Raw genomic sequence first — 144,179 nt, 5'->3', positions numbered from 1 at the left:
TATTTTGTAGTTTCCTATCATCAGTGTGTGTAGAAAAGAAGTTTAATATACAGCAATACAAATACAATAGCTATGTATGATATCATTCAGTGTATAATAAAAATCAGTACTGTATTATATAATAATAATGATAATAATAATAATGATAATAATAATAATAAAAATTAATTAAAAAATAAAAATTACTGAGGTTCGTCATTTTATTAGTGTTAGAGATTATGTTAATAATTACTGTACCCTGATTGTATTCTCTTTTTATTGGTATATACTAAATTGATTTTTATATAAAATAATCTCCCTTGTGAGCATTCTAATCAATGCGTTGTACGAATCAAAGGGTCATTCTACTGTGGTCGAATAAGACTTCATCAAGGATTTAAACAAATATTTTTCTCAATTAGGTATTCTATTGTGATTACCAACATGAGAAAGTTAGTTTTAAAAAGCCCATTTGTTGTTAACACAATACTCCAGAATGCCTGACTGCGAACCCATGCAATTTTGATCAGGATCTGATTCTAAAAGTTCATGAGTAACAGTAAACATTTTATTTTATTTGACCTACAGTACAGTAAATGTACTGTTTTTTCAAATCAGTTTTCTTTTTAAAGTTGTCTATCTTGTCCGCTTCTATTATATAAATAAGAGATATTATTTAAAGTCATCTAGTATTTTTTTTAACCGATTCGTATTTTTGTATTATAAATGGATAATCTAATACTAAATGCTTAGAGATCCAAATTGTATTAAAATAAAAAAAACAATAATATTTAAAATGTTTCAATGTATTAACAATATTTCTGTGTATAATTACAGTATTGTCCTGTTTCTGTAGGAAGGAAGCTGCAAAGTTGCCTTTGTTATAAAAATTACTAAACCATTTTCTCGGACAACATTTTACTTTCAGCAAATCCATAAACAAAAGATTTCTTAAAATATGTTTGAGTCGCCACACTGGCACTTTTACAGAATTTTTAATAATTAATTTAATTTTACTCTGCACACATTGACACTGGGTAGAACAAAAGTGCAATGATTTGCAATCTTGTTAAATAATGTATTGTTGTCTTTTCAGGATGGTGGCTCGTTAGATCTTGTTTTAAAAAATGCTGGCAGAATACCAGAGAGAATTCTAGGAAAGGTCACAATAGCTGTAAGTCCATTAATACTATTACTTTAATATTTAATAACATTTATTGTATCGTTTACAGCTGCCAATGAAAAGATTTAAACTCAATTATACACAACCCCTAACCAACCTATAATCATCAACTTTTTTATCCACACTTTCACATACTAATATTTGAAGTTAAAAAGTTATTATGAATAAGATTAACGTCAATTGAAATGTATAGTATGTACCTTATAAGCTTGATAATAGTTGATAGTTTAACATTTATTAAACTGTAGAACTGTGCTCTGTATATTGTATACATTTCTATTTGCAGGTTTTGAGAGGCTTGTCATATCTTAGAGTAAACCACAACATAATGCACAGAGGTAGGTGTTTGCTATTGTCATTTATAGTTATAGAAATCAAACCAAAGTACTACACTGTATGTGATGTTTATTGATAGGACACAATACACAATCAATAAACACGTGTATCAATGGTAGCCATTATCGCTACTTGCCGAGTACTTTATTCAATCATAATCTAGAGGGCAGTATTGTAAGAATACAACATTACATCACCCCCTTTCTAGAAATATAGTGTATCACATGAATTCTAATTTTAATTATATGGTTTATGTCCTGGGGTCAAAGGTGAAGTTATGAGTCACTATTATTGAAGTATTGTGTTACATATTAATTACAGTGCTAAAAAAACTACAAAAACTAAAACTAATAAAACATAGTAATCATCAAGATTGGTTTGTCACAGTATTCATTTGTTTGTAGATCAACTAAACATAATCATTCTTTGCTAACAATGGTTCTAAATCACTCTTTCTTATCATGCACTGTTCAATTAATCGTTCTGGTTTCTGTGTTGATCGCTTTGTTCTCTTATTTCCTTCTTCATCATCTCCCCTTTTCTTACTCTGAAACTGTTCTTCGTTTGAAACGTGCCACATTATCATTTATAACATTTACAGTTGAACCTGTGTCAATAAGCATTTTCAGCTTCTGGCCATTAACTGATACAGTTATTTCTTGTCTCTTTCTTGGTTTTCTAGTTTGTATATTAAAAGTAGAATCACTATCTGATTCTAAGGGTATGTTCAGACTCACGGAGTTACGGTGGAGTTATGTACGCGGCGTACATATTTTTGTGTCTGAACCATGCCGCGGATTAGCGTTAGGGAGCTGTTACTCCGCGCCAGTGGCGTTAATAACTCCAGCGGGAGAGGGTAGATTTCATAAGGCTAATCCATTGATGCATCAGTGATTTCAACCTCCGGTCAACGTCAGCCAATGAAAAGACATGACCGCAATTAGCAGCAGTCTATTCGCGAGGTTTTTTTTAATAGCAAAACAATATAGCCTATTCCTCGAGCTAGCCTAGATCAACAGCAACATTCGAATTAAAATGAAACGTGTTACATGGAAATATACAGAAGTGGCTGATTTGATTTCATTATGGGGCAGCCCTGAATTTATAGACAAGATAGAAATTAGAAATTGGAAAGCTAGCGCCGGCAACAAGATGGCTGTTTTTAAAGAAATTGCATCTAAACTGCAAAATTCTTCCTGACGAAGTTGGCGTCGGCGACATGATTTCACAAAATTAATTAAAATCATACAAATAATGGCAAAGTCATTGTCCGTGTAATAATTATGTTCGAAATTACTATCTTCTGTAAGGATTTGCAAAAAAATCGGCAAAAAAAACATTACATTTGAAGGTAACATTGTATTATATTGCTAGGCCTAGCTAGTGTTGTAAACTTTCGCGCGTGTCACTCTCACCAAAGAATATATATCACAAGAATGAGTAATCCGCGATTTTCCCTGTAACAGTAATATTGTCCATGTGGTAGGGCGCCGCCATAAGTGTGGATGTATCTGGGATGTATACAACTTTTTGTGACGGTTTCAATAATCAAAGGCTAGACCACCGGTAGTATTTTCATGATAAAAAATGTTATCAACTACATGCCAACATCATGTTAAATACTATTTGGATATTTAATTGTTCGTTTTATGCAATTTATTTAGTAAAATCTGCCGTATAAACAGTTTGCTTTATCAACCGGGCGCTACGATAGCGTGACCGGGCGTGTTGGTGTTTACGCGTTTTCACGAACGATAGTTTAATAATATTCCTATATTTAACTTGTTTCTGGTAAAACAAATAAATGTTAATGATATTTAACATTTTGTCCTATTAATAACATGTATTTTATACTAATTTATATCATAAAAACAATACTTAATTTACCGGGCGTAGAGTAGTACACGGCAATGGTAAAGAATAGGCCGTGCTGAGTAACGATTCGTTGATTTTGGTGTTGCTGTGTTAGGCTTTTTTTGTGAACTAACTTAGCATGTTAGTAAATAATTAATTGTCTGTAAAAGTGAATGTAAACTAGTTTGTTAATAAATATGTACAGTATTATAAAATAGTTTACAATTGCAAAATATATTATCATAATTCTATTTAATGTGACATGTATAATATCTATTAAATCAAGTCTTATTTAGTATGTATACATCCGCCCTTATGAGGGCGGGCATCACTCTCTGGAGCTCTCTGTTACAAATTTCTCATGCAAAAATCGCGGAATATATTCTTTGCTCTCACTTAGCTCTGTTGTTAAGTTGTTATTGTGTGTATGTATCCCATCGCCCGTTTCGGTATGACGGAACTTCCCCTTTAAACGCAAGACGTTTGGAATGCTAATCATTGTGTCTGAACACCTTGACTTTTAACGCCACGGATTACCGTACGCCTTGCGTAGATAACTCCACCGTAACTCCGTGAGTCTGAACATACCCCTAAGGCTATGTCAACATACAATTCATTATCTGAATCTGACTCTACTACCTTATCTTGAATTTGTTTGACATTATTCTGACCTTTCACATTTTTGTGTTTACTGCCTGATGTACTACTAGTACCACGACATACTTTGGCGTAATGCCCAATTTTACTGCATTTATTGCAACGTCGGTCGTTCACGTGCAGGACACCCATCTGTGTGAGGCCAACTACCTCCACATTTATAACATGACTTTGATTTAGCATTAGTAGAATCACACATATTTTTTATGACCCCTACTTTTACTACGCTGTGTGTCAGATTTATCGTTTATGAAGTTCACTCCTTCTTCCATTCCTGCTGCCTGTTTCTTGCTAATCTCAATTGTTCTACCTTCGTCTAGCAACGCTTTTAATGTGAGATCGGGCGTGTGTAGCGCCTTGCGTCTTAATCGCTGAGAAGTGCAGCTCTGGATTGTCTGTGATTTTATCTCTTTATCGACAATGGTGAACTCACAATTTACAGAAATCTGTCGCAGCCTTGTGGCAAATTCATTAATTGTCTCACCATTTTCTTGTTTTGTGCATCTAAACACATATGACTCAGGGCCTGTTCAGACCTACAGAGTTATGCTTTCGTATTGTACGCGGCGTACAAGTCCATAGGTCTGAACAAAGAATATAAATAGGTAAAGAATCAACAGTACGCGCTGTTATACATAGAAGGATAGGAAACGCGGACGCTTATTCATGGACGCGTAAGAATCCAGCAGCCGAACGACGGCGGGCTCTAGATATGGTTCCCGTCTAATCCCACGTTTCGATGTATCGTGATGATCTGATGTGTTCTCGCGTCTGTGCTCTACCAATTTTGATATTATTAAAATTTTGATAATTATTTTGATAAATAATCATCGTTTGCATTTTTATAGATATTTACAATAAAAGTTTTACCTTACCCACGCCTGAAGGTGGCGCACCTCTTCTAGAGAAAAAGAAATGCGCCACCTTCAGGCGTAGGCAAATAGTAACCCGGATGTGGTTTACACCGCCAACGGAACTGTTGTATCTTCTCCTTTTATTATCTTTGGTCTGAACCAGGAAAAGATTAGTGGAAGCCACCTCGTACGACACTGATATTTCGTACGCTACGAAAGCTCAAGGTATGAGTTTAGTGGACATCGCTTACAATACGAAAGTCACGCATCGATGAATATGACCTAGGTTAGATATCTAGCCAATCAAATTACAATATTCGCCACATCACATCGTGACATGTGCTCCTCATCGTATAGCCAAGCTGATCCATTTGTTGTTATCGGTGAACGTGTGAAAAAATCATACCTTTTGTTGTTACATTATACAGTATTATTATTATTAATATTATTATATTAATTAATTTAAAATGTCATCAAAGCGTGCGCATTGGCGAAAAACTGAAGTAAAATACCTTATTTCATTGTGGGGAAGCCCTGAGTTCAGAGATCGGTTGGAAGTGAAAAACTGGCGTAAAAGCACCGGCAACAAGATGTCTGTGTTCAACGAGATGGCGGACACGTTAGCAGATGGGCCATCCTCATAAAGAAGGATTTAATATCCAAACGAAATTGAAGGGGTCGTCGTATAAAGCGGCGAAAGACCGACTAAATAAATCTGGAGCCGGTGTAAGTACGGGATTTGAACATTTTTCTGCCATAAATGAAAATTTAGGTCATAGACCAAATATAAACCCAAACCCCAAAACGATCGGCTGGTTGGTATGCCTGACAACCAATCGATAATGCCGAGCCCAAGTGTTCGGTCTAGGCCTGTAACTCCTAAACCAACCACTACTACTTTTAATAACAACGAAGGTAGGCCTATGCGTGCGTTAGAGTTTGGTTAATCGCCAGTGAGTGACATCATATCAGTTTGTAACGCAACTTCGTTGCAATGAATCTGTACACTTTGCTCTTACGACGCTCATTAAAATATGACCTTGGCTGTGATACGAAAGCATAACTCCGTAGGTCTGAACATACCCTCAAACTCAATGTTTTTTTAGGTCTAAAATATTGTGTCAACTTATCTTTAGCACTCGCAAACGTTGTACCACGATTGTTGAGTGTTTCATACAGGTCAAACAACTCATGGCCACCATAGTGTAATAGGAGAACCTTCTGTCTTGCACTATCACCAATGTTCGCCACTACAAAAAAATTTTCTAGCCTTTTGATCCATTTTTCCCATCTTTTGTCAATGTTTATATCTTCGCCGTGTACCTCAAAGGCTTCGAAGTGTGGTATTAAAGATGCCATTCTCGTCGCCAATGTGATGTTTAATGATAGGACACAATACACAATCAATAAACACGTGTATCAACGGTAGCCATGATTATCGCTGCTCTGCTGAGCACTTTATTCAATCATACTCTAGAGGGCAGTATTGTAAGAATACAACATTACACTGTACACTGTAAATTAAAATGTATAAAATGTATGTAATTATTCTCTATTCTATTTATATTCCGTCCACCCGAAACAGATACTGAAAATCCTCTAAAAACATTTAAAAACATACCATATATATACGGTATTAAAAGAATACTGTATTAAATACAGTATTTATTTGGCAGCAGAAATAGGGCCATTGTAGACTTTCTCCAGATACCATTATTTCATTTTCTTGTAATATTTTGATTGTAAACAATAAAGGTTGTTGATTTTAACTTATAAATAACTATTACTATATACTGTATAAATAACATTTACTGTACCAAATATGGTACAGTATAAACGATAACATACATACTGTATGTCAAGTCTTTATTTATAAATACTAAATGGTAACTAATCTGCATCTGTACGAAGTCAGCCAATGCAAGAAAAAACTAAATGTTTTTATTTATTTATTTTATTTTAACCATATTAAATGAGGCATCCAGCAGTTGCTGATCATTTGGGACCCTCAGAACAGATACAATACGCAAAATAGAACAAAAACAGAAAAATAAAATGAATTACATAAGAATGGAAATCTGAATAAGAACATTAGAAATATAGAAAATAACTGAAATAATTGTTTTGTTAACGTGATTAACTATTATGTGACAATAAAATGACACATTCAAAAACAAATTTGAAATAAAAAATATTTTTCAGGGGGACAATCTTTAAAACTGTTACGTCAATAAGCGAGCAGCGTTTTTTGTAAGAAATATTCACTTACCAGTTGATATTTCTACAAAATGAAACCATAATCAATGTTGTCTGTTGTCATTCCTACTATTGTATACTCTTCTGTAGGCCTATAATATAATGGTAAAATACAAGTTGCATTGTTATTAGGGATAATTAAAAACAATTATATAGGCTCCTTGGTGTTGTTGATACTGTACATACAAAAGTTATGTTTAATTGTTAGGCACTAAAATTACTCCACAGGGTCATTAAAGTATAATGTGTAGCATAGGCTAGCTAGGCCTAGACTAGTTAGTTTTGCCTGGCGAAATTCTCTTTACTATAAAATGTAAATAATACCTATATCAATCCAGCTATTAGGACCAAATAGGCCTAGTTAATAATAATATGTTCAACTTACCAAAGCTAACGTTCTTGCGTTGGCGGGCCGGGGTACAGTAAATTACTGTATACCAACCAGGGTGAAATCAGGAATAGTTTAGTCGTTTTATTTACGTCTTCAAATCTTTGCAATACCATCTAGCATCATCCATAACACTTTGTTTAGTACCTGTAATGTTTATGGAGCTTTATATTATAGTCCAGTATGAAATGTAGCGATATGATAAGTTGCATTTTTTTTTGCTATATTTGGTAAAAATTGGATATGTTGTAGAATACACATCACTGAATCCAAAAAGTATTTGCTCCATTTTTTTTTTCATACGCAAGGGGGGTTGGCAGCCATTTCAAAATGGCCGCCATTTTGGACAAAATATTGTAAGTATATGGCATTAAAAGATGTTATCGAGATAGAAATTCAATCATAAAAGTAACAATAAATGTTCAAATAATATTTCACATCATTTTTGTAACTGAACAAGCCAAAATGGCCGCCATTATGCCCAAAATGGCTGCCATTTTATCCAATATGGCCATCATTTTATCTAAAATGGCCACATATATCAATCAAATATTTCTTTCAACTTTTATTCACATATATTTGGTAAAAATTAGATATGTTGTAGAATAGACATCACTGAATCCAAAAAGTATTTGCTCCATTTTTTTTTCATATGCAAGGAGGATTGGCAGCCATTTAAAAATGGCCCCAATTTTGGACAAAATTGTTTCAAATATTGTAAGTTTATGACATTTAAAGATGTTATCGAGATAGAAATTCAATCATAAAAGTAACAATAAATGTTCAAATAATATTTCATATTTGTGTAACAGAAAAAGCCAAAATGGCAGACATTTCAACCAAAATGGCCGCCATTTTATCCAACATGGCCGGCATTTTTATCTGAAATGGCTACATAATCAAATTGGTTTTTTTTAACTTTAATTAAATACATAGGCTATAACATAATGATATTTGTGTTTAATTACTTTAATTATTCGTCGTCATTTTAGCCATCACTATCACTGTCCGAATCGGATGTAGGCAACAATGGTCATATGTTGATTTGATTTGAATTCATTTGGAAAATCATCATAAAAAATACATACAAAGTGATAACATAAATTACGGACATTACAAATAATACATTTAGGCCTATAAAAGATTTTCCAGGATAGCCCAAAAAGCTTATCAGCTTATTTCCATTGGGATCCTTTACAATCTAAAATAAAAACATTACAAAATATTGCATTAAACACGTAAATATAACAAAAACAATAATATAAAAAACAAGTTAAATTAAAGACTATGATTGACTTATATAGTTATTTGGTAGAACAGAAATGTGATTTAACATTTTTCTTAAAATTAAATTTGTTTTCTATTTGCTGAATGGAATGAGGTAGGTTATTCCATGCCTTTATGCCTGTATAATAAAACGTAGATATTTGACTATCAGATTTAGGAACTGAAAATCCATTGACCTTACTTCTAGTCATATAATGGTGGTTAGATGAAACTCTTTTAAACTTTTCAGTTAAATAAGGTACTGATTTTCCATAAAAAATCTTATGAACATGATTAAGTTTGAGTTGGCAAATTCTATCCTCTAGACATAATTGACCGATTTGGTTCAGTTCGTCTTTACCAATATGTGCACGATCATTTTTATTTAATATAAACCTAGCAACTTTATTTTGACTGGTTTGAAGTCTGTTATTCACGTCTGCTTCGCATTTACACATCTCGGTACATTATAGATCCATATATTGGCCTGGAGATGTGCACGTAGTATGTGCTGGTGCAACGCTCCAGAAGTTGGTGGCAATTTTTCAACACCTTGATTATTTGGCAGTGTTTTGAACCGCTGACACCCTTTTAGTTCCAAGAAGACTGCACAGAAACTTCTCGCATCCTGCCTTCCCATTGAAAGATGGCATATTGTCTTTTCCGAGTTTGACTAGAGCTTCTATGATGTGAGGAGGTGACTTCATACAATCTTAAAAGCTGTTTTTTTCCTGTGACCTGTAACACCACATCCAGTGATAGCATAGAAACCTGGTAGTCCGGCTGCCTTTTCTGGTCCAAGGTGATCGTATATTGGTTGAAGAGTAATTCTTCTTCCTGTTTCAGCTGTGCCTGAGTGTTAAAATTCCAGTATTTTCCCCCAACTGTTGTAGGCGCCTTAGAATTAAAACAAACCAGTCGGTATCTTGCGTGAAGAAGTCGACTTCATTTCCTGGTGTAGATGCTATTTCAATGCCCTGAGGGATCATTAGTGTGTCTACCTCTTCTTGGGTGTTCACGTGACTGTTACAATAGGATGATTAATATCACCTCAGCCTGTGAATCGCTATCTCATCATCAATGGAATGGCAGTTGTTCAAACTCTTATGAATGTTTAGACTTTTACCACCTGCAAAGATTTTGTGGAGGCATTTGTAGCCTGCATAGATTCTCTACTTAACAAATACATTTATGTTGGTGGACGTGTTGTCTTTGACAATTATGAGAAGACACTTTCGCTTAAAGACGATATCCGATATCAATCATCTCCTCCTAACATTGTGGAAATTATTGTGGAAGATTCCACACTGATTAAAAACAAAGCAATATTCTTGTCAAGCAACACGACAAAAGATCAACTCACAATTTATCTTGCCGACAAATCAGTACGAAATTGTAAACATCCTATTGTAACAGTCATGCGACAAGATGAACACAAACACACCTGAACATTCCCCAACAACACCTGTGAGCACCCAAAGAAGAGGTAGATACAGTATACTAATGATCCCTCGTGGTATTGAAGTAGCATCTACACCAGGAAATGAAGTCGACTTATTTGTTTTAATTTTAAGGCGCCTACAATAGTTAGGGGAAAATTCTGGTATTTTAACAGGCACAGCTGAAACAAGAAGAATTGCTCTTTAATCAATATACGATCCCCTTGGACCGGAAAAGGCAGCCAGACTACCAGGTTTCCATGCTATCACTGGATGTACACAGAAAAAAACAGCTTTTAAGATGTATATGAAGTCATCTCCTCACATCATAGAAGCGTTAGTCAAACTCGGAGAAGACAATGTGCCATCTTTCAATGTGAAGGCAGGATGCGAGGAGTTTCTGTGCGGTCTTATTGAAACTAAAAGGGTGTCAGCCAAAGATTCATCAACCCTGAGATGGAAACGGTTCAAAACACTGCCAAATAATCAAGGTGTGGAAAAATTGCCACCAACGTCAAGAGCGTTGCACCAGCACATACTAAGTGCACATCTCCAGACCAATATATATGGAGCCATGTAACTATTGACCCAATAATTCCCGATCCATGCCAAAACTTGGCTGGTTTATAGAGAACGTTAAACTAAGACCAGTATTATACGAGAAGCAAACTGCTCCAGAAGCAGTTGTGGAGCTAATACGGTGTTCATGTTTAAGTACATGTTCCCATAATACATGCACGTGCAAGAAAAACAATCTACAATATACCGAGATGTGTAAATGCGAAACAGACGAGAATAACTGTCACAATATATGACCATTGTTGTCTACATCCGATTCGGGCAGTGATAGTGATAATGAAAGTGACGACGAATAAGTAAAGTAATTAAACACAAATATTATTATGTTGTTATGTTGGTTCCTTTATAGCCCATGTATTTAATCAAAGTTAAAGAAAAAACAATTTTATTATGTGGCCATTTCAGATAAAAATGGCGGCCATGTTGGATAAAATGGCGACCATTTTGGTTGAAATGTCAGCCATTGTTCTGTTACACAAATGATGTGAAATATTATTTGAACATTTATTGTTACTTATATGACTGAATTTCCATCTCGATAAAACATCTTTTAATGCCATAAACTTACAATATTTAAAAAAAATTTGTCAAAAATGGCGACCAATTTGAAATTGCTGCCAACCCCCCTTGCCTATAAACACAAAATGGAGAAAATACTTTTTGGATTCAGTGATGTCTATTCTACAACATACCCAATTGTAAATATAGGTGAATAAAAAAATATTTGATTGATATATGTGGCAATTTTAGATAAAATGGTAGCCATATTGGCTAAAATGACAGCCATTTTGGGCATAATGGCGGCCATTTTGAAATGGCTGCCAATCCCCCTTGCGTATGAAAAAAAAATGGAGCAAATACTTTTTGGATTCAGTGATGTCTATTCTACAACATATCTAATTTTTACCAAATATATGTGAATAAAAGTTTTAAAAAATATTTGATTGATATGTGGCCATTTTAGATAAAATGGTGGCCATGTTGGATAAAATGGCAGCCATTTTGGGCATAATGCCGGCCATTTTGGCTTGTTCAGTTACAAAAATGATGTGAAATATTATGTGAACATTTATTGTTACTTTTATGATTGAATTTCTATCTCGATAACATCTTTTAATGCCATATACTTACAATATTTTGTCCAAAATGGCGGCCATTTTGAAATGGCTGCCAACCCCCCTTGCGTATGAAAAAAAAATGGAGCAAATACTTTTTGGATTCAGTGATGTCTATTCTACAACATATCCAAATTTTATCAAATATAGCAAAAAAAAATGCAACTTTCCAAAATATCCTAGACTATTATAAACACTGATTTTACGGTGGAAACAATATTATATTGGACCCTCAGATAGAGAAACGTGTGTTCCGTAATCGACGCTATGTTGTTATTGTGTACAGGCTTTTCATCAAATCATAAATATATGTCGCACTAAACTTAGGAAAAAACTATATTTCAATTAATTTTTTGCTTTTTATTAATTAATTTTTTTATATTAATTATTTGAAGATTTTATGTAAGTAAGTATTTTATTCAAATGAGTAAAATGAAATTTAAACTATGGACGTTTAAATGTAATTTTCTCTATGATACGTTTTTTATGTCGAACTTTGTGTTATTACTTTTAAAATATCAATAAAACAATTACTATTATATAAATAAGATGTTTGCTTATTTCCCAAACATCGGAATGGGATTGAACAATAGGATTTTTTTGTACCTGATGGCCTAAATGTAGTTAAACTTGTTGTTTAACTAACTGTCTGATTTATGACATTTGAACCCTACTAAGGATTTCCTTGCATACTGTCCTACTTGTCAGGGTGAAAACTCAGATCTCCGATATCTGAGTTTTCTAGATCTAGAAAACTCAGATATCTGACTTTTCTAGATCTAGAAAACTCAGAACTCAGATCAATATCTGACTTTTCTAGTTCCAAAATGGAACTAGAAAACTCAGATCATCATTTTGATTGGTTGGTACAGTAGGTCATTTGGATCGTTCCATTATTAATCAGCAGGTGGGTCATTTGAAATACTAGAGTATTATGATTATTAAAACTGATTATTGTGTACATTTTCTTACTAAAATTGTAACATGTGGAAGCGGCCAATGGCTTAAATCATAAAGAAAATACAGTGCATGTTACCGTTAAAATGTAGGCTTAAAAATGAGGCATGTACAAGTTGGTGTGGGTACGAGTTAGTTGAGCTATGAGTTAGCCAAGTTGGGAATAGGTACGAGTTGACCACTTCTAGTCTAGTAATGTAGGACCAGGCCTACTCTTTGCGATACATCGTTATAGCACCCACACGTTGAGCCTTGAATTGAGTTTGCTTAGCTAGGCCTAAATGCTAAGCCTACATTTTAAAAGGTGTATGCTGTATTTCTTTATGATTTGAGTCGTAGGCTGCTACTACAAGTTACAATAATTATTATTAGTAGGGAGGTTTTGCAACCTTACGTATACGATAACGAAAACGGATATGTCATACATTTGTGAAACTTTTGAGCTGATCCCCATTTCATATTCGTAAAGCGTATTCGTGTTGACAAATATCACCAGTCATATTCGTAACTACAAAACGAGTATAGTTTTTGATCTATTTTGCACATTTTGCATTTGAATTAGGAATGATTCATGATTATAATATAATTATGTAAAATTCCTGGTTATTTTTACATTGATGACCGAATAAATATTATTATTATTATTATTATAGATTTATTGAAAGTAATTTACTAAAGTAATTTACTAAAATGCCAGGTCAGTTTAGATAAATAGCAGTTTTTTTAAAGTCCTCACTCGCTTTGATGTTACGCTAGGCCTAGGCAGCCAAGCACCAAGCAACACGTACCTTCGCTTCGCTCAAATTTACCGCAGTCATATTTTGGACGCGCCTCAATATTTCGTTGCCATGCGAAACAGATTTTTTTATGGCTTACGAAAACGAATACGTGTGCGTGACGTATCCGTTTTCGTTATCGTATTCGTAAGCTTGCGAAACCTCTCTAGTAAGAAAACGTATAATACGGTGTAGTATTTCAAATATGCTACCCTCTAATAATAATGGAACGATCCATTTGATGATCTGGGTTTTTATTGCAGGCTTGATTTTTTTTCCAAATTTGTTTATATCTCTATACACTATATTTAACATATCAATAAGCAGGATTTCTATGATTTATATATTAAATGTTTCAAATGTAATCATGTTAATCAATCTCTTTCAATCCTGCCTTTACAGGTACATGAGCCTACGGGCCTGTTTCTGCTGCATGAAACACTGAATGTATTTATTTGGAAAAAGTCATAAATGTATACGACTGCATGTCTGCTATACTACGTTTGCGATTTCAAAAGCAGTGGGTACGGGTGGTTCTTGACAACATTACCCAAAATGCAATGTTCTCTGGTGGCGACCAGTGTAGTTAACTCATGTACATTACTTTATTTTGCATTGTACAGGTAGCTGAAAGTTTCAGAGTTCTTCAGTGTCTTTTAACAAGTGTTTATTATTTGTAAAGAATACAGAAATGAAATATAATGTTATTTAAAATTGCAATCAAACCATAGTACAACTTGCTATCAATTCCTTTTCTTTTTTATAGATGTGAAACCATCGAACATTTTGGTAAATTCAAGAGGTGAGATCAAAATGTGTGATTTTGGTGTTAGTGGACAACTAATTGACTCGATGGCTAACTCCTTTGTTGGCACCAGGTCATACATGTCTGTAAGTACCAAAGATTTTATATAGCCGAAGACTAGATCGCAAATATATATGTTATAGCAGTTCAAAAGTGATTCTCCATGGAGAGGGAACCAACAAGATGGTGGCTGCAATCGACCAATCAGATATGCCCTACGCAGTACGCATTACTACGCCTGTGTTGAGCCAATCTACGTGAGAACGATAAGCAACGCAGTGCGTTAAGCGTGTATACGCAAACGCATGATCCTCGTATACAAAAAATGCTAGATTACCAAGAAATTATTCATTATTGCGATTAACAATAATTGTATTTAATTTTATAAAAACTTTAATTTATTTGGTCTTAATGTATTATATTAGATTATTATTTTTTATATTAAATAATGTTTTTGAACACATTCACCGCCTTGGTTGGTTCCACCTCCTGTTGGAATCACTTTTCTGTCTGGAGTACACCCTCTAGCCTTCGGCTTTACCTCACTGGTAAGTATTTACTTGCCATTGATTCGATAGCTAACTCATTTGTTGGCACCAGATCGTACATGTCTGTAAGTACTTACTTGCCACTACTTAAGGTTTGTTCTCATTGATTCGATAGTTATTAACTCATTTCTTGTCACACATGTCTGTAAGTACTTGCCACTGCCAATCAAATTGCTAACAGGATTTAACCATTTTAATGTAAATTCTTTTAGTGCTGGTAAAGTTTAACAATATGTAATTTAAAGTGCTTGATAAACAAAATATGCAAACTAAAATTCAGTACATATGGTGTAGATTTCTGTATCTATATTATACATTATGGTTAATTCTGACATAGGCGAGCACAATGGAAAAACTTCGGTACAAATCTCTCCCTTGGATACCTACCTCATCTATTTCAGATGTACCGCGAAACGTAGAATTGATAATCATTAGTTTCCACTATTACGATATTGTTCCATATTTCTATCTTGGGAAGATATTATAAAGAGTTTTTAAAGAAAATTTCTGATTTAATCGGTAGATTTTCAACTCAATTTCAATTGTACACGGGTCAAAGTAATTTCCCGGTTCACGATGAGTTTGCCTTGCAACCAGGGAGGTGAAAAAATAATTTTTATACCTCGCTGTTGCAACAACCTGGTTTCAACTAAGTTGGCCGTTATTTTTTGTTTATTCTTGGAACGAACCGCGTGTGTGAAGGTACAGTAGTTAAAAAAATAACAATTACTGCAAATTAATAAAGATCAAATTAAATATACGCTATAAAGCATCGGAATATATTGTGGGGAATAGTATTAGAAAATTACGGGTGTCTAGAAAACTCAGATCTAGAAAACTCATCTAATAAACGCCCATCCACATTTATACACACAATATTGTATTATATTTATAATTATACTATTTGTAGTAGAATTCATCGCACTGTTATCTACAATTTACCAAGCATTTGTTATTCTTTTTTACCACTTTTCAAATTTATTAGAGGATTTCATTTGATTATAAATGTTACCATATTATTAAAACTAAAAAATTAAACATATCCCTCTAATAAGCACCTCCCTCAAATGAACTCCGCCTCCCCACCTCCGCCCTATAAAGGCCCTACCAAACAATAAACACTATACTTTATTAAAATGTTATTAATCATCTAAGAAACACAGTGGGGTTAGTATTTTCAATAATGGTAACCGACAGAAAACATACAAGGAGAACGTCCTAAAACCTTTTTACCTGAGGCATCATCATTTCGGGAACCATCGTCTCCACTTCCTAGAGGACTTTTCGTATGCAAACTTACCATTATTTCTATCTATTACCTATCTATCATAATGAATGGAACTTGGTTGTCTCTAATCTCAAGCTCTCTAATTATTATTATGATATACTTGATTCCTTAGCCTGAGCGATTACAAGGAACACATTACACAGTTCAATCGGACATATGGAGTATGGGATTGTCTTTAGTTGAGATGGCAATAGGTAGATATCCTGTTCCACCGCCAGATGAAAAAGAAATAGCCAATATCTTCAACCTTAAATATGAGGAACCTAAAAAATCACATCCACAGGTGACAAGACGTAAGTGTGATTGTGTAACATGAAAGAAATAAGTTAACACAAGCAGATGTTGAACCCAGACTGTTCTGCTTGATTTATAGGCAGTCTACCATTAGACCACTGGACTCTAGTGGTACAGTATAAACTTTATGCGCTACTTCTGTGTGCACACAATATATATAAAGTGACACTCTTTCCCATGTGTTTGGGAAAGAGATAGTTTCATTTTATCTATTAGACACATACAACTTGAGATTGTTTTAACCTGTAAATGTCAAATAAATTAATAACTGTTTAGATTTGTTCTTCTTTTCAGATAAAGTAGGTGATGCTCGTCCGATGGCTATATTTGAACTTTTGGAATATATAGTCAATGATGTAAGTAATCTATTGTTTTACTTTCATCAAATTTATATTTACAATAAAAAAAAACAAAATTGTTCGTTTTATTATATGATTTGATGTTTTTTTTTCTAGGCACCTCCCAAATTACCAAAAGCTGTGTTTTCAGAAGAATTTGTGAATTTTGTAGACAAATGGTAAGGTGTACTATTACTTGATAGATTTAATACCTTCATGTTTTTCAAAAGATTACAAGCAAACTCTCTCTTAATACACTGGTTTGATATGTCTGGTTTTATAAAAATTCTGCTATTCAGAATGTGTTATAATGGTAAAAATGAATTAAGGACCTCCAAAAAAGTTTGGTTTTGAAGAGTTTCCAGTTTTTACAGAGTGTGGTACTGCTAGTGTATCAAGACACCAGTGTTGTGTACTAAATAACCTTTGACATTGATTCAAAATTGAAGCAGTAGAATAATACAATTTTACTTTAGAAGGGAACTGTAAAACAGATCTGGCAAAACCCTATCTTTGTCGGCAATTTAAAATTCATGTAATCCGTCCAATTCGACTACCCTGGCAGATTACATGTTTTTGCATTTTCGAAATAATTAACTATTTAAGAATACGTCTACCTGATTTAAATTCCCGAAATTTAATCTGTATTAATTTGTATTTGCCTCAACCCTAACAATTTATTCACGATCTATGCTAAAATGTTGGCTAAATTCAGTTGAAAGTTACCAAGTTTGACAACATTTTGATCGCCAGTTGCGCTGCACAATGTTGAAAAGTTCCACATCAAAATAAAGGTCATCCATTTGATAACTTTGATTTACTATGACATAATTTCTGAAAATTCTGTTCTTCAAAGTTTCTGAAACATGCTATGGCGCATCATCGCAATAACAAACATTGTTGGTCAACGCGTTAGATGTTATACGCTCTACGCACGGAAACGCTTGGTTCTTTGCTCTTAATATCGTAAACATTTCCGAAACCAGCTAAAATAAGCTTGACGTTATAAAGCTGCTTTTCAATAATGCAAAATAGTTAATTCGTTTAAAACAGCATATAAAATCAGTCAAACAAACCATCATGTCAACGCTGCTAAATATCGCACACACTTACTGGTATGACGTCATCATGCCTTAGACCAAAAGACCGCATCACTATGGAGTGAGTTTTCAGCGCGTATCAAAAGAATTTCGTTGCAAATTTCAAACGTAATTTTCTCGTAAACTAATTGAATGATTTGCAAGTTTTTTAAATGTAATAACTTTGAAAAATATTTACTTAGTTTTTACGAAATAAACACCATTGCAAAGCTTATGATTCAAATAATCCAAATACATAAAAAAATACAAAATGATTTCCAACAAAAGTAGAGTTTTGCCAGATCGGGTCACAAATAATGAATTTTTGGTTTTTATTTAATGAAGACAATGTTAGATTTTTTCAACTTAAAAAATTCATTATTTTTATACAATTGTATCTTGTATAAATTTTTTATATAAATATATATATTATTATTTGTTGTAGTTTAATCAAGAATCCACAAGAACGGGCAAATCTGAAATATCTATTAGTAAGTATTTAATCCCATTTATTTACTGACTTCTGTCATAATGATAACCATCTGTGTGTGAAGATTGAAAGCACTAATAATTTTGAGTATTTAAGTAGATAACAAGTAAGATAACTTTTTTTTGTATAATCAGACCCACCCATTCACAAAGAAGGCCGAAGCAGAAGATGTTGATTTAGCAGGATGGCTGGTAGAGACAATGGGTCTAAAAAAGAAATCCGAATCAGCTCAAGCTGTGTAAAGTATATTGAATACTCGTTGATTATTCCAATGATTGTATCATAAACCGAAATAGAGATGAAATAATGTGTAGGTATACATAGTGTATGTGGATAATGTGTGCTTATGAAATAAAGTATCATAAAACTACTTTCTACTCTAGTCGCATAAGAAATAGACCAATTTAAAACTTAAAGTAGGCCACTTGATTCTGACATTTTGTAATCCCTCCGCCTGTAATTAGTCATGGTTATATCTTAATCATTGTGTAACTGTCATCTTGTTTCAAGATTGCCCTTTAATTAATCAATAAAAATAACAACTACAGTAAAAACACCATATTTGAAATAGTTGTGATGGTGTATCACCCTCTGTTAAAAAACTTTCTTGAGCTTACCACATGTCCCACAGTGCAACTCTGAGTTTAGATTTTTAGGCCCTGTCTACACTCTTAAAGTTTATGTGACCAAAAATGTGATGTGTCCATATATGAACATGATGATGTCATATCTCAACCATATTTGGGCATATCACTACCATATTTGGTCACATAACACTTTTTTGTCACATAAAGTTCGATAGTGTAGACTTGAGCTTTACATTGTATTGTTGCCATCATATGGATTGCGAAAGAGTAAAATTTATTAAGATACGGTACTCGTATAAAATTGTGATTGAAACTGTGTTAGATGAAGTTGTCTATTAGACAATAATAATGTAGATACAATATGTATATGTTCTTTTTTTTTGTACCCCTTTAATACATAACCCCAAAAATGATGTAATGTATGGGTCATTTATTGTGGGAGTAGTAGTGTTGGTAAGACTTCCAATACATAACTTCACTACCTTAAACATGTTGAGGTATGTTAATGTTTAGTCATTGTTGTGAATCTTAATAATTTATAACACTAAAATCTTTATTTCTGTCGCCAATAGGACAATAATAATAAAACGGTCAATAACAGACAGAATATTCAACTGTAAAATATTAATCATGATTTTTAATTTAATTGCATAATAATCACTCCGTTTATACCTTATTATATTTCTGGCGTTAAACGATTAGTAATGTATAATGTACCATGATACCATTTAATGCTTCCAAAACAATATTCAGGCCAATGCATAAACACTGGTTTGTTTTTATTGAGTCCTATTACAACTCTGTGTATTCAGTGTTTTATTTTTATTTTTTTTTTGGCACATGATTCACTATCAAACTAATAATTCTATCAAATAATTCCATTAATCCATATGATTAATTTGTATTTAAAACTAAATGTCTTTGCTTAGCGAAAATAGAATATAATAATTTTATATAAAAAAATTGTTAGAGGTTTAAGATTCTGTCGTTTAAAAGTAAGGTTTTTATCGTTTTGCAGCTTTTAACTGTAGTATAGTACTGTATTAATATATCTGTTTATTTTGTTAATCAAATAGTGTAAATTTCTCATTACATTTCTTGGCAAAATTGTAAAAATGTACCTAAATACCAACTTTATGCAATCAGGCCCACTACTATTGGAGTAAATATGAAAATATGAATGCATTATAACTGACTCTAGACTGTAAATCCTCCATATTTTAGTTGGCATTAGGCTTATTAGTGATAAGTTGTAAAATTCACAGATATTGGAACAGAAATATTTTTTTTAAAAACTAAAAAACAATAGCAAGTTCACACAGTGGGAGGGATAGAAACTGGCTATAGAAGAGCATTGTTTCTCATGAACAATGGTGAATGGAAACTACCTATAGAAGAGCAATTTTCCGAGAGATGTGAAACTTTTCCCACTGTGAACTTCCTATTTTTTTAGGTTTCACACCAGTCCCACTATTTTTTTTATATTCCCAGTTACCTGGACTTTCTGCATTCTTACTCCTGAGGATGATCAAAGCATATACTTTCAAAACTATTATACGAGGTGTACTTCAAAATAGTTATCAACAGTATTTTGTTTATATATTGGAGCCCAATCACGAAATATTATCTCTTTTCCTTTTTTACTTAAATCTTAAATTTAATTATTATTTGCCATCGGTCTGATGGCTGAGAACTTTAAAATAACAAACCAATATAACCTTATTTAAATATGATGTATTTTATTATGTTATTTGTATTTTATATGATTGTGCATATATATTTACAGTATGTATATAGAGATATGCAGTTTGAATTGAGAACTAGGGTTATTTTACTGCACACTGTTTAAGGTGGAAAATCAAATCAAATGACATCACCATCATACTAATCAGGAGAATTCCAATTGGGGTTTTGTTGTTTTTTAAAAAAAAACCAGGCATGTAAATTAATATTTTCTTTTGCCATGTTTTATTATCCTGATAGGATCAGCAAGGGGAACTAGACAAAAAAAAAATTACATTAGAAACACGGTTAATCATGGCAATAGTAATTACATGCATAGTTGACAGTGGCGATAGTAATTTTTTTTCTATGCTCACTAATTGTTTTTCTTTAATATTCCAGCATTATAAATAGGCGGTTAGTTTTTATATTTCTGTTTCTAAAATTTATGTAATACGAGATATATGTTTAATGTTATATTTAAATGTATTCATAGTGCATGGTTCTCGAATACACAGTCATTTCAGGCTAAAAAACTGATGATTTCAAAAGTACGTACCGCAGGACTATAATACAATTTCGTTTACAATAAAACGAATAAATAGACACGCTGGTTTATGTAGTCAACTAAAATTAGCACCCTGGGAATTCCGAAAGAGGATCTTGTCACAAAATTTGGATTCATTTAAACAAACCCAATTTGTGTTTGTATGTAACATTAGGGTTGATGGATGGGGAAGAGGATGGGTACGAAGAGGAAACATTTTAAAATAAATTCTTTATTCACTCAGTAACGAAACATTTTTTCATATTTTATAGGCCTATAAATAATATACCACTAAATACAGTAAAACAGTTGCGATTTAATACTTAATTGTCACTGTCATAGTAGTACATGTAACGATACACCATTACGACGTTTATAATAAAGTTTATTTAACAGGGCCTACCTACACTCACAGTAATAACATTTATTTGTGTATGTGTTTATATATCTAACAGTATCCACACTCACAGTAAGAAATTTGCGATTCAAATGGCGGACCAAATATGGTTAATATGTATTTACAGTATTGTCAAAGTATTGTAATACTATATCTAAAGGTTTTATGTTTATCCCCAAGGACCCATACATTTATAATTATACTGAGACTGAGACATTGGAATGTTCCATTCATCGCAAATGAATACATTTGTATAAACGTATATTAAATCTATCAAAATCGTTTTTTTAATCGGACTGTCAACATTATGATGCTGTACTCGAGCAGTTCAATCGGTCTTCAAGTATTAAAAACAATTATCGTAGAAGGAGATAGGTAAATGCGAAACATCCTCGTATTATTGTGTGCGGGTATTCTTCAAGATCCATTAGAAAGTGTATACCACGATCGGAAAACACCCCTATTTGGGGCCAATCGTTGAACCTAAATTCGCTTTAATTGTCAATAACTAATTATCTAACTATATTTTATTAGTAAACAAGGTTACATTAGGTGGTTAAAATCAGTACCGAAAATACGGACGAACCATCGAGTAAACATTCTAGAAGTAACACGCGATTTGCCGAATTTATATATAGATGATTCGTTTATACTATATTTCACAAATCATTATATTCAAAGGATAGGTGGTCTTTACATCATCACCCTTACTACAAAAGCTGAAATAACTCCTATATGGCCTAATTCAAATAAATTATTTATGACTTTGTTTATTTATAATATGTTTTTTTTTTTATAGACACATTTTGGAGTAGTTGGCACAGTTCTCATGTAATTAAGAATCGAAATAAAATATTTTTAATACAGTAAACCGTGTTATTAAGGGAAACCTTCAGGACCCAACACAGTGTCCCCTTAATTGGTGTTGGCCGTAGTGTTGTATATATTTCCATTTGTTAATTTCACAAGAAAGTGTCCCTTTAATGTGGGTGTCATAGAGAGAGTTTCTACTGTATTTAAACTGTGATTGAAAAGGGTTGTTCACCTCATGTAATTTGTTTAGAAAGTGTTGGTGTCCGCATTTCTATATTAAAAAAAGTAGAGTATCTTACTATAAAAAGGTCTGTGATATGCAGAAATTAGTACTTTAATTCCATGTGACATTTATCTTAATAGATATGGTGATTAGTAATTAAGTGCTTGTTGTTATTGTCCTTATATTTATACACAGTAGAACCCCTATTATGGGATACCATAAAACCGAAGAAAGTGTCCCCTGCAAAGGAGTGCACCATAATGTTTAAATATATATTTCCCTCATTAGTTTTATGTAAAGTGTTCCTTAATAAGGGAATCCACTGAATGGGATTCACACAAAGAAATTCTTCTGTATAACTTTATTAATAGCAGTTTATTGTCATTATTGAAAAAATATAAACTATTAGTAATTGACAATTTGGTCATAAACCTACAGCTCACAGATTACAATCATCATATATTCAGGTATTTAAAACTATTATGGTTATCTACAAAAACATAATGATATACCAATAATGTGACAAAAAACAACAGTTGACAAGGTTACATTTTGAAATCAATTTGTAAACAAAATATTGATTATCTTTTATATTTCTGGTTCTAATTTAAGCTGTATATTAGCCATTTCCAATTTTGTTATCATTTGGTTTAATTTATTATTAGAATTGCTATTACTGTAGTTCTGTATTTTGCAGAATAAATAAACACTAATCTGTTAATCTATTTATATATTACCTGTTTATTCATTTGCATCCTGATTGATTTATTTACTGTATTTATATTATAAAATTATTATTGAGGATAAGAACATTATATACACAACAGGCATAGAACATAAATTGTAAACCACCCGGTATTTTTCTGCCTTAATATAAAGTTATATACTGTACTAATTCGCATGGGATGAGTAAGTATAAAAAACGCACTCTTTCCTGATAAAAGTACTTTAAAAAAAACAAATTGTCAGGAATAAGATTCGGCCAAAAAAAAACTATTTACGGCCATTGGTTTTGTTATACAAGAAGTTTTCCTTCACTTTGAAATATCTGGAAAAAAAAGACGCTAAAGAAAAATTCTGCACCCGATTCTGCTACTGTCCACAGGTGCTATCTGTAAAACTATAGCTAGTTATACACGTTGTTGTCTGCTATAAATGCTGTAATTTTAACAAACGGTACACTGTCCGTAGCACAGTGTCTGCTGACAATTTACAATGATGTACAACCATAGGCAGGTTTTCGTACTGCCATGCAAGAATGGATAGGCCTAGGCCTAGGTGTTTTCCGTCGCTTTTAGGCCTTCTAGTCAATTATTGTTATTATTATACGAATTACGTAATTAGTCTAGTAGCTCATCTACCTTTTTAGTAGGGCATAATGAATATTGTAGCTAGGCTAGGCCTACTAGTCTAGCGGGAAATCAACCAATTATTTGGTTGGATACGAGTTTAGGGTAGGAAGTTAAGTACGAGTTGGCATGGGTACGAGTCGACCAGGGGTGAATCGACCAGGGTACACCCGGGCGCCCTACTAGAGCATAGGCTACAGGCCTGCAGGAATGGGAAATCTGTCCTAGTTATAGGCATAGGCCTACATTGGGACGTCCAAAAAAGCCATCCTATGAGCATAAAAAGGCCTCGTAGAGCCAGACATGTTAACATATACTACACAGTACTAGTACGTCTACCATTTATTATAGTTCCATGGTACTACGGATCACTACTATCTAGGTCTGGTAGGGTAGGGTTCCAGTAATTTCGGTCGCGTTTTTTCAGGAGGGCATGTGAGAGGTGAGGTAGGTTAGCCCAGCTAGGCTAAACTAACATGTAAGTAGTATTCTACCATGGGATGGGAATGAGTCGGCATGGGGGTACGGGTTGATCTTTATCCGTATTCTAGGGTGCTGGTCAACCCGTAACATACCCATGTCAACTCGTACCAAACTTGGCTAACTCGTACCCAAATAATTGGTCAACTCGTACCAATAGCTTTATAGCTTTATTGATAGCTGGGTTCAAATCTAGGTTGGGACGGTTTTTTCTCATTCTAAAACAGATTTCCTTATAATAATAAAATAATATCGACCTATGAATTTAACTGTAATATTGTATTGTATACATAATATTAGTAATAGTAATTCCCATTGCATTTATTATTATAATATATTTTACTGTTACCCCTTAATTGTACTATAGTATAACTTCCTTGTTATATTTTACAATATTTTCTTCATAATTCAACACTTTTTTTTCACAGCTAATTATCAAACTGAATCATCACACACCAAATCTCATGAAATCTCTAGTGTATTTCTCCAAGCTAATCCAGCTACATGGTATTGCCTTGAGGCTAAACTACACTGTATACTGGGCACTACCATCATTCCTGGCCCGTCAACCTGGACCACATTATGGTCCAACACAATCGTGTACTACTGATTCCAAATAGTGAATTACATCCTGTGGTCAAGGATTTATTTGCACTTATGCTTATTTCCTCCAACATACAGAGTACGTAAGGCTTTTAATTTGCTTTTATACCTGTTAATTAAAAAATCGTTTATGCCTATTGTTGCATAAAGATCAAATTTAGACTGTAAATACTGGGATGATCACCCTAAATTTTCTTTTTCATTTAACAATTTTATATTTCACAGCCAGAAAAAAGCATACAGAGTTTTTTTTATTCATAACTGTTGAATTGCATCCCAATACATGGTACCTATTAGTATTATATCTATAATAATAAAGTACTCTCTTATAAATAGATGTATCTCTCCAAACTACTCCAACTACCTAATCTAATAATAGTACTATTAGCATACTACTGTACACTTTTTAGACAAGAAATAAGTTGTATCCACCTAGAGGACTTATGTTAGTACTGTACAGTCGATCGTCCTCTCACTGGTCTGGTCAACATAATCTACGCCTAGATTATTACAGTAATTAAAGTACATTTATTACAGGGATTTTTTTTTTTCAGAAATCAAAGTTATGTGTATAGAAAGCAGTACTCGTATTTAAAACTAAGCAGGTTGTACTCTTGAACGCAAACTGGCAGGAAAATTTTGAATATTTTTTGTTGTTGAAATGATGGAATCCTAACTTCAATTTCCACGAACTGGAGACGAAGACATATTACGACCCTTTTATTTAAATTTATTTGGATAGACCTCCATGTAAATTCATTAAAGGCTATATGATTGTTTTATATTTTAATATGTGATAGTAGAAAATCATTGTGTATAATGAGGACTATGAATCTGATATTTACTTACATTCTCATCTTTTTAAAACTTTATTTATAATGCTGGTAATGAATTTACTATTGAAAAAGTCATGTGTCCACTTATCTCAAATTGTGGCACACCTCTAACCTTGGTAGAACTGACTGTGTTCTATATGAGTACATTTAATTTGCCATATAGTAGTGTTTCCACCATACTTCAACCTGGTAATTGAATACATTTCATCGGGGTAAAATTATCACCTTTAACATAAAGTATCCTCCTGAAACATGTATTTGTACTGTACTTCATCTACTATTCATTTAATTACTTAATACTAATTTGGGTGATTTATGTCTAACTTCAGGAATGATCTGAGGCTAGAAGAACGAATTTCTGCACATATAATTTATATAAAAAATAAACCAATGTTTTCCTAAAAATTTAACCCCTAGGTGTTGATAACTAACAAAGAAATTATTGAAATTGTGTTCTCACAATAATATATGTGTACTGTATCTACATATGCATACTGCTGTACTTGTTTTTAACCGCATAATGGCATTAAAAAAAAGAATGTTTTATAATTATTATGTTATTTCCAAATATTAAAGGTCTGAAAAAGAAACTAAATGTTACCAAACTATGTTTTTGAAAATCTCTATGATTGATATAATATAATAATATGAACATAATATTAAATTATATTGACTATTTTTGATAATCATCATGTCCTTATAAATTCATTTATATTTCTTTTGTGTAATATAGTTCATATATTATGTATTAAATAAATTGGTAAGGCCCTATACTGTTTATATTTAAGGAAAGTTTATATACACTATTATTTTATGCCTACCAATATTAGTATTAATTGTTTATGTAACTATTTTGTCTAATTGCATTGATTTTTTGTATAGGCCAATGGCATTAATGTTTTCTCAAATCAAATTAGCCTAAATGCCATATTTAGAAACATAATTCATTGATTTCTGATATTCTGTACTTGTGTATGCATTACTAAAAGAGTAGTTATTTTATTTCATTTATAATGTATGTATAAACTTTTAATCAGTTTTTTTTTACATTTTTAAGTTTAAAAATAATTATTGAAATACCTATCTACCTTTCTGTTATTGTTACTATTATAATATTTTTTGAGGCAGATTGATTTCAATAAAAAAAATTTAAACAATTAATTTGACTTATACTGTACTATGTTAGTTCAGGAGATGAAGTGTGTGTTGGTAGAATCTGGTGTGTTGGAGGTTGGTGATGTGAGGTGTATTTTTGTCACTTTAAGACCTAAATTAGATGTTTTCTGAAGAAAAGAAGTAAGTGGATAGGCTTTCAAACAACTCCAAGATGATTCACACAAAAATAATTCCCAATAAAATAGTATGTATATAACAGTTTATATTACACTACATTGAATAAACTCGAGCGGAAAAATAACACACATAAAAAAATCATTCATTTCCTTGTCGAAAAGCGCCCTCTCTAGTTTTCTATTAATTTATTAATAATTATTATTAATTAATGAGTAATATAAACTTATTTTTAACATTTAATGCTGGAAGCTGATACTACTCCTAACAAGGTGTCATACCTCCCAATTTCGTCAACGTATTCAAAGCACTTCAATAAATATCACATTGAACATTAAAAATTAGGGTTATGGATAGAATTTTGCTTAAAAACATATACAAAAAACATCGATAAAAAATACTTTCCGAATTTAAAAACATTTGAAACTTCTTTTATATGTTCAATATAGGTTGCTCTATTCACAGAAACAAAATTTCATTCATGAACGTATTTTGTTGGTTGTTTTTTTCAAAATCGTTATTAGGTTTAAAAAATGCATTGGAATTGTAAGGTCTTTCATAAGTGTACATTTTGTAAAAACGTAAATTTAAAAAATCAGTAATATGGCTCGATAGTCATTTTTTTTTTTGCAATATGGATGGAGCAACCTATATTGAACATTTATACCAAGTATCAAATGTTTTTGAATACGAAAAATATTTTTATCGATGTTTTTTGTATATGTTTTAAGCAAAATTCTATCCATAACCCTAATTTTTAATGTTCAATGTGATATTTATTGAAGTGCTTTGAATACGTTGATGAAATTTGGAGGTATGAAACTTTGTTTGGAGTAGTATCAGCTTCCATCATCAAATGTTAAAAATATGTTTATATTACTCATTAATTAATAATAATTATTAATAAATTAATAGAAAACTAGAGAGGGCGCTTTTCGACAAGGAAATGAATGTTTTTTTATGTGTGTTATTTTTCCGCTCGAATTCATTCAATGTACTTTAATATACACTATTTTATTGGGAAGCCTATTCGCTTCTTTTCTTCAGAAAACATCTAATTTAGGTCTTAAAGTCACAAAAATACACCTCACATCACCAACCTCAAACACACCAGATTCTACCAACACACACTTCATCTCCTGAACTAACATAGTACAGTATAAGTCAAATTAAATGTTTTAAATTTTTTTATTGAAATCAATCTTCTGCAAAAAATATTATAATAGTAACAATAACAGAAAGGTTGATAGGTATTTTAATATTTTTTAAACTTAAAAGGTAAAAAAAAAACTGAATAAATGTTTATACATACATTATAAATGAAATAAAATAACTACTATTTTAGTAATGCATACACAAGTACAATATCAGAAATCAAAGAATTATGTGTCTAAATATGGCATTATTAGGCTAATTTGCTTTGAGAAAAACATTAATGCCATTGGCCTATACAAAAAATCAATGCAATTAGACAAAATAGTTACATAAACAATTAATACTATATTGGTACTGTAGGCATAAAATAATAGTGTATATAAACTTTCCTTAAATATAAACAATATAGGGCCTTACCAATTTATTTAATACATATTATATGAACTATATTACACAAAAGAAATATAAATGAATTTATAAGGACATGATGATTATCAATATAATTTAATATTATGTTCATATTATTATATTATATCATAGAGATTTTCAAAAACATAGTTTGGTAACATTTAGTTTCTGTTTCAGACCTTTAATATTTAGAAATAACCTATAATAATTATAAAACATTCTTGTTTTCAATGCCATTATGCGGTTAAAAACAAGTACAGCAGCATGCATTGTAGATACAGTACACCTATATATTGTGAGAACATAATTTCAATAATTTCTTTGTTAGTTATCAACCTAGGGGTTAAATTATTAGGAAAACATTGGTTTATTTTTTATATGTGTACAGAAATTCGTTCTTCTAGCCTCAGATCATTCCTGAAGTTAGACATAAATCACATAAATTAGTATTAAGTAATGGATGAAGTACAGTACAAATACGTGTTTCAGGAGGAGGATACTTTATGTTAAAGGTGATAATTAGTTTAAATGTTACCCCAATGAAATTTATTCAATTACCAGGTTGAAGTAGTATGGTGGAAACACTACTATATGTACTCATGTAGAAAGGTAGAACACAGTCAGTTCTACCAAGGTTAGAGGTGGGCCGGGTGCCAACATTTGAGATAAGTGGAAACATGACCTTTTCAATAGTAAATTCATTACCAGCATTATAAATAAAATGTTAAAAAGATGAGAATGCAAGTAAATATTAGATTCATAGTCCTCATTATGCACAATGGCTTTCTACTATCACATTATTAAAATATAAAACAATCATATAGCCTTTAATGAATTTACATGGAGGTCTATCCAAATAAATTTTAATAAAAGGGTCGTAATATGTCTTTGTCTCCAGTTCGTGGAAAATGAACAAAAAATATTCAAAATATCCTGCCAGTTTGCGTTCAGTACAACCTGCTTAGTTTTTAATACGAGTACTGCTTTCTATACACATAACTTTGATTTCTGCAAAAAAAAAAAATCTCTTAATAATGTACTTTTTAATTACTGTAATAATCTAGGCGTAGATTATGTTGACCAGGCCAGTGAGAGGACGATCGACTGTACAGTACTAACATAAGTCCTCTAGGTGGATACAACTTATTTCTTGTCTACAAAGTGTACAGTAGTATGCTAATAGTACATATATTATTAGTATACTATAGTTGGAGTAGTTTGGAGAAATACATCTATTTATAAGAGAGTACTTTATATTTATAGATATAATACCAATAGGTACCATGTATTGGGATGCAATTCAACAGTTATGAATAAAACAAACAACAAAAAACTCTGTATGCTTTTTTCTAGCTGTGAAATAAATTTTGGGTGATTATTCCAGTATTTACAGTCTAAATTTGATCTTTATGCACCAATAGGCATAAATGATTTTTAAATTAACCGGTATAAAAGCAAATTAGAAGCCATACATACTCTGTATGTAAGAGGAAATAAGCATAAGAGCAAATAAGCCTTGACCACAGGATGGAATCAGTAGTACACGACTGTACTTACGTGTGGGCTAGGAATGATGGTAGTGCCAGTATACAGTGTAATTTAGCCTCAAGGCAATACCATGTAGCTGCATTAGCTTGCAGAAATACAGTAGAGATTTCATGAGACTTGGTGTGTGATGATTCAGTATGATAATTTGTGCTGTGAAAAAAAAAATTGCTGAATTATGAAGACAATATTGTAAAATATAACAAGGAAGTTATACTATAGTTACTATAATTAAGGGGTAACCGTAAAATATATAATAATAATAATAATAAATGCAATGGGAATTACTAATATTATGTAAACAATACAATATTAAGTTAAATTCATAGGCCGATATTATTTTATTATTATAAGGAAATCTGTTTTTGAATGAGAAAAAGCCGTCCCAACCCAGATTTGAACCCAGTATCAATAAAGCTATAAACAGAATAGACCATTATTGTAGCCGGAATTTAGCGTAGACCTACTCGAGGCCTAGTAAGATTAGCTAGAAGAATACAGGTCAACCCGCAATTCCAACTGGTAACCAAATTTTGGTATATTCGTACCCAAAATGTTGGCTCGCACTCTAGCAATCATCAAGGGCTGGCTCGTACTCTTCATGGGCTGACCAGTATCCATGTTTAATGCTATTAAAAGTTTTGGTACAGGTTAGCCAAAGTTGGTACGATTTGACCAATTATTTGAGTACGGGTTAGCCAAATTGGGTATGAGTTGGCATGGGTAGGTTGACCAGCACCCTAGAAAATGATAAGGGTCAACCCGTACCACTGTGTCAACTCGTTCCCATGCTAGAATACTACTTACAGGTTAGTTTAGCCTAGCTGGGCTAACCTACCTCACCTCTCACATGCCCTCCTGATAAGTAGGCCGAAAACGCGACCGAAATTACTGGAACTCTAGCATACTAGCTAGGCCTAGATAGTAGTGATCCGTAGTATAGTACCATGGAACTATAATAAATGGTAGACGTACTAGTAGTTAGTACTGTGTAGTATAGGCTAACACGTCTGGCTCTACGAGGCCTTTTTATGCTCATGGGATGGCTTTTTTGGGCGTCCCAATGTAGGCCTATGCCTATAGCTAGGACAGATTTCCCATTCCTGCAGGCCTGTAGCCTATGCTCTAGTAGGGCGGCCGGGTGTACCCTGGTCGATTCACCCCTGGTCGACTCGTACCCATGCCAACTCGTACTTAACTTCCTACCCTAAACTCGTATCCAACCAAATAATTGGTTGATTTCCCGCTAGACCTAGCCTAGCTACAATATTCATTATGCCCTGCTAAAAAGGTAGATGAGCTACTAAACTAATTACGTAATTCGTATAATAATAACAATAATTGACAAGAAGGCCTAAAAGCGGCGGAAAACACCTATCCATTCTTGCATGGCAGTACGAAAACCTGCCTATCTATGGTTGTACAGTACATCATTGTAAATTGTCAACAGACACTGTGCTACAGACAGTGTACCGTGTGTTAAAAGTACAGCATTTATAGCAGACAACAACGTGTATAACTTGCTATAGTTTTACAGATAGCACATGTGGACAGTAGCAGAATCGGGTGAATTCTGCTGTGTGAATATTAATCTAGGGTGCGCATTAGAAAGTGAGAACGTACATGAGACTCTGTCAATCAGTCGGACATTTGAATGTTAAAATATGAATTGGTAATTTATAGAACTAAAGATGGTTTAACTAGTCAGAATAAATTCCAACTTTATTACGCAACGGTTTTTAAAATAATATTGTGTGTATGTAAATCAATTGTTCTAAACTGTTCATACTGTCAAATTGTAGAAACAGTGCTCATATTCGGAACATGATACGTGGTGGTACGCAACACAATATACAAACATCAAGGTGCTTAGAATAGCAGCCGCAAATTTTAGAAAAATGTTTAGAATTTCGATAAAAGTTTTTTGCACATTAAAACAACAAAGGGGGCTGCGAATTTTGATAATTTGGAGATAATTTAGACCACTTTGAGCATTTCGATAAAACTTTTTAACATAAAAACAAAAAAAGTAGGCTACATAGATTAGATTAAAATCGCATTTGGGAATGAATTTTGAGCATTTCAATGAAAGTTTTTCATATAAAAACATCAGAGTGCTTAGAATAGCTTAAAATCGCATTTGAAGACGTTTTAGATCACGTTGAGCATTTTGACGATAGGTTTTCACGAACATCAAAGTGCTTATAAAAGGTTAAAATCGAATTTGGAGACGTTTTAGACCACTTTGAGTATTTCGATAAAAGATTTTCACATAATAACATAAAAGTAGCTTAAAATTGCATTTAGAGACGTTTAAAGTTTAAAAAAAAGGTTGATTTATATTCACAGGTAATTACGATTTCAATCGGTCGACAAATTCGACTTTTGTAATCAATGGAAAAAAATACAATTTAAAGTACTAAGAAAATCTCTTGTTCTTTTATATCAATTAATTAATGCTTGAGATTAACGACTTAAAGGTTAAACTAAATATTTGTTACAAAATGCTTGTCATTCTTTCCAATATCTCCATATATGGATCATCAAAAATCAAAATTAATCATTATCAAACTCGTTACATAATCCAACAAAAAAATTCTTGTTTCTGCCTCAAAATAAAATATTCATTGTACTAGTACTTTCGACCATAGGTCATCATCAGGTACTGATAGAATATTGTAAGATGTGTCGCACACATTACGTTCGTACGTGGTTTAAAATAGGAGCTACTACCAGTTTTGAGTAAACAATTGAGGCCATTTTGAAATCCAGGATGGCGTCCAAAATAGGGACGGGAAAAATTTATTAAAACCGTAAGGTTAGAGTCCATACACTGTGCAAGTCCAAAATAGTATTTTGGCTCTCTGTGTATGCAAGACGCTTCATACCCGGACGTAAGACTTTTTTTTTAAAGTATATATCTATACTAATAAAAAGACTTAAAATAACTTTATACATCAATATTAAAATATTTGTATATCTATTCAATTCAATATATATTTATATTAAACATATACTCATCACAGGCACAAAAAAAAAAAAAAATCAAAACGATAAAGATGGAAAAGTCGCCAAAATCGAAATTCGAAACCGGATATTAACAGTTTGCCTGATATGCAGATTTTTCTTAAAGTAATTCCATGAGATTTTAATGCTTAAGTTGAGTTCTTGGCAGTTTTGGAGTCCTAAGGACTAATAGAATTCATTACAACTGGGGGACTATTTTTTCCATCCCTATTTTGGCCGCCATCTTGTATTTCAAAATGGCCCCCATTTTTTATTCAAAACTGATAGTAGCTCCTATTTTAAACCACTAACGAACGTAATGTGTGTGACAAATCTTACAATATTATGATAAATCAGTTCAATGGTACAATTTATAATAATAGCATATGGCAAACACATTGAATTCCAAGATGGCCGCCATCAAAAACGTATATAATGTATGCATTTATGTATTTTATCATCAAAATATAGCTGCCATATGCTATATTATTATCATTTACCACGCCTCTGGACGGAATGAAGTATTTAAAGGACAACAGCTCGTTGGACCATCATTCTCAATCACATTATTGGACAAGATTTGATCAGGTAGGCCAAACAGCAGGATCAGTTATTGGTTCTTTCGTAATAGTATTAATTTAGTATTATTTCAAGTTTAAGTTCATTGCATATTGTTTTGTTGATTGTACCATTTTTTTTTAATGTTCGTTTTTGTTCTAGAATACATCATTCGTGTATTTTGTCTTCTCTTGTTGGTGGTTGTCGCCAGTGCTACCCTAGCACCATTACGCAAAGCCAAGAAACCAATTCCTGGTAAATACATCATTGGACTTAGGGTATGTTTTTGTTCGACTTTAAAGTTAAACTTTAGATAAACTATTGTTAACATAATTGTTATTGTTGTTTGACATATTATTTGTATTGCAATGTCAGTACATTTTGAGAATTATATGAACATATTATATACTTATTATGAAGTAGTACTTAGTTGGTAGGAACAGATTGCTAGCCTTGTCTTCATACTTCTCTGTATCCAGAGATACATGAGACTGTCATCTGTATATTTTCAATATTTTTCAATTTTTGTACTCGGCGTAACAACTTGGCTGGTTTCCTTTTTAGCTAATAGTGGGGAACCTAATTCCGTAAGATTTTAATGCTAAAGTTGAGTTCTTGGCAGTTTTGGAATCCTTAGGACTAGTGGAATTCATTGCCACTGGGGACCTATTTTCCCCGACCTTTTTGGTCGCCATCTTGGATTTCAAATTGGCCCCCACGAGTATTTAGGTTATAGAGTAGGTTAACTTTTTTAAGAGTTTGGTGCTATAATTGAGATTGTTACATTACATTGCTGTTTCAAGGTTTGGTAATGACAAAAACGGTGAAATAAACTTTTCTAACCTAAGAACTTTCCTCCATTAAAGACAGAGTATTTGAGCAATTTATATTTGCTAACCCTGTCGTGATAAAAAAAAAATACACATTTATATTAAACAATAACATGGGAACATTATTATATATTGAAACATTATTTGTGTTATTTATTTCACAGAATGTCCGGCTCAAACCTACAGTTATGGAAAGAATTGTTACTTTGTGGCTAACGCAAATTTTCAGGAAAGCATTCATTATTCGAAAATAATATTTGAAATATGGCTCAGCTATAATACAATTACAAGAGCATTTAATGTATTGTAGCCTATGGAAAAGGAATATTCACTCTTTCAAACAAGGTCTTAATCCTTCCTACATCATTAACATTTTAAAAAGGAATTTTGTCAAAGTCGTTAAAAAAATATCTTTTTAAAGTGATTAAATTTAAAGTTAATAATACGTTGTTAAAATTCCATTCCATAAATACAAGATAAAGCAATGTATAAACAATATGTAACTCTATTAAATAGTAGATCCTACGATACCATTACCTAGAGAATGTACAGCTGAAGTTGTCCCTGAGGATGTTACCGAAACTGAAAATATTATTGAGGTTGTACCTACTGAAGCTACGGGTGGCAAAGTAGACACATACACAGAAATGCCAACAGATGAGACGAGAGTTGTTGCAATTGAAGAAGACAAAGATGAAACTACGGAAGAAGAAACAACGGTTGACACAGTAAACACAGAAACTACTGACGATCCTGGAAAAGAAACTGAAGACACAACCGAAAGAGAAGCTGAGGTTGGTGAAGAAACAGAAACAGAAGTAACAACAGATGGGACAGAGATACGGGAGATGTTGTTGTGATTGATCCTACTGATGAAGAGAAAGACAAAGAGGAAACAGATGAAACAGACAGTCTTACAACTACTGAATTAGAAACATTAACGGATGACACAGTAGACACAGAAACTACTGACGATCCTGAAACTGAAGAAACAACCGAAAGAGAAGGTGAAGTTGGTGAAGAAACAGAAGCAGATGTAACAACAGGTGGGACAGATACGGAAGATGTTGTAATTGAGTCTACTGATGAAGAGATAAAGATGAAACATATTAAACAGGGAGTCCTACGACTACTGGAGAAGAGAGATTAATGGTTGACACAGTAGACACGGAAACTACTGACGATCCTGGAAAAGAAACTGAAGACACAACCGAAGAGAAGCTGAGGTTGGTAAAGAAACAGAAACAGAAGTAACAACAGATGGGACAGATACTGGAGATGTTGTGATTGAGCCTACGGATGAAGAGAAAGACAAAGAGGAAACAGATGAAACAGAGAGTCCTACAACTACTGAAGGAGAAACATTAACGGATGACACAGTAGACACAGAAACTACTGACGATCCTGGAAAAGAAACTGAAGACACAACCGAAAGAGAAGCTGAGGTTGGTGAAGAAACAGAAACAGAAGTAACAACAGATGGGACAGAGATACGGGAGATGTTGTTGTGATTGATCCTACTGATGAAGAGAAAGACAAAGAGGAAACAGATGAAACAGACAGTCTTACAACTACTGAATTAGAAACATTAACGGATGAAACAGTAGACACAGAAACTACTGACGATCCTGAAACTGAGGAAACAACCGAAAGAGAAGGTGGAGTTGGTGAAGAAACAGAAGCAGATGTAACAACAGGTGGGACAGATACGGAAGATGTTGTGCTTGAGTCTACTGATGAAGAGATAAAGATGAAACAGATTAAACAGGGAGTCCTACGACTACTGGAGAAGAGAGATTAACGGTTGACACAGTAGACACGGAAACTACTGACGATCCTGGAAAAGAAACTGAAGACACAACCGAAGAGAAGCTGAGGTTGGTGAAGAAACAGAAACAGAAGTAACAACAGATGGAGCAGATATGGGAGATGTTGTTGTAATTGAGCCTACAGAAGAAGAGAAAAACAAAGAGGAAACAGATAAAACAGAGAGTCCTACAACTACTGAAGGAGAAACATTAACGGTTGGCACAGTAGACACAGAAACTACTGACGATCCAGGAAAAGAAACTGAAGAAACAACCCAAACAGAAGCTAAAGTTGGTGAAGAAACAGAAACAGAAGTAATCACAGGTGCTGAATGAATATGACTAGAATAAGTTTTTGTCTATTATGATATACATGTAGCATGCTATGACTTTTCGTAGTTTAATTTGTGAACATTATTATGTTTCATTACCTATCGGTGTAGTATTCGTTTATATAATATATTTACTTAATGTATCCTACGATACCGTTACCTAGAAAATTTACAGCTGAAGTTGTCCCTGAGGATGTTACCGACACTGAAAATATTATTGAGGTTGTACCTACTAAAGCTACGGGTGACAAAGTAGACACATACACAGAAATGACGACAGTACACATATATTTATTCCTATAATATTATAACACACAAACAGCTGAATCATCAGAAGGAACCTGGGTATGCGTGTGCTTTTATAAGTACGCACTCGAGACAGTACTTCAATTTTTCACGAAACCTTTATAGCAAGAATTGATCCAGCAGCGCGCGCACATTTATTTATTTATTATTTATTTATTCTTTCTTTATTCTGCAGGCACTTTCAGTACTAGTGCACCGATTTCCAAAGTGGTACAGTAATTGAAAATATAACAAACATAATAAAATAAAAACAAAGAGTAATTGAAATATATACATTAAAAATAGCAATCAATTTTAGAAAACAAAAAATTCAGTTAAAAATGTTGAGTACTAATTGTATTTTGGAATGAAGTTATTGAAAAATCTTTAAAGTTAATTTTTAATTCATTTGGAAGTTCATTCCAGCTTTTAGATGAATGATAAGTAAAGGTTTTTTTGCCTTGACAAATGTTCCAGGTGGGGACAACTAAATTGTTATGGCTTTGGCTTCGTGTGCCTTTAGAATGGGTAGTGTTATTAAAAGTTAATTTTGAGGCTCAAATATGGAGGAGCACACCCTTTTAAACACTTTCCAGAGTACATTTAGTCTGTTCCAGCCAAGGTTATTTAAAATAAAATCAATTGAGTTCTTAATATCATCAGAAAGCAAAATTCTACCTAATCTATTCATGAGTACTTGTAAACAATTAATATTTTGAAGATTACAATTAGACCATACACAACAACAATAATAAAAAAAGGGGAAAAACAAGAGCGTTAGCAAACATTTTAAGCATATGACAGAAGAAAACATTTTACACGCCGGATGACACCAATACGTTTTGAAACATTTGAGGATACCTTGCTTATGTGATCATTCCAATTTAATTGCGGATCATTCATTCATTCAGGCTTATCGCCTGACTTTATTTACTTTAGGCCTCTGGCCCCTAGTAATTAACAAAATAATAATTACATTGAAAAATAAAGCAATTTATGGTCACAAGATAAATGAATTAATTAATTTCGTTCTCTAAGCAAAACATATATCTTAACTTATAAGCATGATAAATATATTTAGATAGATTATCAATAATTATTGGATCCTGTGATGACATTAAACGGCAGAATTTAAAAGTATTTGGATTTTCAAAAATTAAAGAAGGTATAAATTTTCTTCTGATTTCCTTGTAACGAGAGCAAACTGTAACAAAATGATATTCATCTTCAACTTCATTTATATTACATATTTTACGTAACCTATTGCTGCGCTCTATTCTTTTCCATCTTCCCTTTTCTACCTCTAGTTGAAGTGTGCCCAGTCTTAGTTGACTTAAAGCTCGCTTATATCTAGTATCAAGGGTCTGTAGTAAGTATCCATCTACTCCGAAATTGTTTTTGAACATTTTATAGTATCTTAATTTTGAAGAAATATTTATGCTTTCAAGAAAGAATTGGCGTTCCATATCGGTTAGCCTTTCTTTTATTTTATTAATTATATAAAATTTATCAAGGACATTATTTTGTGAAAACCATATGTTTCCATGACCATAGAGCATAACATATGTTTTACATCGCTTACCCAACAATTACTATTATTTTGCGCTTTATGAAGTTGAGATTTATAACATTTCTTCGCATATTTGTCCTCGTTCATATTTACTAGTCTTACCCAATAACGGATAACATTGAGTACACTTTCGATTGATAAAGAGAATCGTCCACATTCTCCTCTAATTGAAACATTTGTGGCTGATTTCCCGACCCCTAAAACATATCTACAGAAATTATTTTGAATATCATCAATTTTGTTGTTGTTTAGTTTTCCCCATATTTCACTACCATACAGTATAATTGGGTTTATTTTAACATCAAATAAGTAGTTCCAAATATTCACTGGTAGATGTCCATATTTCTGATATATTATATTTTTGAGTGAGAAAAGTGCTTTATTAGCCTGTGTATTATTTTGTTCTCTGGCCTTTTCCCAATTTCCTGAACAATCGAAAGTGACTCCAAGATATTTAAGAGATTTTACTATTTCAATTTCTTTACCAAGATAATTCCACTTTTCGTAGTTCTTAAGTTTTCCATTTTTAAAAAATACTATTATTTTACTTTTGTCAATGTTAACTACCAATCCCCACCTATTACAATAATATGCTAGTTTATTTAAAAGATCTTGTAATGAGTACACTGTATCACTGATTAAAACTAGATCATCTGCATACAGAGGTGATTAATATTTATGTTATCAATTTTTATTTTGTTTCGATTTTCAGCAGTATGTAATAACTCAGTTATATCATTAATAAAAATATTAAATAACAATGAAGATAAAGGTGACCCTTGTTGTATTCCTACTTAACATTTAAAGGATTCTCCAATTTTGTTGCCAACCTTTACATGCCCTTTTAGTTTACTATACATTGTTTTTATAACTTTGATTATTTTACCTTTTATACCAGATTTTCTTAGTTTACTTATAAGAAAATCGTGTCTAATAGAATCGAAAGCGCGTTTTTTAATCTATAAACGCCATGTACACAGTTCCTCGTTTTTTTGAGAGATATTTGTTAACAATTGTGTCTAAAATAAATATTTTATCAATAGTACGACAATCTTTTCTAAACCCTCCCTGTTCTTGATGTAATATTTCATTTTCTTCTGTCCATTTGCTTAATCTATTGCTTATAATGTATAAAAACACCTTGCCTAAAGTGGATATTAAGGATACGCCTCTATAATTTGCTGGTTGATCTCTTTTGCCCTTTTAAAATATAGGAATAATAATGCTTGTTGCCCATTGTTGGGGAAATTTTCCAGAGGTAAAAATACTATTAAAAATTTTCGTAATTGCGCTAATAGCAGCATTTGGCATACAAGCAAAAAATTCAATTGGGAATCCATCAATACCTGGAGCTTTACCTCTTTTCTGTGCTTTAATTGCATAAATTACCTCTTCCCAGCTGATTTCTTCATTGTAACAATCGTTATGTTCGCAATTGCTATCGTTATCGTCTTCTATATTGATTTCTTGTATATTATTTGTTTGATTTTGGAATATAGTTTTGAAGTAATCATGCCATTTTTTAAGTGTACTGTTTGTCACGTTTTGTTGTCGTTTGGTTTTAAGGTTTTTCCAAAATTTTGTACTGTTATGTTCCTTTATTAACCTGAATAATTTTTGTTTATTTTTTTAAAATTTTATTAATTTTTTAATCAAAATCAAATGTGACCCCAAGATATTTAACAGTCAACTCGTTCAATAATATCTCCATTATAAGATATTGAAATATCTTTAAATTTAGGAAGAATGTGGTTTGTCCCAAAAATCATAAGTTTTGTCTTTTTGATGTTCAATGTACGTAATTACGTAGCCATAACATCGGCAAGAGTTCGAGGCTCACTCACTCCATGGTTCTGGTGGTAGAACGAGTCTTCTTGGATAAGGACTATAAACCGTAGGTCCAGTGTACTCAACTAGCTCGTGTGCACTTTAAAGAACCTAGTACATCTTTCGAGACGAGTAGGGGTTACCCCGGTGTATTAGTACATCACAGCCACTGATCACTGATATTAATGTCATATGAATGAATTTTATTTTGCTGAAGAGGACTCATTAAATCTTGGCGTTGAAAACAGCCAAAACGTTACTCCTGCTGAATTCCACGATAAATATAATAGTATACTTTCAAAATCCTTCTCTGTGTTACATACTAACGTTCGGTCAATGAATACAAACTTTGAGGAATTTAATCATGTTTATGATTTATTGGGTGACCTAAAAGTTATTGCATTATCTGAAATATGGGGTATTGAAAATCCTGATCTTTATACTAAGGATTCATACTCATTTGAATATAGATGTCGAGAAATTGGCAGGAGTGGTGGGGTTGCTGCTTATATTCATTCATCACTTAATTATAATGTCCTTGACCATAGTGTTATCCATTGTGAAACTCTATGGCTAGATGTGTCTGATAACCACACTAATATTACAATTGGTATCATTTACAGACGATGCAATACGAATGTTTCTGAATTTTGTAATAGTTTACTAGATGTTTTGTATTCACTAAAAATGTTGATAAAAAACGCTGCATTCTTATTGGAGATTTTAACTTTGACCTTTTAAAACCATTAGACAATGATTGTCAAACGTTTATTTCAAGCCTTAATTGCCTTAATATAAACCAAATTCTCTCTACCCAATCTAGATATACCGATCACTCAAAAACATTAATAGATCATATTTATACAAATATCGATGACTTTTCTGTTCACAGTGGTACTTTAATTTGTGATATCGCCGATCACCTCCCAACATATGTCATATTTGAGCATTACAACTTAAATGTCCCCAATCAATTTATTTCATTTCGTGATTTTAGTCACTTTAGTTCAGAAAATATTTTGCATGATTTGTCTAATCTAGAATGGGAAAATGTCTATTCAAGCAAGTAAATGTTGCTCATGATAATTTTTATTTGACTTTTAATGATTTTTGTAATACACATGCACCTTTTGTTAACCGTTCTGTTAAAACTGTAAATAGGAAAAAACCATGGTTTTTTCTAAACCCTGATTGAGATGCATTAATAATATTATTAGCAGTTAAAAAGTTATACAGTTGATTATGAACTGTTCGTTCAATTATTTTGGAAATAATTGGCAGCACAGAGATTGGTCTATAATTGCTTGGGTCGTTTTTATCACCATCTTTGAAAACTGGAGTTACTTTTGCTTTCTTCCATTCAGAAAATAAAGATAAATTACAGATATAAGCAATTGTATCACAAATCACTGGTGCGGCCAATTTTACCAATTTACAATTCTAAGCCATCTATACCAGTGGCTTTGTTACCAGAAAGTTTACAAAATTCATCAAACACATACTGTGGTGATATAAAATCAAATTTAAATTGGTTTTCAATATTTACATTTACATTAGTGTTGTTAGTAGTAGTGTTTAAAGAATTGTTTGAAAATTAAATTAATTTAATTTATTTGCTATATCTTTATCACATGAAGAATTTGAGACTTTACCAACATTTACAATATTCTTTGGAATTAATTTATGAATTGTACTCCAACGTTTCTTGGGGTTTTTAACATTTTCACTGATTAAGTTTGTGCAGTATTTCCTTTTTAGCTCAATATTTAAATTGTTTACTTTATTTCTCAGTGATTTTGCTTGTTTCCAATCTTGGGCACTATTAGTCTTGTGGGCTTTGTTATAATGATAATCTCGATATTTTGTTAGTCTTATGTAATCACTACTAATACATTCAGGAAGTGAGCCTTTTATTCTCTTTGTTTTAAGGGGAGCATTGGTGTTACAGATGTTCTCGAATAAACATTTCCAAACTGACCAAGCAGTGTTAACATCAGAAACACTTTTAATTTGATCCCAATTGGCAGATTTAATATCATTAAAGGAATTTGCATATGTAGTCGTTCGTTCGTCTGGAGTACTTTGATATTAAGTTGAGGGTCGTCTAATCGTTGGCAAATTCCTGACACGTAGATTTTTCCAGGTATCCTTTTTTGCAGATCATACTAGCTTTTTGTAATCTTTCTCAAGTTTATCCATGTTAAAATCCATACCACCACAGTCATTTGTTCCGGCATGAACAATAACGTTTGAAACTGAACTGAGGTTCATACTCTCAAGGGTACGAGCAGCATGTTCAACTGTAGCACCACGCAGGGTTGTTACACTTGTGTTTAGCAGACCTCTGTGTTTCACATGCTTTAACATGGAATCGCCAATTAGAAGATTCGACTTAAGTGGTGATATTGTTTCATGATTTGCTGTCATCTTTAAGTTTGATGGTTGGGTTGCATCAGATTGATTTCTTGGGATAGCCCGACATTGCTTTTCAGTGATTTCTTGATTTTGGCAATAAGCATCATGATTTCCAGTATGACAATGAGCTTCTACATTTGATGGGACATCACATCCCGTTTCTTCACAATGCAATATTGTAAAAGGGTTTGTAAGCTTAAAAACTTTAGGCGGTAATGCAGCATCATTTTTGCTGGCAGTATGTTGTGGTTTGACAAATTCTTCCTTATCTAATATGTCTTGCTGTAGACTTTTGATTTTAGATTCAAGACAAGCATTCCGTTTACAAAGTTCATTGAAGGCTGATGTGAGTTGTACAAAGTTGCCCTGTACACTCTTAAGTTCGGTAACTAGCTTCCACAAGTCACTTATTTTGTTTTCTAGGCTCTTTATTTTATCTTTTAGTGCAGGTGACTGTTCCCACTCTCGGGGAGTCTGAATACTGGCATTAACCATCATACTCTTGGTTTGTGTTGAGTAGTCTTCATGACTTGTAAGTTCATTATTTACAACCCGTCTATGTGCATCAGTAGTTACAGGTGTGGATGTTACAAAAGAAGAGCGTGAGGCTTCAAGTAATTTACAGACCCGTGTAACCTTGGCATATAAATTTTCCTTTTGTAATTGAATGTCCTCTTCAGTAAAACCATAAAATGATGGCTGAAATTCACATTGTAACTAAAAGCTAGGCTTGAAGCTGAGTCATCCATTGTCAACAATAGACTTGATAGGAGTGCTTTGTAAGGCTCGGAAAACAACAATTGGGGCCTAGAAAAAGATGTAGGACAAGTTTAAAATCTTTAAATAATCACCTTAAAAACCCAAAGCAGATATCTAGAATCTCCAAATATTCAGCATCTAACTGGTATAAGATGTAATTAGAAAATCCTTTTTTTTAAAGTAAAATAAATAGACTAAATTGATAGCTTGACTTCCTCTGCACACTAGCTTGACCTCTCTACAATGTCATTCATGCGTCTTCAAAAGTGGATGGCACAACAGAGCATTTTGCAGGGAGGTTATATTAGCAAGCTTACAGCAGTACAGTTCAAACTTCAGACAAGCATAGCGATCGTTATGAGATAAGTTATAGGCCTGAGCATTAAAGGTATGGAATTAATTACTTTTTTCAATATGGTATGTTTTTGAGAATTTCTATACAATTTGAATTAAAAGAGAAAGCATATTAATTGTTATGTATAGACAACATTCTTCATTTTCTGCCTATGCCCTATGCAGATATGTTCGATTGTGTATTAACAAATAAAATCAGATTTTTTTTTAAATGTTGAACAATTGTTTAAAACATTTATATTTGCTTCCAAGTATTAATATCCACTGTCAAAATAACGAACAAATGTGAATATGACCGACTGACAAGGTGAGCAGAGTTGCGTTTACACGAAAGTAAAAAAATGTTTGCAATTGGAATTGATTGTTGTAACTGTAATGTATAGGAGCATCACTTAATCGGTCTTGACAAGTGTTTACAAAAGGATTCTGTTCCATGTGGAAGAAAGAAGGCTGTGAATACTGCTCATAAGCGTTTTTTGCAACAGTTAAGGTCATGTTTGTTTCACCATTAACTCGACCATCTTGTTTCATCATCACTATTCTAAACACTAAAACAATCGGCACTCTAAGCTACCGTAATCTGCTTCTGTGATGGCACGACGCCTGCATGCTATATAGGCCTATTAATTTCAGTCTATTGCTGGCAGTAGAACTTTCTGTTTCTCAGTATATTTACTCAATAAATATGCTAGGCCTAATTCTATTATTTCCATTGTTTGCGTCACATATTTGTTAAAATTATTAAATGAAATGAAATGTCAGACTTATAATTATTGTAAATAAAATGTAATTAATATATTCAGATGTATTATTATCGTATCGTATATGCCTAATAGTTACAGATAGAGCTAAGAAAAATCACCCAAATATGGAATTTAAGAATTAAGTTATGCATTGAACTGTTAAAAATGCAGACGGATGTATTGTTTTATCATCATCAAAGATAGTGCCATGGAATTAAGTTTTAATTGAACCTAAAAGGGTCGAAATTTGCCTTTTTTACTCTCTTAACCAGGTACAATACAATTTAACAATATCATACCAGTAGGCCAATACACTGAATGTAACCAACCATAGTTTATTGTCATAGACATGCACATGTTTGTTTACGTCATTATACGGTTGCACTCGGCAATATAAATCCGAGACAGCAGTCTCTCAAATGCTTCCGTGATATGCCCATGTATCTTCCAACGATGATAACCTAATTTACGCAACCACGACTAGAAAATAATTTCCTCAAATCGACCCTGATCCTAAACTTGAGTAGTATTTCCAAGATGCTGATGGTAATTCTACACAACCTTGAAGGCACCCATTAATAAGTTTTCAACAAAAAAAACAGTTTGATTTGTTTTGTTCTTTCTTTTAATTTCTGGATACTTACTTTTTACCCTCTTTTTTTTTGGGTACCTGAAACGTTTACCTGAACTTTCCTGTTTATTGTGTCATTACTGTAATGTCCTTTCCGGGTGGGGGTATTGCTAAACCCTGCAAACCTCCAAAAAAATATAGCAAACCCTACTGAACCAACATAAAAGTGATTGAATCATGTAGTGTACAACTCACTAGGTATATCCATGTAAAAAAAATATTAAATTTCTACTGTTAACTACTTATTTTTTGGTCAAAAATGATTGCTAATTTTTATCCAAAAAATGATGTTTTATCCCCCAAAAAGTAGTTAACAGTAGAAATTTAATAATTTATATACCCAGTGGGTCGTACAGTTTGCGGGGGTTTGCAGTGTTTAGCAATACCCCCGGGTAGCACCAGCTAGATCTAAAACTGGTCTATAATATATACAAACATTGTGTCAATAATGCCCTTTACGGGTGGCACCAATCTGGAGCTGGTCTATTATATACATTATACCAACAAGTTTGAAACATTTTTGTATTCGAAAAGTAGTTGTTGTCGATGTGTCTTTGTATGCGACCATTCACTGTGTTCCACTGGCACCAAATATGGTTCACTGGAGCACAGTGTATTACATACGAACAGATGATACTGGCCCCAACTATGGTCCACTGGATCGCAGTGTGTACGAAAAGATCTTAAAATGTATTTAATATATTTCTATTTTATATCATTGTGATCCACTGGCGCCAAATTGGGTCCGAGTAGAGTGTATATACAATAAACACAAAAACAGATATCCAATTTTAGTGATTTCATTTATATTTACATCACTGTGCTCCACTGGCGCCAAATTAAATACAAAAATACATTTATTCCTTATATATATATAATCAAGAGGCAAAACCCAGGAAGTAACAACATTTGAAGGTCTCCCTCCAAAAGAACTTCTGACAGGTAGCCAGTTAAGAAGAAAAAAACAAACCGAAAACCAAATAAATATGTTTACTCCTTTTTTTTACTGTATTGTACAGTACAGTAGGCCTAAATATATGTATCCCCTTTTATTTATAAAATGTCCTATAATTTATTATTTGATGGTATTGCATGAAAACATTTTTTTTCAATTTGTTCCTGGGTAATTCCCGGTCAATTTTATTTTAAAAAATCACATTTTTTGAAATTTTTTTTTCAAGGAGTGTACAAACCTTGTTTATGAACGTTCACATCTTAATCACTCTTTGTATACAATAAATAGATTGTAATGCAAGTCTACTATTCTATTTTTTTAGAACAAGATAAAGTTGGAAATCCCAAAATGTCATCAATTGGTCGTGTAAGCTTTTTGCTATGATTTACTGTTCTGTAATTTATGCGTAGTTTTCACTAGAGACACGACACACAAGGACATGGATTATTCAAACTGTCTGTCGCTTGCCATCGGTCAACTCTAGTGGGAACCAAGAAGCATAAGTTTGTATGAAATGATTCATTGATAGTACACTAACAGTATTTTGCAATATAATTTGTATCCATAATTATGACAACATTTTCACAATCAATCATGTCTTTTTAAGCCTCAACCAACATCAGGCATTCACGGTTCCAGTGCTCCTGTAGCAAAAGTTTGTCCAACCAATAAACTGCCAGTCATGTCTAAGCTTCCAAAACCTCAATTTAAACACAAACCTCAGGTACGGTACATTGTGAGAGAAATAGATGTCAATCCAAGGCTCCACCTTGCCTATGGCAGATTAGACTATCTAAGTATTGTTCACAGTCTAATCGACCATAGGAAAGGTGAAGAACCAGAGAGTTTTGCAAAACGTGCTGTTGAAAGTCTAGTAAGAAATTGAAAGGGAGACTCGATGAACACACTCTAATCACTGCTATTACGACGAATGGAGCTCATCCCAGTAGTGTTTCTGTTCGAAGAACATTAGATGGACGCACAGGTATTCAATTTATCTATATTTAGAGAAACATATGATAATTTAAAAAAAATATGTTACTAAACACAGTAAAACATTTACGATTAATTCAATACTTTTTTCTCTCGATCGTCGGTAGCAATGGCGGCGATTCAATTCAAATTTCGAGATTGTGATAATTTCGAGGGTTTCGATCCAAGTCGGCCCTAAACCGTCTCGGCCAAAGTCAAGTCGGCCCCAAGTCAAGTCGGCCTCAAGTCAACTCGGCCTCAAGTCAACTCGGCCTCAAGTCAACTCGGCCTCACGTCAACTCGGCCAAAAAATAATCGGTCAACTCGGCCCCGTTAAAGTATGGAACGCAAAAAGTGCAAATGAAGGGGATTGATAAAATAATATTTCTTCACAATTTTTTAACTATGAATAATTCTGACTTTTAATGAACATTATTATTTAGACAATAATATATTTAGCAAAAAAAATAGGAATGATTTCACCAACTTTCCTTTATTTACGTTTAATAAAATTTCGTAGCTGAGCCTCGCCAGCTTTTTCGATATCTACAACTGCTACGTGTTTTCGCTGACCGGGGGATTCCCCTTTTTAAAAAACGCAAATCATGCACAAAAACGATGTAGGCCTACGATCATTTTTTCTACGGCCAAATGGTGGAACGTAGGCCTCCGTCTTCGATTTCCTAAAATACGGTACCTGCACGTATTTTTTGTAACACGCGGGTACTTCTATTCATATTGGCAATGAGTTCATTTTTTTATATGATATTATATTTTTTATTTCTTCATTTTTTTTAAAACGTGGATAGTAAGAATCGTAATAATATTAAGCACTTTTTGCGTTCCATACTTTATTGTGGCCGAGTTGACCGATTAGTTTTTGGCCGAGTTGACGTGAGGCCGAGTTGACTTGAGGCCGAGTTGACTTAAGGCCGAGTTGACTTGGGGCCGACATGACGTGGGGCCGACTTGACTTTGGCCGAGACGGTTTGGGGCCGACTTGACCTGCACCCATTTCGAGGTCACGCAACTCTGCGTCTCGACTGCTGTCAACTCACTTGTGCTGTGCCTACTGTTTGTCATTGTGTTACAGCACGTCCAAACTGCAGCAATCTTATGATTTACAGACTGTACTGTATTTGATTATAACTGTAGGGTTTTCATCGAGAGCTGTTAACAACCCCAATGCCTACAAACAAAAGCTACTAACATACCAACAATTTTAAACACAGTCCCGAATACTGTACAGTACGTATGATACACACTGTAGTATAAGTCTAATCTGCAATAACCTGTACACTTTAAAGATGTATTGTCCCTTGAAACACAAAAAATGAAGGTCAAAATAATTTAAATTATCAAAATAATATTAAAGTTATTCCCTTTAAGTTGAAAATTCGAACCAAAAACAAGTTTACAGGTAAATTAATTTGATTACATTTCGTCTGGAAAGTCGTCGCGAGCAAAAGTAAACAAGGATTTCAAACCACAAGTATGCATTATGCATGACTAGATGGTTCTCGAATACACATTCATTTCAATATAAAAAATGTACGTACCGCAGGACTATAGTACATTGTCGTTTACAGAAACGAATAATTAGACACGACGATTTATGTAAAATTAGCACCCTAGGAATTAGGCATTGAGTCCCAATTTTTTTATTTGAACTCATTTAAACAAACCCAATTTGTGTTTTGTATATAGCAGTAGAGTTGAGGGATGGGGAAGAAGATGGGAAGAACAATTTTTAAATATATTCTCTAGCCACTCAGTAACGAAATATTGTTTTAAATGTTTTATAGGCCTATCAATAATATACCACTAAACACAGTAAAACATTTACGATTTATAATACTTTTTACTCGGGGTACCCGAGTCTAGTACAGGCTCATTTTCTCCTTCTCTTCCTCCATCTGGACACTATTGAGTAAAAAGTGCGATTTTTAAAGTACTACTCCTCCCTTATTCGTTATAGTATTGAGCTGGTATTTGGCATGAACATACTACAGGGACATGTCCTCAAAGCTATAGAGCCGGATTTTTAATTTTTTGTTAATTAATTTGTTTAATTAAGAAGCCACAATGTGTGACACACACCACAGCGTTATGTAGTTATATGGTTATATGCGGATTCTTGGCGTAGTGGTTATCACGTTTGCTTAACACGCAGAAGGTACCTGGTTCGAGCCCGGACGAAACCTTTTTTTTTAACTTTATGGTGAAAAGTACTGTATACGCAATATGATAATTATACAGAGTATATCTTATTTTTATTATTTTTTAAAATACTTATTTTGTGTAATCGGTAATTATCACTTTTACACATGTTTATTTTGCTTTGTGCTTATTACCATTTATTTGTAATTTAAATGGATTAAAAAACTTTCTGTAACCCACATTTTTAATGTAAGAGGTTTCGTAGTGTAGTGGTTGTCAAGTCTGCTTAACACGCAGAAGGTCCCGGTTCGAGCCCTGGCGAAACCTATTTTCTTTACTTTCTAACTGTATACGTCTGTATACAGCTTCTTTCGCTGTACCCCGAGTATTGCACATTCGTGCTTGTTTAAAACTGTCCCTGTTATAGTCGATTGAAATAGTACATGTAACGATACACCACTACGGCGTTTAGATTTTTCATAATTATTAATTAATACAAACGTTGAGAAGCAGCTGTCCGTAATCTACCCACAGTTACAGTAATAAATGTTCTTTGTATATTTTGTTTATATATCTAACAGTAACAATTCATCGATTCAAATGGCGACCAAAAATGGTTAATACGTACAGTATTTACAATTGTTAACTATTGCAACACTTTATATAAGTTTTATTCTCAAAGGGCCCATACATTTACCTACTTGTGTTAAACCAAGGGCTCATACATTTACCTACAAACTGGGAGTCTGAGAGATTGGAATGTTCCATTAATCGCAAATCAATACATTTGTATAAACGTATATTAAATCTATCAAAATAGTATTTTTTTAAGAAAATCGGCCTGTCTTCAACATTATGATAGTGTACCGTACTCTAGCTTTTCAACCGGTTTTCAGCTATTAAAAACAATTATCCTAGGGTGAGATAGGAAAATGTGAAGTATCCTCGTATTATTGTGTGCAGGTATTTTTCATGAGGACATCCATTTAAACAGTGTATACCACGATCGGAAAACACCTCTATTTGGGGCAAATCGTTGAACCTAAAATCGTTTTAATTGTCAATAAGTAATTATCTAACTAAATTTAATTAGTACACAGGGTTACATCAAGTGGTTAAAATCAGTACCGAGATTCTAACCAACTTTATATACCAGCGAGTAAACATTCTAGAAATAACGCGCGATTTACCGAATTTTGCCCTTACGTAAATTTAAATATAGATGCTTATTAGGATTGTTTAAAACTCGTCACGATTGAGAAGGTGTCTTCACAGACTGCGAGGAAGTTTTATTATGCATACAGAGTAGCCAAACAAGTGCGTTGCATTATGAGATATGTTTTGATCAAAAACTTTGACTTCCAGTCAAAAAAAACGTCTGTATTTCAGGGTTTTTTTTCGACTAATTTTTGGTGAAAGTTTAAGATGTATTGTCCCTTTGACTAATTCCAAAAAAATAAAAATAAAAGATTTCGAAAAAAGGTGAGTCATTTTGAAGTATCATAATAGTTATTAACTATCACCAAGAATTTTTCGAAAACATTTTTTTAACTGAAATACAGACGTTTTTTTGTAAAAAAAATAACTTTGACAGTCAAAGTTTTCAATCAAAACATATCCCATAATGAAACGCGCTTGTTTGGCTACTCTGTATGCATAATCATAAAACTTCCTCATGATCTGTGTGAAAATACCTTCTTAACCGTGTAAACAATCCTAATTTAGCATATTATGCATGTAACTTGAGTTACAGATATTGACAACACTAGACTAGTAGGTTTAGTAATCGGTAGCGGAGTAAACAAAACTATGTTAGTTAGTGTTTACATGCCTTATGATGCCGATAAAAATTGTATCGAATTCATGGAATACTTGGGTAAGATACAAAATGTTGTCGATGAATTTGATGGTAATAAAGTTATTTTTGTAGGTGATTTTAATGCCAACATTAATAAACGGTTTGGTAAAGAGCTTAAACAGTTCACTATAGAAAATAATCTAAGTATATGCGATATTGATTATCTTGGTGTAGATTCCAATAATTTTACTTTTTTAAGTGAATCACATGGGTCCACCAGCTGGATTGACCATGTTGTCTCCACTCAAAGTGCACGTCATTTATTATTTTTCTATATGTTATGATGTAGTAGGGTCTGATCATTATCTACTATTATTTAATTACAATATTTTGAATTTTGACGATGTGAATAATGAATAATAATAATTGTACTGAGCACAATCACTGTGATTATGTTAATATATTGTATGATACTATTGTTACATGTCTTCAAGAGGCATCCAATGTCGCCTTTAAACCGAGATGTACCAAGAATTTTGAGGTCATCCCCGGTTGGAATGAATATGTTAGTGAACAACATGATATTGCTAGAGAAGCCTTTCTATTATGGAGGGAAAATAGTAAGCCCCGTTTTGGTCCACTTTATGATTCTATGAGAATTTGTAGGTCTAAATTTAAGTTAGCTCTTCGTCAATGTAAAACTAACGAAGAGATATATAAAGCTGATGCCTTGGCAAAATCTCTATTTGAAAATGACTATAATAATTTCTGGGGAAATATTGCAAAAATGAATAGCCAAACTGCCTGTCGACCTGATCACATTGATTGCGTAAAAGGCGAAAATGATATCTGTAAGCTTTGGGCTAAACATTACGAAACATTATTTAACTGTGTTCTACTTTTAGTATTTGTTTTAACCTTTGTTTAAAATACGGTACGGTCCCAAGAGATGTCATACCTATCGTAAAATCTAAGTCAGGCGACATTACAAGCAAGGATAATTATAGACCGATTGCCCTAGCCTGTGTAATATCTAAGGTTTTAGAACATGTTCTTATCGAATTATCTGGTGATACTATAACTTCTGATGACAGACAATTTGCCATTAAATCTAACCATGGTACAGGAACTTGTATTTTTGTTTTTAAACAAATAGTTGATTTCTACTATCGTAATGGTAGCCCTGTCTATGTATGCTGCCTCGATGCTTCTAAAGCCTTTGATAGGGTGAACCATTGGACACTTTTTAAGAAATTAATTATTAATGATACTCCATGTCCAATTGTTAGAGTACTAAAAGCGTGGTATAATATTCAGTGTTTTATTGTGAATCCTTTTCGGAGCCCTTTCATATATCAAATGGTGTTATACAGGGAGGAGTGATGTCTCCCCATCTGTATAATATGTATATAAATGATCTTATCATTAAGCTTAGCAACAGCAAAGAAGGGTGCGAGTTAAATAATATTAAATTTAACAACCTATCGTATGCAGATGACATGGTGCTTATATCACCTTCTGCATCAGGGTTGCAACATCTAATTAAAATTTCTGAATGCTTTGCGGCCAAAAATGATATGTTTACAATGATAAGAAATCATCTTGTATGATAATCTGTCCTAAGTCACGGAGGATTCAATTGAAACCTATTATTACCATTAATGGCAAAAGCTTAGAATATGTTGACTCAACCACATATCTTGGTCATGTTATATCCTTGGATTTATGTGATGAGTTTGATATAAAGCGGCAATACAGATCTTTGTGTATCCGAGCCAACTCCTTGGTCAGTATGTGTTCTATCAATGTGAAATGTGTTTTGTGCTACATTATGGTGCAACTATAATCAAGGTACCTTGCGATCTCTCCAGGTATGCTACAATAATAGTTTAAGAATGTTGTTGCAAAGGCCTCAACATTGCAGTGCCAGCCTCATGTTTACGAAATGTAGAATTCCCTCTTTTTATGAATTGTAATATCATTATATGGCCTGATGTGTAGACTTAATGCAAGCAAAAATATTTTAATCTCAACGATTATAAGCAACGTTAGTTAAGTCGAAGATGCTCTCCAGATGGAATGCCATCTTGAGATGGTAGTAGTAATTTTGTTTATTTTATTTATTTCATTTATATGTAATTTACTTTCTATGGACCAGAGTTTCCGAAATTAAAGATTGAATGAATGAATAATGCGTACTCATGGTTTGAAATCTTTGTTTACGTGACGATTTTCCAGATGAAATGTAATCGAACTAATTTACCTGTTAATTACGTAAACTTCTTGTTTTGGCTTAAATTTTCGACTATTACTATTACTTTGATATGGCCACTTTAAATTTAGAATATTTTGACCTTCATTTTTTGTGTTTCAAGGGACAATGCATCTTTAACTATGATACTTCAAAATGTTTTACAAAATATTTTATTTTTTATTTTGTTGGAATACATCTTTAAATATTTTTCTATTATCAATTTTTCTCTAAATATAGTTAAATTGAATACCTGTAAACGTTCATCCAAGGTCCTTTGAATAGTAACACAAGTCTCAAAACTGGATGTCCAGCTTGTGTGCACATTTAAGAACCTAGAGCATTTTCGTAATCTGAGTCATATTAGTGATGTGAACAGACAAATGAGTGCCTTTTGATTGACAGTTTTCTGTAACTCGTGGGACCGTTAAATATCCAATATACCTAAAGGGAAAGTAAAGTATAAATAACTAGATGGTTTCAGCGTAAAAAAAAAACTGGCGATTTCAAATGTACCATACTGGCAAAGTATGGGCAATTATATATGGGGACAATGTGGGTCGAAACATATGGGCAATATATTAAAAATAAATGGGTCTGATGGGTTAGTGCATTTGGGGCCCATACAGGTATCTCATGTGTAAACTCATGGGCTATTATGGGTCGGCCCATACTGGCGAAGTATTGGCAGTTATATATGGGGACAATGTGGGTTAAAACATATCAAGTTCAAGTTCAAGAAACATTTATTTGTTCAACAATGGCATTATACAGTATAATATATAGGTGTGTACATAAATGAAAACATAGTAATAAGCCATCATTTGGGGTCTTCTCTAGAAGAAATCAAGTTTCTTGTCTTGAGAAAGACCCCAGAAAAAATACACATACATTTAAACTAATACGATTTACTACATAAAATAATAAATAAAAACAAAAACGATGAAATATAAATAGATACTTTCAGTGTACTACAATCATAATAATATTAAAATTAGTATAAAGAAATCAGATATTTTTTTAAAAATTTTTACAAAAAATATAAAAGAGATTTAAAATGCTTTAGTTTGTCATCAAGATCATTCCAGATTCGCGGTCCTGAAACAGAAATAAAATATTCGGAAATTTTCAGTCTAAAAGGAGGTACATCAAGATGCCGACATTTATTTTCGATACATAAATTGTACTTGTGTGATTTTGTATGATGACTTAATAGAGACATTGTCTCAGGGAGTTTGGTATTAAAGAATTGAAAAATAAAGGAAGCAATTTGTGTTGTAAATAAATCTTTTAGACTAAGAATATTGAGTTTTTTAAGTAAAGGTTGGGAAAGGGCGAGATTGTGAGAGAAAGTAATAATACGGGCAGCAAGTTTAATTTGTTATGGTGTGAAGGGATATGTAATTTGTCATTGAAGCTATTTTAATACAGTACGGTTACTTCTTTATTTTCTTGGCCATAAGTTTCCGAATAACTAAAACAATTAAGAGATTTCAAAATATCAATTTAAATATATAGCTACAAGGTTAACATAATATGAATACTGCAACTACGAATTAATGGTCTAACATAAGACAAACACTTTCCATAAATAATATGCATAAATACTGTTATCAAATTACATAATTACATTACAATTACTACTAAAAAGATAAAGGAAAAACTCACCAAAGGTTGAGCCTCAAAAGCGACCAATTACAGGTTTAAAATCTTCAAACAGTAGGCCTAAGCTTTGTGGACTAATCGACCTACATGAACTGCACAGCACTAGGCCTACTGTTCCCTTCACTTGCTACTGCTATTGTAAGACTGGCTACAATAGAACAATACGCAGCTTGCCAGACTTATAGAGTGTATTGTCTACTGCACACATGGTGTGGCACAAAATGCAAATTAGCAATACTGCATGGTTGAGTGAACTCAACACAATACAGACAATAAAAGTTAAGATTTGAACCCTACAGGATAGGCCTACATCGTGTTTAACTAAAGTGTCCGCCAGAGAGAGTTTAAGGGCCTCTTTACATACATTTGTATTTACATTTATATGGATCAATTATAAATTATAGCAACAGGTACGTTCTACATAAAACAGATAAGCCCAAAAACGTGCCAATAATATACGGTAAAGATAGGCCAATTGTCCACTAGAGAGAGCGTTTATTGAATTGCGATATTCACCGAAAATATAATGATATACATTATTTTAATTTTTGAAATGTGATACTGCCAGACTGTGACGAATTATGTCTTGGACTATTAGAATGTCCGTTTAAAAATAGAAGAGAAATGCAGTTTGTTTTAATATACCTAGATATAGGCCTAATATGCAGTTTGTCCACCAGAGGGAGTTTTTTGGATTACCATATTTATTTGTAATTTAAATGGATTAAAAAACGTTGTGTAACCCACATTTTTAGTGTAAGAGGTTTCGTAGTGTAGTGGTTGTCAAGTCTGCTTAACACGCAGAAGGTTCCGGCGAAACCTATTTTTACTTTATGGTGAAATATACTGTATACGTATATCTCGTTTATTACTCGGAGTACCCGAGTCTAGGACTCTCTCATCTTTTCCTTTTCTTCTTCCATCCGGACAGGACACTATTGAGCAAAAAGTGCGATTTATAAGGTACTACTCCTCCCTTATTAGTTGTAGTATTGAGCTGGGATTTGGCATGAATATACTACAGGGAGATGTCCTCAAATCTATAGAGCCGGATTTTTAAATTTCAAACCGGATGCAGCCATATGACGTCTCGAAGATGGTACCATATAGCCGTATTTGGTAGGTTATTGATGTTTATGTGACGTCACATCCCGTATTATGACGTCATTACAGCTTCATTTGCTGTACCCCGAGTATTGCACATTCGTGCTTGTTGATTGCGTTGTTGCGTTCAAGTTCAATGCGAACGTACATCGAGGGGAAGCCCCGAAAAAAGCGCAAAATTTAATGCTTACTATAGCTCAATATTTATTTACATCAATTTGTTGAGGAAATAAATATAAATAGGTATTGATACAGTTGGGTGGGTGGCATAAAAAAAAATCGGTTGCTATAATGTATACTACAGTAAGCCTACACAGATAAGTTAAGTTCTTCTTCTTCTTCCATCTGGACACTATTGAGCCAACCTTCAAGTCCTACTAGTTCTTTACGCGTCGTCTGACGGCTCTGAAACATGGCATGCATATACTATCTAGGGTAATAGGTGAACAAAGCTATAGAGAGGAAATGTTAGTACTTCAACCGGATGCATAATGATGACGTCCTAAACATGGTACCAATCGAAAAAGTGCGATTTATAAAGTACTACTCCTCCCTTATTCGTTGAAGTATTGAGCATGAGTATTGATTTGGCATGAATATTCTACAGGAACATGTCCTCAAACCTATAGAGCGGGATTTTTAAATTTCAAACCGGATGCAGCCATATGACGTCTCGAAGATGGTACCTTGGTGCCAAACGATTTTCGTCGTAATCTAGCCTTGTTTGGTGTCATTTCAAAGGTCTTGACTTGGAGAATAAGAATATACAGTAAAACCTACTTATGATATTGTAACGTCACTTCTGTTTCCGGAAATAGAAAAAAATAGCCGTATTTGGTAGCGCGGTTATCGATGTGTATGTGACGTTACATCCCATTTTATGACGTTATTTACAGCTTTTCTGTACCCCGAGTATCGCACATTCGTGCTTGTTTACTAACTTAAACTTATTTTTTAATGCAGAAAAAGCCTTTTTTGGCGATTCCACACATCATTTAACAAGGCTTATAATATAATAATAATAATATATACGAATTTGTAAGAGCGCCAATTCCAGCAACAAGTGATCAAAGGCGCTGTGGACTAAGATGTTACACCTTTTCAACAACACTCTTCTCCCCTAAGGGTCACATCGTGTCATCGGCAGCCAACTACGGCGCCATTAAGTCTGTCCACGACAGTGTGTGTATGAACTAGTACGCCGGGGTAACCCCCTACTCGTCTCGAAAGATGTACTAGGTTCTTTAAAGTGCACATGAGCCAGATGTACACTGGACCTACGGTTTATAGTCCTTATCCGAGATATCCACTGTCTTAACCGCTCGGCCACACTCACTTACATGTGAAATAATCAAATGAAATGAAAAATTAATATTATTTTGAAATTATGAAGAATCAGATATACAGTAATTCGGTAAATAGTGGCCAGTGTAGTACATGCAGTAGTAAATAACACTACCGTAATATTTTTCGTATGCTGCGTAGGAGACCCCTCTATTTTTAAATGTGTTATTTTTTAATGTATCCGCTTCAACATGTGGACATCTAAGACGGGAAAGAAAAATTAGTTTCAAGCCACATTAGTGATTGTAATAACTTGCGTTTGTCTAAGATAAATAGGTACCCTTTTTCTTATTTATTATCTATTATTTCTAGAAAATGTAACTGTATTTTGTTTTTATTTAAGAAATAAAATTGATTGATTGATTGATTGATTGATTGATTGATTATAAATGAACATACAATTTCAACACATTTTTTTAAGCTTTAGCGATTAAAAAAACATGTGTTAAAAATATGAACGATGTAGTAACATATTGAACGTATAGTGACCTATTAAGTATACGTATACAGGTACTACTAAATTTCAAATGTGTAGGGAAATTATGACTTTAAGTTTAAAAAATGTGTTGGAATTGTATGGTTTACATAATAAATATACATTTTAGACGAACGCAAATTACTAAAATCACTGATTTGACTTCTTAAGACTTTTTTTTTTGCATTACGGATGAAGTAACCGATATTGAACATTATACCAATGAAATATTTTTGAATTCGAGAAATTTTCTTTCTCGAAGTTTTTGTATGAATATTTTGCTGTGCTCTACTGGCGCCAAATTTGATTCACTGGAACACAGGGTATTAACATACGAACATTTCTTTTGAATTAAAAAAAAATATTCCTCGAATTTAATAGGCCTATATATTTCTTGGTATATTTTTAATTTAAGTTGTTAATTTATAGAATAAAATAGAATTCCTAACCGTTTTTTTTTGTTTTTGTCAAAATCATTATTAAAGTGTAATGTGTCGGAATTGTATGTTTTTAATAATAAGTATTTATCTTAAACAAATAAAACGCAAGTTAGTAAAATAACTGATGTGGCTTGAAACTTTTTTTTTTGCATTACGGATGAAGTAACCGATATTGAACATATATTACCCAAGTTTGAAATATTTTTGAATTCGAGAAATATTTTTTCTCGATGTTTTTGTATGTGACTATTTCGCTGTGCTCAAATTGCGCCAAATTGGATCCACTGGAGCACAGTGAATTCACATAGAAAAAGATATTAAAATTAAGTGACTTGTTTCTGTTTTATATCACTGTTCTCACAGGCGACAAATTGGATCCACTGGAGCACACTGTATTACTAACATACGAACAGATATTAAAATTCAGTGACTTATTTCTATTTTATATCACTGTGCTCCACTGGCGCCAAATTGGGTCCACTTGAGCACAATGTATTAACATACGAAAAGATATTCAAATTAAGTGACTTGTTTCTATTTAATATCACTGTGTGCTCCACTGGCTCCAATTTGGGTCCACTTGAGCACAGTGTATTAACATACGAAAATATATTAAAATTCAGTGACTTATTTATATTTTATATCACTTTGCTCTGTTGGCGCCAAATTGGGTCCACTTTGAGTATAATGTATTAACATACGAAAATATATTAAAATTCAGTGACTTATTCTATTTTATATCACTGCGCTCCACTGGCGCCAAATTGGGTCCACTTGAGCACAGTGTATTAACATACAAAAAAATATTAAAATTCAGTGACTTATTCTATTTTATATCACTGTGCTCCACTGGCGCCAAATTGGGTCCAACGTGAGTACATACGGATAGTAAAATTAGTGTTTATTTCTATTTCATATCACTGTGCTCCACCGGTAACAAATTTGGTCTACTGGTACTGGACCAGTTACCGTAGTCTGCAGCAGGATCTCGATCCCCCGAGTCGCGCGAACATATGTTTTTTAAAAATAATGGTCATACTTTGTAATATTACAATAAGTGGCACAGTTTTGTTACAAAGTGCGACAGGTATTACAAAGTGCGACGATTACTACAAAGTGGGACAGTACACACATATTTCTACCTATATTATAACACACAAACAGGTGAATCATCAAAAGGAACCTGGGTACGCTCGTGCCTATAAGTACGCACTCGAGATTTTACAAGGAATTGTAGGGCCAGCTACACATTACTTCAATTTTCCAGAAACCTTTATAGCAAGAATTGATCCAACAGCAGACCCATCTTTAAAAGTGGAGGGCAAAACAACAGAGCATTTTGCGGAGAGAAAAAAAAAATCCATTGTGATTTTTAAAAATTACAATTAAGTGCCGTTGCGCGGAATTCAATAATAGCAAGTTTATCAGCGGTAGGTTGACAAACTTTAGACAAGCATAGAGATCTTTATGAGACAAGTTAGGCCTAAGCATTAAAGGTATGGAATTAATTACTTTTTTTTTTCTCAATATGGTATGCTTTTGTTATGTATAGGCATGGATCCTATGGTATAGGTATGGTATAACATTCTGCATTTTCTGCCTATGCAGATAGATATATTCAATTGTTTTTTAGAAAATAAAATAAAATAAGATTAGTTTGTTTAGTGAATATCTTACCACTTATCGATCTTGACAAGTGTTTGCAAAAATGTTATGTGGAAGAAAGAAGGCTTTCAGAATTAAGTTATGCACTGAACTCTTAACAATCCAGATATTGTTTCATTATCATCATAGATAGTGCAATACAATTAAAAGGGTCGAAATTTGCTTTTTTTACATGGTAATTTGTTTTTACTGTATACTAGCTTACAACACAATTTAACAATATCATACCAGTATAAACTGAATGTAACCATAGTTTATTGTCATAGACATGCATATTAAAAATGTTGACGCCATTCTGATACCCCTGAGAACGCTTATTTACCTTTTTTCCCCTTGGTGAGGTGAGGTGAGTCCCGTGTTCTATGAACGTAGGGGAATAAGCTGTTAGGAGCTCATTGTACTAAGCCTCGGCATTATGTGGTACGGTGGCCAGTTCCTTTCCATGCCGCCTTTGTTCTCCCTAGTATTTTCAACTAGGTACTCATTTACAGCTGAGTGGACTGGGAGTTGTCGGGAATTGAACCCGGGTCTATCTGTATGACAGTCAAGTGTCCTAACCACTAGGCTATCCAACTCCAAACACAACATTTGTTGAAACTGACATGCTTAAAAACCAAATGTTAAAACATTAATTGTCATAATAGAATGTGTATGTCCAGAATATTGTTTGTATTATAAAAATCATGTAATTAAACTGGGTTATTTTGTTAAAAATATTAATTGTATCGTTCTAAATAAGTTTTAACTTATCATCTAAAAGTCATAACATTAACAATTGTTTGTCCAAGTCTGACATAAATGTGTATGCTTAGAATTTGAACAGTACTATAATCTAACCTCACACTTATGATTAAGTATCTTAAAAAAAACTGTGATATAAAATAAGTAATGAATAATACCAAACTCCATTGTGTACCTTTACTGCCCCAAATATCATATTCATAGGAATGCACTGAAAGACACTTCAGTATTTTTTTGTCTAAATTAGAAGTTTGTAGTCGCAGTGAAAGCACTCTTAGAAATCCTTTATAAACAAGTTATTAAATACATATTAAAATTTAAAACACTGTACATAAAATATTTACAATTAAATAAATACAAAATGTTTATAAAATTTTTACCCTAAAATTGTCTATTTTACATGTTGTCACATCTGTCGTCTTTCTGTTGAAATACAGTATGACACTGAACAAGAATACAGAGAAGATAAAATGACCCAACAATGACTAACAGTGTTTTATAGGTCAATTCTACCAGAAACCTTTAAAATGATATAGCGACCTATTAAAAGGAGACTTTGTAGAAACTCTCCTATTTTGCGCAATCCTAAAGTTACCAAGATGTTGAAATTATAACTTTTATTCCAACCACTGTCCTCATCAAAACCTTGCAGTTAATTCAAATGGACACTTTCTTTCATATTGTTAATAATTTGAATATTTAACTTAAAATGCTTGGATGAACTTTATCAACATTCATTTACACCATCTTCCAATTATTTTAAATATTTTTCAATTAAAAGTTAAATTGCAAGAAGGCTTTATGTTTAAGCTATCTTTCAAGACATTTAATGCTTTAAAATATGTTTTTATTAAAATAAAATCATCCATTTACATTGTTAAATCCATACAAATACATCATCTTATAAATACTGTAAAAATAGCTTTTCATCAAAATATTTATAATAGAAACATCTTTGGGTAAATACTATAAATTAAAATTAGTTAAATCTGTTGTAAATCTCAACCTTGCGGACAAACTCCAAGTATGACGTGATGATGTTGGTATGCAGAGTAAAGGTCGGTATAGGCGCCATTTAGGATGATGTTTCTGATACAGCCATTAAACCCAGATTTTGCTGACAAAGAATCTAAAGCGATAATGATTATACAGTATTATAAATATGATGGGTATAAAAGGAAAGGGTTTATTTTAATCATGTTTATACAAACATATATTTGGGTTTAGGGTCCTCTATACGTTATGGATGTTATGCTATGGCCTGTTATCAATACCAGGTCCTAGGTTATGGATGCTACCAATACCAAGGTCCTAGGTTATGGATGCTACCAATACCAAGGTCCTAGGTTATGGATGCTACCAATACCAGGTCCTAGGTTATGGATGCTACCAATACCAAGTCCTAGGTTATGTATGCTACCAATACCAAGGTCCTAGGTTATGGATGCTACCAATCCCAAATCCAAATTCAATAAATATTAATCACTGGACCTTTTTTTTCTTGCTTAAAATGAATGGAAACTTACCTGGTATACCACCAAAGAAAAGTGAACTAGTCGTATCTGCACTTGTTGTCGTTCCGCTTCCTGTGTACTCTTCTGGTCGATCACTTTCATCAACGTTAAGTTGTAGCATGTCACCGTCCTTGAGGGCGTGAACTTCATGCCATTTGTAGTCACATAGTATAGATTTTGGTGTAAACGTCACATACATTGAATTTTGACCATTATTTACAGTGAATACCATCTAAAAAGAAGATAACAAATGATTGGGTTAGTTGGGTTTACTTATTGTGCATGAATGGAGAATTTATATGACATTTAATTTAAAGTGTCGTAGCTTATGTAGTGTCATTTTAAAAATCAATATAATTAGCTTATTAATCACTGTCTAGTTACTTACATAGACCCTACAGTAACTGTAAAGGTATAAATACCGGAATATCAACAATCATGTAAATCTGATTTAGCAATATACTTATATAGTACAAAATGTGAAATATCATTTTTTGTAAGTGGGGTATGTACATGAGACAAAGCTGCAGTAGGAGGATGTAACTTCATTTATCTCAAACAGCTATGACTAACTTTACAATCATCATGAAGAAGCTTTGACAAGAATGTTAACTACTAATTTAATCATACAATTGCATAGCTTCAATTAGCACATATTTCAATTTATCAGTATACACATAGAAATGTGTAATCATTCATCCCTCTACCTATCCATCCATTCATTCACCCTCTATTTATTATTTATTCTATGTAACAAATAGATCAAACAACTAATTTAAAGCCAACCACTTTAGAGATTTAATTATTTATCATTTCTTGTCAGTTTTATAATGCAAACTTTTCAAAATAAAATAAAAATGTGTTGTGTTTATGTTTCTAAGTTATGGAAAACAAATATCATGTCTTCTGCCATCTTCGCATTTGTTTCTGGCTGTATTTGTTTACATTTGATTTATTTATTATCTGTATTGAGATGCATAATAGTTGTTTTTCCAATCAATTCTAAACTTCTCCTCAAAATATAACAATAAATAAAAACCATGTCAACTCACCGTTCCATTCTTTAGTTCTAACGAGAGTAAATCGCTAGCAACATCGCTATTTGCAAATAAGAGAGTTCCAGTGTTTCGATTTGTTTTAAACTTCATTTTGATCTCAAAACGTTCACCAACATTAAAGGCATTATCTGCAATAAAACAAATCAAACAAAATGTTAGATAACAAGTTGTTTAAGTAGTATATATTGTCATAGACATATTATACAAAAGGCGAAAAGAAAGAAGGTTAGTACAACATTTTTGAGTATGTCTGTCTGTTTTGTTAATAATAAATAGATAATGATCATGATCGCAATTGCGTTGTGGATTTCAATAATTATCTTATCTTACAAACAAAATTTAGTACGTAGTCATAGTCACCTTTATTCATCCATACAGTAGTTCAAAATACAAATACATAAATGTATAATAATCTCTTAATGAAAAAAAAAATCATGATTGGAGTTACACTGTGAATTTTTACACTTAAAACATTTCAAAATTATAGGGTTCACCCTAGTTGCGCCTTACCATGTGCTACAAATCCAGAACCAAGGAAGTGAATCGAGGCTGGTTGTTCTGTTGGTTTGTAACAGTTTGTAACACCATAAGTGTCATTGATGGCAGCTAGATTTATGGTTTTGTAGTTTAATTGGAACTTGCGTATACATCCATTAAATGTTGTAGGTACCTAAAAAAAGAATGAAATCAAAACTTTGGGGGTTTTTTTTTTAGCATGAACAGTCATTCATTCATTCACTCATTCATCTGTCAAACCACCATAACTTTCATCTATAATTTGCATTTAATCAATACTGTAAACTCTCAGAATAAATCCATGAGCTTCTTTTATTTTTGGGACTATTGCTTTGGCTTCTTTTCGAGAGAAGCTTCTTTTCGAGATTGGCTTCTTTTTTAACTTTTGCAAAATAATAAAGGGGCTTCGTTTCAAGGTTTTATTGTATACATAAAAGTAGTGCTTTGAACACAAATACATAAAATAAAAAGAATGCAGGGTAAAATTATATGACAAAACAAAATCAACTCGGAAAGTCACATCTTATACCTTGATCTTGTTTATTTTCAATATTGTTTATTTTCAATAATTATGATCAAATTTGACAAACCCAAATTTGCAGATGTTACTGAACTATTACTAGCATATAATTTTTAATATTATTATCATATTTTATCTTATTTTTAATATTATATTATAATATGACTTACATCATCTTTTAGCCTCTTGCTGGCTGAGTCTGGGATGCCTCCAATGTACAATGGTGACTGTAATCTCATTCTGTACTTGTCCCAATACCTAGCTTTGCTACGTTGCTGTTTTCCATCCACTGTAAGTGTGGCTGTACGTCGATTACGGTTAATAGTAACCTAAAATATATTACAGTAATATATAATATTATTAAACTGTACTTACCTTGTTATGTTGTATATTTTTGTTATTAAGTGTCATGCCTATTTAAACATACCGATTGTCCTAGTGTACTTAAAATGTATTTGTCTAATTTTTTTATATCTGTAGTTTAATTGTTGTTAAAGTTGGCCTATTTACACCTGACAATTACGTTTTCTATATACAGAGCGTTATAAGTATAATTATACAGTATCTCATGAAGTTCTGATTAAGTACAATACAATTTAGCTGGAACATACCTGATGCCAAAGACCATCATCAACTGCAGTTTGTATAGAAATATCATGCTTTTTAGCCTCACCATTATCAAACTGAAACACGACTATGCCATTGACAAGAAGCAATCCGAAGAAAACAGAATCATCCTCTGACCTCATGAAGGCCAACACACCAGACATAAAGCTGACGGTGCGAAATTCAATTTCTATTTCAAAGCTATAAAGATAATAATAACAAAAAGCATTTGTGAGAATTCAATAAATAAATGTGTTAATAACAATAATAGTAATAATATGGAATATTATTAGGACATCTTCATAAAAGGTTCGAAAGTGCAGTACAATAAGTAAATAATATTGGACATATCAAGACCTTTCATGCAACAGTAGTTCCTTTTGAAAAAAAAAATATGAAAATTAAATACAGTTAACTACTATGATAATTCTGAATCTACAAAAATTAAAAAAAATGTATTCTGTGATGCTCAGGATACTTTATATAAATTAAATATTCAGTAAATTAAAAAATAATAGAATTCTATGTAATTCATATTTTTTAATAGAAGCTATAAATTATATTCCTGTGCTATCAATTGTATTGATCAAACTCAAAATAAAATAGCAAAATAATACTTTCTATTTTTTATCTTGCAATCTGCCAAATCTCCTATTTTTGTATTTTTTATATGGTTGTCTTTCTTGAGTTTTGAATTTCTCCTATGCCTTTAAATTCAGTATATTTATACAGAAATAAATAAATAATGCTATGCTGATTTCTGCTACCGATTTCAAATTATAATGAACATATCACAAAATATCCACAGCTTGTGAATGGTATAAATACAGTGTACAGCCAGTTGTATAATTATTACTTAACTCAATGCATATGACAACCTCGACCACACATACTTGATGTCCTCCACTACAACAATGAACTAGCCAATGAGGGAACATCATGTTTAAAGATGTTATGTAACAGTTTTTATATTAGCCTAATTGTGTTTCTTTGCAATCATTTCAATGACCACAACTCATCATTATCTCACTGTAACATCTCGTCGCACACTTGCTATATTACGGTTTTTATAATCACTTAAATAATTGTAAGTATTACTTTTGTTTAACATTTGAACTTTTAAGCCTGTAAGTAGTTACCTTTTATTATATTTTTACTATTATTACAAGTACTTATTTAACAATTGTAACATTTTTATTGTAATATTTCACATTTATTTTGTTGTCATCAGTAAAGTACAAAGTAATAATGTATTACTGTATAGTAAAACATTCCAAAACTGAGACAGAATGATATTTAATTTCATCAGGTTATAGTTTTTAATAATTTTTATTTATGGTTTAATTTAATTTTATTTATTTATGACTCAATTTTATAGTTTTTTAGAGAAAAAAAAGGTTTCATTAGCATTTCTGATTGTATAGTTAGTAGATCCTGTTACATACCTATCTAAATTGATGGTCCTACAATAAAGTTATTTACTTAACCTTTCTAAAGTACATACTTAAAATAGAACAATTATGAAAACCCATTATAGGTAGTATGATAACGCATCACTATTTAACAAAATAAAGATGTTTTGTTTTAAACAACAAAAACTAATGTAAAAGAGTTGAAACAATGACATTTTCTAAAAAAGCTTGTTAAAGGGTACCTCCAAGTTAAATAAAAAATGTAAACATATTACACTAATATCAATAATAACCAAATTTATTTTTAGGCAGAATGAGCGTTGAAATAAAGCCCCCTTTAACAGTGTGTGAGGAATTTGAGTAAATGTAACATGATATAATACTTTTTCAGACCATTTCAAAGTTTGATTCAATAGCACAAGTAACTTCAAAACCATTTAAATAAAAATTAATTGTTTAAAAATGAAGAATTAATCCTGATGTAGGAATAGCATTTTGCCATCTCTTCTTCTAATTTATTTGTATCTAAATTAAAATTTGCAATCCTCAATATCATTGTTGATTTGTTCAGACCTTGCATTTGGATCAATTAAATTCAGTGCTATATTCAATCAGTACAAATAGTGTACAGAACAATAAATACTGATTGGATATGTACGTGAATATGACAACATACATTGTACTGTTTATTAAGAAAGGAACACCTCAAACTAAGATACTGTTTCAACCAATTATTATTACATTATAAGGTTAATTTTACTGATTTGGCCTACCTTGTAAAATATTCTGAACGGAAAACAAAATTAAGTTTTTAAATTATAATAAAGTTATTTAAAGATAAACATCATATTTTTTACCGCAGTGAGAGTGGTCAAGAGAAACAAACGATTGGTCAAGACTAAAATTAGTAGAATTATTGTGGGATGGCATCAGATATACATACCAACTGGACAAATTGTATAAATCAGACAAATTTTGTTTTTGAAAGTTCCACCACAGTTGCTTTTAAACTGATAGTCGCTTTTCTGCTAGTTATAGTAATATCATGTATATTTTGTGGAAATATACTTGTGTTATTGGCTATTTGGAAAGAATCAAGTCTCCAACTACCGCAAAACTATTTGATAGCGTCACTGGCTTTATCTGATCTTCTTTTGTCCATTCTTGTCCTTCCGATAAGTTTGGTGTCTGCGTTAACTGATGATTGGGTCCTTGGAAACACTGTTTGTAACATATGGATATCTAGTGACGTTTTCTGCTGCACAGCTAGTATACTTAATCTTTGCATCATCTCGCTAGATCGTTATTGGGCAATTACACAGCACGTAAACTACATGAGAAAAAGGACGCGTAAACGCATGATCACTATGATTATTTTCGTATGGTTGGTTGCTTTGGTAATATCTATCACTCCATTACTCGGTTTGAGGTCAACAGAAAGTAACTTAAAAGAATGTATAATTACTCAAAATAAGTTCTATACAATTTTTTCCACATTTGGAGCATTTTTTATACCGATGACTGTTATGTTGGTTGTGTACTGGCGTACCTTTCGTAAAGCGATGGATCACATTCATAAACAGTCCAAATTTCACCCCATCAGTGCCAGAAATAGTGACTCATCCTTTAAAAAACCAAACTCTGCAATTAAGTCCATGCTTTGTATCGGATCTACGAAGCAATCTTTAATAATACGCAGAGAAAGACGAGCGACTAAAACACTGTGCATTGTCACCGGTGCTTTCCTCATTAGCTGGTTGCCATTTTTTATCACAGCACTTATACTACCATTCTGCAGTAGCTGTTCTTTGCCTCAGGTGTGGGGAAGTGTTTTCTTATGGCTTGGTTACAGCAACTCTGCAGTAAATCCAATCATCTATACTAAATTCAATAAGGACTTCCAGCATGCTTTCAGAAAACTTTTACACTTAAAACAACCAACCATGGACACAGTTTAATTTATGCTTTGTAAAAATAAATTAGCCAATAACATGGCATATATCTTTCTACACAAAATGTGTACATTTAGAAAAAACGTATATCCAACGTAATTATAGGGCATGTTTTGTTTTTGATCAATAGATAATGATTGTCCTGGGGATTCTCACAATTTATCATCTCTCAAACACTTTTATAATGTTTGGTTATTATTTAACCTTTTGTTATCCTCTCTATAATTGCAGAAAAAGTGTTAAGCTTTTAGTGGACTCTACTTATATCTAAAATTGCACTTGTATAAACTTGAAGTATGAAATTGATGTAATTTGGACAATAATTTGAAATTAGAATCAATTGTAAATATTATTCTCAGACAACTAAATGGATTTATCCCTGTAGTGTAATTATAAAATACAAAAATAAAGAATTTATTTATTAATTATCTGTTTGTCTATTTTATATAAATCAAAGATATCTAAAAAGTATTAAGAACATAAATTTGTTGTTTTGACTACTGTTTGTAACATATGGATATCTAGTGATGTTTTCTGCTGCACAGCGAGTATACTTAATCTTTGCATCATCTCGCTGGATCGTTGTTTTATTGGTATTTAAATCTTGACAGTTTCATCACTCTAAAGTTGAGTTGAAATGTTTGTGATTTACCATTGAATTACTTAAATCTATTAGCTAGACAATTAGATTTTTAACTGAGTGAAATGTAATCTTAAAGTAATTATACTAATCAAGCTTCTGTAGGCAAATCATTATTTTCAAGGTCATTGTTCATAAAGGTCATTACATACTTATGTAAGCCAAACAATATGTTAATCAAGGGTGAACATTTACAATGGTATTTACGTTCTTAAAGCTGTCTACACTATCAAACTTATGTGACAAAATTAATGGGATGTGCCCACAAATGGACATGATGATGTCATATCACTACCATATTTGGGCACATCACACTTTTTTTGTCAAACTAGTTTGATATAGTGTAGACAGTACTTAATAAACATTTTTTGTCTATATCAACATCTTGAATGATAGGAAAGTACTGTAGAATGACATTTAAAAAAATAAACATTATGAGTTCTGAGCACCAATAAATAGTATTATTGATGGAAAATACAAATACTATTTCTTTCTGAAGAAACAATTTTATAGAATATTGATCTGGTTAATAATAAATAATTTAATTGTAAGTCACATGGTGTAATGAATATTATTGTATTTTTAATAACAAAGTAGCTTTGCAGCATTCGGTATCATTCATGTTTTGGTATCAATCAATCGTTAACAAAATCAACATTGCCACAGATGGTATTCTAAACATTAGCACTCAGGTAAATAATGAATCTATCTTGATTACAGCATTTTATTTCATTTTTCCAATGGACAATGCAGACCATATCAATTGGACATCTCTGACCATTGTTTTGGTTCAACTTAATCATGAGTTAAATTCTAGTAAATAACATAGTATAAAACTGACTCTTAATAACAAGAAGCAACGGAATTCTTTTCACGTGATTAAACTAACCATCAAATTAATAAACACCATTTTATTTCTTTTTTCAATGGACAATACCAACTATACCACTTGCAGCCATGCTGTTTTTTTTCATAAAACATCAATAACTCCAAAAGTGGCAAAGATTTAACCTCTTCAGTAAATATTAATTTCTGAAGACACGAGGTTTCTACTCCAAGTGACTGAGGCTAAATAAAGTATTTTTAATAGGTTTAGGAAAAATGCAAAATATATTTTTATGACTGTAACTTTCTACAATTGTTGGTTTTATTGTTATGTGAAATGTTTTGGCCTTCTAAAAATTGCATTTTGTTTGTTTGATGTAGGTCAAAGGTGAAATGCTCAAAAAGTGCAAAGTCAACCTACCTGTACAAAGGCCTCACATCCTGGGACAGTAAATTACCCCGTATGGGATACGGGCCACATCTTCAAAGGGTGTCATATAATCAAATCATTTATTCAATTAATCGATACTTTATAATTCATCAACTAAGTTCATTTCATTGTTCATCAGAGTAATATTGTAGTTCTGTTGTATTTTTCAAATATTATTGTCTTTTTCTGTATTACTAACCAATTGTATATGTCAACATGAATTTCCTTTTGGACAAATAAAATGAACTATGAAATATATCAAAAGTGTGTACTTACATTTTTTGCATATTGCGAGTGAGTAAATTTTCATTGTATTCAAGACGACTGTTTCTGGTAATACCAAACTGCCTAGCTCCTAGGATGGTCTCAAATTCACCTTTATAACACTGAGGCCATGTGAAAAAAGATTCTTCTTGGGCTTCGAGAGCTTGTTGGTTTTGGGAGGATAACAATCCTAAAATGAGCATAAATAAAACATTGTAGTTATCATCCTTACAATCAATGTTATTAGTGACAAACAAAACTAAATGATAAGTTTCTGAAACTTTAAGTCTTAATCTATAGATATTGCAGCTACAGTTTAAAAAATCTTCAATTATGATCAAACTAAACCAGCGGTTAATATAAATTTCAATATGTGAGTTTTACGCTAAATGGAAGTTCAGTCACAATGTTATCATTTTATAATCGTGTTCAAGCCACCATAGAGAGGAACCATCGTCGGCCAATCACATGAATGCGCTGCTTGCACAGCATTTATTGTCAAATATATAAAATATTTAAAATTTGATGTTTGTACACAGATAAGCTCTTAAAATTATATATACATAAAAAAAACACGATAAACAAAAACACATCAGAAGATACAAAGAGCATAATTGTCATGATGCCAACAAAAACGATGAGACACATTTATAGTAATACAATCTTATCTAGATGTTTTACTGTTATATAGTTATAGAGTTCAGAATAAATGACTTTCTATATCTGCCAGTTCGAGTGTAAAGAGATCTAATACGGACTAGTGATGGGAGACAATTTATATTCTAAAAATAACGGACGAGAAGGTTAAGCGAGTATACGCTCTACCATTTTAAGGGTCGCATGTTTAGACTTAGGGCCTGTTTCTATAGAGCAGAGAATACGGTTTTGAATACCGTTCTTTTCAAGAACCGTTTTTTCTTGCCAGCAGAAATGGGTCCCCACAAAAAAGAACCGATCTTAAAAACGGTTTCAAAAACCCCAATTGATTGAGGTCTCGATCGCAAAGAACCGTTCTGAAACCGGTTTCCGTGGAGCAATTTTTAGCTGCAACACAATCGCGGTCTCAATTTGACCCCAAAAACTGAACTCTCCAGTCTGCTGCACTGGGACGATTGCTGTCAACTCGCAGTCAAACCTGCGTGATAGGACCTAGGCCTAAGTCATTTTTATTTCTCTAGATAGTGAGTATTTTATTTAACTAAAAAATGTTGACCGATGCCATTACGAGGTTCGTAAAAAATATGTGAAGGGAAGAAGATGAGGGGACTTGTCGGGAGTCGGAAGAAAGACTCACGTAGGCCTAAAGGCCTACATGTTTTCAAGAATATTGTAAAGCGTGTGAAAGCTAGACGAGTTCAACTTGACAATATCAGAGGGTGCGACGTACCTATACTTTAACCAAGGACCACAATAACGTTTCAGGTAATAATTCCCCCTTCTATGATTTTTTTTTTTTTTTTTTTTATTTATTCAATTTCTGCCATAAACATAAGAAGACAAAACAATTATAAAAGGAGGCACGGAAAGACCAAACAGGTGCTAAACACCTATGCTAGTTGGTCAACCCAGAACAGAGAAAAATAAATAAATTACGTTCTACAATAAAAGCATCGACAAGAAAGCGACCAACTACACCCCTTTTCAGGGTGTCACGAAACCTAAGACCACGAAAGCTAAGACCCCCTAAGACCTAAGATCACGAAAGCTAAGACCCAAGACCTAAGATTACAAATTCTAAGATATACTACAGCTTAAAAACAATACTTGTTTATCCATACATAATTTTAAACACAGTAGGTTTCATTTATTACCATAAATATAATTAAATACTACCGCAAAACATAGATAAACTCACATTATTTTCGCCCGTTGAGTAAATGTTTATTTTTTTCTTTACAACAAACAAACTTGACGGGTTGTTTGTTGGTATATATTTACTCCATTGTGTTGGTTCAGAGGATGTTTTTCTTACGCACCTGCCTTTCTTGTATTTTGACTCCAAATTTGTTGACTAACTTTATCCTGAATACCACACTTTAAAATTAGGATTTATAGGTACTTTCAGAAGGAGAAACACATAAAAACAAATAAATAAATCCTTTAAATTGATGATTTTACAGACATTTTTCTTTGTATACTGTAACTCCTCGAGCTCCCCCCACACACATGCTCAATGTTTTTGTTTCTATGGAGCGCCAAAGGAGCAAAAATAATAGTACAAGTATAAAAACAGAAAGAAAACGAAACAAATCATGATTTTTAAATTAAAATTTATTTGCCAGTATTTATTTCTTCGTACTTGCATGATTATACTATTATCATTACAATTTTAATTTTACATTGTTCCATCCACACTGTAGATGGACTCCACAGAGTTTTCAGCCCTCTATATAATTTTTGCTCTTTTGACGTTCCATAGAAACAAAAACATTGAACATGGGGTAGGCCTACTGTACTGTAGGCTAGTCATTTTGTGTGCGAGAAAAACGTCTGTAAAATCATCAATTTAAAAATGTATTTGTTACTTTTTATGTGATTCTTTTTCATTAAAGTGCCAATTCTAAGGTGTGGTATTCAGAATATTAAATGTTGGGAGTTAAAATACAAGGCAGGTGCGAAAGATAAATATTTGTAATCTTAGGTCTTGGGTCTTAACTTTCGTGATCTTAGGTCTTAGGGGGTCTTAGCTTTCGTGGTCTTAGGTTTCGTGACACCCCACATTTTCAATATCAAATTATTTAAAAAATAAATATTGAGATAATTAAGTAATTTGGTTTTAAAAGAACTAACAGAAATATTTAAGTTGCGGATTTCACTGGGTAAATTATTCCAAATTCTGGTAACATGTGGGATATATGATTGAAAAGAAGATTCAGTTCTGCAGCGACGAATATCAAAAAGATAAAATGGATGCTATGATGATGAAATGGATGCTATTTCTTGGGGATCGCGCTATGCGAAAAAAAGTAAACATGACCTCGATCCAATCACGCTTCCGCCTAACGAACTGCATTGTGGTGTATATAATGATGTCATTCATAACGAACGCACATGGACGGAACCGGTTTTATTGGAGTAAAAATTGAGCTGCAACGCGATCTTTATTTATAAACAACAGCTGAAACCGGTTTCCAAAAAAACATTCTTTTTTTATTCTTCAATAGAAACAGGCCCTCTAAGTCGCATACGTTTAACTTAGCTATTTTATTAGATTTTTTACGAATTCTCTCAAGGAGATATACAGTTTATGCCAGTTTTAAATCTTAAGCCCCGACTGAGTTACGCATCACTACGCCTGTGTTTTGAGGGGGAGTTTCTATCCACTTTGCTACTGCTTAGTTGACTCACTTTAACATAAAATCTATTATAATATCCTGGTTATGTGCATTATGAGAAATGCCTTTCACAGCTCAGCAGTGGATGCAAACTGGGCATTTTTATTCCGAGAGATTTAAATTATGTACACGTATTTAGTTTGTGGTCCATGATTCAGATTCAGATTCGATTTAGATTCGTCATTCATACATAGTATAATGATAATTGTTTTCTTGGCAGAAAAACACAAGCAAAACAATCACACATAATATTTACATTCATGATCAACTTGGAACTAACAGTAACAACAACAACAACAACAACTGATCAAGCAATATAAAATACAACAGACCTAATGACCAATCTTTCAAACTCATTGTTGTGTAGACTATACTAGCGCTAGGTAAGAATGAAAATTTATGTCTATTTGTTTTAACTGGAATTGTTGTTAATCTTCTAGATCTTGTAAGTACTAAATTATTGTTGAGAATATGAGATTCATCAGCTAAAATACTATTTAATTTAGATATCATTACACATTTGTGTTTTGTATTATTGTTGTATTGTTTTATTATTATGTAATTATAGTTAAACAGTTTTGTATCTGTAATGCTGTATATGTACATTTGAATACGAAATAAAGAATTGATGAAAATGAATAAAATTAGCTGTTCAAAACCAAATTGATTGTATGTCATACATTAATTTTGTATCCATACCGGCTGGCGCACAAAACCTAATGTTATGTCTATTCATTAATGACTTTAACCTTGCATTACAAAACTAATACATATTTAAAAATAGAAAACATCAGTAAAATGTAGATAATTAATGAAGGTCATTTTTATTTGATTATATAATACATTGAGCAATACTACTTAATACCACTTAATAGACTGCGGTACTTATTTAAGTGCGGTACTTATTTATTTGACTGTGGTACATGATTGACTGCGGTACATATTTGACTGTGGTACTTATTTAACTGCGGTCCTTATTATACTGCGGTACTTATTTGACTGCGGTACATGTTTGACTGTGGTACTTATTTGACTGCGGTACATATTTGGCTGTGGTACTTATTTGACTGCGGTACGTACATGTTGACTGCGGTACATGTTGACTGCGGTACATTTTTTATGACTGTGGTACTTATTTGACTGCGGTACATATTTGACTGTGGTACTTATTTGACTGTGGTACATGTTTGACTGCGGTACATGTTGACTGCGGTACATGTTGACTGCGGTACATGTTGACTGCGGTACATTTTTTATGACTGTGGTACTTATTTGACTGAGGTACTTATTTGACTGTGATACTTATTATAAATCATTTATTGTGAACATTATGTACAAAAGAACAAATGTATTACCTACATAAAATGCAATTTTCAAACTTTACCTGGTGTGTTGACAGGTATAACTTGAGTGACAAAAGACACAGATGCTTCCTCCGAGATAGAAGGTTCAGCTATGACAGAACAGACATCAATATATGCGGCAGAAAAACCAAGATAGTTTGCAAAGTCAATGGGAGGCCTAAAAAAAAAAAAATTAACATCGAAATGATTTTTAAAAAATATTGTTGTAATAAGATAAAATAAGAAAAACCAAAATAAGATTGATTAAAACATGCACATGGTCGATTGCCTGAGAACAATAGCGTTTTTAGATATTATTGGTGTTATTTACTATCATAATGTTAACATTATCTATGATATCTCTATGAACACATGCAGAACATATATACACCAATCATCTGTTTAACCTCTACAAACACACGCAGAACCGTATCCGGATATTCACCCCCTGGACATTTACCCCCGGAAAACTACCCCCCGGACAACCACCACCTGGACCACTACCCCCTTAGGACAACTACCCCTTTAGGACAACTACCCCCCAGACAAATACCCCCGGACAACTACCCCCTTAGGACAACTACCCCCGGGACAATTACCCCCTAGGAACAATTACCCCCCGGACAATTACAACCCCCCCCCCCCTGGATAATTACCCCGCGGACAACTACCTCTGAAACAATACTCCCCGTAGAATAACTACTTCCTGGACAATACTCCGAGGGCAAATAATCTTTTAGGACAACTACCTCCGTAGGACAACTAACCCCTGGACAACTACCCCCGGACAATACCCCCTAGGAACAATTACCCCCGGAGAATTACCCCCCACCCCGGGTAATTACCCCGCGGACAACTGCCTCTGACACAATACTCCCCGTAGGACAACTACCTCCTGGACCTGGACAATACTCCGAGGGCAAATAATCTTTTAGGACAACTACCTCCGTAGGACAACTAACCCCTGGACAACTACCACCCAGAAAGCTATCCCTTTAGAACAACTACCCCCCGGACTGACAACTACCACCCAGACCATTCAACAACCTGACTCTGCAACAGCGTATAATAGGAATTAATAACTATATTTTAATTCGTTACTTTGACGAATTACTATTCATTATTGTAAACAAAAGTAAAAGATTGAACATAAATATAGCCTGGTATAAACTGAAGATTGTCACACATGATCATAGGATAGTCGAACGTATTATATAGTACTCCCTGTATTTACTGTAAAGACTGGGTTCGCTAATAATAATAATAATTTTTGCGTCAGGACAATGCTTCGATAACCACTGGTCTTAAAAGAATTAATTTTTGTCTCAAATTTGTCATTTGTATTTTTGTACACTTGAAGAATAATATCACTTTTGATATTTGACCTTAATGTTCACTCACCGAATAAACGGCGATCTTTAAATAAATTCCCCTCAAATAAACTATGACCATGTCACTCCCATGACACATCATATGGAATAATCGGCGTCTATTTCCATTAGATTATACCCCCTCCCATTGAATAAACAACTTTCTTCCAATAAATGTCCACCTAAAAACCACCTGAACAATAAACAGCCCAGGCCGTTTTTTCAATAAATACGGTACTTTAAATCTAGCACATCTAGGGTCTAGCGTGCTGTTAAACAGAATAATCGGTTAAAAACGGGTGTTTCGAAACTAGAGACCCGAGACCCAATACGAAAAGGGAGACCTAAATATACGAAAAGGGAGACCCATGTACAAAAAGAGAGACCCCACTATACGAAAAGGGAGACCCCACTATACGAAAAGGGAGACCCTAATATACGAAAAGGGAGACCTAAATATACGAAAAGGGAGACCAAATATACGAAAAGGGAGACCCAAATATACGAAATGGGAGACCTAAATATACGAAAAGGGAGACCCACTATAAGAAAAGGGAGACCCCACTATACGAAAAGAGAGACCACACTATACGAAAAGGGATACCCTAATATACGAAAAGGGAGACCCAAATATAGGGCTCCCTTTTCGTATTGGGTCTCGTGTCAGTCTCTGGTCTCGGGTCTCTAGTTTCGAAACACCCGTTAAAAACAGATGATTTCATTTTTACAGAAACCGGTCCTATATATTTGTCTACTTTTGGATGGGGGGGGGGGGGGGGGGGGTAGTTGACCGGGGGGTAGTTATCCTAAGGGGGTGGTTGTCCTAAGGGGGTGGTTGTTATCCTAAGGGGGTAGTTGTCCTAAGGGGGTAGTTGTCCTAAGGGGGTAGTTGTCCGGGTGGTAAACATCCGGGGGGTAACTGTCTAGGGGGTAGGTGTCCTAGAACCACGCAGAACATATACACCAATCATGTACTTGTCAAACATGAAAACAACATTTAATTATCACATTTGTGCAAAACATATAGCATAGCATGTCCAAGTTTAATAACATTTAATCAAAAAGTAAACTTTAAATAGTGTACTTTACCTATCAATTTTAACATTATCGCTTATTGCAAGATTCTGGATGCAGCCTGATAGAGGTGGTGCTGGTGAGGTTTGCTCAGAAGGAACTCCACCTATAAATATTGATGTCACAACCACTTTCTCATCTGTACCAAGCAACCTGCGGCTTTTTGGTGCAGCAATGTCGTCTACATACAATTTGATTCTATACAATAGGCAAATGACAAATAATGACTCATATTGGATAGGGCCGTAGCTAGTATGGTTTGTAAGATGTCAACCTGACCACTTTTTCACAGAGAGCCTTTGACAACCCTGTGGCTAGCACACAGATTATTCCCGTTTATTCCCCGTTCCCTCACCACTTTATTTTTCGTGGCTCAGCACTGTTAGAATGACGTTCTGTGGTAAAAAATTGCTACATGTATGTATGTTTGTCATACTTGATAACAAGTGAAAAGCAACGTCCTGAACTATCCAAGCTACTGTATACTGCATTTAGGGAAACCTAAAACGGCCAAAAACAGCACACTCTGTGAGATTTACTTATAAAAGAACTGACCTTCAAAAAGTTTATATATATTTATGACTTTTGATAATGTTTACAAACAAGGGAAGTTTACACTGTAAATCGAAAAATTATGTAACAACCTTAGTTACAGAACACGATGGTAAATTATCAGGTTTATTATTATACACTTACTTTTTTCCAGCTTTCTCAACAATAACAACATGTGGTTTGCCATCGTTAAACATGCCATTTGCCTTTTTTGTTTTTACAACACGTTCTCCAGAGCCTGCATTCATTGCAACTTCAATATGGCCACCACTCAAGTAGATTGAGTAACCACTCTAATGAACAAAAAACAATGAGACCATAACAATCAGTGATGTAATGCAGAGGCATCTGTTTTAGGAAACCTTAGTAACCCTCCTACGCTGGAGGTTTCAGGCATTTTCAGCCTTATTTTAGACATATTTAAATGCCTTTTTTTCCCCTCTGGGCACTGCTCAGGGACCCCCATAATCTCAAAGGCCGCTGGGTTTAGCCAGTGAGCGCTCATAGCTGTTACTCCACTGATAACAATATTTTTAAAAACTGTAAAATGTTTCCTTTCTCAAGGTTGGTTCAAATTGTTCAAGCCGTTATGATACAGCATAAGTTCAAAGCACATGAAAGTGTATGAATAATTGTTATTGTTCATCATGATGATGTCATTCATCAACACTTCTCTTTTTGAAACCTTATTCTTTGATGTTTTATTAATTTAGCATTAGCCAAGGGTAATAAGTGATAATGTTATCTTCTATTATACTGGTTTATACAGGAAGTAGTAGGAATTAGATATCCATGGGCCATTTTATCTCTTTTGATAATTGTAGATTATATTGCATATTGTATTTATCAGTTACCACATATACATACCACTTTTACATAATGTGTGGATGTGCCTATGTGGCATTGTTTTCAAAACCATATACACATATCAAAGACATAACATCAAGGAATAAATATGTACATGTAAATAAATACATGTTTAAAAAACCTACACAATCTGCTTTCTGATCGGCTCTTGCAAATAATATGCATTTGCATGATACCTCAGACAATATATTGGTACAACAAGTCAATTTCAGCTAAAAAATGATTACCTGTGTGTTGTCAACATTATTTCTTCTCTTGCGACTTGGTTTGTTAATGCCAAGCAACAACAAGGCATTTTCTTGGAAAGTTGAGAAGGCGAGTGTAATGTTAGCATCTGAAGGCAGATTGATACCTTCCATTTCAAGGTAGCCATCTCCTTGAAAACTCACTGTTCTTGACGGCTATTGTTATGATAAAGATGACATCATATATATATATATATATATATATCAAAATATAATACAATAACAAATATATACTATACCCTAGTACATACAAGCATAATCTTTATTAAAAATAACATATTCCCTAATTTTATAAATATTGGAGGAACTCTATTCATAGTTCATGACAGTTTCAATAGTCTGTTTAAAACCATAGTTAATGTTCTTCCACAATCCAACCTGAATCAGCGTTGGTACAAATTGATATTTTAGGATATCGTAGGTTGTTTTTATGGAAGATGGTATTGTTAATTTCCTGGTGAAATATTTTCTGTTCTTGTTTTGTATAGGGATGTACTATCCAAAATAAAGGAAATGAGTGAATAAATATAAAAATTAAAAATTAAAAGACCTACCTGTTTGACACACCCTACGCGAAAACCTGCAAACTCTTCACTATTCTGCAGTGATAGCACTTGAAGTTTTAATTGGAGTTTCCGCATGCAACCCCGAAATGGGGTGCGCATTACATCCACACTATTGAAGAAAACATTATCATTCTGTTATTTCTTAATCTATTTATTTATTATGCGTATTTCTATGCTTGATATGTACTGTACAGACACTGGTATAAGCCCCACCCAACTTGTACATAAAATGTTGTCCAGTTTGTAGGGAGGCATTACACACAAGGATTCTACTAGAACATCAACATTCAAAAAGTTGTACACATTTACTTCAAAGACAAAATTTGTTTGCATCATATGCATCATGAAAAACAATATTTTTTAAATAATTTTTTAGACCCCTATATTTCATAAACTAATGATTTTCATAAATATTTATTGTAATATGACATGTACTATAGCTTTGAAAGAAACATTATTATTTGAGTCCCATTTATTCTATTATTCAACTTAATTTAGAGCAGATTAGGCTAGCTAGCTAGGCCTACTGCTCCAGCTCCAAAAAGGTATATTTCAGGCTGAAATTGTGATTAGTTAGGTGGTGCTTATGTACATTGAATGAATATAAAATGTAGTGTCATTGGTCCAAATTTACCTTAACTGATACATTAGGTCTAATCCACCAAAATAAAGTCTGCCATTAGTTTCAACACCTTCCTTAGTGCGCTTTTGAAACATCACCGACTCGTATTCACCATCAACATTCACAAAAGCTGAAAAATATGTCACATGATAAACCACACAATATCACGTGCAATGAATTTAATTATATATATCGCAAATTGATGTATGGAGTAATTATTAGGAATTGTACAAATAAGGACAAACTAATCTTTAAAAGTTGTATTCAGCAAAGAAAATGTACATATTTTATAAAAATTACTTTCAAACATTTTTTATATTGATTTTTATTAATTTTGTTTACTGTAATTTTGCTAACTTTATAAAACTGTACCATCATGTAGAACCGGAGAATGCGAACATTTTGATTAGGCTTTCTACTGACCCATGAGAGCCAGTAGTGAAACCTACCCTGATTATCAAACTGGGAGACATGGTATGTGTGTACATGGGACCAACAGACCAACATGTTTATACTCATCCAACAAGAATAAAGTATCTTTGTTACAATCAATAAGGCAGGCTTGAACCAATGCCTGCAGACTAGGCTAAACCCTTGACATTAAGTCATATTAGTAAAATAGTAGATTCAGTAATGTGCTGTAAATAGAACAATGTAGAGAGTGAGATGAATATAGAATCAGACTGCCATTAAGATGTTTGTACTATCCTTTGCATTGTCTTTCTATTCAGATGACATATTATGACTGCTTGCTGAGGAAAAGGAAAACAGTTATTAGTACTTTGAGCTAAATTCAATTTGGCTTTACTCACCCCTTTCTCCGTTCCATTTACTGAAGATTGAATGCCATTCTCCATCATTTACCTTTTTATCAAATAGGATCTTAAAGGTCTCAGTACCAAAGTTAAACTTGAGAACAACCTTTCCATCAATCAATTCAAGTGATGTAAAAGATTGCTGAAATTTAAAATATGACATAGATTTTATGAAACTGCATGCTACCGTAAAAAAGAAAGTTGACATAGTAATACCATAAGGCTCATGGTGGTATAACTGTTGAAATAACTACCTGGTAAACAAACCATTAGTAATTTAGAATAATAATTTGTTAAGCGCATATATCCACCAAAGTGCTCATGTACAACTAAAGGAAATCAATAACCTAAAAAAAACTACCAACATCTAGACAAAACACACAAAACTGCAAAATGAAAATTACGTAACAATAAATCTAGTGTGTAAACCAAACCTTACTTTGTGTCACGTGTGAACAAGAACTAAATATACCAACCTGATCATCTGAAGCTGCGAAAGATATAAGGCCATTCTCGGCGTATGTTTTGATGTCCAGTTTGAAGTTATTGACATTCTCCTTCTGTTGCAGTACAACATACCCTGTTCCTTGAAAACTGTATTCATTTGTAGTAATGAGTTCCTCAGGACTAAAACAATCAAAGTATATATAACTGTATAATAATATTTATAATAATTTTATTTTTTAAAATTATATAATAATAAATAATCAAATATGCTAGACTATAAAATAAATATGTTGGTTTGGTTTGGACTGTTTTATGTACAGTACATCATATTCACTTGTGAAGGTGGTCTTATTTACAGAAGTGCCAATAGTCAAAATATGGTAGTGCTATGCCCAAATTTTAGTGATAGTGCAATGACATCATCATGTCCATGGGCACATTACATTTTTTGTAACATTAGGTTTGATAGTGTAGACAAGGTTTAAGACCTTATCAACCTAGCCGTTGTCTCCGTTCATCCACTGATACAGAATCCTACAAGTGCCTAAAACAAACTAGGCAAATTCTACTTCCCACAGGGCATTTTTTGCCACTGTACCTTTCCTTTGGAATCCATTACCTTATTGTATATGTAATATTCTACGTTGAAAAAGTTTAAATCTGTTCTTAAACACCACCTTTTTTTATTGCAAGCACTGTTTTGGTAAAGAGCGCTTCAAAATATTCAGATTATTATTATAAGTGAAAAAAAACCCCCAAATCTTTAGCAATAAACTATTAAGTCTAAATAATGTTTTGCATCAAACCAATATTTATCCATGCTGTTGCAAGTTTATATACACACACATTTATCAAATAAGCAGCATTACAATTTATATTCAATATAATCAGTAATAAAATACCGATTAGTGTAATTAAAACCAATGACAGTACAGTTAAGTGTAATCAACACAAGATGTTTAAAAAATATGTTCAATTAACCTAGTAAAGTACAACAAAATACAAAATGTTTCAAAATTAATTATTGCTAATCTTTGTCAATAATTCACTTATTCAACTTACGCTCTTGAACATAAACTGCAATTATTTGTTGTTGTAAGGAAGTTATGTAGTCCAATCAAGTTACTGTCAAACTTAATTACATCCAAGCATCCGCTGAACGATGTTGTTCGTAGATGAGAATCCTGTAATATCAAATAAGGTAATTAGTGTGTGTATATTTTAAAGTAACACCTGGGATTTTTACTTAAGACACACAAAGCCCCCACAGCAGGAATGAATGACACGAAATAGTAGAACATGCTAACAATGTTGAAGTATATCAAATATTCAAATTCTGCCAGAATAAATATTAAAGAATATATACATAAATCCAAAGGCAAAATACTGAAAAAATGACAATGCTGTGGGTATCAGTGACTGAATCTCAATGGAGATACAAAAAAAAAAGCGAAAAGCTAAATCAAAACAATAATATAAAACAGCCAGAAAAGTTAGCCGAGCTTTCGGGCAACACTAGCCCTTCATCAGTGCAAGTAAAGGATATATATATCCGTTCAACTCAAAATGAATATTAAAGGAAATAAATAACACAAAATTGTCTTGCCTTTATGAACTGGCAGAAATGGTACAAGTAGTGTGACTATTTTATTTCACATTATGTTACACTTTGACCTCATTTTAAAAATTGGTTTGCCACAACACTTACAGATACACCATCAGGTAGTCCTGCTACAAAGAATTTACTGTTCTCATTGAATGTCAGAACGGTATTGGATCCACTCGATTCACCTTCTACTGCTACATTCGGTTCCGTAATTTCTGATGTGTCTGTAACCTGTGCATCTTTCACTACGTTCACATTCAGCAACGTCTGCCGCCCTGATCTAGAAAGCAAAATAATGTGCGATTGATGAATATTGTATATCAATTAATTGGTTGGTTCATAAAATATTAGAGACATCGTAATAGTTTGAGACATAAGGAAAGAGGAAAAATGATAATGGTTAATATGATGAAGATGATGATAGTGATAATGATGATGATAATGATGATGACAGTGGTGATGATGATGATGATGTTGATGATGACAATGATGGTGATGATGATGCTGACAATGACAGCAATGAAATCAATGATGATTAACAATGTTGCCAAATAGGAAAAGAAAAAAGAAATGTAGCCGAAATAGCTTCAGAGAACATCTACAACAAGCTCACTGCTAAAAGCATTATAAATTATTTGAATTTCTTGCTTCATATTTGATTTTAGAATTGATCAAAGCAGCACAATGAAATCATAAAATTAAAAAGATAAATAAGCCATACCTTGTAATTTCAACTTTATACCATTTATTATCTTGTAATAAAGCTGGATGAGATAGGCGGAAAAATCCTGAACCCAAGTCAAACTTTAAGACAACTTGTCTGTCTAACACCTCTAGAGATAGGAAGTCCGACTAAAAAAAAATAACATTGGTATAAAAATGAAACATGAAAGGCTATGATTAGTACATTTTTGATTTTAAATAAAATGAAATTTCAGCAAAATAGTTTGACTTTGGCAAAATAGTTTCCTGCAGTTTGTTGTAGTTTGTTATTCTGGTTTACACTGGCAAGCTTTGGAAAAACTTGAAAAACAGAAAGGTTGCTTAAGTTTTATTCTTTTAGTATTAAGTTTAAACTTTGGAAGTCAGACTACACAACAGGAGAATATTAATAACTATTATTCGTTTTAGGTAAACTTACGGATTCAGTATTATTCATGTAGAAGATAAGATGGCTACCACCTTCAATCGACACCTTGACAACAATTGTATTGAAGAATGATGATGTCACCAGAGGTCTATAAGACCGTGAACAAGTTTCTCCAGATTTCAGTGAAACTCGAATCTAAAATTCAAAGATTCATTAAACAATACATAGAAAGAAAGTTGTCAATATCAATACACACAAACCTACAATAGGAATTACAGGCCATATCCAGCATGAGGCAGACAATTGTCACTACCAATCCCAATTCCCCAGCACAGATCGTCATATTTTTATTAATAATTATATTTAAAGCACAATTGCTTCGTCTGTTTTTGACCTCTCGCTACGGCCTTGTACAGTATGACAATAAACACTACAATGAGTAAAATGTGATATAGAAAGGACATAAAAGGTAGCAAACATGTTCACCACTATGATTATTTATGTATGTTTATGACCTATGTGAATGGAAACAAAGAGAAAGAAAGTTATAGCACCAGTAAAACATTGTTACTTTGACTTTGTTCTGCATTATACTTTACATTCTCACTCTACACAAACATTGGCTTGCACATACTGGTTTAAAAATAATAAAAATCAAACTTACATCTGAAGCGACAAGTCTAGCTTTTCGAATCTGTTCTTTCAACATTGCAAACTTTCCAATGACTACATCATTGAGGGCATTGAACTCTGTAACTGTTGATTCCATTGCAGTTGTTTTTTCACGAGCAATGCGGATTGAAGCTTCAAGTCGGGAAACTAAAAAGTAATTAATTTAATAAACAGGTTTGTGCACAATAACGTAGCTGTAATTCTGATTTTCCAGATGCATGATAATCAATACTAATAGAAACAATTGTGATTTTAATGTGTCACAGGGCCCTCAAAAGTTTTATAAAGAGCCAAGACCCAACTGAAAGAAAATGATATAAATTAAAACAAACTTGACAATCTGAAACGTATTTAACTTGATGCACCATATCTCTAAAGTTAAAAGTCACTATTTAAGTGAGAAAGAACATACTTGTTTTATCTGCCTCATCTAAAGACACTTCGCCTGCATTTTTATCTTTTAGTCCTTTTTGAAATACTGCTGTGCTTGCAATAATTCCTGCAGACACAGTATCAATAATAGTCTTGGCTCCCTGAGTAGTCACTTCAGCATTATAAGCAACGTTTGTGGCATTTATAGCCTTCCTACCAAGGTCTAAAGAAAGATAAAAATACGACTGTACACAAAACAATAGTTATTCTTATGAATTTTTGCACTTTAAAATAAACCACCTTCCTGCAAATCAGTTACAAATTTGATTAGTTCAATGAGTGACAGTATTATAATATGGGCGGCCATTAGGGCAAAAATAGACAAACGTTGCCGTACGAACAATTCCGCTCCCGTAAGGCAAACTAATGACGTTAAAGACATAATTCCTCGAGTGACAAACAAATATTGCCGTACGGACACACAAACACATTGCCATATGAACAAATTTCCGTATGGTTAAATTGGCGTAAGGACAAAAATTGGCTTAATGACAAAACTTGCCGAAAGGACAAAACTTGCCGAAAGGACAAAAATTGGCGTAAGGACAAAAATTGGCGTAAGGGCAAATTGGCGTACAGTCTAACTAAATATAAACATTGAGGGCAGCATAGTATTTTAAAACCACGTGACTGAAACCACTCTGTGTCCAGTCCTTCTGGGGAATAAAAACATAATCATGGAAGGCTTGTGTCAAGAGCCGACAATAAGCAAGCCCACTTTTATTTTTTCCAGCCAACAATAACTTTGAAACGCCGTTTGTGTATTTTTTACATTTTCAGTGTTACTTATGGTTTTTATGGTATTAGAAATTAAATATTTGTGAGAAAACGGCGGATTGCTCCTGGAAGTCACTTGGTGGGATTATACTAGAGGGTACCTCCCTCCGTAGTCGTCCAGTATAAGTTTACTCGGCATTTATCTTTTAAATCTGAGTGTATATAATGTATATAATATGTATTTCACTATAATATTAAAAATCGTAATTGAGTTACACTCAGATTTAAAAGATAAATGCTGAGTAAACGGGACTAGTGGTCATACTCTAACTTTTACTGGACGACTAAGGAGGTACCCTAGTATAATCCCACCAAGCGACTCCCAGGAGCAATCCGCCGTTTTCTCACAAATATTTAATTTCTAATACCATAAAAACAATAAGTAACACTGAAAATGTAAAAAATACAAAAACGTCGGCAATTTTTGTCCTTTCGGCAATTTTTGTCCTTACGCCAATTTTTGTCCTTACGGCAATTTAACCATATGGCAATTTGTTCATATGGCAATGTGTTTGTGTGTCCGTACGGCAATATTTGTTTGTCACTCGAGAAATTATGTCTTTAACGCCATTAGTTTGCCTTACGGGAGCGGAATTGTTCGTACGGCAACGTTTGTCTATTTTGGCCCTAATGGCCGCCCATATTATAGATCTACAAATTATGTAGCAATCATTGAGAATAGGCCAAAGTCTAAACAACAAATCACACATACGCCATCACAACATACAAAATACAATAATGCCTCACCTGTATCAAATGAACCAAGAAGTCCAAGAATAACATCTAGTTCTGTATGGCCTTCCACCAATAGTGGTTGGATAAGAGCCATTTTAGAAATCACATCATTCAATCTTGACCTCAATGCCTCAGATCGACCTTTTGCCCTATTAGCAGCAGTTAGCTGGTCATTACTTCTGGTTATGGCCAACTCAGCCCGGTCGGGTAAAGAAGCTCCAGAATTCGGATAACTCTAAACAAAAATAAAATTCATAAAAATAATTGAAATTTGTTTTCCATCCGGCTATTTACTAGTTATTTGAGTAATCTAACAAATTTCAAGATTCACTATATTTTCATTTTGATTAAATAAACAAAAACATTTAACTTACGGTTCTATATGCTTCATCAGCCGCACGACGTGCTATTTTACTTGCATTATCTGCTTCTCTAACAGCACGTACAATGTCACTATAAGCATTTGCTGCCCTCAGTGCATCCTCAGCATAATTCCTTGTTGGACCAAATAATCTGTTTACAAAAAATGTTTTAATTAATTTTATAATACAATATTCTTTTTTTATATTGGTTTAAATTAAAAAGGAAATTAAAACATGATCATCAGTTATATTTTAAAATTAAAAACATTTGGCTGACAAATTACATCGAGGCTTAAGTCATAAGTTCATCACCAATACTTTCAGTAACTCAGTCTCAATAACTTATATTAGTACTTAAAGTTTGGCGTGCATCTAGTAGCCAACATAGCTTTAACATAAGAACTTACTCAATTATACTATTTGATATTGCTAATAGATCAGCCGAGTGTCTGCCTGCTGTGTCAACTATTGCTTGCAATGGCAGCACACCTCTGGCAAGAAGGCCAGTAGCTTCACTTAAAATATCCACCTGTGTTGTGAGGTTGTTGTAATCTGCTTGCAGAATCTATTTAAAAACAAAATGAGTGGGTTACTTGCCATATGGATACATGCATAAATAAGAAACCTTGCATATTGTATATCATTATTATAAATACACAATCAAATATAGCTTGATATTAAATCCAACCATCAAGTTTATGTTAGGAAGATAAAAGAAATTAAATTTTTTATTAAAAACAAACATTCAAATGATCACTGAAATATTTTAAAAGCCATCTTTTTCATATTCTTCCATACATGGTGTTATTCAAGTATAATCAATGTGAATACATTGTGAGGGTTTTTTAATTGTCTTTATAATGTACAGTAAAAGATTCATAAATCAATTTGAGGAAAAATGGCAAAACAGCAATGTTACAAGAGTAGTCAAAACAATATAGATTATCTGATAAAACTCCTTGAAAGTAGAAAACCTTTTGCCATTTTCCCCCTGACTGAAATGTTAACACAAACCTGTGAATTTGCTAGACCAATATTCAGGAATCTGTTTGCATCTACTAACAACTCCTGGGCTTCTCTCAAATTCTTCTCAGCATCTTTTGCCAACATTTTAGCAGATTGTGTGTGTATCTATAATAAATAATAATAATAAACAGTAAATTATAGTAGTGGGGATTGATCAGTATGATAGTGATGTATTGAAAGTAATGATGATGCAATGATTTTATTATAAATGCTTGTAAGGTCGTTTCGCCCTAATCTGATGTATTTTTTTGCAAAGTGTTCTCAATGTACTGAATATACAGTACAATTATGCCCGAAAAGGAAAACGAAATTAACTAGCAATCTGGGGCAAAGCTACTTTCTATCAGCACGTTATCAAGTATGTGTCTATGACACTGTTAACCCCAAGCCCCACTATGCAAGAAAATATGACTAAATTCAATGTCAATCCAGGTAGGTACTCTCTTGGTTAAACATTCTTCTCTCTTTGTGTTTCTATTTCTTGAAAATTGGGACACTAACAAAAGTAATGAAAACAATTCCTTCTGTTTATTTGTGTCTTACCTCAACTTGTTGTTTATTTGCTAAACTTCTTAGATTGAGGAGATGAGCTGATTCAGATGCATTGTTTGCTTGCGTACTCCAATCAATAATCTCAACATACTTGTTGTTGACGTCATTGATACTTTGCAGGATGGACATTATCAGTGTATTTAAGTCATCAGCACTTAGGTCCAGTAATTCTTGGGCTCTTCTCAAAACATCCTGGCTCAACCTTAACAATAAAAAGCATACCACATCAACAGATAAGTCAAGTTAAGATGGTAAGAGAATCTTCAAACGATGGATGTAATACTGTATGTAACAATAAAATGTAGAGACATTTAATATCAACTTTACTTTGCATGTATTTCCTTTTGGAAATACAAGTACCACAAACCAAACTTTACAATAGTATCTTTTTAGCGATATCAGCAAAAAATGTTCAAAGCCACGATTTGACTTTTCTAAATTTACTTTAGTGTAACTTACACTAGTTCCTGATCAGACAATAATTCTTGGTTACTAAAATCTTTGGCCTCAATTTCTGCTATGATTCTTTTAGCTTCATCTATAATTAGTTGACCTTCTTGGACAGGTTTTGTAGCAAAGTTTTCAATTTGGTTCCTCACATATTCTATAGTATCTGTAAAAAAGAATTACAAATGAATAGTTTAATTAAATTTCCTATTTAAAAACATTCAGCAGGGAATGTCATCTTATCCAGAGGAATCAATTGGATAATAATTTAAATCAGAAAGAATGACCAGGTGGTTAAAGCAGGACACTGAGATCAACAGCCATTCAATCAGTAAAAAAGGTTGAAGGCTCTCTTTTTCCATATTTCTGGTGGCGGAACACATTTTCTTGGGTGGCTTGTAAGCACTTGTGAAGTGTAGTTAGGCCTGCAGGTATTATCAACATATACCCGCACCCATTATAGCTTTGTTTGTAAGTGATTATCACACTAAGAACAAAATATTTATCCTCTTTCATATATTTCAGACTAGTAAACCTTGTACAAAATGTTCTAGTATATAAAAGATTATCATTACCTTGGACCAATCTGGAAAGGCTGTTAATATAATTCTCCAGAGTTACAGCATCTTGTCTGGTTTCATTTGCATTCCCACTGAAATCTTTGGCGCTCCTCTTAAGATTAACAGACTAGAATATCAATAATCATATTTAGATTTAGCTGAAATTTTCCTATAACTTTATTTTACTAAAATGCAAAGACCTGAAGCAATAAAACTTAACTTACTTCTCTCTCTTGTCGTTTTGCTTGCTTCTTCAGGTCTTTTAATTGCTTGTCTAATCGTCGTACTTCAATAGGTTTTGTTGCTTTTGCCGCTTCATACTTTTGCTATGAAAATAAAGTTATTGCATTTTACTCATATGTCCAGTAGTACCAAGGTTAGGGCAGTAGAATGATCACCATAATTATTGTAAATACACATTTGATGCCTAAAAGGTGCACTAATCTTTCCTGACAATTCCTTCTTACATTTGACCGCTTTTACGCATTGCAGAAGATGGTATAAGATTTTAAACATCATCAAAAATCAATTCAATAAAAGGTAAACAAAATCGTTATTGGAGATTATTTTTTCTTATCCATACCTTTAACTCTATAGTTTCATTTTCAAGTTTTGCAAGAGTAGGCCATGGTGCAACAGCTGTCACGTTAAAATTAGGTGTCTTCAAGGAGTCTATCATATATAATAGTCTTCCAGTACAGTTGTTGTCATAGCAAGCTAAAAAGTACAAGTTACAAATTATAAAACATGTACTATATGTGTTCTAAAAACCATGATTATTTAAAAAAAAAAAGTATTTATTCATTATTTCGCAGGTTGTAATTAAATAGTTGTTTTATGTATTCCATTCTGTATGGGTTTTCCATTGTTGAATGCAAATTGAAATAAATTAAACAACATTTTGACATGATGTTATAAGAATAAATCAGATTGGTACACTTACAAACACATCCTCCCTCTTCAAGGCCATACAGTGGCTCACACTGATCACATAATGGTCCCATGACACCCGCTAAGCATGTGCAATGACCCGTGACCTTATCACATGTGTTAGAAACTGAACCAAGTTTGTCACATTCACATGGGAAACACCTGCCTGTTCCGGTTGTCGGGTCACCATAGTAACCGTCAGCACACCTGTTAAATAAATGAGGCATAATGTAATGGTCCATTTCATAGCAAATTAGAATATTATGGACATCTTTTAAAAAATAAAGAAATAATACCAATAAAAAGAAATAATCTCCATAAACCATAATAAAACAAGATGGCTTACCTGTGACAATATCTGCCAGTGTAGCGAAGGTCACAATCTGTACAGCTGAGTTCTCCATCATCAGCAAGTGTGCATGTTGGACTGAAACTAATAGCAGATACATGTTATAATAGCCTTCGGTATTTTAAACAGTTTTCATTTTACCAATATTTATAACTTTTTCTATACTGTATATTCTTATTATTATTAATGCTTTACTAAGTTTAATATATGAACCAGAGATTAAAAATAAAAGATTTAATTTTATTAGCATAATATTGCTAAGGAATATCAATATCAATTTTGTTCAATAAACAGGTGAAAATCCATTTACAAGACAACGAAAAAAGAACACACAGAATTCTTTAATTTGAATAAAATTATATCAATCAAGGTCTATAAAAATCTTACTTTCCAATAATTCCAGATTGTGGACAAGCGCATTGCTGACAATCACGACTTGTACCTTGGGTCGCGTCACCATAGTAACCCGTTGAACATGATTCGCATCGAGGTCCATATGTGTTGTGTTGGCAATCCTAAATACATATATTATTTATATTTTTAAACATACACCAAGAAAAAAAAAGTATTGAAGTACAATAAAGCGGTGTAAATGGTTCCTTTTCTTCAATTTTGGCTATCTTAGGATATTTCATTGATCTTTTTTGGGTACAAAGTGCTTAGAAACTTTGTATTAGGCGCTATAGAAGACCACCATTATTATTTTTGTTAAGTGTGCATCATGGATATGGATATTCATCCAGGTGGTCACTGAATAAATGCCACAATTTTTGGCCTAATGATACGACCTGGATAGGTCGTGAAACGTCGCTGTGGATTAGATTTATGTCTTTTCTAAAATTAAGTGTACATATCAATGCTTCTAATACTTAAGTGTACAACCACATAAAACAATGTTATGTGTAAACTTACTAAGCAAATACCGGTAGTAGTGTTGCAGGTATTAGAATGTCCATTACATGTACATGTTTCACATTGACCAGCAAATGGTCCTTGAGAGATGTAATGATATCCCGCAGAACAACGCTAAATTGGATTAAAAGTATAAAAATGAATAAAATAATTGATAGAATGCAATTACATGTTTATAAAATGTATGAAAGTCTGGAGAGTAAATATATTTTGAGATAAGCTAGTTTTATTATACCATATTTTAAGAAAAGAACGAAAAAGTAATATAAATGTAAACATAGACCCTAGTACAATCAATTCTATAATGATTTAAAAACAATTACCTCACAAGAAAGGCCTTCATATCCAGGTGGACACATACACTGTTCGATGGAAAGTGCCCCCACACCAGATTGCCCTCTGCGAGACTCACCAATATCGAGTTCAATTTCGGATACGCTTACAACCATTGCTTTGTCACTGTAAGAGACACGTACAAGTATCGCTTCAATTTCGTTAAAAACTTCCATCAGTTCGCTACGACTTACTAGTTCCTCAGATTCACTATGAACAAAATTCATCTGTAGATAAGAAAAAGAATTTAATTTGATAATTTGAAATGATAAAAGATATAGACACAGCTAACCAATAACAGTCCACATTTTTTTCACCTATCCAATCTGAAAACTCCACTAAAGCTCTGTCTACACTATCAAACTAGTTTGACAAAACAATGTGATGTGCCCAAATATGGTAGTGATATACTTAAATATGGTAGTGATATGACATCATCATGTCCATATATGGGCACATCACATTTTTTTGTTACATAAAGTTTGATAGTGTAGACAGAGCCTAAAGGAATACTTATACTTTATACTATAACTTGTTTACTTGCCTCCAGTAATTCTAGAGTTCTCAACGATCCAGAATGCTGCGTTACTGCTGTCAGTACCTTGTCTTGTCCCATGACCACAATATCAGGCTCCTCATCGTCAAGCACATAGCCAGACATGGCCTTGATCACATAGCTAAACTTACCACCATATGAAGCAAGCTGAAAAGTTTTTAATAAGAATAAGATAAAGTAATTGGAAATAGTGTTGAAATGAATCCAGAATTTAGAAAATAGTTTCGACACAATGATTAGCTGGTACTTTATATTTAACTAGGAAGATTATGCTATTTCAATAAAGCTGGTGTTGCAAAAGTGGTATAAAAACAAAATGTACTGTATATGGAAAAGCAAAGCATTGACATTACTTTTTTGCCAAGGAACTGTTTTGGCAGATTCACATACACATGTGAACCAACTGCTGGTCCAGCAAACCTCAAATCGACCACCACTCCCTCTATCATGACGTTTAGACCAACTTCAGTAATGATACTACGTTCCATGTTACTTAATACAAACATCCAATCAGGATTTGATGTCAACTGGAAAAATAATCAAATTTATTAGTATTAGTACTTCTTTATTAAGTTATTTTGCTAGTGTTTTGAAAGAAAAAATTTCATAATTTTGGTTGATTTAGTACCACTTTTAGATGCAATATTGTTTAAATTGTATATAAACAATATTAAAGTAAGGTTTACAGTGCACCAGTGATCCCTAAATTAAAAAAAAAGTTTAGTTGTAATTCTAAACAGTCTTTGAGACATTGTCAACTATACATTTTTGGAAACATAGTGTACTGCAAAGCTTTTATTAAGTTGGTTTTAAACATATTTTTTAGAATCATATATCCAAATTAAATTCATAGCTTAAAAAATATATATCTTATTAAAGTTGATTTACCTTTTTGAATATGTAGTCTGCTGCCTGGCACTCGGAAGTAACCCTAGAACACCAACAGCTAACACATCCACTCGGAATGACTTCTTGGAGACTAAATGAACCTTTTCTGCATTTGTAACACATCTTTCCTTTCACATTTGACTAAAGTGAAAAAAAAAGGAAATAGTAACTCAATTCGCGGGAAAGTGTCCCCTGAAAAGGGGTGTCCAAAAGGAGGGTTCTACTTTAGTAACTTAGTTGCTTTTCAGTGATGGCTTCTTTCAATTTATTCAAACTAGAGTTTACAAACGAATTGATTTCTAACCAAGTACAACATTCCAGTAAATACTAGTTACCAATCCCAGTCGTAAACTGGTTTTAACTAGTACCTGTCTAATGTAAATCAACTTGTTGATTAAATACCAGTTGAACCCGTTAATATATTGGTAAATCAGTTATTACCAGGAACAAAATTCCAAACTCTATTTTAGAGAATTTTCTCATGGGAATTTAATTTTCAATTTCAAATTCAATAGCCATACCTTACAAAGACATTGACCATCATTTTCACAGCTACACTTGTTCCCCCGACAACTACTAGGTTCTGAACCAGCTAGATCACATTTGCATTTTCTACAGGTGGGAAAATCACGGTAACCAAGCTTACACTTGTCACAAAATGGCCTCATGAATCGTCCATCACATCTAAAAAAAGTCAAATATGTTTGGATAAATTAAAATGGATAAGTTCTCAGTCTGGTATTAGTGTAAGCAGAGTTACTTTTATGAGCAGTACAGTAGCCATATAATCATTTCTTCTTTAAAATAATGTTTAAAAAGAAAAAATACTCCAATTTGTAAATTAAAAAAACTATAATCTTATCTTTAAAAAATGGTTATGTTACTCACTTGCAATCTCCAGTGTTAAGGTCACATTGGGAGTGACTGGAACCAACATTGCTACAATTACATGTCTGTTAATAAAATCATAGAACGAATATTTACTTTACTTTTTATTCAATAAAAACCTCTGTATTTGACATTCATGGCAGCTATTAGGTATTGTCGCTCATTTTGTCAATGTATCAAAAGAAGTTCATTATCAATTTGAATTTATTTAAAATCAATCCTATATAGAGGTCACATAAAGGCCAACTCGTCTCACTCTATGTTAATTGTAGATTATCCACTTTTTTCATCCATTTATGTTTGAAAGGAACAGAGCTTTCCTTTCAAACACAAAGTTTCATGGATTAGAAGTTCACAGAGTTAAATGGTTATGTACTCATTTTGTCCATTTATTATTTGACATTTTTTATTATACAGTGAAGCACTAAGATCTACCTTGCATCCAGTGATTGGGTTGTAGCCCCATGTATCTGGTAGACACTTGTCACAGCGTATACCTTCAGTGTTAAGAGGACACTGACAGTCACCGGTAACTGGGTTACATGACCCTCCTCCACAATCACAAGCTGCGAAATAAACACCATTATGCTCAGAAATTAGATATTTGTAATAAAACAATTTATTATATTATATCATTTTCCAATTTATAGAGGGCATCTCTTTATTGATCATTGAAGTGGAAATTATTGGTCTTCACTTCACCGTGTTTAACATAACATAAGTTCGCAGAAATTACAGACTAGAACAGCTCAACAGTATTTTAACAACTAAGATCACATTTTTTTTTACAGTTTTTCTATTCAGGGTTCATGGAATGTATAATTGTATGACAGGAGTTTTCAATGAATTTCTATGTATTCGCAAGTTGTAACTAAATAGGCCATTGTCGGTTTATCCAGGTAAGCTAAGACAAAATAGTTTTAGACACTTACCCAGACAACCATTTGATGTAAATGAATAGAATCCTGCATCACACTGGTCACAATGGATTCCTGAAACACCTGGTTTACAAAAACATTGACCTGTAACCCCATCACACCTACTGTGAACAGATCCAATGTTATTACACTGGCATGAAAGACAACCAGTATTGGAGACGTTGAAGAACCCAGGCTGAAGTGAGAACACATGATTAATATATTGTTGAACAAATTAGATCCAGTAATTAATATTGTGGGTGTTTGTAAAGGAAAACATGAAGAGATTTTAATACAATGTTCATTTTTTTAACTGCAAATCATAATCAGAAGTAACAATATAATCTGTACTAATTTATTTTTATAATAAACAGTTTACCTGGCAACTGTCACAATTAGGTCCAGTAACAAAAGGTTTGCAGAGACAGGCTCCTGTAAAGCGGTTGCAGATATGTGAAATGGAACCAACAACATCACACTGGCATGCTGAAAAAATAGACACCAAATTTAAAAAATTTAACAAAATTATCCATTATTTTTAAAATAGTGGGGATAGCGGTGCGGTAAAAAAATAACTTTTAAACAATCGGCATATTTAATTTGGAGCTTTTACGCTAAACATAACGAATGTTTCTACTTAAGTTTTTTTTCTGAATGGTACCAAACAACACATTAAGTATGTGATTGCATCTGTTAAGTAATTACTCAATGGAAAATTTAATACAGCAAACCAACTACTACAAATAAAGTGACATAAAGAAATAATATCAGCATATTTGTTTCTTTTTTTCAACTCTCTAAAAATCAGACACACATTGTTTCCCCAATAGTTTTTACTCTTTAAACTGCATTTAAAACCACAGAAAAAGTCAAATGTAATGATATAACATATATACTGTGAAAAATGTTTACCTTGGCAGTTCCTATTGCGTACAGCATCACCATAGTAACCATCAGCGCATCTTTCGCACCTGTTACCTGCCGTATTGTAGATACATTTTAAACATTTTCCTACAACACGGTCACAGCTTCCAGGAACCGACGGATCAATATTGTTATTGCAGATTGTCTGACATGGTTTACAGGTATCTCCAGATTTTGTAGGGTCGCCAAAGTAGCCATTTGCGCACCTTTATAATACAAAAACGAATACGATTATTATTGTACAAGTCGTTTCATTATCAATATATGCCACTAAATGATAGAATAAATGATGATGTGATTACCCTCTCAGTACAATGGAATGGCACTGAAATTGATGGCTGATTACTATTATGCAAATTCTTTTTTTATCATTGATGCGGAATGATGAAAGAATGTACTGTATGTGTAAACAGTAAGCAAATCGCCAACTACTACTGAATTGACATTGAATACAATAGGGGCATATATAATGTGACATAAATATAATGTTTTGTGTGATAGTGATGATGATGATGGTGATGATGATGATAATGATGATGGTGATGACGATGATGGCAATTTGAACTGACCTGTCACAACGTCTTCCTTCATAGCCTTCTTCACATTGAGTGCATATATAACCATAATTTACATCAATTTCACATGTGGGACTGAAACTAAAAATAATAAAGTATTATTTAGTATCAAATACTATATTAAAACTTATTTGATAAGTTACTGAAAACATTTTAGGTGGTATTGTAGCATATTTATAAATGGATAGAGGAGTAAGAGGATGAATTAAAAGATATATGATAGAAATAGAATTGGAAGAAGATATAAATAACAAGGATTGCTAGTATAGTACTGTAGTAGCTTCGATAAATAAATGGATAAACAAATATACATATTACATGTTTTAAACTAAATTTAACGTCAAGACTTACTTGTTCTTTGATTCTAGAAGAGGACAAGCACAACGCTTGCAGTCGTCAGCCTTGCCAATCAATGGGTTGCCATAGTAACCAGGTAGGCAATACTCACAAGTTGGTCCATAGGTGTTATGCAAACAAGTCTATAGAGAGTAAAGTGAAGCTTTATTTATCAAACCAGTTTTTATGGAATAGACTTGGTCATCTCAGATTTAAGAAAAAAATATATGCATAAATATTTGCCCAAGTTATTTTGAATACTGACTTATGCATTAATGTTTAGTTAAAACAAAGTTTTTCTTTTTTTCATTAAGCAAGTTTGATAAAATCTAAATAGGTAGCATTCTGTTCTGTTTTGCTGGCTGGCACCATTGTTCCTATGCTTCACAATCACCATTGCATCGTCCTTTGCATACAGTTAACTGTTGAAAATGTCTGCTTATGAGCTTTGATACCTAGATGATAAGCGAAGGACCTACTAGACATTCCCCTGTGATATCATCGCAGTTGAGTGTATGGCCATTACAATCACAACTCTCACACTCCCCTTGAAGTAGCAACCCGCCAACACGTCGATAACCAACTTCACATTCCTTATAAAATGACAAATAACAAACATACCAATAATTATGTTTGATATGTCTACATAGATATAAATCCATTGATAGTATTCCACTTCATGTGAATGAGGTAGTGTACTTTGTGCTATTTTAAAAATCAACACATATTATTGTCTGGTAGTCTTATAAACATTGTATTTCCTCAATACTTGGTAGATACTGTAAGTATTTGTATTTTATTTTTTGAGGGACCCATCTGAATGTTTTTTGGGGATTTAGAGGGCAATCCCTGGTGGCATCAAAATGATGGCATTTTTTGTTAGTTCTTATATTTGTTTTCTTTATGCATGGTATCGAAATAAATCAAATCATTAACCATTAAATAATGCAACATTGTTATATAAGAAGTTTTTGATACATATTTCACTGTATTATGTTATTATTCAGTGTTATATATTCCACTGTATATTCATTCAACAACCTACCTCGCATGATAAGCCCTCAAAAGTAGGAGGACACATACATCTTTCAACACTTGTATAATATTCAGCTTCAGAATCAGTAGCATCTTCTGATACAACATCTAATGAAACATCTTTTAATCTGACATTTACAAAATATAAAAAGTAAAATATTATTGATGTGTGACATTTTATTTCAGTGGTATTTCTAGTGCTTCTTACTTGGATAAACAGACATTATCCCTTCTCTCTGAAGTGAGAGAATAGTATTAATTTTTACACCCCTACATGAAAATGCGACAGTCCAAAATGATGTATTATTATCATAGCAAGAGAATGAAATATTTCAAGAGGTTACCTTGTGAATGTTGCAGCATTACTATAACTAGCTCTGATCTGTAACCTGGTCAAGCCTGCTAATACCGACATAAATTCACTCTGTGTTGCTTTGCGTCCATGTCGTTGGCTTCTGATATCAACATTTCTATTATAGACATTCCATCCTTCCTCTGTCATTTGTACACTAACTAACTCATTTTGGTCAGGTGTAATTGATAAAAAACTTCTGTACAAAATTATACCATTTCCCTGAAAAATGAGAAAAAATTGTATTTTAGAAGACCATGAAGGGAGACTTCAAAATAATCTTTTAAAAGAACCCTGGGTTCTGTAGGTATGATCATATACACAATCAAAATTACATTACTTCACTAATAGCATGTTAAACAGCGTGAAATATATAAAAAGCACACAAATATTTCAAGATTTTACAAAATCAAAATTTTATTAATTTTTACATACCATCATTATGATATCCATTCCTGGGACTGATTTTACACCTGGTCTACTAGTTTCAAATAAAATTGTATATTCAAATTTTCCACCAAAGGCTGTTAACTAAAGTAAAAAAAAAAAGAACAATTTGGTCAGTGATTCTAAAATAGTTTAATATTTTAAATGTTATTGTGATTGTTTTAAGTTAAAAATTAATACAGACGTGCAAATGAAAATTTAATATGAAAAATGTGTTGATGCTAATGATATGTTTGTGAAGCTCTGTACTTTACTTTAGAGTTAATACCGATGTGTGCATACATCATAGGCCTACTAATGGATGGTTTACCTTTCTTCCTAAGAATTCGGTAGGTGCGCTCCAGTAATATTCTGGTGTTTGTAGTCTTTCTACCACTGCAGTGTGCTCAATAGCCAGCTCTGTGATGACTTCTTTTTGTGGAAGAATTGAACTTGATCCGTCAAAGTTTGTAACAAGCCAGCCTGACATAGTCTTTATCTGAAATTAAAATTCAATGAACAATTAAAACTAAAGCTATATAATTTTTGTTTTTTCGTGAACTTTTATATATAATTTATGTCTTTAACTAAATATCTTTTTAAAAAACATTCATGACATTACATTTTTTGTGGAAAGGTTAATCAGATTTATTTGCACAATACACATTCAACATACAATCAGAAGTGTTTACCTTTCTGATGCCCCATGGTAGACTTTCACATACAGTAGTAAGACCAAAACAAAAGCATTTTGTACAACCCATTGGATTGTGTTGTTGTAGATTGAAATAACCTGGTTTGCATTCATTACACTGACTTCCAATGACATTAGGCTGTAAATAATAACCAGTGTAAAAGAAACTTAAATTTCACATAAATAATCTTTGTTTTAATAACGATAATGAGGCATTTAATGAATAGGCAAACTGCCTTAAAAAACTGTCCTATCGGTATATAAGTACTCTACGCGTTGTTTTCTGTTCTGATGATGAGAATAGTTTCTCGAAACATGTCACATTTTAAGGCAGTTTTCCTATTCATGAAATGACTCACTATCGTTATTTTAACTCGAAAGTTCGGTGAAATCATTCATGATTTATCTTTGTTTTGTTGTTATATATTTAGGCAAATTGCTAAAAATAAACCATAAGTGAATTCATTCACTATCCTTCTTAAAGGTGGCAATCCTATTCACAAGACAAACATACAGAAGATGGTTTTCATAAACAAAGTCTTATGGAGGGATTAGGCCAAGTTGAGCCGCCGACAAGTTGAGCCGCCGCCAGAAAAACGTTATTTTCTATGGAACGCCAAATGCTAACTTTCGCCGGTGCTCGTTCAATTTATGTTAGGGATAACGATGTAGGCCTACATTCAAACGTTTATATATATCATGGTTTTTAGTATATATATTATTAAATATTATAATTAAAGAAATAATTATGAAAATCTGGCTTGTAGATTCCAAAATATAAAACATCACCGAAAGTGATCGTTTTTAGCCAAAAATGACGTAAACATGTTGCCCCTCACTCAGTCGGCAGTTGTATGAACTATAGGCCTACTCCATTTTTCGGTAAAATAATTATATAAAATCATGTTTTTTAGTAAAATATTTTGTGTATTAACATTTTAAAATTCAATAAAATATGATATTAAAAGATTAGTAAATAAAAAATAATATTCGAAAAATGTTAATACTCTATTAATTAGTCCTGAGAGACAACGTGACTTTACGTGGTAGGCCTACACGCGAGAAAAATTATGAGTGCACTGAATTTTTTCCTCGAAAGATTAAAAACAATTAAATTATTAAATATTACTACTTTCCTTTGCTGTGTTAATTGTAATAGGCCTATGTAATTATATATTATTTATTTTCATGACACAATAAACCAAGACCATGAACTAGGACACCATCCTAATCACTACGCGAAATGTCGTAAAAGACGCATGCACTGGGCGTTTCATAGAAATGACCGGCGGCTCAACTTGTCGGCGGCCCAACCGGTCATATCCCTTATGGAGTGGAGTTGTAATTTAGTAAAAATGACTTGAACCCAGAACCATTGGATTGATAGTCAAGCATCATAAGCACTAATCCACAACTCCACTGATTGCATTCAATAATTGAGTCTACAAAGTGTTTATGAGATTAAAAAAGTTTAAAAACAAATTAGTTGAACTTACTTTACATAAACATGGTTCATCACATGGGTCAGAATTAATGCTTCCGAGGGTGCTGCACGGACAAGGCTGACAATTCGGGAAACCACGGTAACCAAATGCACACCTGTCACATTTAGCCCCGGTGAACCCTTCCTTACAAATACAATCACCAGGATTCTAAAAAAAAGGTTACATATATAAATAAATACATTTTTCTATCAGGTAAACTTAACAACAGGCAGCTAAGATTTTACTATTTCTATTTTGTGTTTATTTTTGTGTATAGCTATAGGAATGGCAGATTTTATGCCAACTAAATTTCCTAAGGATACCCAAACAAAAAGTAAACCTTTCCAGTGGGCATATCTCTATCACTTTTGATACACATCATCATGTAGTCAAAGGTCACAGTTGTTCCAACTGGATTGCACTGACACCCTTAAAAAAAAGAAAAATTAGTTTATAAATTATGATATAACTTATGTCTTCATTATAGTTGAAAAAGAAAACAGCATTTTCATAAATAATCAGTAGGTTCTCTGGTAAACTGCATTATGATGCTATATTGACCTTTGGCCTTTTGTAGAATAAGGGTTACTAACCACAGTATTCATTCAAAATTACTTGTGCATGTACCATCTGGTACAATTGGTTGAAAATGTCAAAAACCCATCTTTACTAACCAATAAAAGTGTCCGTTTAGACTTGCATGGTCGGTAAATTCACCTTTACTAACAAAGATATCAATACTAAACATGCGTTCACACTTACTTGTGCATGGAAATGGATCATCAGGTTCAATACCTAGAGGGCGGTAGAAGCCATCTTTACAAGTTTGACAATTGTTACCAGCTGTGTTGAATCTACAGTTGACACACACTCCACCACCAATGTATTTGCCATACATGTTTAGACTTTCTTGTTTCCTAGCAACCTCAGCACTATAGTAGCATGAGCTTGAGTGACCATGGCAATTACAAGCTGAGAATATACAATAATAACATCATATTAATGTGAATAAAATATATAAACTAAAAAGCCTGTATTCTTGAAAGGGGATTAACTTTAGTCCTGGAGTAAAATTAGTCCCTTTTCAAGAATATGGGTCTAAGAGATTGGACTAAAAGTTTATCAATTAGAGTAAACTAAACTAAATCTGAATCTAAGAATTCCTTTTATAAAAAGAAACTTTGTGGTAAACAAAATAAGGTATAGAAACGATAAATTTTGCCATAAATAATCCATACATATAGATATACTACATGGTTATGACAAATGTAGTTCCTCGTTCAAATTCAAAACTGTTTATACACCATTTAGGTAAACAACAAACAAAGAGACTGCATACATTTTCCTGAAGAATATTGTAGTGAGTATTTCTACTACCTACCCTCACACCGATTGCCCTCTATTTGACTGCCTGGTCGCCATGGTTGCTGATGGTAACCAGGGCAACATTGTTCACAGCTACTCCCACATGTGTTGTGTTCACATATGCACCTTAAAATCTGTGAAAAAGATGTACATTGATAGCTTGTATAATGTTTTATTTTTTAAGGGAGACTTCATTGTTTACTACAAAACATAACAATTTTAATCAACAATTTATGTAAGATGTTATGATATGTTGTAAGTTGGTATGTCTATAGAGGCAGATCAGGTCTCATTAAATTCCATTTAGTCATTACAGAATCTCAAGTAGTCATGCAGACAAAATAGACTAATTTATTTAGATGTTATCAAGTGCTACTAGGATACCAATTAATTCAGATACTGTCTCTAATTTCATGACATATAGTCGGCCGATTTTGTAGCACTAAGCGGTTAGCTGGTTTAATCAAAAGCTTTTTACAAGGTATCAATATATCTGCAGGGTTAAAAAAGGTCAAATGGATTAAGTATCTAAGTTAAAGATAAATACAATTTAACATCATGTCCTTAAAAACGTAATGAATAAGCCAAAGTAAACATTACATTCATTTACACTGCATTACATCATATTCATTTACACTGCATTACATCATATTGATTACATTGTTGACTTTGCATCATACAATTTGTTCATTATTATTTTGATTATAATAATTTTGGCAAAATAATTACATAATAATGTATCATAATTAATATTAATACTTTAATGTTTAATTTGGTTCGTAGTAACAAATGAGATGAAAAATGTCTAAGTTTTTCAATCCCATGTTTTAATTGATACTGCATCCTCTTTGAGTTCCAATCATTAGGCTTTTCTCCAGTCACTCAGCAGTATACCATTCTTCTACAGAGGAGAGGTTAATTGTGGTCCATAAACACAAATGTACGTGTATAATTACTTACTGGGTTGTCTGCAGGGGATGTTGGGTCTTGTACACACGTTCTTGCGTGTCCTAAACACATACACTGTCCCCCAATTGAGATGTCTTTAATTGAGTAATAATACTAAAAAAAAAAAAGAAAAAAAAAACAGTTCACAGTTCTACTTATAATAGATAATAATTTAACTCAATAGTTTTATTTAATTTGTTTATAGGACTTTAACAAGGAATAATAATAACACTGTACTAAATTTGTTTTAGAGACCAAATTCTGTCAAATCATACTTTAGTTCCTTCCCCATTGGCACAACCCCATTATTATTACTAATGTTAGTATGAATTATGTGGTATATCAAACCAGGACAAAGCTAAAATGATTTATTTATTTCCTACAAAGGTTAACATTCAGCTGGTTAATAACCCAGTGTAGACAAACTGCTGTCCAGACACAATTTTACAGAGTCTAAAACACTTTTAGTATCAATAAAGCCTGTTCACACTAGACCTGAAATTGTATATGACAACTTACTAATTTGACAACTTGAGTTTTATTTAGTTTTTTAGCATAGAGAATAAAACAAATTTCTCCGATGCTTTTATCATGGATTGTACAGTTGTTCCCAAATTTAAGAAATTACAAACTACAACTTAAGGTCACAAACTTATGGATTTGATTAGATTAATTTGCTGTAGGTGCAAATTATTGATTTACTAATTTTCAAAAAAGAAGCGTTTCCATTTTAAAATTGTAACTGTCATTGTTATATCTTTAAACTGTCAAATGGGAATAGTACAAAATACAAATAAAGACAATTATGAGAATAATCATTTCAATATTAATACAGCAGAAAGTATGGCATTATTAATATTACTATGTGCAGTCACAAGGGAAGATGTTATAATATGGATAATGGTCCTTAATCTAAATGAATTAAGTAGCCTAATGTGTTTGATGAAATAAGAGACATTATAAAGGTGTAAATCAAATTTTCCAAACCATTTAGCAAGAATATAAGCAGATTCTCAAGAGACAGACAGTAATAATTCACAGGAAGTTGTTGGGAGAAGTATTACAGCCAAATGTGGCAAGTCAGAACAATTTTATCACATGAAGTAACTTTAACGAGGAGTTTTAGTGATCATGATAGGAAAAAAAGGTAATTACAAAACATTATTGATAGGAATAAAACCAGAACCCAGCAGGGTTTTCATTGTCACAAACTTATTGTTGTACTTATTTGGAACTTAATGGTCAACTCTTAAGTGTGTGCTCAAACCAATAGGAAGTTTTAAAAATAATGTTGGTACAAATTAATCCTAGAGGAAGCGAATTCCCAAAAAACGGGATACACAGAGGAAGAACAGGCCTGGAAGATCAGCACACTTATATTTCAGAACGTAAACATACAGCATTGGTATAATGACTAAATAATAAATGATTTGGTAATGGGTATGAAGATCTTACCCTTCTTGTAACCAGTGAATCGATATTGCCCTGCAGTTCTGGATCACTCATTAAATATCCATGCAACGTACGAATCCGTTGAAACCTAAATCTTATAAAACGAGCTGTCGTGAAGTTCTAAAAAATAAGAAAGGAACATTTTCAATATTATATTGCTTAAAAACGTTTCATTAATTAGTAAATTATACGATCCCATTCATACTCACAATGTTGTTTTTTTCTTATTTTGTATATTTTTTTTTGTCAATATAATATATAGTTCTTGTTTACGTGTCATGTCGACAACTGCTTAGGTGGTCAATGCTTAAAGTAATTAATACTTATTTTGATCTCCTTTCACACATTGTCTTTCTTTATCTCGTTTTTTATAAAGTATAACTATCTGTTCTCTTTTGTTGAATGTGTGGAAAATAAATGAACAAACTGTAAACCAAATTTGTTTACTATGCTTTTGAGATGCTACTGTTCAGCAAGCTATGTCATAACACAACTTGAATAAAATATTCCTCAATAGTAAAAACAATGTCTCATTATTATTTATATATCCTGCAATTAGAGGAATCATTTAGTGGAGATAAACATCTTTCCTTCAAATTAATTACAAAAACTAAAAGAATATTAAGAAAATAAACTTTTTCTTACAAGAAATTCTTTAGATGGACTAGATAAGCTTGATGGTCTTCCATTTACTAATGATGTATGTATCTCTCCATTTTCAAGTGGTTCTAATTTGGAATAATATGAAGTACACATGACTTCATCATCTCGTTCAAAATGCCACATACTATTCTTTGCTGGAATACCGTAAACATTGTAGCAATCCTCGTTGCTCATTGCGTAATACTGCCATGGTTTGTACACTATGCCGTCAATTGACCTCTCCAAGATCCAATTGCCAGGGCGAGGTGAGTTGGCTGCTTTTAGAATAATATATGCAATTTGGAAAACCTGAAACGAATAATTAAATATTATTTAAAATGCACACAAATATTTTTGGCAATACCAATATACTTACACAACTAGAATCTACTTGTTATTGAAATAGTTTCATCATTAAAAAATGTCATCACTAGGCCTCATGAATGATATGAGAATTGAATTCACTTGAATCGCAACTTCCAAAACTGGACAGCACCCAAATCCATGTTTATTTAGTTTTAAACTCAGTCCAATATGCTTCTTCTTTACAACTATTGTACACAAAAGCTTTATTTATATACTTTATAAACAGATAAATGAATAAATTAGCTAGCTTTCTTAAATATGTTAATGACATTCTATCCTTTCTTCCTTAACCCCCAGGTTAAAAAAGACCAGTGTCATCGCTGAGAGACATCATTTTCCTAAGTGTCTCTTTTTCTCTGAACAAGCAGTGGCTCAAAGCGGAATGCCAGGACATCGCAGCTGTTTTACTCTGTCTCACATGCTTGCCGACACTGCCATCACCTGAAGCCCTGAGTAAACACTATAGCTCAGATGAACATGCTTTCTTAAAGTCTGACTTCTTCTTAGAAAAACTTTAGCTTGTTCATTGAACAAATATTGATCACTAAACATGATAATGTAAACCGATTGGTTAAACTCAGGTGTTTCAATATTCAGCTGACCAGATACTGATGCACTGAGTGTTCAATACTGTGACAAAGGCAAATGTATGAGGCCTGGGTATAAAATGATGCTAAGTGTGGGTGGGATTATACTTTATACTTTGCAGTATTTCTCCCAAACTATACTAAAACGTATATTTTCATTGCTTATAATTGTAATCTGTTGTTCAATTATTTGATTTTTATTTATTTATTGTGGTATACTGTAAATACATCTCTAAAGCTATGCTATGAATTACATATTACAATTTTTTCTAAATCAAAAAAGATAAAATTGGTCTGATAAATATTTTTTTGTATATCAATGTCGTTTCATTTTATAATTTGCTTTAGGCCTATATATAGTATAAATTTAACAGCAAAAAATAGTATTGCCAAATTCAGATATTAAAATGAGCCATATGATGAAAAAATTTGTATACTATCCCACGTATCAAAGAAATTATTTCAAAACAAGATAATATAACAAGGTAACAAATTACTTTAATAGAACATGTAAAACTATAAATTTGTTTTTCATTGTACAACAATAGCTGGAATGTTATCAGTTACAAATCTAAATCGCACAGGTATTACCAAAGAGTTCCTATAATAGAAAAGTAGAAGCACAGAGGAAAATGTCCCAGTTCCCTCAATTCAAATTGTCTGAAGGTAATTGACAGACAATAGTTTATGTAGGTCAGGCTACATTCAAGAGCCTGTTTCTATTCAAAGATCAGGTCTTTTTGTTGTTTTATAAAAGCTCCATTCTGTTGCCAGTAGGCCCTAAATCGCTGGAAGTTGAACATAATTTACCTGTACTGTAATCTTGCTTCTTGCTTTCTAATGCTGTAGTTTTTCCTTGATCAACACAGTTAATATTTGACTTATATAGAATTTAAAATTAAAAATAATCTTCCTAATATTTCTTTCATTCATTCTGCTTTTATTCAATATTTCTCTTTGCAGTATAAAAATAAAACTGAATTGCGAGAGATTTACATATAAAGCTTTCAAACATCAAAGTTCACAACATTAAAAAGTTAAATAATTATTTTAAAAAGGATATATTACACGTGGAAAAGACTGATGAAAGTACTGTACTTTGTACAAAATATTATATTATACACGTTTTGACAGAACTATTATGTAACTGTAACTGTAATTGTAATTGTTATTGTTGTTCTTGAAGAACTTTAGGTAACATAATGTTTACAATTTTACAATATTCCAACCCACTTTTAAATTTAATGTTTTCCAGCAATGCTTTTAAGAATGGAAGGTAAAGGTTGAATTACATTCTTTATCTACTAACATTCTCAACTACAAATGCTTCCATGCTTTATCATACTCATCTCTTCAAGGTATTTCTATATCTATCAAGCATTAAGATCCCACTGGCAAAGTCACACTCAAATGGTATTAGAATTGTTTTGGACCTTGCCTGGAATCAAGTACAAATCTTATACAATAAGCTATTAATAACACAATAAACATTTACATACCTGATAGGCAAAGGTTTTCCCACTTTGACTAAATGTGACTTTTTGTCATGGTTTAAAGCACAATTAAGTAAACATTTTACTGAGCAAATGTTATCAGTATAAATTTAATAGTTTTCTTTTTGTGCAAAGGCAAATAATAATGAAGTGAATTCACATGAATTTTGTGTTGTTTTTTTAATTAAAATGTATGACACTTACAGTATATATTGTCAACCCTAAAAAATCCTGTTTTTTTTTCTTTTTTTTAAATGTTATATTATAATAGTTATTTTAAAAATATGATACATTTTAAAGTAATGTTTATCTTAAAGTTTAAGATTAAGAAAGCATATAAAATGATAATAACTAAGAATGAAGCTACAGTTACTTAATAGGTGGTCTGAAGACAAAAATAATGTTGGAATATTGTTATGTTTAAGGTGATAGGATATCAAGAAAATGATCATGTATTTGATGTTATAGGACTTTAATGATGTATTTAAAGCTGTTTAACAACATAAACAATGTCAAGATGTGTCATTCTTGACAAAAATAGACTGATTTATGGACTAATGACAATCAGCTTAGGAGTAGAAAGGGTGAAATGTGTTTCTAGTCAAATATCTGTATTATTTCAATTGGCTTTTATTATCCTCTATTATGTCAATGCTACTCATTTAATAACACTGTTTCCAAGCAGACTTAAATCTTTTGAAAAGTAAAGAGGAAATTTCTGGAAATGTTTTCAAGTGGATAAACAAGAGCAATTTCGAAAAACGATAAACATAAGAACTAGATATGGGAGTACTGTACATTTTACTGTTTATTCTACATAATATAGTCTATAAGAAGAGAGTGTGGATGATACATTTATAGCCTTGAACAATGCAGTGATAATATCTCTATGGACAATTTAACCACAGTTACTGTGGAAACTTTCCTCTTTCTTTAACCCATTGACACCTCTGCACATATACAGTAATACCCATGCATCTCATAACATCCATTTAGACTTATTTCAAAATTGTTTTGATTTAATAAATTCAACATAAAACATATTCTTACTGCATCATGTGAAAAACTAGTTTACAGAGATTTGTACAGTTCTGTTCTCCGTGTGTGGTCTATGTTAGTTCTTAAAAACTAAAATTACAAATCTATAATTCCTTTGAGGCTAAGTCAGACTTTTACCTGGATAAATGTAGTTAGCATTAAAGTATCAGGTATTTAAGAATGTTTAATAATGCGGTTGATATTTAGATGGCTTTTAGCATAGCATTTATAAGGATTTAACATTTTCTTTTCTAGTTTAATGTGACCGACTTTTCTGTATACTTTGAATTATATTCAACCTTTTTTTCTTCAATAACAGTTTAATAACTACATTGGGGCAAGATATTTTTATACATGATTGGTAACACCAAGCTACTCATCTATACATTATGATAAATATTATATTCTAGTTTTAAACTATAATATTGGTGAATTAGTTACTTAATATTTGCTATCTAGCTAGTTTTTGTAAAGGCAGTACTGAGAATACATTTTATATTGTATCAAAGTTACCAAACTATTTTATAATTACATTGACACATAATTGTAAGTACAAATGAACCTCACGTTAGAAGGACCACCACCTGAGTTGGTATATCAGTAAACGAAAGGATATGCCTAGCTAACATTGGCATCTGCTAGGCCTAAGCAGCTGTCCAATTAAGATACTCTGATGTAACAGAAAATTAAAACAATAAATGAATACAGTGAAATACAAGAGAGGCCCTGGATGATATATGGGGAAAACAAGGTAGGTCAAGGTAATTGGAAGGAATAGGTTGGGGTACCAAGCTGTGTCTACTGAGGAACAAATCGTGTGCAGTAATAGTATGGTATACAGCTGTAAGTTCAACACTTTTATGAAACAAACTTAGAAAGACCTCATGGGCTAGAATATCAATATTAAGTACAGAAGCTTCAGACGCAATGCAAACACATATAGCCACAATGTGAGTGAGTTGACCTATCACAAGCAGGAGTTGGTAAAATTACTTGTGTTGCGATTATTTCCTTGCGTTGCTTTACTGTGTGTACACAACATTTAACCGCCTCAACAAGGATGTTTTGTTGCTTTGTAAGATGTGATGAATTCAGACAAAATATACTGGCTTAAAATTCAAATTAAATTCACTTTTATTTAGAATTTTCAGCATCTTTGCATGTTGATCTTTAGGATTGAATCAAAACCCTGTTTCTACTGCAAAAAAATAACCGGTTAAAAATAATGTTGTGAATAAATTAACTCCATTTTCTTGGGAGCAGAAGCAGGACAAATATGTGGTAACCGGTTAAAAGGCAGCGCAAATTAACCAGTTAAAAACACCCATTCAATTCGGTGTTAGAACGCCATTTAACCGGTTATCGATGAGCAATTTTTAGCTGCAACAAGATTTAACATTAATTAACCGCCAGGACCAATTACATTTTGAACGGTTATTTTAGAGCAAAAATTGAGCAGAAATGTAGTCAATATGAAAATTTTTTAAATAATGGGTTTATTCGGCGCTCTACAGCAGAAACAGACCGATAGTTGCCAGCAATAGGAGACAAAACATTGATTGTATGCCAGCAGACAGCGAGATTAAAAGACAAAGACAACTTGGATTAGAGTCTGTTCACATGTACAGCAGCGTAAGCAATGGCTTACACAATACTTTTTTGGTATAGTGTCATTCAACAACTAAAAGAAACATTATGAACAATTTTACTGTTACAAGTCATAGGTTTCAAATATTTTGAAAATGTTGAAATATCAGTTTACATAGAAGTTTTGAAGTAATTTGTGTTTATGTCATAAATTATAAGAAACAGGACATTATACTTTTTTTTATATAAACTTGTGTGTAGTTTAACATTTCAATTTAAAAGGTTGTAAGTTCAAAAAGACACCAGTGCATTAAAACAAGATTACTACACTACAGTTAAAATGGACCTGAAATGGATTTTCGATTTTTTTCATTTTAGAATGATGTTTTGGGGGCTATTAGGTGTTGCTAGAATGTATATTGTTACAAAATATAAATTGGCCCTTTTGGGGAAAGCCCCATTTGAAAATCAAAATAATTCGCGGGTGACGTCACTTTGCAAATATATTCCTGGACAATTTGCAGTTTTTTGGCTGTAACTCTTGAAATCTATGGAGTATTTTTTAAAAAATGCTTGTGCATTTGCAGAAACGTATTTAGAATTTTTTTAGATAAAATTATTACCGTATAAACGGTTATTCATCGAGTAAATGACGATTTAAAATCTTAAAATCAACGGTTTTTTTCTGGCAATACCGAAGTTGGCCTGGCAACGTTGTCCGGGATACAGCTCCGTGCGCAATGATGCGTATCCATATTTTCCGTTCGTGTATTTTGTATATCGTTCGTAATTTATACTGCTAAAATGTGTTAGTTTCTTTAGTTTTTAGTTTAGCAGAATTAAATTAGTAATATGAGATGATAATTTATTTTTCACGAATCAGGCAGTTCGAAAACGAATTTTATTCACATTTTACTTTGGCTTGACAATGAGCGCAGCAAGTTGTTGATATCGCTTTGGTCCTTGGATGCACATGAAACAGGAGCCTCGCCGCATGATGTGGGTGGTGGATCTACTCCGCGCGCTGGATTGGGGCCTAGGCCTAGTAAAGGTTTGGGAGGTAGGCCTTCTAAATTCGGGTTTTAGAACAAACAAAGTACATTTTAGGGACCTATATTTCAACAACATTAGATATTGAATAAATTAGTATTAGTGTCAACGCTTTGCGTATCTTTCCAGGCCGTCGATCATTCACGGACTATCGGGCGGCATACACGCTCTCGATATCATCGTCGTGTGTATATGTGACGTCGTGAGTATAGAGGCTTCCAACGGCCGTTGAAATAGAATATTGCAATGGCGTGAGTAATTTTCGCTGAATATACCATATATAAAATACTATACATTTTGTTTTTATTTGTATGGGTTTGTGTTAATTTGATACATTTAAATAACATGTGTGAATTTCTTGAAAATCGAAAGTCCATTTCAGGTCCATTTTAAATGCAAAATTTGTAGTTAATGGTTTTTATAATGGGGATTGTGTGGTGTGTTTGATAACATAACATGATAAAATAGATCCTGGTACTCTATGTTTATTGACTAAAATAAAAATTAGAGAAATGAATACTAGAATACCACTCTTCATAAAAATGCCATGGAGCACTAAGTATGATAAAAACGAACTGGGTGATGGGGATGAGAATGGAGAAGAGGGTGGGGTAGCTTTAGACCATTCATTGATATCAGACCAGTGAGGTAAAAGTTCACCTACAGTAGGTATGTTTTGTTTGTTTGTTTTATCTTTATACTGGGTGACCTCTTCAGTCAAAGACTGATCTCCCAGAGGGCCCAGTTGGTGATCAGTGGCTGTGATGTACTAGTACACCGGGGTAACCCCCTACTCGTCTCGAAAGATGTACTAGGTTCTTTAAAGTGCACACGAGCAAGTTGTGTACACTGGACCTACGGTTTATAGTCCTTATCCGAGAAGACTCGTTCTACCACCAGAACCATGGAGTGAGTGAGCCTCGAACCCCTGCCGATGTTATGGCTACGTGATTACGGTTCCACTGTCTTAACCGCTCGGCCACTCACTCACTTAAAACATGTTTAATCTGTTTTAGATAATATTAACATTTATCAGTAAATCCATAGTGATGACTTAGGAAGGAGGCCACTGAAAATAGATTATCTATAAGGAAATTAAAAAATAAAATATAATAACAGTGCTATGGCCAATTTGCCATAGGCCAATACATAGCACAGATATTTTCATTTCCTCTGGAGAAAGCTATTTGATATCAATCAATGGTAGTAATCAATTTCATATTTTAAGCTTGAATTTCTAGCTTTGCTAATAGAAAGTTAGCAACATGAACTCTGTTATTCTGGAAACTATAGTTGCCAACATGTTTTGTCAGAATTGAAATTAATAGTCAAACTACACCCACCACATCACTTTAGGAAAAACAATTTTATGACCTTATTGTATCAGATGTAATTACATTCATCACTTCATCTTGTATTTCAGAAACTGTCTCCATAGTAATAATACTAGTGAAAATATAAAGAAATAAACTGAATTGTATTAAGGGCACTATCAGTGAAAGCATGGTATGAGCCTATAATTTATACTACCATATAAAAAGAAAAGAAGCGTCCATCAGTAAATTGAAACAAAACCTAGAAATAACTAAATATTCTATTTATGAATGTTATCTATAGCTAAGGTATTCTCTGCATGATACAATTTGCAGACATACAAAAATACCCAGTAGGTACAAACAAGATATTAAAATAAACTAACACAAGTTTACCTGGCTAAAAAAACAAATCAAAGAAAGTTCAATTAAGGTCAGAATATTTAGTATCATTCTGCTGAATACTGCTGGATATTATACCGTGGAAGAATTATTTCTAAATAATTCCTCTATGATTATAAAGTAAAGTTTTAATGCGTTAACGGTATTTTTTATTATCAATCCAATTAAACGTTCAAAAATTATGATAATATGAAGATAATGACTTTAAAAGTTTTAAAAAATTTGTTACTTTTGGCATAAAAATATACAGGGTTCTACTCTAACCGTAATTTATAAGGAAATTTGGCCCAATAATACCAATGTACTAAAATTGAGATAAATACAAAGTTCATACAAAATACACACAATTATTATTTGGCCCCCGCAATTATGGTAAACCTCATTGGACACAATTTTGTATTTTCCAGCGCTATGCAGTGTAAACAGGCCCTTAAAAATTGATCATTATAATGACTTTTATGAGGCTGACATCATGATGATCTTAATTTAATTGTAGTAATAGGAAATCATTTATCATTATGTTTATGATGACAAAGATGATTGATGATGACACCAAAAGAATGATAATATAAACATCTGAGATATTGATGCCACTGGACAGACACATGATTGGCAGATATGTTTTATGTTGTGTAATGACATAAAAGAAGAGATCTTATAAATTTACAACTGACAGAAAGCACCTATATGACTCCACACACAGACATAAAACACATTTACAGCCCATCAACTTACTGGGTGTCCTCCTACATGTATTTTCTCAGAAACTGACAAAACATTCTAGCTGTCATTACATTAAACTTTTAACATGGAATTGGGTTACATTACCAGTGAAATATGAACAGCATTAAACTATATGTTATCATGTACAATATATCTTCACTTTGTTGAAATGTAATGAAAGTATAACAACAACCTTTTAACGTTGGCTAATAACATTTGTTTGACTGTTGTATATTACCTCTCAGTAGATTTATTTTGGAATATCCTCGAAAAGTAATCAAAGATATGAACTACCGAACATAATTTATTTAAAAAAACTAAGCTTATTAAAGATAGGTTGCCAAAGTTCAGGTTAGGCAACTTAATGACTCCATAATGCTGTATAAAAAATCATAATATAAATTTTTATTAACGTCCATATACGGTAAGTCTATCTAAACAGGAAAAGTCTAAAAAAGATTGGAAACCATGATACTAAATTCAAACACATTCTAAAGATAATACAATATACACTCTCCTAAATCTGTTTGTTCTCTTACATAGGCCTACAATTTTAACAAAACAATAAATAGGAAAGTTGATTTGACCAAATATTTTTTTAGAAATATCGTTATCTAGGACTTACCTGACCGAGATCAAGAGTAATGGTAACGAAGTGGAATTGGTCACCATTTGATATTGATGGACTCTGCCACCATGAACTAGTACCATCTATAGCATTTGATATAACATGCCGATCCTTCTCATCCAGACTGTTTGAGTCACACACAAGACACTGTGGATTACTTGTAGTGGTAGGCTGTTCATCTGGAATGATCTCAACTAATCGACAATATGTTTCGGAACCGTTTACGCCGCATGTTGCATTTGTGGTGATTTTGGCATTGGTGGCAAGATTGAAGATATGTGGAAAGAGACCTGAAATACACAAATAATTAAATATATTAATTTAGAATTTAAAAACTGTTCTATTTTCTAGATCTTTTATGCTATCAATTATAAAGTTATATAAAAAGTAAATATATATAATACTGTATCAGGTACTTTGGTTTAAATTATCTAGAAAAATGTTTCTACTAGATGTTCAATTCAATTTCAAACTGTAGTTGGTTTGTTTGAAGTATTGAAATCCAGGGTGATTTCAGGTAGTTTGAAGCATTTTGCGCCCTTGAAAAATCTGTACAAAAAGTGCTATATCAGGCTTAACATAACCTTAATAGTGATTTTAGTTAATTGGATAAGTTGTTAACCATTTGCACCATTTGTTACCAGTTGAAATATTTAAGTAATAATGACTGTTGTATGGTAAGTGGGAGGTAGACTAGTTGTCTACTATTTTATTGTGTTTTACTAATCCTTATGACATATAAAATTAACAATTGGTTGATTAATGACAATCAAACAGGTTGATTTAATTTGATTTATCTAAAATTTAACAAAATAGTAGTTTTCAAATCTTCCATAGTCATTAATATTGTGTGTTATTACTTTGAATCATAACTTAAGTTCACTATGGTACAATTAAATTTATTTTATATTCCTATTTTTTAACATCATAAATAAAAAAAAATGAAGGAGATCAACAAAATTGGTAAAAAATTGTCCCATTTTCACAAAGATAACTAAACGTACAATGCCACAGTTAAGCATAGCTCAAAATGGTTAAATACGAAGCTGATATATAGGTATTTAATAGAAGTAAACTGTGTTAAAATAATTGTGTACTTTAACTTTAACTGTAATAAAAACATTGATTTAAAATTGATTACTCTGTTTTGAATTTCCTCAATTTCAGATACACTCCTTTAAATATTAATATTTAATGGGGTCTATGCCACAAACTTAAAAACAACACCTTCTACTTAAGAACAGGATGTTGGATAATGAAACACATCCATAGAAAACAGTGTCATTGGCCTATTTTGATATTCACCCAATATTGGAAAAAAGCATCAAAAAACCTTACTACTTTACATACTGTTGAAAAGATAGGCCAAATGTCCCTCATTTGGGACATGAATTCAGTCATTGCTAAACAAGATCTAATTATACAACCCAATTCCCTGGGTGATGATAGTATAAAGGTGATTACAGAAGCTGTTACCACAGTAAATGATAGTTTTAAGGCCATTTATAAACCCATGGGACTACTTACAGGACCTTGCTGGCACATGGTATAGTGCAACAGGCTCTGAAAAACAAGTTTTTAGTTTGTGAAAATATTCTTTCTGGCTACTGTACGGTAGGTATTGCTTGAAATCTTTCAATAACAAATTTAAGATATAAATTACAAAGGAAAATTGAAATGATATATTGGAAACTTTATGCGAGAAATTATAGCATACAATATATGCTATAATTTCTTGCCTTTACGATAAATTTATTTACATATTGATTGATTTTCTTTTGTATATTATCATTATCAAAAAAACTTGGAGGAAATTGCACCTTTAGTGGGTGACAGGAGGTATGGAAATAATGGGATAATTTATAAAGAAGAAAAGTATTGTAAATAGAAAAAGAAATTAACTTTAACAACAAATAACACGTCTGCTACTTTTATACTACTGTATTATTTTACACTTCACAAAACAGAACATGAAAATGAAAACTGAATGACTGTTTAAAATACTGTAGGATTTAACTTACTGTAAATCTTCACTCATAAATCTTTAAATGATAAAAAGTATGGTTTGTTTTTGTTCTAGATACTTCCTATAGTATTTATTGGTGTTGTGTAAGACCTTAGCTGTTTCCTCTCATCAATAAATACATTGCTGATTGACATTAATGTGACCGTTTTTGTCTTAATCATTGCTGCCATCTATTGATTTATTTATGATTCTGAAAATGTAATATTTGGTGATTTGTGTTGCCAATGTATAGGAAAGATGCTTTAAACTCTCATTGTCTCATCTTTTGGATGGGATGTAAAGCCATTGGTCCTGTGTATGTAGTACACGTTAAAGAACTAGGTACATTATTCGAAGGGTCTTCCGGTGTTCTGATCTTATTTTTTTTCTTGCATTACATTAACATCATAATTGGTTATATTTTTATTTTGTATTTCATTTATTTCAGTATTTTGTTCTATAATATCATTTGTGGAAATAAATGTTATTCTTATCTGGTAGGTGCTGCACTGTCTGTGGAGGGCCTAATCAGAATTTACTTAGTTTCTAGTCAAGCTTGGGGACCAGCATAAATAATTAACCTTTACCTTTTTATTGTTTTTCTAACATACCTTTTATGATAATTCCAGAAATGTTGTTTTTTCTGCCTTCCACAATTAATGTTGTTAAGGTTACATGGATTTGGTTATTTTTATAGTGTAACAAAATTATCAATACATCAGTACAAAAACCACATTTATGATTTTATTTACTCACAAAGCCAAATAGTATTGTTTATAATATCAATAAAATATTGATGTATTGTAAGCCAGTCTTTTAGTAAAATGATAGAATTGTGCACATTGTAGCTTACATGTGAATACACTATTTCATAATTTGAATCCAACTGTGATCGAAACTAAAATACTGTATACAGACACAGACACCAAGGGCATAGGGTTAGAACTAACAATATGCTGCTGTCCAGTTCACACACACTACTGAAGGTTAATAGCAAAAGTGTTACCAAGAAGATCATTATAGAGATAATATCATCTGATAATAAATCTTAAGATCTAATAATATTAAACTTGCCTAAAGGTGTGCCTATGAAATGTGGCAGATTTGTGATTTTAATCAGGATTTTGGAACAATCATCAAGTATGTTGAATTTTTCTTTATGCTAAAATCACACAATCACAAACGCATCAATTTTCAATCTCTATCTTTCAATCTTAGTAGAAAAAGGTCAAAAGTGTAAACAAGTGAAAGACAAATAGAATATTGTACATAAAAGAAATAAAATATGAGAATTTCTTTATTACAGTCACTACTGCAATACACATGCTTTTCGTACAATTTACCAATGCTATGGATCTATCAAATTGGCCCTGCAAAGATATTATGTAGTTGTCTTTAATTTGGTGAACATACAAGTAATATTTATGAGTTGAATAGGACAAATATTTTCATTAGTTGATAGATGCTATCCAATGAACCAAGTTAAATATGACAGTCAGGCTTTAAACAAAATAAAAATATTCTCTACATTCAACAAACACAATCTACAGGCTTAGCAATATTAGCATATCCCACAAATTTCTCAAAATGTTTACGATACAAGAAGTTACAAACTTTTTGTCCACCATGATAATAGAGCAGAAACGCACTGCTACCAGTGTCTTCAAATCATTTTTTTATGGATCATTTTGAAGCTTCATTTTAAACTAACTTAACATTCCTTTCAATTTTAGCTCAAGTTTTCCAACTGTGGCTATACTAACCAGGGGCAAGCATGATGGACAGGTAAATACATACTCAATGTAAATGTTTTCTTTAAATCTAACTTGTATATATAATGCTTAATAGCAGGTAGCCTGCAGCAATGCCCATGGTACATCTACAAATAGACTATACTACCTAAACGAGGTATACCTAAAGAGCAACGACCTGTGAAATCATACATCTTTAACAAAAATACATTTCTGAGTAATTCCCATATGATTAGTAGAAGTATCTACAGTTATCAGTTCATCAATTACTACAGCATATGAAGCTTATCTTGGATCACATCTAAGTTTGAGATTGTTGTCTGTACCAACTGTAGAGAACTAGGACTATGTTTTCTACAAAGTTGGTCTTTAGTATTTTTATTATTACATATTATACAAGGTTTGAACATGAAAACAGGCATACAGTATTTACATGGTCGATAGATAATCTTTATTTTTCACTGTTAATATACAACCAAGTTTGCAAAAACAACACCCTGTAATTGCAGCCAATACTTTCATATTAAACTTTGTGCTATAATTTAAATTACTCTAAATTACATTTCTAGAATTGTAGAATTCCAAAACTAAGCTGATAGTCCTTGGTTGCGGTATTCAGATAAATTCAATGACTGGAACACTTCCTAATAATGGCAATCAAATAGCTTAGTGTCAAAACCCAGGAAGTAGCTACCCACAACAAAGCTAAAAAAGACAATAATAACAACAACATAACTATACTACATATTTAAGCACTATATTTAGGGATTTAAATAGTGAGGTCAAAGGTATCAAGTCATTGGATTAAGTTGGAGACACCAAGAGCACAATAACCAGTACATTGCATTCAACAACTAGTACAGTAGTATAGTAGTACTACAAAACAATTATTTTCTTATCTGTACAAATTATGTAGGCTATGTATATTATTACTGTATATGTCTTGTCTGTTTTTCACCTTTATTTTGTATATGACATACAAATGCAACATTGTAATATAAAATTTAAAACTTTATTTTCAATTTATAATGAACTATTTTTTTATATTCTTCTGACCTATTTCAATATTTATTTATTTAGTACCATATTTACTGAGGGTAGCCTATCCAGTTCCTATAGAACTGATCATTCAGGGCCCGCGATAAAACAAACATACAGTACAACACATAAAATATATTAAATATTCAAATGACATAAAAAATATTAAAGGCTTAAAAATTTACAATGATTATATAAAATTCATATAAAAGTTAAAAATATATATATATATATATACATAGTACGAACAATATTAACTGGAAATAAATTGTTTAAGTTCACGTTTAAAGGAAATAACATTTTCAGATTGTCGAATGATTTTATAGAATATGAACTCAACAACAAGAATTCTCTATTTTATTTTATTTTATTTTATTCAATTTTCAGGCACAACAATACATGACAAGACAGCGGTGCAGCACTCTGAGGATTGCCATGAGTGCAAAGCACTATCGAGATGGCTCTCCATATACTGCACTTGAACATATAAGTAAACAATAAATAAATACAAAGATATAAAAATTTAAAAATTGCGAGGCATCAAATTGAACAATCGTTAAAATTGAATCTAAAAAATATATAAATATAAATATTATGTACAGATAAAAATGATTGTTTAAAGATAAAAATAAATAAAAAGTTTAAAGTTGCCTGACATAAGACCGGAGAGCTGTCTATGTAAACAATCTAAACATTAAGATAATGAAAAGTTTATTATTTCCAATATTAAGGTACTTTACTTTATACACTTGACGGGTTACTAAATAGGTCTACTATTTTCAAAGTGGTACATTTACATAAAGAGAAAAGATAAAACAGAAGCATTACGAATATTCATGAGAAGACAAGGAATTTTGTAATAAAATGAACAATATTTAGTGAAATAATACACCATTCATTGATTACCATGTAATTGTAATGATACTTCCGTATTTTGGTTTGGTTCATTAACCACATTCCAGACTTCAAGTACTCACTGTCTGCCAATGTTAATAGATTACAAATTTTTCATTTACTTTACTTCATTGTTTTGATGAAGTGAATGAAAAGTTTATTAATTTATTTAATATTTTAGACTCCAAGGGCCTGTTTCTATTATAAAATAAAAAAAGAACGGTTTTCTTGGAAACCGGTTTCGTCAGTTGCACATCTGCCAATGTTAATAAATTAAAAACTTTCAAGTCAAAACATACTGAATAATAAGCAAAATATTTATGTTTAATGGGTATTTTAACTACATTTTCTTGGGAGCAGAAACAGGAGAATTTTGTCGTAACCGGCAGTGCAAAATAACCGGTCAAAAACACCCATTCAATTCGGTGTTAGAATGCCATTTAACCGATTATCGCTGAGTAATTTTTAGGTGCAACACGAAATAATGGTTATTTGATTGGTAGCTGCTGACTTTGAGTCAACTACACTGCAGTAACGTTTGACCAATTGCATTTTAGGTAAGGATTTTTGTCAACAACCACCCACTGATTTAAAGTTATTTTGGAGTAAAAATTGAGCAGAATGCTCAGTAAATAATCGGTTTATTCAACGCTATGCAGCAAAAACAGATCCCAGGAGACCTACTGTAGAAACTAGAAAACACAAAGAATTTGCAAATATTTTAATTTTTAACAATTCAGAAAGTTGATCCTAAAAACTTAGTGCACACTGTGATATGGTTGAAGACTTTTCCTAATCCAACACAAAAAAATGTATTAAAAAATACACTAATTAAGTCTTTTTTTATTTTGTTGTAGATACTAGAACATACAGCTTATAACAACAGCCTAAGGGAGCAGGGAGTTGAGAAACACGCCTCACACTGTTGGAGAAAACATGGTCAATAAAGGTTAAATAATAGCAATATCCTAACAAACAAATACTACATAATATTGCTATTCAACACACAGCTATCATAATAGTATAATATTAAACCTACAGATTGCTTGCTACGATATCAACTATTCAATCAAAAACGAATTAAACACCTTTATTCTTGCTATTCTACTAAGTAACAAATATGTTATGTGCGATTAAACTATAACTATATTTATTAGTTCATGGTTAACAAGCAATAATAATTCTAATCAGAATTTGTTATAATCGAATATGATACTGTAACTGATTCTTATCAAAGAACTTTCCAGTTTAACTATAATTCAATGGAAGCACATTCAAATTGATTTTTACAAACCGATAAACAGTTGAGAGAATACTGTACATCATAGAAGGGGAGAAATAAACATATTATGTCCATTACTTTTTATTTTTATTTCATGGATAGATGTGTCCACTCAACTTTCATACAACCCTCACCCTTAAAAGCATGGCACTTCCCCGTACCTATAGCCCAACCTATAACAAATCAATTAAAATAATCTTTTTAACATGTTTGATTAATATTAAGGTTTAATATTAAACAAATTGGGCAAACAATAGTTTCCGGTGCCTGCCAATTAGGCTATTGTCAAACTGACGAGCTGGCAAGTCCATGCACCCATAGGTGATCAATGTCAGGATTATTCTATAATTAACAAATTCTGAAAATATTGGTTACCCTATGTGGGCTCTTGATTTCTAGACAGTTTACTCAAGTCATTGAAACTTAAAACCATTTCTTTCTTTAGCTTGTAAAGAAGTACTACACCTATATACAAATTACACACAGTCTATACAATAAATGCCACCAGGCACACTTTTATCTCAACTGTCCCCAGAACTTGCATGTTTGTCTTCCAAGATTTTTTGTCTTTTTAATCTTGTTAGAGAGAAATATTTTGCTTGGTGTGACTTAAACAATGTTGCTTTATGAAAGTGTTAACACATTACACAATAGGAGAGTTCTGACTCTACCTTGGGGTTTGGCTAAAATACCACTTGGGTTTCATAACACTTTATGGTTATTCAATGAAAATATAAACAATACATTGGAAGTAGTACTGTTGCCCTGGGGCATTTTCTTTATACCTATTAATTCAACAAAAGCATGCTACTAATTTTCTAGTTTGAGTGATCGTTTTCTGCCAACTTAACACAAATAATCTTTTAGAACAACACTTACTTTTCAAATAATTTGTTCCTAATTCATGGTTTGTATAGCGCTTATACACTTTTCATGCCTGAAGATATTTCTTTGATTTGGGATTTCACCATGAAATTATTTACCTCCATGATTTTACCAACCATGTCATGTTTCCTTGTACATTATTAAAATGTACTACAACTATAGTTGATCATTTTACAATAATTGTTTGTGGATGGAAGGGTATTTAAAATAAACTGTATCATCAATCAAGTCATTCAATTTTACAGATTGACTCGTTAATAATTACCATCTTTAATGAGAGTGGCCTATCTGGTTCCAGTAAAGGAACTGATCATTATGATTACATGCCTAAAAGGGAAAACACCCTCCCATATTCCTTTTCAATAATGTTGCCTGAAAAAGTTGCATCCTAAAAACTGTGGAAATATCATGCACATTGGAAGTTGTTGTGACATAAGAACAGAGCATAAAACATCTTCAAATGATAAATTCTACTAGTCTTTACTATAAATCAGTTAGCTTCATTAAACATCTAAACACCATTGACATTTCCAAAAGATCTTTTCAATAAATTGTTCTTGAGCATTTATTTTAATGACTATCATAAAATCATGGTTGACATTTCAACACAATATTAATAATTTATTATCTACAGTGGTGCTACAGTTTCATGAAGAGAATAGAGTTCAATTAAATCTCCCAGCACAACATTATGTGTCAAATTGATTCTTCTTGATACATTACAAAATAGCTTTAAAAAGAAAAAAGAGGTTCTTCACAGCCCCAAAAAAATCTTCTCCATTTAAATACAAATTTGTCTTTTAAACATACATTTATTAATATGAAGATATGTCTGTGGGTTCACTTGTACTGTGGCAACATAAAATTACATCAGGTTGAATCCATTCACAATTAAATTATTATTTTGACATGTTGACACCTGTTATGACAAGTATTATGTTAATTAGTGAACATGTGGAAATACCAATAACAGCAGTTATAAAAATAAGTTTATACTCAAGGGTGTTTATTCTATACCTGTAGGCACTTGTATATATGGATATTACTTAAGTTGATTTGTTATTTATTTGTATTCATTGTTTTTCCTTAATAATAAATTTAATTTTTCACCATGTCATTTAAGAAATACCATTTATAGTCAGTTCATTTTCAGTCAGGTTTCTGCATTAAAGAATACTGTAATTTAACAAAATGCTTTTAACAACTAATTCCTATCACATTTTTTTTTTACATTAAAAGGTTAAAGGGACACAACTGGAAAAGATTCACAGGGGAAAAATGATGACCTTCCTCTGACACAAGCAAAGCAAAGGGTGGGTGGGGTTAGATGGAGGTTGCTACATGTTGGTTTGATGTATTCCACATTGAACATCTTGGATATTAAATTAGCCATAAACTACTTGTTCTCTACATATTTCACATAATAAAATTCAAATAAATCAATAATTTGAACAAAATAATGAGAAACATCAAACCAACATTTCCACTGAAGACTACTGATCAACCCTGTTTCAGCTTCGAATTATCAGTAATTTGATCATGAACACCTGAATGTTAACATCAATACTATCCCATAACCCTTGCAAAATAATCAAATGACAAAGTAATTTTTTTGAACAGACCAGAATTGAACCCTGGACCAGAAGGTCTTGATAACCAAAGTACATCAAGCAAACACTTCTAATCTAATATCATAATAATTCACTTAAAGCTTTTTATAAACAAGTAATTGCAATCAAATTAAATAACATGTGTTCGTACCACACCTGAAAATTACACATTTAAACCAAGTTTACACCTCTATAACTTAATACTTAAAAAGTAAGCAAACTTAACAGTGTACACAAGACTCAAACTATAATAGAGGTACTTGATGCAATGTAAATAAGTACTTGCAGTTTTGATGATGTTGTCAATATTACATGTTTGTTCAATTCATCATAGGCTACATCCATCAAAGTGTAATAAAATAATTAACCACTTTTTTTTTAAACTGCAGTCAACAATTATTTGATAAGCTTCATTATATTCTCATCAAGCCAACCGAGATCTGTGAAAAAAAAACTTGGTATGGAAGTGTTAAAGATGCCTAGTAATAGTATGTATTACTCCATAAGACAGTTGTTCTTATAGCAAAACATTGAGTCATTATCAATTTTTACTCTGTTTTTGGAAACAGAAAACCAATAAGTTTCAGAATGTAAGACTTCGACAAACAATCCCCATCAGAGGGATATCGAATGTAAATGATTTGTTTGCATTTGATACAGAACAAGTAACTCTGACGAAACACAATTTAACTCTAATAGAGACAAGAAGAAGTGTAAACACAGCTAATGAAAAGCAAAATCGCTGATGATTTGTACCATCAGCAGTAAGAAAGTTAAAAGGTATTCATGAAAAGGTTGTGTCAACATCTACAGGAATCTTAAGTGACCTAGAAAAAACATTCTGAATTAAGGGCCTCAATTAATTATTAGTACAGGGATCTGGATAAACTGTGTTAATAATTAGTATGGTGAGCTTCTTCAAAATATTTTATAGTTCGGTCAGCTGCAAGTGAAAATTAATGATAAGTCTACTGTACAGTATGCCAATAACTTTTCACTATTAGGGTCTGTTCACACCTATTAGGGTCTGTTCACACCTATTAGGGTCTGTTCACACCTACGCAGTTATGCTTTTGTATTATATGCAGCATATAACTCCATAGGTCTGAATCAGGAAAAGATTAGTGGAAGCCACTTCGTACGACACTGATCTTTCGTTCGTTACGACAGCTCAAGGTACAAGATTAGTTAGGCGAATATGAACACTTTTCTGTAACGACGCTAATTATAATATGGCATTTCTTGCGATACGAAAGCATAACTCCATGGATCTGAACATACCCTTAAACACTTCCAGATATTTGTCTTGAATTAAAATATAAATCTTCAACATAAGGAAAGGTTTTATATTAAACTTAATTCGTACTTTAATTTGGTTGCGTGTCTGGAGTAATTTCAAGTATATGACAAACCCTATCAAAACATCTGATTACTTTTTTAGAGAAAAGCCATATGAACACTTAGGGAGACCAAAATATATTGTTTCTGCTTCGCCTACTGAAACGGTTGGTAGTTGGCCCATGACTCGGTACAATGTACACAGCCTAGGATACCTGCTGTTATGTCAGCTAAACTCCTGCAAGAGACCACATCAAACAGATGGATTGCAGACCCACGACTGCATTTCATTAAGATACAATTAATTAGAGTAATCATATAATTATTAACAATATAAATATTGGTTTCAAGTAACATATTCAGTAAATGTGATGTTTTCTATTAAAAAACAAACACAAAATCCACTGTATTATAATATTAATTCATACATTTTTATACCTGATGTGATTGTGAAATATATAAAAATATTAACAATTGTTGTCAATCCCATGTGAATGTGCACACTATAAATTGTCAGAATCCAGTAAAAAGTAAAAATTAATAATATTAAAGCTCTGTCTACACTATCAAAATAGTGTGATACCCAGTATGGTAGTGATATGCTAAAACAATGTAGTGATATGATGTCATCGTGTTTTTGTCACAAGTTTGATAGTGTAGACAGAGCTTTAGATTAGACAAACTACAATACAGTATCAATACCAGAATTACAGCAGTATATACCATTACAGCAGTATATACCATTACAGCAGTATATACCATTACAGCAGTATATACCATTACAGCAGTATATAGAATTACAGCAGTATATACCATTACAGCAGTATATACCATTACAGCAGTATATACCATTACAGCAGTATATACCATTACAGCAGTATATACCATTACAGCAGTATATACCATTACAGCAGTATATACCATTACAGCAGTATATACCATTACAGCAGTATATACCATTACAGCAGTATATACCATTACAGCAGTATATACCATTACAGCAGTATATACCATTACAGCAGTATATAGAATTACAGCAGTATATACCATTACAGCAGTATATACCATTACAGCAGTATATACCATTACAGCAGTATATACCATTACAGCAGTATATACCATTACAGCAGTATATACCATTACAGCAGTATATACCATTACAGCAGTATATAGAATTACAGCAGTATATACCATTACAGCAGTATATACCATTACAGCAGTATATACCATTACAGCAGTATATACCATTACAGCAGTATATACCATTACAGCAGTATATACAATTTTTTACCAGCTTTTACATAAATATAACAAAATTTGGGGATTTTTTTAGAATTAAATTACATAAAATACCATATAGTATTAAAATAGTGTCCTGTTTACTGTACCTCAAGTAAACCATTATTGTTGATAACCAACCCTATGGATCCTAAAACAAGTCTATCATCTGTGTTCCCACCTTTTGTGACATTACATGTCAGGGGTCAAGAGTTTTGAAATTCAAGTTTTTATGATGTTAGTGAGCAATCACTCACCTCTTTCTTAATAAAGTTTCTGCCCTGGGAAATGCTGATGTTTTATTGAATAATGAATTTCAATTTCAGAAACTAGGACAATCCTAAATCATAGCTTTTCTATTGATTAATAGACTTATCAGTGGAAATAACATGGGAACAATGTTCATACATTTTTTTTCTCTAAATGTATTCTCTTAAACACAAACTTGATGTGAGATAATCACAATTGTCAATTAACATTAGTTTAATACAATATATTGCAACATTTTGCATATTACACCATTAACCGATAGGGGTGCGTAACGGAATTTCCTCTTTTTGTGAATATTTTGTCTATGGGCTATTATTTGGTTATCCAGGTCCGGCAAGCAAGGCAAAAAAAACTTTAAAACTCTGACTGACACCATATAAATTGAAATGGTGAATCTAAACTTCAGAAAAAATTGAATAAACTTTTGTTTTTTAGTTACTTTATACTTTAAGTGCATGACAGTCAACCTAAGTGTATATGATGATTGAGTAACTTTTGTTAATTATGTATTTTTGTACTACTGAATGTATTCTATAGATATATGAGGTCAGAAATATATTGTTTGAAGGTTTGCATGGCGAAATCAAATGTTAATATAAAGTTTGCGGTACACCACGTATCTTAGTTCTGAAAAGAACTGTTGAGTTTCTCGACGTTTCGATCAATATGCTTTGATCGTCCTCAGGAGTGAGAATGCAGAAAGTCAAGGAAACTTGGAATATAAGTGGAAAGGATGGCACTGGTGTGAAAGCCAGAAACAATACCAAATTCACACAGTGGAAAAGTCAGAAAAACATAGAAATGAATGAATAAACTCCATGAGACTGTGTATTCAAAATAGCATATTTGTAGCACTATATGGTCATAACTTGTGTTTATATCTTTGGTGAACTATCCATACAGTCCTAGGATGATTTCTGGTATATAGCAACAACTCTGTCTGGTTTCCATTTCTGCAAAGCACCATTAATCAGATTGAATCTGTTCAGAGACGCTTTACACGATCATGCTTCCCACGTTTTTTTCACATGGATTATGACATGCGGCCGTCATACGAACAAAGGTTACGGACTCTAAAATTACCCATGATTTATAATAGACTTAAATTCATCCGTGTTAAATTTGTTGTGAAGTGCCTCTGTACAGATTTCCTAATTGATGGTGCTTTGCTACCTAAACCTGTTGAACGTAGAAGTGAGAAACTTGTTTTTAGACATAAGAAGTCTCGTACTAATGCTTTTTTTTACTCTGTTTTTATTTCATTTCCAAGGATGTGGGATGAGATTCCGGTATATATCACAGACATGTTTATTTATAATGATTGCAATTTTTATTCTGTTTTATATAAATTCTATGTTACCGGATTGTTAAATGTTTAACCTTGTTTCTGTTATTTTGCCACCAGCACTATCAGAGTATCAGGAGAGTCTATTATAGCGATATTTTTGCTTTTTGACAATCCGCCAGGATAGTGTCCTGCGTTTTTCTATGCTTGTTTTTGTTTTATGTAATTTATGCTTTTTGTATTATTGTTTTTATTTTTCTGGATAATAAATGAATATGAATATGAATATGAATATTGATAAAATTCCAAATGCCACAAAAAAATGATTAAAAACCTAACCTACAGAATGTTAATAAGATTTTAATGTCAACATCTGTGTTCCATCTCTAACCTAATATTCCAATAACACCCTTTAAAATTGCATTATTTATTGATGGCCGGAAACCAGGGGTTAATAGGGTACTACATTATCTTTTCAAGACATTTAGATTTTTTAATTTTTAGAATGAATGAAATGTATCATTTGATGATATGTGTCTCAAAAAGAATCAATATATAAACTTTTTAAAAAGTATAGAAGTGATATATTTGGTAGAATCTTCCCATCATGGGAGTCTTAAATAAATCCTTCCTGAAATTTTTCCTAATCTCAATTATAAACCTATTTTTGAGAATTATTAGACTTTAATATCTTGTAATATTTTCTAAACATAGCATACCCATCTATGGACTTTTTTCCCTAGATTTTACTCATGCAATAAAATGTAGCTTTGTACTTACTAATAATGTAATTAGACCCAGAGTGTAGATTTCACTGAAATTCGCTGAACTGCAGTGGGGAATTCGCTGAACTGCAGTGGGGAATTCACTGAACCACAGTGGGGAATTCACTGAACTACAGTGGGGAATTTACTGAACTTTACTTAAGTGGGGAATTCGCTGAACTGCAGTGGTGACACCACTGAACTGCAGTGGGGAATTCGATGAACAACTGCAGTGGGGATGTTGCTGAACTGCAGTGGGGATGTTGCTGAACTGCAGTGGGGATGTTACTGAACGACAGTGGTGACCGTTTAGCTGTGGATGAGTATTTTAAATCCCCAGTTCTGCAGCTTTACTAGATCATACACCTTATGAAAGGAATTCTTTAATCAAAGCTAGATTCTTATCAGTATGAGCATGAAGAGGGCAACTTGATTGATGAGTCATTATCTAGCCTAAGAACTCCATTGGGGGTTGTCAAAAAACCAGGATCTCATCTCAATATCTCATTTGCAAAATATGACCTATAATCCTGGCTATCCATACCTCCAAAAGCAAAGCAGTATAATAAAAAAAAGTTATATGGAATAAAAAATTGATTTTTTTCTTTTTTTTGCTTTTTGGAGCAATGTCAATTCAATTGAAGAATCAATTTGAACTCAAAAGGTATGTAAATGGTGTCAACATTTTATCTTTTTAACATAATATAACTTCAAAGAACCATCTTGAACCTAGATTAAAGCAACTATGAATGATCACAAAATGGGTAAAAAATAAGCTGCAACACATATTAAATAAAGTTACTGTATACAACCAAACTGAAAGACAACTACGATTTTCGATACAAACAGGCTCATTTATTTATTATATATTTTTGAGAAAAAAAAAAGTAAACTAAAATGAAACAGTGGCAAATAAAAACAAATTCAAACAACTTGACAATAGATCTGTATCCATTGCAATACTATTGAATCCATTTACCAAACTAGAAAGAGGTCGTTCACAGGTTATCATTTGTGTGTTAGATAAACACAATATAAATGTAATCTAAAGTCAATCAACAAGCAGTCCAATTTATTCTATAAACAAACTAATTCAAGAAAGGATGCAAACAAAATCATTTTTTAAAACATAGTAATAGGTAAGGCCTAACATTTAGTCTTTTATAAAAATGTATATAAAATGCAAATCTTCATAAATTCAAATTTGGTAACAATACAGCCACTATATGTTGTTACTCTATATTTATACCTAAGATTGATTACAAAAGTACAGGAATGGAACAATCTTATTTCTAACAGTCATTCATCCATTTCTCAACAATCATTTAAACATAAACTTTTTAAGTACTTTTAGTTTTATATTTATATGTGCATGGTGGCCCAAGGAAGAACAAGCATGCATAAATGTTAAAGAAGTTAAATACAACTAAAATCTATTATCCATTTAAAACTGTATTATATTTCAAAATTACAGACTTCAATCCTATTGACACAGTTACTCACAAAAACAGAGCATAAGGGGAGGTTCTGTAACTAAATACAGGTTAAATTTGAAGAGCTCAAATATAATTTACAGATATTTTTATCATACACAACAATGTTGACCATGACCTATTGACCAGTGTTAGGGGATTGAGGGGGAGTGTTTGTATTTCGTGACTGTACATGCTTCTATAATTTACACGTTTTAGCCTCTTACAAACAAGATTTTAGTTGTCTCACACTCTATGACCCCATTTACACTTTCGTTTGGGTCCAGGGCCGGTCCTGGGTCGGTCCTGGGCCGGTTGCAAATATTTACTTTTTAGGCCGGCCCAGAGCGTTTACACTACCGACGCAGATTACTGGTCGTAAATAATTTTATCGGAAGTACCATTGCATGCTGGGATACGAAGTACAGTTTGTTTACATTTTTCTCTCTCGATCGTCAATTCAACTCTCCGCGCGAACCGACCGTTTTATATTTATAGTACTGTATTGTTGTTTTTTGTCCCATTAAAAACAAAATGAACCCCACTGTTTTATATATAATATGGCTATATTTTATGTATATGCGAAACAAGCGGAGGAATACTTTATTGAAAGAAGATGTCTGAAAATAAATTTAACTATATAATGAAGAAAACAAATTGTCGCCCGAAAAGGAGGAAGGTATGTACTGAGAATGTCGGATCGTCATAACAACAACCTCATAAAAAGGTCAAACGTTGTTCACGATTCACTGCGTAAGCCGGCCCAAACGTAAAAGCCGCTCCTGAACCTACCTGGAGAGGTGGCCCAGATCTGCGTCCGGCCCAGGGCCGGCCTAACTTTTTGGAGTATTTACACTTATCAATTGCCGACCCAGGGCCGGCCTAAATCGTAAGTGTAAATGGGGTCTATGTGACATCATCACTTAAGGGTGCATATGATTTTGATCAATAGATAACCTGATAGGCCTGGCTACCCTAGATTTAAAAAAAACAAGACAAAAACATATAATATGCATCACATAGTTCATCATTATTTTGACATTATTTTACAACCAATTTGAGATTTATAAGACACAAAAGACTGTCACCTAACCCTCACCCTATACTCTTTCTTTCTATTTTGAATGACAATGGTTCATATTTTTGTACATTGCCTGACAAGTATTTTATTACGATATGGAAAAAAAAACAGAAAAAATCAATCAATTTAAAGGATGTTAATAGTGGTACTGTTTTATCGCCTAATAATACTTAATTTTTCAGATATGAACAGCATTACAAAATTATGATAATTAATCACTTATGCTAATTAATTAGTGCCACTTGTTAATCCAACCTGTACAAACACATTCAGTAAGTTTTAAAACACTAAAGTAAAGGATTTGTAAATAGAATAAACATCACAGTGATGGAGTTAGTTTCCCTTTAAGACAGCGTGAGGCAGTACAGGTAACATTGGGTTATTGTAAAGTGAATGCATGAACATGCCATAACAAAACTTGTCCATTTTCATAATCTCATGTGGTTTCTAAAGTTTTAATTAATGGTCAGGGCAAATTCTTTTAAATGAAAATCAATCTAAACAAACCCTACGATGCCTTGTATTGACCAGCCCTTAGGTATAGGGCATATTACCTCTGTGGTGTGAGTAAAGCTCCAGGCCTAAGAGGACTGAAATACCAGTAGCTTGCTGGTAAGCTGAATTGGCCCCCTTAAGGATGTTTGTTTTGAACTTACACCTTCCCTACGTTTTTTAGATCTAATTTAAGATCACAAACTATATTTAATGTAAAAATAATACTATATGGTCCTATTGCGATAACTTTTTTCGTCTTTAAATGGTTAAAACTGTGAAAAATAAGTCGATTCTAATAATTATAGCGGCCCGCTATAAATCCCAAAATGCATTGCACGCCGATTGATATTTTTGTTTTTCTTCTGTAATTCACCCACTTTTCGATCGATCGTGAGGCCAAAACAAATGGAAGACTCCTAACTTTTCAGCGAAAATACCGGGTTTTCCCCAATTTGTATCAACGGAGTCTGGCAAAAATAGAAAGACAATTAATGCAGCAACTATACAACGTCAGGCTAGGTATATAGCTAGCGTACGATGTTCGTACGTTACCGATGTTTACCAGCTAGGCCTACAAAACTAAGCCTAGCTAGGCTAGGCCTAAAGACCGTCCACGAGAGGTCAGTCGCCGCGAGCTACTTAGGTAGTGCATTGTTTCTCACTTTTTATCATAATTTACCATAAAACGTACATTTAAGACAAGGAATGACCTGGTTTAATGTTTTTAAAGTAATATATATGTATTATTTTTACAAAACGTCACAAATTGTAGGGAAGGTGTCTTTAATATCCAGAAGGTTTGCACTCAATAAACCACTTTGATACTAAAGCACCACTTTCCAATTTTATTGCCAATTTACAATGAGTTCCTTTACATGTTTGATGGGTAAATTTGCTGGCCCTTTTTAAAGATTAAAGGTTTAGTTGTGGGTTTATCTAAACACAAGCCATATTATGTTTGAAATCTTTGTCACCTATGCAACGATCCAATTAACTTTCAAAATGATTACCGTACAATAAAACAACCTGAAATATGGATTGTGTGCCTGTAAAGCCTGCTTAGCCCAGCCTAAATCCGCGCCTGTTTTTTTTAACAATGCATACCGAAAAAATGTCAAAAAACAATAAAACATGGGGTAAACTCCAAATAAAGAGAAACAAATTTGATGCTTTGATCAATTTCTCAATGTCTCTTTATTTGTAGTCTCTCTTGTTTTATTTTATCTGAAATCTTCAGTGGATCATTAAGTATGTGTGTATTGTTGAAAAACACAGGTAACATATTTACGTTACTGAATGTGTGAAATGTTGCTAGAAACTAAAACTTGTGTTATTGTGTGTCAAAATGTACTCACTAACACAATTGGAGCAATGTCGGCATCTTAGAAATACCGTCCCCATGAGCCACGATGTCTACTTGCCCCAATGAAACACAAGAGAAAGTGCTTCAACAATTAAAATGTAGGCTACATACAATAGATTTAAAGCATATCCATGTCCTACTTAAAAATTAATGAAATGAGAAATATCACACATTTGAAAACAACTCAACAGATCTTAAAATAGATTAGAGTGTACCTGAATAAACAAACCAACATAGACAAAGAAACACACAAAAGTGATATTTATTAGCAAAAACCTCTTTCTTTACACCTCGCCATGATCTGACATTTGAGCAGAATGTAAAAAAAATTAAATCAGTATCAATTATCAAAGTAAGATTGGATTACAAATCCTATTTCTTAGGTTTTTCTTAAGAAAGGTACCGGTATCTGCATTCATGTTCACACGCACTAGAGTTAAGTGTGCATAGAACGGATTTAGCTGATCCGAATCATATCAGAGTTATATCCAACGAAAGTAATGTGTTGTTAGCTCTCTATAGATATCAAGTATCATGTTAACTTTGATGGTACAGTACATCCAGCGTTTGAATGCAGAACAAGTTAAATGTATCTGCAATTATTTTATGAATAAAAAATAAAATTTAATAAATAAATCAATCAAATCAATACAAATGTAGGCCTCCTGATCTTCAGAGTAGTAAATAAAAGGGAACTATAAATAGAGAAAAGAATATGTACAGTAAACATAGCTACAGTAATTATTAGAAAATGAAGTAAACACAGTCGAGTACCTTGTATTACTATTATTAGGTAATATTTTTGTTTGTATCCATAAAATAATTTGTTGCAAAGACTTCTTTTCTTTTTTTAATTTCTAAAAATTGTATTTAAAACAAGAAGTACCAGTAGTAGTTCAGTAATGTAAATAGGAAACTTCCATTACAACAATACAATCAATTAAGGATTTGAAGTGTCAAAGATAGAAATGTTTACTGGAATTTCATTGGCATGACACTAAATGTGAAATTGAGTCTTCTATTTTATACAGTATATACAATTTTAAGTACAGTTTGTAATCAATACAAATGTACTATAAATAGTACAGTACACAATTGCAACCTTGATTATTTAATTTCTAACATGAAGGATAAATTATTTCAAACGTGACCCAGTCAAATTAATTGACCTTGTTTAAAAGGGTGTTTCTTATAAGCAATATTTTTCTATCAAATTTTAAAATTAAAGAAATCATTGTATTGATCCATGACACACAAGAGTGTGGGCAGTTGTGGTTCCTATGAATCAAGGTTTTATTCTGAAGGAAATAAAGGATCCACATGAAGTCAAAAAATAAATAAAAAATTAAGAACTAAAAAAAATTATAGGTTATACCTTAACCGACTATTATAATACGGTATATTCTACAGAGGTTTATATAACGCTGTACAATGCCAATAGGTGGTTAAATCTTTATATAGAATTATAAAAAAAAAAAAAACGAAAATAAATGAAATAAATATTAAAAACAAAACAAAACGTAACATATAAGTAAGTAACAAATATAACCATGAGACATAAAACTAAAACACAAGAGTAAGGAAAGGATTTTTAAAGCTTACTATAATTATTGGAATTTTATATTTTTACTTATGTTCTTATTGTTAAAAAAAAAAAAGAATTAAGAATAGTTGAGTAATTGTATTGCATTTTATATATTGTAAATATTTATTTATTTATATATATACCTTTGTCGTGGGTATGTATGTATGCAGTCATGTACTCGAATATATGCACATGTGTGTTTTGTAGAGACATAAACCTATTGCTTTTTTTTTTTTTTGTTTTTTTTTTTAATGTAGAGAGGAATAGTTAAAATAAAAGAAAATTATGAAAAAAGTGGATAATACATATAAAAGTATATATATAATATATCCGACCGAATTGTTTCGATCAAATCGTACAAAAGATAAAAGAAAGTACAAGAAAATAACAGAACAGAATAACAAGGGAATATATATTTGGATGAAGTGTAAAATCATTGTATTGATCATTTCAGAATGAAATGAATAAAATAGTGGTTAACGCCACAAAAGAGAAAAAAAAAAAAATTAAGAACTATATTGCTACAAAAGGAAAATATTGACAATTAAAAATAATCATAAAAAATAATTACAAATTTTAATAACAAATTGGATTATTAATTTTTCTCTTTTCAAAATGTGCATTGTTATTTATTTATTATTATTTATTTATTCAACCATGTTTCAAGAGGGTGACCCAGCCAGCGGAAGCTGATTTTAAGGGTCCCTCAACAATACGACATAAAACATAATCAGTAAAAATATATTAAAATAGTTAAAATTGAATAAAGAATAAATATAAAAATGTAAATAGAAAGGCAAAAAAGTAAAAGGTGAGGAAGATAAAAGTGTCATTATTAAGCATAAAATTCTTTAATTTACTTTTAAAATTTAAAAAGGTATTGCAATTTCTAATAGAAACGTCTAACGAGTTAAAATATGTAGGTCCTTCATAATTAAAAGAATGTTTTGTAAATACCGGATCATTGCACCTTATTCCATTCAGCTCAACATGCCCTAATAACTGGCAATACTGATTAAATTTTAAAATCATTTTCTACAAATAATTTAGAAAATTCCAGATTATGGTATAGTCTATGAGTTCCGCATACCTGGATAAAAATGAAAGATATAATACAATCCGAATTATGCCCTCTTATGGTAGAAAAGTCACAACATACCACCGTTACCATTTCTTTTCTATATGAATTTTTTTTCATCTATCAATTTGGAAATAAGTGCTATTTATTTTTGTAACAAACAATTTTTGATTGCAGTGTTTCAAACACAAGAATACCTCATCTGTGCACCAAAGGGTTACATCTTGAGGGTGTACCTGCTGATCACCCATTAACAGCCCAGTTGGACTAACTTGTCAATTTCTTATTACATTAAATTGGTTTAGTGATAAATGAAAGAACAACAGTATTATTGAGTGTTAAGTTCACGCCGATTACCTTAAGTTCACAGCGTGGGAAATCAGTATCAATTGAACCAGGACACAGTGGTCACAAAAATAATCACGGACATGCGCTACCAGGCCTGTGCGCTACCATTGAACTCCTTCGGTTGTGACAAATTTGTATTCGTGATAAAAAAATGATTTTTAAACTCTGGCATTAATACAAACAATTACTATTACATCTAAATTGCTCCAAAGTCAATGACATTGATTTTAAATTAATTACTTTAAATAAACACTAACAAAAATATAATTTATTGTATACACTTGTAACTGCAAATTGGGCAGGGCATATACACTATCAATAGGCCTTGTCCTATTTTCTGCAGAATACATTTAATTTACACATTTTCACAGATTTCCATCTTTTTCACCATTTATAAATCAATTAATTTTGTTTTTGATATACCTGTAAAATTATATAAACCCATTATTTGGAATGAAATAAACAAGGATTTCAGAGAAATTGACCAATTATTTGCTTAGTCTTAGATCTGTACATCAATTAATCTTAAAATCAAATGCACTAAAATGCCATACTGTATTTTTAATTATAATTATTCTATAGTGATAGTATTTGTACAAATTTAGCATTTTCCCGAGAGAACCTTCCTTTTGACAAAGAATATTATAAATAACAATTGTGCTATCCTTATCTTTTATCAATAACAATTGTGCTATCCTTATCTTTTATAAATAAAGCAGCATTGACTTTCTAACAAGTGTTCATTATTTAGTATTTTAGTCTTTTTTAAATATATTTAACTATAAGTTAAATAATTGATTGTCAGGATTCATACTTCAGGTAGATTATCCTATAAATCAGCACCCTAGGCAATACTATTCACACCATCGGAAATTATCAATTCACAGTTCAAAGTTATAAAAAGATTTAAAAATCATTATACAACAAGGTCAGGGGATTTTTTTGTGATTAGAGACATAGGTTGTCATTCCTTTAATAAAGTACATGAACCAATATACAGTACTGTCATTACTAGTATTAAGCAACATCTCACAAGATTTCAATTATACAAAAAGTCCCTTTTGAAAAACTCCCTTTTTTTTTATTGTAGTTTTAAATTCTAGTTGTTATGCAACTAAAGATGCTATAAATGTAATTAACTAGAGTCTGAACTCCACTGAAAGTTGAACAAAAATACATTTATGTATTCTCAGATACATGTGATTCTTCACTATTTTCACGCTGCTGCTCTAGCCCGCTACGTCCCATTAGGACTACTCAATCAGAAGCTAAAGCAAGCAGCAGTTATAGTTCTAAGGACAGACAGTTTTGTGAAAATGGAAACTCCACTATAATTTATTGATTCCAGCTGCTACAGTAGACCCAAAAAACGTTTGGGAAAGAGTCTATTAGGACATGTCATGCTAAAATTACAATATATTCACTGTCAGATAGTCATTGAATTATTATCGAAACAGTCCATTTAAAGTTTGTGTTTGTAATAGGATACTTCACAATTGAAATATCTATGGTGATGAAGTGACCCCCAGATTTGACCTTAGCAATAAAATTAACTAAAGTGACAGAAATTGAGTATTCACTTCTGTAACAAAAAAATAATATTTATTCACATATAAAAAAAGAAAAGAAACCCCAAAACCATTGTCTGACAGACAATTTAAGTATTTGTTGCTTTAAATTACATTTTTTTCAGGTAAAATAACTATTATGTGACAATAAAATGACACATTCAAAAACATTTAAAATAAAAAATATTTTTCAATAAGCGAGCAGCGTTTTTTGTAAGAAATATTTCTTGTTATATACAGATATGCATAGTTCCTGTTGTTAGTTCACTTTCTATAAACTCTAGAAATAGATTCATTTGTACTGTTGGGACATTAAAGGGTTTAGGCATATTTTTATACATATCAGACCTTTAAAAATGTAATTTTCAATATACCTTTGATCCAAGAATTATTATATTATTTACTATTGATAATGTTGTTGTTATGTCAAAATGAGTTTCTATAAAGTGCAGTAAGCAATGCTCTCATATAAAAATTTTTGTCGCCAATTATAGTAGACCGCAAATCAAACTACCCATGCGGTCTGCCTCTTTTCCGATACTGCCCTTATCGGCAGACTATCGGATACCATAGTTGTTTTAGAATTGAATGTCTAATTTACTTTGCAAGTTATTTAATGGATTTATGTCTGATAAAAGCTATGGTTACTATAAGCATATATAATATTAGAACGGGCAAATCCTACAAAACATACCGGGTAATGGATCGAGGATGGTGTATTAAATCATTTTTCCTCCATGGTGTAATGTTAGGTGAAATGTTGTATTTGTGCTATGAACCCTCAGACATGGAGAGCTTGACTGATGTATATTCCCACAGTCTCAGAGGCAAAGTAATCTGGATGGTAGTTTAATTATAAGCCAGTGCATGACCAGGACAATACAGTGATGAACAACGATAAGAATACAGTATACATACATACCATAGGCAGAATATCTGAATCATAGAACAGTCTCTACAAATGGATTATGACAGTAATTTCAATGAAGATCGCATTGCTTCTGATGAGAAAACTAGCTATGAGAAAATAATGGAATGTGCACGAACGATTCAAATTTACTTCCTAAACAAATTGCTGGGTTTAAAAATGTGTGACATCTCAAACAAATTATTATTTGATATATACTACATATTGTTTGAAGGTTTTCACTCCTGAGGATGATCAAAGCATATTGATCGAAACGTCGAGAAACTCAACAGTTCTTTTCAGAACTAACATATGTTGTGTAATGCAAACTTTATATCAACAAAGATATATACTGTATTAATATTGAAATTGTACTATGGCTGCAATTCATTTAAGTTTATCATGAAGGGCCTGAGAACTAATGGTCTTTCTTTCATAGGGGCCGTGCACATACAAAAAATATAATTTTTAATTATTACACAGGAAAAAAAGAAGTTAAATAATTGTTTAGATCCAAGTGAATGACTATTCCGTACGTGACAAAATTGTTTTTTTATATTTTTTTATCGGGGGAAAAAGGTCGTACACAACTAGAACACACTGTTGGAATTGACACAGTAGACTTCCCATAATATGATGATGTCCATTCTTTCTATTAAATGAATAAATGGTTGCTAATTATTGATAAGTAGTCTAGATGCAGGGCAAGGCAATCCTATCTCTGAAATCTGTTCAAAGCTATAATTGTCTAAATTTCTATTAACCTTTGTTCTATCAAGGACACTGGATTCATTGTTTAAAATCATACTTTTATCAGTAGGTCATAAAATATAAAAATTACAAAAGGATAGAGGTGTGAGAAAACAATAACCGAGGATTTAATTGCATGTGAGAAGGTAAGTCCGTAAATTCTGTTCTGTTCCACTGATTCTGAAATTGATTGAAAGTCAGGTATTTCAAAATGAACACAATCAAAAGCTAATTATAAGAATTTATTTAACATTTTCACCCTTATCAAATTTTGGATTTTTTCTATTGATTGGCTATATTTTTTCTAGAAATTGTTGTATTCTTTAAAAGAAATCCTCCCATTTATCAGACTCAAAATTGCATAGTTGGCCCTATTTTTTAGACGCTAAATCCTTAAAAATTGCATTTAGTACAGAATACCAATTGTTTTATTACCAATTTAAGTCATATTATCTATGAGAGTTTATACCACCAACAAACACCAGGAACAATTATTAATATAGTAATCCAATTTACACTATATCACACACTATATCACACACTATATCACACACTATATCACACACTATATCACACACTATATCACACACTATATCACACACTATATCACACACTATATCACACAACAATGTAGAAAAGTTTAACAACTTGTGGAGTGACATTTCTGTGATCATAACGAATGGTTCCACATGTCTGTCCTTTTGTCATCCAACATATTCATTACAAGGTATTCATTATTAACAGAATTTATTATTGAAAAGACTGAGTGATTATAGACAAATGATTTGCTACAAAACAGCAGAGATCCGATGGAGGATTGGCAACGAAGCATACAGCTAAAGTATAAGCTAACTCAACTGCATAATGGGGCGTGCAATATAAATTGACAGTGAAAGATACACCATTGAGTCAACATGAATAAACCTGTTGTAGATTCAAGATTCATATCAACTATTTAATTTAGAAAACGTGTTATTATCTCTTCCCACCTAAACAGTAAAGACCTGTGAAGTACAGTAATTGCTATTAAAAAATGAATTTATTGTACAGTATTTGTTCACAATTCTTTCACAGATGTATGAACTTTTAACACATGGTTTTTAAATACTATTTTTGAAGAAGAAAATAGACTACAATACTAACAAGAATGAGAACATTTTTTGTTATACAGTGTATTACAATAATTATATTGAGGATATATGTGCATTTTTTCTACAATTTGACTAGAACATAGAGCAAGAACAACAATTAAAAACACATTTAAAAAAATTTAATGTTTTGTATCAACATGTTAAAATAAACATCAATATGACTACACTTTTATTTTTCTTAACTGGCTACCCGTCACAAGTTTTTTTGGAGGGAGACTTTGAAGTTGTGTTAAATTTTAATTAGAGTTTTTGCCTCTTTATTATTAATACTTAAATATTTATTTTGTTACCTTAAAAGTAAAAAAGAAATAAATTGATTTTATTCAGTTCTCTTTTTAAAAAAATGAAAAGAAATCGCACAGGGGAAAAATAACTTGATCTTATCTGAAATATCTAAAACAGTTTAAACCATCTAAGGAAAAATGACTTGATCTTATCTGAAATATCTAAAACAGTTTAAACCATCTAAACTAAATACTGTATGTTCAAATTAAACATTATACAGACAATCTTATTGCAGCAAGGCTAATCCAGGAACTTTGCAAATGAAACAATGCCAACAATAATTATATGAATTCTGTGGTTTTTTTTGTATAGTACTGTAATCCCTGATAGTCACTTTGTATGCTGATGTACTATTTTACAAAATGGAGATGAGCATTGTAGTATTCTGTATATAGGTCACATCCAAGGATGTTTAGCAGGTGATGATACCACTTTAAAATTGGAACAAAAGTCATTTATTAATACACAAATAGAATGTAAATATTTATCAAAATATAACCCATAGTTACCACTTTCCTATAAATGTATTATATTTAAAAGGATTGATTTTATTAATTATTATTTTCTTAAAGATGTATTGTCCCCTCAAAAACATGAAAAATGAAGATTAATTAAATCAGACTTTGAATAGGTTATTTTGAAGTTTTACACTTTTAAACACATAATGTTTTCACTTATAAAATAACATAATAAATGGTTAAATTCAACCAAAAATCCATTGGCTGGCAGCCAATTTGACAATTTTTTTGCTTTAAATTACAGTTTTTTCAGGTAAATAAATTTTGTTTGGATCCAATTTTTGGTCAAAGTGGATAACTATTATGTGAAATTAAAATGGCATATTCAACAACAAAAATGTAACAATTATTTTTCAGGCGGACACTATCTTTAAAATAAACATAAGGTTAAAAAGTACACAGCATGGTCATAGGTGTATAATATGATCATGCTTAAAAGTTAAGTACATCAACTTACAATTATCTCTTCGTTATGTTTTCATAGCTACTGAGCGTAACTGATGCTAATCCATGCTAACTTAATAGTCATCAATAATTGGTTTCTGCTTAAACTTTTAATCAAACACTAATAGATTTAAAGTTGATGTTAGTAAATTAAATCCAGTAATACAACAATGGTCCAAGTGTACAGTTTCTAAGTAAATATTCCAGATTACTAAAACCCTATACCATGTGGTGGTATTATATTGAGCATTTGTTGTTTGTAGTTATTAGTATGATATACAGTAGTTCTAGTTATATTGGTTAGTGAATCTCTATTATTCATTAAAGAACAGTACATATTAACGTTCAGGGGTGTAGTTAAATCTAGAAAATGGGTGTCAAAAACAGTCATGGGTGGATAGAACAAGGTTTCCCCCAATCCCCTCTGCACAGCACAAATCCTTTAACATGTTTTTCATTTAATGAGTCAAACCTCAATATCAAAGCAGATGTAGGCCTAATAAATTGAGATTGATAGGCCTCCCTAATTGTATTAAAAAATGAGTTGGTTTTCAAGTTTGTGAAAGAAAGTAAACACTATTTATGACAACAATAGGGCCTATATACTCAATATATGTAAACGCTTATTCTTCTAATTTCTAAATATTTTATCTATTTATTTTATTTTACTACGAGACGTGAAAATACTATTGGGAGGTTTACATCTACACTCTCACTTGTACCATCCATGGACCCAATTTAACTATATAATAGGTCCAAGCTGGTACATTGTAATTTGTCAAATAAACAAAACAGTATATTCTGTAGTGTAGCATGACTGAACTGTCACTGTCAAAATCGAATTATTATATATCAAGACAAAACGTAATATAGCCTACTCACCAACATCGTCGTTTTGTTGGCTGGAAATTAAATTGAAGCACACAAAAAGAATGAATAAAGTCAGTTCCCCTCTCATCTTGAAAAGTTTTCCATAAAAAAATACAAGAAAATTCCAAAATAAAAACCCCAATCCCTGCAAAAGTACGAGGTCCTTGGTACACACCACCACACTTAAGATTGAAGGAAGCCTTTGAACTACCGCGACACGGTGGTCACTGTTTTGGGCAAAACCATTATTTCGTTCTTTCACGTTGTGGTAAATAAAAGTTCAAACAAAATACTTGAAAGTCGGGCATTTTATAA

The 144,179-nt window shown here is 32.3% G+C and overlaps 4 protein-coding genes and 2 long non-coding RNA genes across 9 annotated transcripts in view; 3 read left to right on the top strand and 3 right to left on the bottom strand.

Moving 5' to 3' along the window:
* The window catches only part of LOC140063242 (dual specificity mitogen-activated protein kinase kinase 1-like), a 32,460-nt gene extending 11,064 nt beyond the window's left edge, over positions 1 to 21,396 (top strand). Inside the window, exons 4-11 of the mRNA XM_072109750.1 lie at positions 1,076 to 1,153; positions 1,449 to 1,500; positions 14,406 to 14,530; positions 16,393 to 16,573; positions 16,869 to 16,930; positions 17,030 to 17,091; positions 18,437 to 18,482; positions 18,616 to 21,396. Coding sequence (XP_071965851.1) covers positions 1,076 to 1,153; positions 1,449 to 1,500; positions 14,406 to 14,530; positions 16,393 to 16,573; positions 16,869 to 16,930; positions 17,030 to 17,091; positions 18,437 to 18,482; positions 18,616 to 18,723 — 714 coding nt within the window. The 3' untranslated portion in view covers positions 18,724 to 21,396. The remainder of the gene's footprint in view (positions 1 to 1,075; positions 1,154 to 1,448; positions 1,501 to 14,405; positions 14,531 to 16,392; positions 16,574 to 16,868; positions 16,931 to 17,029; positions 17,092 to 18,436; positions 18,483 to 18,615) is intronic.
* A 7,607-nt stretch (positions 21,397 to 29,003) lies between these two features.
* On the bottom strand, positions 29,004 to 31,987 carry LOC140062562 (uncharacterized). 4 transcript variants are annotated; one of them, XR_011847500.1, is made up of 3 exons: positions 31,412 to 31,987; positions 30,449 to 30,589; positions 29,004 to 29,899 (listed from the first exon to the last, which is right to left on the bottom strand). It is a non-coding gene; the product is annotated as an uncharacterized lncRNA (long non-coding RNA). The 4 variants fall into 4 exon arrangements; XR_011847503.1 differs by having other exon boundaries at positions 31,811 to 31,987; XR_011847501.1 differs by lacking the exon at positions 31,412 to 31,987 and adding an exon at positions 31,244 to 31,392.
* A 1,705-nt stretch (positions 31,988 to 33,692) lies between these two features.
* LOC140062563 (uncharacterized) lies at positions 33,693 to 35,128 on the top strand. The gene is made up of 3 exons (XR_011847504.1): positions 33,693 to 34,030; positions 34,163 to 34,278; positions 34,995 to 35,128. It is a non-coding gene; the product is annotated as an uncharacterized lncRNA (long non-coding RNA).
* Positions 35,129 to 59,296: 24,168 nt separating this feature from the next.
* Positions 59,297 to 85,689, bottom strand: LOC140062337 (laminin subunit alpha-2-like). The gene is made up of 20 exons (XM_072108510.1): positions 85,458 to 85,689; positions 84,845 to 84,988; positions 84,425 to 84,555; positions 83,806 to 83,983; positions 83,160 to 83,281; positions 82,127 to 82,277; positions 81,648 to 81,792; positions 80,848 to 80,965; positions 80,202 to 80,322; positions 79,630 to 79,803; positions 78,680 to 78,828; positions 77,999 to 78,181; positions 75,581 to 75,717; positions 70,874 to 71,051; positions 65,344 to 65,539; positions 64,903 to 65,061; positions 64,207 to 64,366; positions 63,691 to 63,824; positions 62,651 to 62,870; positions 59,297 to 62,253 (listed from the first exon to the last, which is right to left on the bottom strand). Exons 1-20 carry the CDS (start codon positions 85,560 to 85,562, stop codon positions 62,126 to 62,128), a joined length of 3,033 nt encoding a protein of 1,010 aa, XP_071964611.1. The 5' UTR covers positions 85,563 to 85,689; the 3' UTR covers positions 59,297 to 62,125.
* Positions 67,674 to 68,708, top strand: LOC140062988 (5-hydroxytryptamine receptor 1A-beta-like). The gene has a single exon (XM_072109415.1). The coding sequence runs from the start codon at positions 67,674 to 67,676 to the stop codon at positions 68,706 to 68,708; it is 1,035 nt and encodes a 344-aa protein (XP_071965516.1).
* A 274-nt stretch (positions 85,690 to 85,963) lies between the features above and the next one.
* On the bottom strand, positions 85,964 to 143,952 carry LOC140061988 (laminin subunit alpha-1-like). Its single transcript, XM_072108028.1, has 41 exons — positions 143,877 to 143,952; positions 115,547 to 115,839; positions 106,366 to 106,671; positions 105,724 to 105,840; positions 104,281 to 104,382; positions 103,337 to 103,454; positions 102,718 to 102,927; positions 102,296 to 102,384; positions 101,968 to 102,123; positions 100,470 to 100,610; positions 100,109 to 100,276; positions 99,787 to 99,882; positions 99,344 to 99,573; positions 99,010 to 99,127; positions 98,444 to 98,557; positions 97,980 to 98,107; positions 97,623 to 97,709; positions 97,042 to 97,259; positions 96,509 to 96,615; positions 96,145 to 96,325; positions 95,648 to 95,778; positions 95,213 to 95,277; positions 94,846 to 95,008; positions 94,325 to 94,465; positions 93,790 to 93,963; positions 93,425 to 93,583; positions 92,871 to 93,107; positions 92,548 to 92,661; positions 92,023 to 92,150; positions 91,633 to 91,719; positions 91,300 to 91,493; positions 90,940 to 91,073; positions 90,581 to 90,682; positions 90,372 to 90,483; positions 89,809 to 89,962; positions 89,341 to 89,551; positions 88,786 to 88,902; positions 88,179 to 88,336; positions 87,784 to 87,922; positions 87,422 to 87,644; positions 85,964 to 86,082 (listed from the first exon to the last, which is right to left on the bottom strand). Exons 1-41 carry the CDS (start codon positions 143,950 to 143,952, stop codon positions 86,051 to 86,053), a joined length of 6,030 nt encoding a protein of 2,009 aa, XP_071964129.1. The 3' UTR covers positions 85,964 to 86,050.
* Positions 143,953 to 144,179: the final 227 nt, after the last annotated feature.

This window comes from Antedon mediterranea, chromosome 11 (genome assembly GCF_964355755.1).
Source record: "Antedon mediterranea chromosome 11, ecAntMedi1.1, whole genome shotgun sequence".
NCBI lineage: Eukaryota > Metazoa > Echinodermata > Crinoidea > Comatulida > Antedonidae > Antedon > Antedon mediterranea.
This window is presented reverse-complemented; position numbering and strand designations above follow the sequence as displayed.

Bases quoted from the DNA above. Each gene is read 5' to 3' on its own strand.
- LOC140062988 (XM_072109415.1), top strand. From the start codon at position 67,674: ATGGCATCAGATATACATACCAACTGGACAAATTGTATAAATCAGACA.
- LOC140062337 (XM_072108510.1), bottom strand. From the start codon at position 85,562: ATGGAATCAACAGTTACAGAGTTCAATGCCCTCAATGATGTAGTCATT. The intron at 83,984-84,424 runs GTATGGCTTATT...TTTGCTTTCTAG, and splicing joins TATAAAGTTGAAATTACAAG to ATCAGGGCGGCAGACGTTGC. The intron at 82,278-83,159 runs GTAAGTTGAATA...TGATTGTTTTAG, and splicing joins TGCAGTTTATGTTCAAGAGC to TCCTGAGGAACTCATTACTA.
- LOC140061988 (XM_072108028.1), bottom strand. From the start codon at position 143,952: ATGAGAGGGGAACTGACTTTATTCATTCTTTTTGTGTGCTTCAATTTA. The intron at 106,672-115,546 runs GTAAGTCCTAGA...TATTCGTTTCAG, and splicing joins TTACTCTTGATCTCGGTCAG to GTTTTCCAAATTGCATATAT. The intron at 90,683-90,939 runs GTATGGATAAGA...TTATTTTCATAG, and splicing joins ATGAAACTATAGAGTTAAAG to CAAAAGTATGAAGCGGCAAA.